This window comes from Rhinatrema bivittatum, chromosome 14, assembly GCF_901001135.1.
Source record: "Rhinatrema bivittatum chromosome 14, aRhiBiv1.1, whole genome shotgun sequence".
NCBI lineage: Eukaryota > Metazoa > Chordata > Amphibia > Gymnophiona > Rhinatrematidae > Rhinatrema > Rhinatrema bivittatum.
In genome coordinates, this window is record NC_042628.1 from 11,273,657 (window position 1) to 11,417,835 (window position 144,179).

At 42.9% G+C, this 144,179-nt stretch overlaps 3 protein-coding genes across 12 annotated transcripts in view; all 3 read right to left on the reverse strand.

The window, feature by feature from the left end:
• Positions 1-21,956: 21,956 nt before the first annotated feature.
• CHST12 (carbohydrate sulfotransferase 12) lies at positions 21,957-44,955 on the reverse strand. Of its 5 annotated transcripts, XM_029577079.1 has the most exons (5): positions 44,764-44,955; positions 40,450-40,491; positions 39,977-40,196; positions 32,547-32,718; positions 21,957-23,660 (listed from the first exon to the last, which is right to left on the reverse strand). In XM_029577079.1, the coding sequence occupies exon 5, from the start codon at positions 23,568-23,570 to the stop codon at positions 22,311-22,313; it is 1,260 nt and encodes a 419-aa protein (XP_029432939.1). In that variant the 5' UTR covers positions 23,571-23,660; positions 32,547-32,718; positions 39,977-40,196; positions 40,450-40,491; positions 44,764-44,955; the 3' UTR covers positions 21,957-22,310. The 5 variants fall into 5 exon arrangements, with proteins under 5 accessions (XP_029432939.1, XP_029432938.1, XP_029432936.1 ...); XM_029577078.1 differs by lacking the exon at positions 40,450-40,491 and having other exon boundaries at positions 39,977-40,190; XM_029577076.1 differs by lacking the exon at positions 40,450-40,491.
• An 8,680-nt stretch (positions 44,956-53,635) lies between these two features.
• Positions 53,636-115,502, reverse strand: LOC115075902 (kinesin-like protein KIF19). Of its 6 annotated transcripts, none has more exons than XM_029576828.1 (21): positions 115,346-115,501; positions 114,125-114,298; positions 113,441-113,521; positions 107,391-107,501; positions 106,397-106,484; positions 104,818-104,954; positions 104,333-104,458; positions 99,907-100,101; positions 96,233-96,385; positions 94,357-94,479; positions 88,837-88,990; positions 87,443-87,617; positions 81,021-81,216; positions 79,998-80,268; positions 76,563-76,684; positions 75,482-75,633; positions 68,060-68,168; positions 65,020-65,511; positions 58,737-58,914; positions 57,895-58,002; positions 53,636-55,320 (listed from the first exon to the last, which is right to left on the reverse strand). In XM_029576828.1, exons 2-21 carry the CDS (start codon positions 114,164-114,166, stop codon positions 55,208-55,210), a joined length of 3,126 nt encoding a protein of 1,041 aa, XP_029432688.1. In that variant the 5' UTR covers positions 114,167-114,298; positions 115,346-115,501; the 3' UTR covers positions 53,636-55,207. The 6 variants fall into 6 exon arrangements, 5 of the variants coding, with proteins under 5 accessions (XP_029432688.1, XP_029432687.1, XP_029432686.1 ...); XM_029576827.1 differs by having other exon boundaries at positions 96,233-96,388; XM_029576826.1 differs by having other exon boundaries at positions 113,432-113,521.
• A 10,051-nt stretch (positions 115,503-125,553) lies between these two features.
• EIF3B (eukaryotic translation initiation factor 3 subunit B) overlaps positions 125,554-144,179 on the reverse strand; it is a 36,456-nt gene continuing 17,830 nt past the window's right edge. The window contains exons 10-19 of the mRNA XM_029576587.1: positions 143,672-143,882; positions 143,325-143,397; positions 136,852-136,974; positions 135,213-135,291; positions 133,500-133,638; positions 130,876-131,001; positions 130,674-130,751; positions 129,725-129,833; positions 129,475-129,593; positions 125,554-126,120 (exon numbers count right to left, since the gene is read on the reverse strand). Of these exons, the coding sequence (XP_029432447.1) occupies positions 129,490-129,593; positions 129,725-129,833; positions 130,674-130,751; positions 130,876-131,001; positions 133,500-133,638; positions 135,213-135,291; positions 136,852-136,974; positions 143,325-143,397; positions 143,672-143,882 (1,042 nt within the window). The 3' untranslated portion in view covers positions 125,554-126,120; positions 129,475-129,489. The remainder of the gene's footprint in view (positions 126,121-129,474; positions 129,594-129,724; positions 129,834-130,673; positions 130,752-130,875; positions 131,002-133,499; positions 133,639-135,212; positions 135,292-136,851; positions 136,975-143,324; positions 143,398-143,671; positions 143,883-144,179) is intronic.

Below are 144,179 nucleotides of genomic sequence, written 5' to 3' on the forward strand. Positions count from 1 at the left end.
TCCGCAGGCAGGAGAAGAACAGCAAAGAGGGCACTGCAATCCCTTGATCGGCAGCTCAGCTCAGGTCCCCTTCTCCTGCTGCTTCTCTGATAACCTGCAGCTGAAGTTACGGGGATTACGTCTGAATATGAGGGAGAGCCGCTCAGTCACTGGCAGCAGCTCAGCTCAGGTCCCCTCTCCTGCTGCTTCTCTGAGAACCTGCAGCTGAAGTTACGGGGATTACGTCTGGATATGAGGGAGAGCCGCTCAGTCACTGGCAGCAGCTCAGCTCAGGTCCCTTCTCCTGCTGCTTCTCTGATAACCTGCAGCTGAAGTTACGGGGATTACGTCTGGATATGAGGGAGAGCCGCTCAGTCCCTGGCAGCAGCTCAGCTCAGGTCCCCTCTCCTGCTGCTTCTCTGAGAACCTGCAGCTGAAGTTACGGGGATTACGTCTGGATATGAGGGAGAGCCGCTCAGTCACTGGCAGCAGCTCAGCTCAGGTCCCCTCTCCTGCTGCTTCTCTGAGAACCTGCAGCTGAAGTTACGGGGATTACGTCTGGATATGAGGGAGAGCCGCTCAGTCACTGGCAGCAGCTCAGCTCAGGTCCCTTCTCCTGCTGCTTCTCTGATAACCTGCAGCTGAAGTTACGGGGATTACGTCTGGATATGAGGGAGAGCCGCTCAGTCCCTGGCAGCAGCTCAGCTCAGGTCCCCTCTCCTGCTGCTTCTCTGAGAACCTGCAGCTGAAGTTACGGGGATTACGTCTGGATATGAGGGAGAGCCGCTCAGTCACTGGCAGCAGCTCAGCTCAGGTCCCCTCTCCTGCTGCTTCTCTGAGAACCTGCAGCTGAAGTTACGGGGATTACGTCTGGATATGAGGGAGAGCCGCTCAGTCCCTGGCAGCAGCTCAGCTCAGGTCCCCTCTCCTGCTGCTTCTCTGATAACCTGCAGCTGAAGTTACGGGGATTACGTCTGGATATGAGGGAGAGCCGCTCAGTCCCTGGGGTGCAGGCTGTGCTTGGGAAGACCCTGCTGTTATGCCTCAGTGTGGAGAAGGCGACCACCTCCCAGTCCTCTCTCTCTCTCTCTTTTCTGCACTTCATGCCTCATTGCCTTTTTTTGTTTTCCTGCAGATTTGCAGCTGTCTCCAGAGAGTTATCTGAACTTGTTATTGTATTCACCCCAACTACACAGAACTTTCTCCGCCTCTCTCCCCTATTTTTACCTTTCCACTGCTTGCAAGCTAACAGGTAGATTTTATAATGTGCGCGGACACATGGATTTGCCGATTTTATAACATGCGCGCCGGATTTTATAATCCATGTGCGGGCGGCGCACACAAGGGGGGAGGGGGACTTTCTCAATTTCCGTGCGGCGTTACATTCCGGCCTTCCCCAGTTCCCTACCCCCCGTACCTATACTCCCTCCCTCTTCCCCTCCCCCTGAACCCTAGCCGGCTGCCGGCACGCGAGTCTCTGGGACGGCGATCAACGGCGCTTTCCCGTCCCGTCCCTCCCTGCCCCCTTCGGAGAGGCCCGGCACTTATGCGCGCACCGGGATGTATGCGCGAGGGCCTTTTAAAACCTAACCTTAAGAGAGGAATTTACCAACTTGCACTAACATCTTCTAAGATCTAATATGTGTACAGAATCGGTTAACTTGCCAAATTACTTTAAGGCATTTTGTGTACCATTTATTTATTTATTTATTTACTTACTTACTTACTTACTTACTTACTGATTATGGAAATTTTTACTCCTGAACCCTGTCAACCCTGTTTTCTGACAGCAAACATCCTGCTGGAAAGGACAGAAGTGACTTACCGCAGACCTTTGCTACTGTGCCCTGAGCCAATGCCACTCACTGATTTCTGGGGCCCTGCCAGAGAGAGTAGGCCTGAGCCTCCACAAAGCCCTTGCTGCTGAAGGTCAGAGTTGAAGTAGCAATGAAAAAAAAAAAAGGATAATCATTTCATAAAGGGCATAGCTCCCAAAAGCCATTGAATTTATGTGCTCTTTGGAGTCACCTGCACATTGAACTCCTGCTTTAGAGAATCTGAGAAGATACTGTATTTGCCGGCTCAGAAGAAGGGCAATAAATTCTCTCTGGTACCCATCAGTTGCAGCACTGCTAACGGTGCCTCCTTCCCTTCCTAAACACATTGCCTCCCTGACAGACGGGTAGCCTCCTTTGTTCTGGAGTAGATCACCTCCGCCCACTGCCTCACACTGGTGAATCATTTCCCGGTCCCTCTCCCTTCACAAGCACGAAAACATCACTTGGATCAACTAAAATTCATTTTCAGACAACACACCATGTGGCAAAGCCAAAGGCAGCCGACATGGGGGGGTCAAGTGCTTTAAGGTGAGTAATACAAAAGGAAAAATTGATTGCATTTCATATTCTGTCTACACTCTACACCCCAAAGAGCCCAGCTGTTCTGTGACACAAGAATAATATGAATAGAGTCTCCCAAACCTCTTACACACCTGATGCACCAAAAGCAATCAATATCACAAGCTGGGGATCCTCTTTTCTATTGAACATGAGAGACCTCATCAATCAGTGGCTCCAAAAGCACTACGGCTGTTGTGCCACTTCCAACGTGTGCAAAACAAGGCACAGAGGCATTTTACACATTCACATCTGTATGGCCAGGCTGCATTTCAAATATATGCACACAGATACAGTCTGGAGACCCTTCACGTGCATGAGCATTACTTACCCAGTCCCATGTGGAACTCCCCGACAAATATCCTCACAACCAGATATTCATTCCCATACCTTGCAGTTCTTAGTTACAGTTTTTACACTCGTACATTTGGGCGTACGTATGTGTCCCTTCACAACGTAGGCCAAATGAGCTCCTTCTGAGCCAGATGGAACTAGAACCAGTAAATCTTCTGCATCAAGGCAGCAGTCACAGAAGGGGCTCTCCTATTAGTCAAGTAGTAGGTTTGGCTTATTACTTGAGGGGGCATATTTATTCAAGCAGGACTTACTTCCTAAAATAAAGAACACTGATATTTGATGGTACTGTCACGGTGCTTCCTGCATCCAGTCAGCCAGTTTGTCTATTAATACAGTCTGTATCAACAGAGCGTCTCCTCATAATTAGCAAGATCATTCATTGTGCTATACCTACAGCTTTAAGATTTGGAGCTATGAAAACAGTACAGGAAAAGTATTTTTCAGTGGAACCATTTCTAGCTGTTTAAAGCGTCCACAGTTCTACAGCTGGCCCTGTAAACTGAGGCAGGTAACACGCATTTCAAAGGAATCGGACATCTCTGAGAGGAAGAGGATAAAAGGCACAGTGAATCCAACACCACCAGGAAATAGGATTACGCAGCTGTGCCAATTTCTGTCTCAAATACTGCAGCTTCCATGGTTTATCTTCAAACATCTCAATCCATTATATGGAAGGAATTCATTTTACAGCCAAGACTATGAGGAGGGAAACAAAAATACATTTCTTGGACAAACAGAGACAAATGTAAGATTAAAGACAAAATAGCAATATTGTGGGGAACACTTCCAGCCTTGGATCAGCTGCACAAAGAGCAAGGCAATTACAGACAAGTGATACTGAGCTCTCAGCACTGTCTGCGGCTCCACACGGGAAGCTAATTACTATTCCCTGCACTCCTGGGTTATTTCAGGCTCACACAATGCCAAGGCAAATTATCTTGGGGAAAAATTAGACAATTTCGGTCCTGTTTTGTCCTTATTTCCAATTCTAAGTGGCATCTGGGAGTGACTCGTATCTGAAAAGGAGACACAGGGAACAGCTATGGAAGCACAGCCCTTTCTCTTCAGACCTGCACTAAGCGCTGATCTCAGCTGGGGAAAAAAAAAAAATTGACCAGGGTGCCCAGCAAAGGAATTAGTCAGACATCCAGGTAGCAAAATCAGAATGCCTTAATCATTCAAGAAGATCATTTCTGGTTTTGTGTGCATACTCTGGAGACTGTTATTATGCTAGACGGGGATTAGGATAATTGGCAATGTTCCAGCAATGGGAGGCTCCAAGGGAGGAGTGGTCATTCAGCAGTGCCAGCGGGGTCCATCAGTAAGCAAGAGTTTATAAACTGTAAATTTAGGTGTTTATTTTCCAGATAATTAGGAATTCTTTGAGAGAACGACAACAAAAAAATCATTGTTCATCGGTGTTTTTGCAGTACAAGTACTATTGTTGAGTACTTTTTCCCAGCTGAATTAATTCATTATTTGTGCAGCTGATGAGTCATCAGTGTGGAAAAGTCCTAAAAACAGAGTGGAGGATTCAGGGCAGGCAAAGGGAGAGGTAAGAGAGTACTAGGGGTATTTATTCAATATACCCCTATTTTATTTAATTTTGGCATGGGGTAGTTAATAGATGATTATTGGTTAAAACTTAAACCCTGACTGTTGCGGTCTACCCTGGTCCATATCCGGGTGTTTGTCTGCCTGCCTGATCATCCGGACCTGGCTGCCGCCCTAGCAGCACCTGTGCCATGCGGGTTCCCCTGCTCTGCCCACCAGTGACATCATCATTGGGTGTCGGCATAAAACCGTCGCTGTGACACTGGAGGCCTCCACTGGCTCATACCCTGACTGTTGCTGTCTACCCCAGTCCATATCTGGGTGTTTGTCTGCCTGTCTGGTCATCTGGACCAGGATGCCGCCCTCGCAGAGCCTGTGCCATGCGGGTTTCCCCGCTCTGCCAACCAGTGACATCATCATCGGGCAGCGGCATAAAACCATTGCTGTGACGCTATAGATGCCGAGTGCCAAAGGAGCACGAAGCCCAAGCTCGCCCCTTTATGCGCCCCATCATGTCTCCCTTCATGCCTTCTATCTAACTACCTTCCTTTCTTTAACCTACTTGTTTTTCTTCTTTTTTCCCTTCTTTTATTTATTTATTTTTTTAAACAGTGGACACCATCCACATTGCACTAAACCTGTATTAAGAAATATCTTGGTACCTATTATGCATTCGGTTAATCCACTCTCTGTTCTTTTAACTACCATCTCTTTACTAACTTTCAACGTTCAATCTATCAGGAAAAAAAAACTCCAATTATATACGACTTAATATCTACCCACAAACCAGACGCCGTTCTGATTTCTGAAACTTGGCTGTTCGAAAATGATACCATTACCTTAAACAATGTATGTCCTTCAGATTATACTGTTTTTTCAGAACCAAGACCCTCAACCCTCGTAAAAAAAACATTTCACCTACTGTCCTATGAAACTTTACTTATCTCTTCTCCTGTGGCCAACTTTTGTGTGGTTTATTGTCCACCGAGGTGTTATGTTCTAATTTATCTCCTCTTATAGAAATCTTAACCTCTCTACCTGTAGACCTATCTCAAACTCTGTTAGTTGGTGATTTTAACATCCACGTTGACACTCACCCCCTTAGTCACTCCACTTCTCACTTTCTTGAAGCCTTATCTGGCTTAGGCTGGGAACAACTAATCAATCAACCTACACACAATTGCGGCCATACTCTGGATCTACTGTTCTATAACTTTTCTTTGTAGTTCCTCCATTAAACTATCTTGTCTTCTAGTCCCCTGGTCAGACCACTTTATCTTGTCCTTTCCTGGACCTATATTAAGTCCATCTTTCCGACAACCTCTAAGCCCACAAGTCACCTACAAAAGAAAACGTGCATGTAGAACAGTTTTCAAGTACAGTTCTCTCAAATCTACCGGCATCCATTTCTAACGATATCAAATCTGCTGTCTATGACTGGAACACTGCTACCTCTCTGGCTCTTGACTCTATTGCCCCCTTTAAATGTTACAACATCGTTCACAAACATTCTGCTCCCTGGTTTACACCAGGATGGTACATGGTCATCAGCAACCTGTCAACATCAACCCAGTTGGTTTTTGGGATATTATAATCAGTTGGCTCCAATCTGGCTACCATATGGCCTATGATGTTTCCAGGTTATGCGACTTTTATCTACCTGTTTTCTCTTTATCACTTTGCTGGACAGTAATTGGCCATCACCAATCTGCCAGCATCAACCTGATTGGTTTCTGGGGAGATGTAGCCTGTTGATACTAGATACCTCATAGCCTGTGGTGTTTCAAGGAAGCTAAAATTAGTGATTTGTAATGAGTTAACAAAAGATAATAAATGGTACAGTTTCAGTTGGGTATGATGTGACTACTAAAGTGCTTTGTCTCAGGGTTATGAACAGATTTATAAATTTTAGGCTCCCTACCTTATTCTTTGCACTGTTGAGACGCCATTACCGGGATGTAGACCCTGATACGCTGTATTTGTGATAATCTGGAAAGTGAGGAAAAAATGTAGAAATTGTGGATTTATCAAAGGTTGTTACTTGGGGACTCATGCAAAAATAACAAATGTGTTCCCCATAAAATCAATTCAAATTTACTCAGGCTTCAAAGGAGTATGAGACCCAAACAAACATTCAGACAATTCAAGAAAAAAAACATTTTGTAATTAGGCAGACTATACTTGGAAGATACAACTCAGCAAAGAAGTGTAAGGACACATTGCAAAAAAAAAAAAAATCTGGAACCCCAACGATTGAATAGGAACTCAGAATTTAATTATGACACGAAAAGCTTTTACAGTGTCATGGTTGTGACATTTTATAGTTCCTTCTCTCTTTTCATTTATATTTGATAATCTGAGTAAGAGCAGCATTTTTGTACAATACAGGCAGAACATGTCAACAGATTAATGTCATCCCCGTCTTTCTATGAGACCACAGAAATACAGGAGCTTATTGTGAGCTTACTTCCAATTCTGTAATAATCATCAAGGTAATTAGGAAACTAGAATGTCACCTTCCTTCAATCCCAGCATGACTGAGCCTCTTATCACGGAAAGTCATCTACGTGAGGCGGCCACAGCGGCACTGTACAGCATTATACAAGGAAACGAAAGCCGTACCAGCGCAATAAGGCCCGGCAGTTTGTTTCAGGAGGATGAATACATGCATCAGGTTATATTGCAGCAAGCGGGGCTGGAAGCCAAAGAACGTCAAGCGACACAAAGAGCACAGAAATCTCGTTGGGATTCTGCTGCCCAAAGTGGTGGATCTGTCATGTAGACGGAAACATAAACGAGCGAAAAGGTTTTGTTCGTGCATTGGCAAAAGTGAAATATGACAAACAGAAATGTTCTCTCTCTTTAATCTGTTACAATTAAAATAATATAAAGTAATTAAAGTACTTAGGTAAGTAAGAATAAAAGTCAACAAAAAGGTTGTAGGTAATATCTTTCAGGGAATGTAAGCAATGATGAAAACTAATATTATTCAGTTAAGTATGTGTCTACCAATCGTTGTCTTAATGACCTAATGCATCTCTTACCGGAGGCAAAAAATATACACATGCACAATAATATATATAGCAGATGATGGCAGGAAAAGACCAATTAACTCATCCAGTCTGCCCAGTTATCGCGTCCATGCTGTTAAGGATGTATCCCAGTTGTCAGCCATTGAGTGTGACCACTTATAAGATATCACTCCCCAGGAAAGCTTCTTTTTTTTTTTTTTTTTTTTAAATCTCAAGGCCTGTGTAAGGGTATTAGGCCAGGGCGAAACTTCAGCCATATGCCCCCCAAGCTTTTGATAATTAAACTGATAACCCCCACCACCTCTCCAAGGACAATCCCGTAAAAACACATAACTGGGCATAATTGAGTCGAACCACTTAAAAAAAAAAAAGCCAAAAAACTAAAACACAAAACATAAAGCCATAGCGAAATGCAGTGCTTGGTGTGGCTGTTTGCTTGTGCACATGAAAGATTTGAAGAGAAAGTGATTGAAAGCACTGATGGCTCTGTAAGTTTGTGTGGCTGGAAGGACCCATTGTTTTTCTGTGATTGATGCTGTTTTTTGCAGCCCCCCTAGAAGCTGGCACCCTAAGCGATCATCTAGTCTGCCCAATGGTTAAGCCAGCCCTGCCTTGTCATCTTTCTCCTTAGTAACCCACCTGCCATCTCGGGTAAATGAACACATATGACCCCCTATTTAGTTCACACCCAATACTGCTCCCTTCCTTCACTTCACCCTCCATTGCTTCAGGTACAAACTTAGATTGTGAGCGCACTGGGACACGGAAATACCTACAGAACCTGAATGCAATCTGCCTTGAAGTGTCTGAAAAAGCGGAACAGAAAGTAAAAAAAGAAATAATAACAAAGCTGTTGCCTGAATAGCACAATTACTGGAGGTAGGGAGGAGAACAACTTTTCTAAAAGTCTTGCTTATTTTTAAAATAAATCCTGATTCCCAATTAGGGACCTATCCAATAAAGATTTTTTTTTCCCATAGACACAGAATGCGAAAATGTCCTTTTTGAATAAGGCTTTAATTGGGAAATGAGATTAAAGGTCAGTGGATTCTTTTGTCTCCTTATTCGTTCTCATTCCATCAAGCCCTAGGCCTCTCATTAGAAGTCACTTTTAAAGCACTAATTGGGCCTGATTCGGCTTAGAAGTGGTCTTTTCAGTACAGGGTTGTGATGTGTTGGCAGAGCCCTGTAGGAGAAGCTTGCAATCCAGCTGCCCATACTGTGCACCTTCAGTGGATGAACTCTTCAGCACTTAATATACAGCATACAAATTGTCGGACATCTTAAACGCGGTACCTTGTGCACTCACGGAGACGTGCTTCATGTCAGTCTCACGTCCCACGAGTCAGGCAGTGGTCATCACTGCCAGTCCGATTGTAAAAGTGAGGAGAGACAAATAGAAAGCATTCCCCTGCCCGCTCTTTTCCTCAACTCGTATTAAGCCATTACTTTATCCACAGTCTGAACTGCAGGGTTTTATACATTTTCCAAAGTGTACCATGACTAGGGATGTGAATCGTTTTTTGACGATTTAAAATATCGTCCGATATATTTTAAATCTTCAAAAATCGTTAGGGCCACGATACAATACCAATTCCCCCGATTTATCGTTAAAAAATCGTAAATCGGGGGAAGGGGGAGGGCAGGAAAACCGGCACACTAAAACCCACCCCCGACCCTTTAAATTAAATCCCCCACCCTCCCGAACCCCCCCCCCCAATGCTTTAAATTACCTGGGGATCCAGCGGTGGTCCAGAACGGCGGCGGTCCGGAACGGCCCCCTCAATTGAATCCTGTTGTCTTCAGCCGGCGCCATTTTGCAAAATGGCCGCCGCAAAATGGCGGCGGCCATTTTGCAAAATGGCGCCGGCTGAAGACAACAGGATTCAATTGAGGGGGCCGTTCCGGACCGCCGCCGTTCTGGACCACCGCTGGATCCCCAGGTAATTTAAAGCATTGGGGGGGGGGGTTCGGGAGGGTGGGGGATTTAATTTAAAGGGTCGGGGGTGGGTTTTAGGGGGTTTTAGTGTGTCGGCTCACGATTTTAACGATTATCACGATAGTTTACACACCCAAACGGCAACAATACGATTCCCTCCCCCTCCCAGCCGAAATCGATCGTTAAGACGATCGAGGACACGATTCACATCTCTAACCATGACTACAGCCAAGTCCGAGATGTAAACGGGAAAGGTCAGAACAGCAGAGACCCAAGGAGGGCAGAGGCCAGTCGCTTTAGGAACATTTTGCTCCTCTCACTAACCACTGGGCGAGGAATGCTGCCTCATCCTTCTGAGGCTGCAGACCTGGCTCACAAGATCAGTAACCTTTGCAGGGACTGGTACAATAGCAGGTCCACGGGTGGAAATCTCCGCTGCAGTGAGTTGAACACAAACAGCTCCTGACTGAATCAGTGCCAGACGTTTGTATATCATTTATTATGTAGTGTGCCAGCATATGGCACAGGACGTAAGAAAGCTCGGGGCAGGCACGATCACTCATAAAGCAGCCCAAGCCTCACGGTCTTTGCTTTGAATGTGCGATTGTCACAGGTTTTACAGTCTTTGTGGACCAGCGGTGACATTCTGCCAGGTCATGCCAGGTCCTTGACCTAGAACCTTTTACAACTTGCATCCTTTTCCTATTGGGAAATATGGAGGCTGCTTTTGGTGCCTACCTGGTATCTCTTTTTTTTTTTTTTTTTTTTTTATCACCACTGCTGTAAAAACCATTTTTAGATTTATATCTTAAATACTTTCTGTCATTGAGGTTCTCATGGCACTCAGAGTTGAGCCTGCTTCACTATTAGAACCCAATACAGAGTTTGGTCTGGTGTCTCTCTTTTTTCTCTTTGAAATACTGTATGTCTTTTGGCATAGCCATATTGTGATGGCGTGCCCCTATTTTCCCCCTTACTCCTATGCAGGACTAGGTTAGAAGCCTGATCCACCTTGATTCCCCTAAAGAGAGAGAGCTCTGTGGGCAGACCCTAGCAGGGGAGGAATAAGAGTTGCGACTCAGGTGGGTTTCTCAGACAAGGCCCAGGGTCTCCAGAAGGAAGGCAGCTCCTGTAGAATAATGATATCCAAACACTAAGCTGTAACGAAGCTGTGAGTACTGAAGGAAGCAGTACTATGAGTAATGAGAGTACACTGTTCTGAAGATAAGACAGTTTCATTGATAACCTCTTTAGAGATGGGTGTGTGTGAGAGAGTCTATAGGAAACTCCCTCAGCCCACCTTATGGTACCGGGCACAGCTGTCTCGTCTGGTCTTTCTTAAGATCCAGACCCACAGGGAATCCTGGGGGAAGGGAGGACCTAGAACTCAGGGCCTAGAAGGGTTAGACAGGCACTGGGGAGTAGGCAGGAAGCCAGCCTATTCTAAAACTTCCTATGTTTGATATGTATATTACCTGAACTTAAGGTGAGCTGCAGTTTTGTTTAAATTGCTTTGCACTGTAAATAAATTGCACATAAAGGAAACCGTCAGAGTCTGCCTCCTTATTCCTCCTGACTGTTTCCCAAACTGCTATCTCCTAAGTTACCACAGGGTGCTTAACTATCTAGTGTGGCTGATGTTTCTGAAAGTAAATAAGGAACTGCTTTTCACTCTATTCCAGGGGATAAAGTCAGTTGTGAGGGTGATCTAGGTCAACTGAGGCATAACCTGACCCCTTATTTTCGGCAATTCCCTATTTACAGAGGCAACAGTTTGAAAAAAAGAAGACATGGTTTGCCCTTTCTATCACAAACAGATGCAGTAAAGGAATTTCTATTTTGCAGGATTAAAGGAAAGCTGCTTCAGTACTGCTGAAAACACAAAACTGCTCTGTGAAAACCCAGCATTACATAATTTCAATAATCTGTGTTGGACTTCATGAAAGACATAGCTCTTACTGGCTCAAAGTTCTGCAAGCTTAGTTGGGTAAGATGCTCCAGTATAATAGCTAGTTTCAGCCCATAAAACCCTGCCAGCTGTCCAAGAAATGACGAGTGTTAGTCATATAACCCAGAGCTGTGTTAAATCTGCTGGAGAGAGTTGAACTGGAAGCCTACTATTCTCTTCAACACAAAGTTCAGTTTAGGGACCACAGGATATATATAGTTTTATTGTTGCATGACAAGCTAATTGTTAAGCAGTTGCACAATGTCCTAGCATGCTGTCTAGCACACCAAATATAAATTACTGGTATTATGAGTGTTGCTCCGTTCCTAAGAACTATACAAATGGCAAATACTGCAGCCTCTGTGCAAGTCATTTGGTGAGACTCCATCTAGAATATCATGTCCAGTTTTGGATGCTGTACCTCCAAAATAATAGGAAGTCCAGAGAACGGCTACAAAAATGGCAAAGAGTCTGCATCAACAATTGTACAAAATGAGGGCTTAAATTTGTATACCAGAGAGGGGAAGGATTGATAGAGGCATTCAAATATCTTAAAGGTATAAACAATGCCCAAGAAACAAAACATTTTTATTTGATAAGCTAGGTTCTTAGGTTTGAGTTGATTCTAGTTTTCTCTAATGTTTGTTTTGTACTTCAAGATATTATTTAATGATTTGAGAAATGTAATCTGCCCTGACCTACTTGCTTGGGTAGGGCGGAATATCAATGTTTTAAAATAAATAATGAATACATTTTTCAGTGGAAAGGACGTTCTGGTTTAAGAGGTCATGACATGAGGCTCAAAGAAGGAACATTAGATAATATTTCTTCACAGAAAGAGTAGCTTTCCACTGGAGGTGGTGGAGAAAGACAGAAACTGAATTCAAGAATGCATGAGACCTTTAGTTATGAAGAAGGGAAGGGGAAGCCAGAGCTGCAGACTTCCCAAACGGCCTGTCACCTGCCAGCGACCACTCACTGGGCTAGCTGCAACTCATGACTTCACAGGTGGACTCTCCCTCCCCACAGTTGGTTGCAAATTCAGAGGGGGCACCATGCTGCCTTGGGTCGAGCAACCCACTGGATCTCGATTAATTTTCCCACCACCGAGCTGAGGCTAACCGACCTGTAGTTTCCAGCCTCCTCTCTGCTCCCATTCTTGTGAAGTGGGACCACCACCGCTCTCTTCCAATCTCGTGGCACTAACCCGTTTCCAGGGATCTATTGAACAGGTCTTTCAGTGGACCACCAGCACATCTCTGAGCTCCCTCAGGATCCTAATATGTACCTCATCTGGCCCCATTTTCTATTTTCACTTCAAATGAACGTACATCGTTACTATAAAATATACTGACTGGTAATCTGGCTTCTTCAGATTACCCCTCTGACGCAATAACTCCTTAACTTTAGTGGCAAGTTAACTTCTTCACACTGAGAATTGCAATCTGCACCATGGGCCAGATTCAAACATTTCACCTGGATGCCTACTGGCTACAGGCTGGGAATTTATTTGCTAAAAAAAAAAGTCTTAAATCCACCAATCAGTTTCAATCTTTTTATATTTTACAGATTTGTATGGAAAGCAGCAGTTATTTTGTATAAATGGGAGTTTCATGTGTATGTTCATACTTCCTAACATCTGAAAACTCTTAAGATGACAACTTAACATGGCAGCTGATTAGGTGATGAGAGATAAAGACCAAGTGGCTCATACAAGCTGCTCACGGATAAAATTCCACATCCCCCAACGATACATCCCAGCTGCCAGCTATTGAAGCTTGGCCGCTTATAGGAAAAGTGTAGATATCTAATTGCCATGAATTATTTTTGAGTCAGGATAATTTTAAGAGGAAAAAAAAATAAATTTTGAACAAGCAAGGAGTAGTAAGAATTCTCCATAACTCTGTGCCATGGTCCTCCTTCCAGTTTTTAGCTTGTACTGCCCTCTAGTGGTTGCTTGATACAACAAGATGGCTACATGTTCTTGGACTTTTTTTTTTAATTTTTTTTTTGTTGTTTTTTTTTTAACATTTGTTCCAGCGGTTTAGAAGCCTGGGTTTTGCTTATCAAGAAAATTATTTTATAATAAAAAAAAAAAAAAAAAGGAAGTTAATACTAGTGAAAGGAATACAAATTAGGTTTGATGGCTGAATACTGCAACCAATTAGGTGTGGTGGACTCCCACAGTAGCATGGTATCATCATTTTGGTCATTCTGTTTTTGCACTTTTAGAAAAGAAACTGCTCTACTTTTAACGGAACTGGCAAAAGCACAATGCCAATCTGACTGGACCCCAAAATAGGTCTCACTGACACCTATTAAACATGCTGGATAAAGTAATGTGATTGCATTTGAATTCTGATCTTAAGAAAGTTTGAGCGCTCAAGAGCTAGTCAAAAATGTATTGTCAGTTCAATAAGAAGGTGGGTATATTTACATATATCTTTTTATTGAACTTAATATATATATATTTGTTTTTATGTTTTAAACATGCTGACTAGACAGCAGACCTCCAAAAGTAGTTGGCAGTGGGTACTCCCAAAAAATTGATTTTAAAAAATGAACCCATTTGACACTGATCATATACACATCTGATTTTAATGCAATTTCCTGCTCAAAAAAAGTTATAGTATTAAAGACATCATGACCAGTGTGACTAGCATGAGAAATTTTGCATGGATCCCTAGCCATAAATTTTGGTACTTTCCTATTCATAGCCATGGTCAGTCTCTAGTACAAACAGGCTGGGAGTTAAGAAATGTGTTTGTTAGCAAGAAGGGTTATCATTAGAGCAAAAATGAACTTTTACAACTAATTACTGTACAATATTTATCATAAGGACAAGACTTGGGTGTGTTACAAAGGTGAAATTGCTTACCTGGTAACTTTGTTTTCCTTAGTGTAGACAGGTGGACTCAGGACCAGTGGGTTTATGATCCCCTGCCAGCAGATGGAGCGAGCTGACGACACGGTATATATAACCCTGCAGTGACCCCAGCCTGCCAGTATTCTCTGTCTCCAGCAGATGGAGCGAGCTGACAACACAGTATACATAACCCTGCAGTGACCCCAGCTTGCCAGTATTCTCTGTCTCCAGCAGATGGTGGATGTGCATCTCCCTATGGGGATAAAGAGAGACTGCTGTTTTCAGACACGACTTAAGTATTTTCTTTTTCTTTTCTCTTCTCGGACTCATTCTGTCCTCCTCTTGCTCCCCCCTCCAGCACTTGACAACATGTTCTTCTGTTCTCAAACCCAAACCAAGAAAAGTGCAAACTGTAAGAGTTAATTGACTACCCATCCGTCCGTCCCTCCCCAAGTTCATTATAAAATCCATCCTGCAGAATTCTAAGGTCATCTATAAAAAGACATCGCAGTGCATACTGTAATTAGAAAACTGCCTGTGAGGACCCTGGACCCCAGGGAAGCCTCATAGAACAGGACTACTGAAAGTCATACTAACAAGTCATAGTACTCTTATTTTTCTGGTGCTAATGAAACATGAAATTCTGACCAGTAAGAAGTTGGTAGTACTAATGACCCAAGATTATTAGTAATTAAAAAAAAAAACACACACACATGAGATTCCTTCCAGCACTGTTGCTATTTCACAGGAAATTCTTTTCATAGTCTTCTAGTCTAAGTAAAACCGAACCACTCTAATCCTTTTCTGGGCTTATCCTCTGCTTCTTCCTCAGCCACTGAGGCACTGCCTGATTGTATCTTTCTGATCAAGGCAGGAGTAGTAGAAGTCCCACCAGAACTAGATGGTGCATACAGTTTCTAAGAGTGACATTTGCCATTTTTTTTCCACAGATTTTTCTCCTGTTTTTGTTTGTTATAATAAACACTGATACATTCCTAGCAACTATAAAATAAAAGCTGAAGATGAAGGTCCCTACAGATAATATATGTTGACCGCTTTGACATACCAGCAATATCCTCAGCCATCACTTTAAATGCATTAATGGAGAAGGCCTCTAGCACCCTAAGAGTAGGGGTTACAGCAAGGCGTCTTGCATTCTGTAACCAAAATTGTAATATTCTGTGCCTTGAGATGGTAACTTGCAAACGGGCATGCGGGCGCACATTTGCGCGCATCAGCCCGCGCCCAGGGATGCGGCTATTTTATAACTTGCGTGCATATAGGCATGCGTGTTCTAAAAATAGCCTGGCCGCACGCACGTGTGCCAAGTTTCAAGAGGGCGCAGAAATCCCGCTTATACCGCTTAAGTCGGGGGGGGGGGGGGGAGGGATTTTAAAAGCGGTGCACGGTGACGCCATTACCAGTTCACCCAGTTAACAGCTAGGTTCTCCAGCCTGTGCTCCCCCCAGTTACCCCACACCCTTTAAACCCCTCCAAAATGGCTCATTATTTATTTATTTTTTAACTTGCATGCCATCCGCAGCAGAAGTAAAATTGCGTGGAGGGGACCTCGGAGCCCGCCAGGGCCCGTGAGTACTGATGCGCTCATCTGTTGGCCAGGCCCGTCTATCCCTCACCCACATCCCGCCACTTTCTGAAAAACTGAGAGATATGCGCGTCGCGTATCTGGGCGCTTTTTAAAACATGGCCGGCACGCGCGAGCCCAACTTATTCACGCATCAGCTACTTAATGCGCGCGTCGGACTTTTAAAATTCAAGTTTAAGCATTTTCCCATAGACACACAATGGGGAATACCTTTTGGTAGGAGTGGCCCCTTTTGGTAGGAGTGGCCAATTCTGGTCCTCAAGAGCCACAAACAGCTCTGGGTTTTCAGGATATCCACACTCCTAACACCTAACTGAGGCTGCGTCTCTGCAGAAGGAATTGTTTAAGTTTTCAACCATTTTCAGTCATCATTTGTCTCTTCATGCAATTATTAATGCAAAAGAGTATTTTTAATGGGGAAATGAAAACGGGCAAGAAGGGAGGGAGCACATTTCGCTGCACATTCTGTGCTGTGCCCTTGAGATCACAGAACATGAGGAATTTTGACCAGGGTGAGGATTATAATTTACCTAATTTGCATGTGTATCTAACTTTGTATTGTGACTTTCACTGTAACACATGTAACAAATGGAGGATTTTTAAAATAATTTCCTGTTCCAGACTTGTCTTTAAGTCTAGGTTTGGCTATCTTGGTTGATGAACCTTCACAATAAAGGTAAAGCGTTCTGTGCCGCAATCTTCCCATTAGAGCACGATGTTTTTCACTTATGACACCAGTTTCTGAAAGAAGGATCAGCGTACTGGAAACCACATGCTTTATATTTAGCTCCTTAATACAGCAAAAAGTGTATTTTTTGGAGATTTTTCGTTATTGCAGAATAAAATTTGCCATGAAACAGCTACGTGCCCGAAAGCTGGAACAGAAATATAAGGAAATTAATAAAATCAGACACACCTATCCCATCAAGATTTCAATCATCCCAACATGGGTCTGTGTTTCGACCCGATTCTGCGCCGGGGGCAATCCACACTAGACTTCACCCTTCAGATGTCCAAGGGTCTCTCCTTCTATGCCTAACTTTCCCACTTGCTATGCTGTTCCCAGTATGATGATCCTTCTTTCAGAGATGGGGCTTATAAGTGAAAAACACTGTTGATCTAGTAAGAAACTTGTGGGATAGAACTCTTTCCGTTTATTATTTATGGATGCTCTTCCCTTGCAATTTCAGTTAAATTTAATGCCGTGCTTAGAAATTTTTCTCTAAAGGAGATCTAAAAAAAAAAAACCCAACCACCCCACCCACAGTCAAAACTTCAAAATAGTGATAATTAACATACCACAGCACTCTATAATGTTGCATGCACGTTAATGAATGCACAAAGTGGGCTACTGAGTATCTGCCTTAATATAGCATCATAAAAGCAAAAACTTGCAGAATAGCAGCTACAGAGGGTCATTCGTAGGGATGGGAGATTAAAGAGGGTAAAACCAGAGAGCAAAAGGAAGATAATGGGCAAGCTAGATGGGTCCTGCTGTCATCTCCTATCAGTTCTCATCTTCTATTTCTTGGCACTGCACTTCCTTATTTCTTCCAGGTAAATAGGAATCAGTGCTAAGATTGTGGGCCTGGAGCCTTTATTCATAACTTATTTTCCCCTTATTTTAATAGAACCTCTCTCCCCGACTCCATCCCTAGTTTAGTCATTATTATAGGAAGAGGCCAGACCCTTATATCATGATCTCTAAATCCAGCCAGCAGATGTCACATTTATTGATGACCAGGACTCCCTATCCCATTCACAGGGGATGTGAACGCTGCCTCCACACCAACTCCAAGCTCAGCAAGTAAACTGGGAATCGAACTAAGGACCCTCTGCATAGTAGCACGGCTACAGATGCACCAGGCCAGCCCCAGTTTCTGTATTTCTAAAAGTTGATTCCATAACGGCTCTTAAGTTTCAGAGCTAAGGCTGCGGGTCTGTGCTGAACTTCACACGCTTGACTGCAAAACCACATGATTACTGACTTGTTCCAAATCCCTGCCAAGGCAAAAGGGCGGTTTTCCATTTTAGATGTAGAAGGGTTCACAGGGAGCAAGCAGAAAGGGGATTTTGTGCAAAGTGTGAGATTTCAGAAATTTCAACAGCTGAGTAGGACACACACACACACACACACACACACAAAAAGCCTTATTAGTTACTAACTTAAACATAGAAACTACATCATATGACCCTGAACAATCTACAGTAAAACCAAAAGTTATTAATAGAGCAGAGCTCTGTCTATGTTTTGATGTGATTTCATGCTAACATACTGAAGGACAGCAGATAAAGACCAAAATGATCTATCTAGACTGCTCAGCAAGATTTTGAGAGTTTCTGACTTAAAACTGCTATTGCAGCCAGAATGAGTGCTGAGAAAGGAAAAAAGAAATTGTGAGGCAGGCTAAAATCTTCTTTGGATCAATCCAGGAATCCAAACAATAATTATAATTATTCTGTTGCTACATTTTCACTTGCTCTTCTCTAGGATAGAACATAGGAATTCAGAAGAGATGAACGGGACTTGAATTTGAACAATCTATAAATGTAGACACCACAAAATCTACAGCTAATCCCGATGTTAAACTTCTGCACTTGCAGCAAAAAATAAGATATTTTGGAAGCAAGTTTTAATTATAAAATGTTAAGTGTAACAGAACAAAAAACTGACAGGGACCATGTGCATATCTTAAGCAACAAAAACAGAGCTGTTTAGAAATTGTCTCTGCCTTCAACGCTACACAAAAACTACAAAAAGTGACCTGCTGCGCCAGCAGGACTCCAAGCAAGCCATGGAGTTAAGACATCATCACGTGGAGGTCCAGCTGAACTTGGCCGCTGCAACTGCATTTCTTAAACATCTGGCTCATTTTGGAATTCATCCCAGATGCTGAATGTTAAAAATCAAGCTCAACCACGCCTCTAGAAAAGATTCCTGTGTGTGGATCGTTCTCGCGTCTGAAATAAATCTGCAACCCGGAAACCCAGGGAACATGGCAAGATTGCAGCTGGGGCCTGGGAAACACAAGCAGCCCCCATCTCCTGCCATACTGAAGGGCTCCCCCCATTCACAAGGCTTTGGCTAGCTTCCTATCAACCATGCCACTCGTGCACATAAAAATGTGTATCTCTGAAAACAAGGGCCGTTTTCAGAGAGGTGAAGAAAAACACGTATGAAGAGACATTTTGTACTGCCCGAGATTTCAAGGATTATTCGAAAGCAGTAGTTAGGAATAATCTGCGAGGATGAAACGATAATGTAACTATTGACTGGAAAACAGTGCAATCTCTCTTTGTTATTTCACAGCTGTTGCTGGTCCTGCTCCCTCTTTTGAAATAAAAATTGCCAAGGTTATAACAGAGCAGGCGGCACTGAGTCTAGGTCATTTTCCTCGATTGTTAAACATCTTCCTTGAACATGAAAGAATATCCTAGGCCTGTAACCTCTGCTGTTAGGACAGTAGATAATCTACTGGTCAGAGGAATGGAATGGGAAACAGGAGCCCAGGGTTCAAATTCTGATTCTCCCACTTTCATCCTCTGGCACCTCAGATGGACTATTTGGAGCAGGAACGTTCATCCATTTGAAATCTATCACACAGCGGTCTTAAAGCATTTTATAAATGCCGAAATAAAATACAATAGCGTCACAATCCCAGTAACGTCTTATTGTTTTTCCAAAGATAAATTAGAGAAGAAAAAAAAAATGTGCCGTGTCGAGTGGGACCAAAGGTCAATGGAAGACAGCACCTGTCTCTGACAGTAGCCAATCCAGTTCACAAGTGTCCGGCAGATGCCAAACAGTAAAGCCATTCCCAGAGTTAAGCGATAGCTTTCCCAAGGCTTATGGACTGTTCCTTCAGGAACTTTCTCCAAACCCCTTTTAATCCTTAACTAGGCAAGATGAGTTGATCACATCCTACAGCAACAAATGTGTGCACTGAGTGAAAAAACTCGTTCTTGGATTTGTTTAAAATCTGCTCCGTATTACGGTAGTTGCATAGAGTGCTCTAAGGTCATGGTACTACTGAAAGGATAAATAACCATCCAACCCCAATCATTTCCTAAACTTCCATCATATGCCCTTCTCAGTGACCTCGTCTTCAAGCTGAAGAGCTGTAAATTGTCTCAGCCTTTCTTCATAAGGAAGCCATTCCATCCCCTTTATCAATTTTGTTGCCCTTCTCTGTACTTTTCTATTTCTGTAATTTTTTTTATTTTTTATTTTTTTAGATGGAACAACTAGAAGTGCACACAGTACTCAAGGTACAGTCACATGATAAGCGAGAGGCATATATTTTGCATTGCTTTCCGAATAATTCCCAACATTCTATTTGACTGCTGAACGCTGAGCATTTCGATGGCATTGTCGACAATGACTCCAAGATCCTTTTACTGGGTGGCAACTCCTAATATGGAACTTATAGTTAGGATTATTTTTATGTGTATCATATTGCACTTGTCCAAATTAAATTTCATCTGACATTTAGGTGCCCCTCGTACCCTAATTTTGCAAGGTCCTACTGTAGTATTAACTTCCGGGAACAAGTGTTCCTGGGTAACATTGGATCTAGCTAATGTCAAAACATAATGGCACAGTCCACAATGATAGAAATCATACCGATACAGGTTTATATTAAAATACTGCACCATATACATGCTGAGAACAAGAAAATTGCTTTTCATTTTAAAGTGATTTTCTCAGAAATTCAAAACATGGTCCAACCATGAAAACATCTGCACTCTCCTTGGCGGATCTCCAACCTCATTGCCAAGCTCACTGGTGATCCATGTGGCATTTTCTAGATAAGCCTAACACAGAGGCCTGAAGAAAACCTCCAAAGGACAATTTAAAACGTAAGGTACTTTCTCCTCCTGAGGATGTGTAGCACTATAAAATGTTAGTGCCATATACCACTAGTACTATTTCAACCTGACGTAAAATTGTCTCTACCCAACATCTCTTTTTCCCTCTAAAAGGAAAGGGCAAAGAGCCTGTGGGATGACACTAGCTCCAGGGCTTTATATGGTGATTTCCCCCAAAATACAAGTGAGGCCATCTCTGTATATCATGAGTTATGCACCCGTTTGTCTGCGTTGTAAACAAAATGGCTCATGGATGGAGAAACAGCAGAAATCCTTAAAATTCTTCCGAGCTCGGCTGGGGAGGGACTCCCACACAATAGCGACACCTAGTCTATGGCGGAGACTGTCACCATAACAGTGGAGCTGTGTGAAAATGGGGGAAACCCTGCCACTGTATGCCTTGGGATTATCGAGCCATACAGGAGAGGTCTTTGTGTTCTAGTACCCTTCCTGCCCACCCCTACATTTGATCTATAAATATAAACCTCTGCGTTTCTTCATAAGAACATAAGAATTGCCATACTGGGTCAGACCAAGGGTCCATCAAGCCCAGCATCCTGTTTCCAACAGTGGCCAATCCTAGTCACAAGTACCTGGCAAGTACCCAAACATTAAATAAACTCAAGCGACTACTGCTTAATAATTAATAGCAGTTTATGGATTTTTCCTCTAGGAACTTATCCAAAACTTTTTTAAACCCAGCTACACTAACTGCACTAACCACATCCTCTTCTGGCACATTTCAGAATGAAATGAATGTGCCCAATACCTTCATCCTGTCCGCCTGTACAGATGGCATGAGCTGTGTGAACAAAGCTAATTTCTGGGATGCAGCCAGCATTCCACTCTCCAACTTATTGTTACGAGATTTACTGTCCCGCTTCTGCTTGTTTCAGTAAAAAAACGAAAAGTCTGAAAGACAAATGAGGTGGCGGAAACATCACAAAAGTATTTAACGAAGGTTCATGATGCTGTAGCCCCAATACAGATTACTTCCACTTCAGCAGGAAGCCCAAAAGAGCAGGAAGAAAGCGTCAGGCAAAAAAATTTTTAAAAAGCTATAAAAATACATTTGTGAGTCAAGAAAAACAGAACGACCCTGGCAATTGTTCCCCAGGTTCCTCTTTCTCTTTGGGTATTTTGTTTGACTATTAACAATGATGTGGTATAAGAATGCTGTATGGTTTCTCAATGCAATCAATACTTCTATAACGTTCTCACAAAACTACATGAAAAAGACATTTGGTCGCTGGCTGTGCTCTTAAGGCCTCCAACATGCTGCACTGCACGGTGAGGCAGGTATCTCTGGCACCCTCCAGCACAGCGGATACCACCTCTGTAATTAATCAGCCCGGTGAACTAAATCTCCACAATCGGGAAATGGAGAGAAGCAAAACATGAACAGGACACTGAGCTGCAAGAGCTATTCTTTAATTCAACCACCCCTCCTCCTCTACAACATACGCTGCATTAAATATTTTTTTTAAATATATTAATTTTGTAAAAAATAGTAATAAAAGCAATTGAATGAGACAAGAACATCTCCTGTTAGCAAACGACGAGTTACAGAAAACCTTTTCAAGTCCCAGAATTAGTAGCAGTATCTTTAAGTCCTGTGGTACAGAAATATGGGGGAAAGCAGTAGAAAAAAAATTTATATACCTCTTTTTAATAATCCCTGACAAAAAAAAAGTCATGGAAGTTGTTAAGGTGGCTGACTAATTTTTGGCATTTTAGAGGGTTTTTTTTCCCCCCTGTCCTGTTTCAGTCTTGTAACAGATTCTCTGGCTTTGGATATCCAAAGAGAACAAAATCAGCTTCATAAAGCTTGTACAACTGCTGTCGCCAATACAAAGGGATTCTTGCAAACCAATCCTCCTCCCAACTGCTGGCGGTCTTGTTCCTATAGCTGGGAGGGAAACGGACGAGCGTATCCACACCAAGAAGCGTCAGCAGCTGTACCGCGTCCTCATCCAACGTCTCCAGCTTGCCGACGAAGTCATACTCAATCTGGCATGGGTGGCAGAGGCGGTACGCCTGCCGCCAGTGCTCATTGAATGGCCTTTCCTTCTCCGTTAGAGGGTCCAGTAGATACTGGATGAAGTCGCCAAATGAGGGCTTCATGCCGACAGAGAATGCTTCACCGACCGAGGATGGCACATTTGTGTGGTTGGAATAGAGTTTCAACATAGGCACGGCAAAGCTGCGGTAGAACTCCTCATTCTCCAGTTCAAACTTGCTGCGGAAGGCAGAAATAAGGCGCACGAAGGGGTCCCTGACGAAGAGGAATTTGGTGTACTTCTTAAGTTTGATCTTCATTAGATGGCGTGAAAACTTCCCGTAGCGCTGCCAAAACTTGTTGAACGTCAAGTGAGTGCTTTTATTGTGGACTTGCTTCCGGGGGATGTTCAAAGGGTCGTGATAAGGGATTCCCTGGTCAGAGAGGCTCTCACTCAAGACAATCATTACCCGCTTCCAGTTAGTGCATGCCACCTTTGGTACGTAGCAATAAATAATGCCATGGCGGTCATCTACAATCAAGTGGTCCAGTTCTCGGTTGGGAATATCATCAAAGGAACGCTCCTTCCATGGGAAAGTAAAGCTGGAGTTTGCGCAGAACTGGCGCAGTGTACGTTTCCTCTCAGCCTGCACCTTTTCTTGGTCAGGTTTACCTTTGGTGTCACGGGAAGACCAATCGTAACCTCTCATGCTCTCCTCTAAGCTGCCTGAAATAGGCTTGCTTGATGTCTGCAGGAGTGGCTGATCAGTCTTTGTGTTCACCTGTCCATTTTGTGTTAAAGTCAAGTTAAAAAACATGTCTAGAAACTCATCTATGTCAGACAAGGCAGGTTTTTCTTCATTCTGGGCAGAAATGGGAAGCACTGGAGGAGAGAAAGGCTTGGTTAGGGAAGTGTGTAGGTAAAGGTGAGCTGTCCCCACACTATCCCAGTACACAATGATCAAAAGAATCATGAAGACAGACCCCAGTGCCACTGACAGGCGGAAGAGTTGAGATTTGGTCATTCTGTCTTCTCCAAATAGCTGGATCCTCCCTCATTCACTTAAAGTCTTGCAGGAGGTCCCTGGATCCATCATTGTGCTGCTTCAAGAAGCCTACAAATATATAAACAGTTTGGGGAAAAAAAAAAAAAAGATTTAGTAAGTGTCTTTTAAACAGGCAAAAAAAAATGTGATATGCACTGAGCAGCATACAAGAAATGTTTTGCTTATCTAGCACGTGCATAACCGCTTGCAATTCCACGTGGATGGCTAGAGAACACAATTCGTAATCAAGAATGCAATTAAAGTATAATTTCGTAGCAATGGTAGCATGTTGCTGTGTCAGTCTGATGAGAAACATTGAAATAAAAGGTCAACAGTACACTGTAGGTGGTACCTTTGCATTGGACAAACTTGTGACCATCTTTTAAGGGCTATGCCCCTTCATCAGGAATCATGGAGCAGAGTCCTCATAGACACAAATACATTATCCAATACAAAGGTCTCACCTATAACCTATGTATTGACCCTTGTTTCATGGAAACTGTAACAAGAGTGAAAGAAATGCACTTCTGTCAGCCCATCGGGCTGCTCACTGGGAGGGGATCCCAAAGCTGGGCTCCATTTCAGGCAGAAAGGTTGCAGGACCACATCCAGACAAAAAGAAAGATCTGCAACTTATGAAAAGGCACTGGGTGCAAGAAGGATGGGATGTTGCATACACAATAAAACAGCAGACTGCCAGTAAAGACATCTGCACTGCAGAAATTCCTACAAGCAGGAAGCACAATGTGGCCTATTATCTAAACCAGCCAGATTTTCACTGCTGCAGGCTGGAAAAACCTGATTCTCACAACTGTGCAAGGTCCAGATTCGCTACTAATTTTTAAAAGCATGAAAGCAGAGTGGGTGCCATGCAAACCAAACCAGCAGCCCAGTGACTGCCACGGCTCTCTGTGCTTCTTAAGACCATAAAATGTCGAATATATTTTGGTGTCAGTTGTCCTACTAAAGGGAATTAATAAAATCTATTTGTGCTCTTACAGGACTTGTAAAGTTCTTTTCAGTTATGACTTAGAGAAGTCATAAAATCTCAGGAGCGCACAAATTTGCAACTTGGGAGACCGCAGTGAATTCTGGAGTTCTGTAGCAGAGCTGTTTTATTTACATTTTAATCTCAGCAATTCTCACAAATGTGCACTGGGGAATATTAAATCCATGTAAGTCCCTGAAAGGAGTCTAAAATCTGTAATGGAAGCAAGGATGGACAGGCAAGGGCATGAGCGCCTTGCTGCTGTTCCTGGCTCTCTTCGGGGTTCGAAAACCCTGAACTTAATCCTGTAAAGCTTGCATAACCAATTCTGCTGCCCAGGACCTACAAACAGGTCTGTTTCTGAAGTAAAGTAACATAAGCAAATTAGCCATATCTGCATATAAATAACACCAACTGTATCCCAAAATGGATCGTGAACATTCATTGTTGACACTAAAGACTCTGAAAAGTTCACAGTCTCTAGTAGAAAGAACTGGCCTGCCTTGCTTTTAAGAGACATTTTTAAATTAGTAAAATGGAGAAATTAATTACCTGATAATTTCGTTTTCCTTAGTGTAGACGGATGGACTCAGGACCAGTGGGTATAGTGTACTCCTGCTAGCAGTTGGAGACGGATCAGATTTCAGTCTGACGTCAGCCCCTAGTACATATACCCCTGCAGGAAGTGTGGCTCTTCAGTATTCTCCCCGAAAAGCATCGTGGATATATGTGTGGCTGACTAATTTTGGATAACTTGAATAACTTCATAACTTGAATAACTAGATTAACTTTATAACTTGACAAACTTGAATTACTTGAATTGGTTCAATTGGCTATAGCTGGAAACGGCCAGAGCCCTCAACCGGGAAATGTCGACACCCGGTAGGGTGGGTGTCCTAGACTGAAGGAGAGCATTGCTTACCCTTGATTCCCTCGCTCTCGGAGCTGTCCCCCGAGAATTCCCAGAGTAACGGCAGCCGTGGGCGGGATGCTGAGTCCATCTGTCTACACTAAGGAAAACGAAATTATCAGGCAAGTAATTTCTCCACCTTTCACGATGGCACTATCGGGTGCGAAAGCCGGCAGCGATAACACCGCGGTGATGCGATCGCTGCCGGCTTTCACAGGCCCCCCCCCCCCACTTCGCCCCTCCCCCCGTTACCGCTGAATTCAGAGAGGCTTGCGCCGTTGGAAAATCCAGCCCTAAGTTTGTATCTGAGGCAACGGAGGGTAAAGTGACTTTCCCAAGGTCACAGAGAGAGACGGTGGGCTTTGAACCCCACATTCCCAGTTTCATACCCCACTGCTCTAACCACTAGGCTGCTACTCCACTCCACTATGACAACAGAGCTAGTGCTCCAAATCTGTAGGTCTCAAAGGCACTGAACATATTTTAGGGCCTTAGGAACCATGGCTTGTTTATTTTAAGCAATTGTTTTGAAATCCTATGGAGATTTCTTCTCTGCACTTAACAGTAGATCATCTCGTCGGGTTCTTAGTGGCGATGGAATCCGAATTACCTGCATGGAGCAGTCTTGGTTACAGCCCTAACATCCACAAGCATAGGGGTGGCTAGATATTTGGGATATTAGCCTCAATAGTTTTGGTTGCTGTTTTTATATTATTCCAGCGGCTTGATGGTGAGACATGATAGGGGATCCTGGATGTTGGATTAAGGATGGCAGTAGCCTACTGGTGAACGTGGTGGAGACTTAACATTGTAACTGAATGTAAATATATTTAAACCTTGGGGCTTTTTTTTATCTGCCATCATATTGTGTGTTTATAGTTTTATTATAACTCACCTAAATTCTTGTTCGATTGTGTATTTAAATCCAAATAAATGAAATTAAATGTTGTTTCTCTGACAGATATAAGGGCAGTGGCAGGAACAGGGTTGAGAGGTTGAGAGAGAGGGGGCAGTTGATGGTGTTTTAGGTAGGGGCGGTTCTGTGCTCATCTACCCAGAATGATGGAAACCAGAGAGGAAGACAACTGGGCACATCGATCTCCTATGCTATTTTGTTAACCATGTTAAGACCCCGTCCATTTGCCGTTCAGCAATGTACAAGTTAGTTCCCCTCCTCTCCTATATAGGAACTAACAAAATGTTTAATTGTAGCAATGGAAGAAAAGGACAATGTAAGAGCTTTAATGCATTGTGTCCAGTTTAATATCCTCTTTCCACACAGTGCGGAGTTACCCTCTCTGGAAATTTAATTTATTTATTTATTTAAGTTCTTTTAATGTACCGATGCTCAAGACAAGGTCTTATCTTACCGGTTTGCAATAAACTAGGGGGGTGAACCAGTTAAACCAGTTAACACTGAAAGCGAAAGTTACACATTACAACAGGGAATGTATAACAAGGCTTTTTAGAGGAAAATAAGGGATAGATTAACAATTTCTAACTGGTGAGCAGTGCATGTAAGCAGAGAGCAGTTGCGTACATGGTAAAATTATATACAATATACACAGAGTAGTCGATTAGGCCAGTTATATGAGAGCGTAGTTAGCCGGAAAACAGTTCCTTTGTGAGGCGGAAAAGAGGACGCAACTGAGGGGTGTTGGTCCGTGTGGATTACCATAAGGCTTCTTCAAGGAAATGCTTGGGCGAACAGCCATGTTTTTAATTTTTTCCTAAATGTGATATGACAATATTCCTGGCGGAGATCTGGTGGGAGAGCGTTCCAGTGAAGCGGACCAGCAGTTGATAGCGCTCGTTTTTCAATTGCGTTGTGTATAGCTGATTTGTTAGGAGGAACCTGTAGGGAGCCTCTGTATGCAGATCTGGTTGGTCTTGCTGAGGAGTGTAGTTTGAGGGGTATGGTGAGTTGGAGAGAGGATTGCTGAAATATGGTTTTGTGAATGATAGTCAGTGTCTTGAAGAGGATTCTGTAGCGGATGGGTAGCCAGTGAAGTATTTTTAGAATCGGTGTGATGTGGTCCATACGGCGAGAGTTTGTGAGGATCCTGGCTGCAGCGTTCTGCAGCATCTGAAGAGGTTTGGTAGACGAGGCCGGGAGACCAAGCAGCAGCGCATTACAATAATCAATCTTTGAGAATAGTATGGCCTGAAGGACTGAGCGGTAGTCATGGAAATGTAAGAGAGGTCTTAACTGTTTTAGGACCTGTAGTTTATAAAAGCCTTCTTTGGTGGTGTTGTTGATGAATTTTTTAAGGTTCATTCTGGAGTCTAGGATGGCTCCAAGGTCTCTCACTTGATTTACTAGAGGTGTAATTGGGGTGTTGGCTAGTGGGTTATTATCATTGGGGGAGATGACCAGCAGTTCAGTCTTGGACGTATTGAGGACAAGGCTGAGGCTTGTGAGAAGGAGGTTGATAGCATGCAGGCAGCTTTTCCAATAGTTTAGAGATGTTGAATAAGGTCGGTGAGAGCGAGGAACCCTGGGGGACACCTTGTTTGGACGCTACAGGGGGAGATTCTTTGTTGATTATTTTTACTTTGTAGTATCTGTCGCTTAGAAAGGATTTTAACCAGAGGAGTGCAGAGCCTGAGATGCCTATTTCTATCAGACGGTTGATGAGGATTGAGTGGTTAACTAAGGTAACAACTTTGTTGTTGCTGTTCTGATCCATTGGCTTCCTCCCAGTTTCTTAGGTTGAGATTACAGGATAGCCCCACTGGCTGCACGCTTTCAGTGACTCATCTGATCGTCTCCACCCACCCCCCTAGGAGAAGCACCGTGAGGTACTCTCTCAGCTCCTGCTGGCCCAGGATACCAGAACGCTAGGCTGTGGAGAGAGGGCATCTCCTGTTGCAGGAGAATAAATCTGTTTTGAGAAATGAGGTAAGGGATTTTAGTCCTTCCTCTTGGGGTTTCTAATAGTCCTGCTTCTTATTGATAAATTCTGACTACTGGGACTGTACACTTGAGATGCATTCGTTCTGCATGAGGCCACTGCAGTCCTTAGCCTGCTCTGGCTTTCGTTCTTGTTACAGTCGCTGTTATGGTGTCGTCTTGGAAGTTTCTGCTGATTAGTATAATACCATACCTTCCCTGAGAAGGCAAGCAATTTATTTCCTGTTGCTAAGAACATGAGAAGAGTGAATTGATGGCATTCACCTTTGTCACTCAAGTCACTTCAGCAGTGGAATGAGTCTGAAACAACCCCATTGAAATGTCCTCTCTCCAGTGCCTTTAAAAAATAAATTATTAAGTGTCTTGAGAATGGAGGGATGGAGATTTGATTTATTTTTACTATCTTTGTTTTCACTATCAAAGAGGCACATGTGACTCCCTGTCCGCTGGGTTCTGTATTGCTCTTCTGGTGGGGATTTCTCTGAAGTAGGGAGCATTGCAACTCCAGCATGGGTCCTGGAGGAAAATCTAATGAACCAAGCAGTCTTGGCTCTCGGTAGTTCTGTTTAGGGATTGGCTGGCAAAATGTGAAAAAGGAGAAAAAAAACAAACCAATTTCTAGTGCTGTCTGCTGCGGCTGCCAAGGCAGTCTGTCTGCTGCATTCCATCTCTGTGCAGGGTTGCAGAGAGCCAGAGAATCTGTGGGCTCCCCTTGCCGTGTCAGTCAGAAAGCAGCGTTTACTGCAGGCTTGGAGCAGGACATCTGTAGCGAAGGGCAGCATACTGGTGCCGAACAGACCTTGCACGAATTTCCAGGCTCCATTAAGCATTTTTTCTGGCATGGTAAAGACTTTTTTATTGTTCTGCTTTCAGCCGTGTTGTTGTGGGAAGTTCCTTTAGCCACGAGCTCCAGCAGTGTCTGATGTCCCAGAACGTTGCATTAGAACTCGATTTCTTTTTGACCAGAGCCAAGCAATGTTACTGCTGTATGTTGAAAATAGAATCTCTCCCCTTTTTTCTTCGCTTATAGTTGCTATAATTTTCCGGCTAATTGTGCAGTAGAGGTTATTATACTCTTAAGACAGTTTCTCTTTGCTTGTGACTGAGATTTCAGAGAGCCATCCAAAGGCGAAGGGAGGGGGGTGGTGGAGATGGAGCATGATCTACCTGCTTTTGCGGTTGGGAGCATTAAGCAGTTTTCCTTTATTTTATTTATTTATTTAAAAATATTTCTATACCGTCTTTTCAAACGAATTTGACCAAAACGGTTTACAAAAATCCAAATTATAAAAAAAACAAAATAACCAAAAAAAATTACTTTAAATAAAACTATAAAATAAAATAAATTAAAACCAAGTTTAACAAAAAATAAAAGAAGAAAATAGAAAGAAATAAAATACAGTATATCATTATAATCCCTACTCCTTTAAGTATGACTATACTATTTTTTAACAAAACAAGTAAAAAGCCAGAGAAAACAAAATAATAAGCCTTAGAAGCCTGTAACTAATAGACCGGAGCACTGGTAGATGTGTAATCAGGCAATCAATAGAAGCATATGATATGTATCTTATTGAGATTAGGTGTTCAAATTGTCAAGATCACCGAATGCAATCTTAAATAAATGAGTTTTTACTGCCTTCTTGAATTCACTATGACTGGTAATTTGCCTCAAAGTGTTAGGCAGTGAATTCCACAGCAAGGGTCCTGCCACTGAGAAGGCTCTTTCTCTGGTCATAAGGCGAGAAGCCTCTTGGTGCGTTAGGTATTCATTTTTTCCGTCTGCTGGAAAGGTGTAAAAATTCAGTCTGCTACTTTTTGGTTCTTGCCCTATGTCCTCTGAATGGATTCACGGCCCCTGGGAAGTTTTAGTGTGGCAGAACAGTTTTTTGTGTATCAGAAGAAAATAACACCAGCTCGTGTCAGACGTTCGCATAGTCAGATGCTGTTTATACTTCTCTTAGAAAGTATCTCTCTGCCCCTGAGTCTCGGTGTTGTTATATTCCAGTGCCAGGTTTCTCCTAAGCAGAGAACTGACATCTGTCACCCAGGCACTTGCAATAGATATTTTCTTGCTGTACCTACAAGATATGTGAAGCAACCAGCCGGTACCAGCGATCATTCACCTCATTATTATACCTAGTATTTTGAGTATACGGGCTCTCTGAAATATTGCAGTTGATGGGAAACAATCTGTGGTTGTACTGGTTCCTGCCCACCTTGCTCACAGAAAATGATCCAAAATCCCTAACAAGCCACAATATTGAAAGGAATTCTCCTTCTCGGGTGCACCTCTGTGCCCCTCTCTGTCTTTCTGGTACTGGGGGAAATTGTATACTTCTCTTAGTTGCCTTGGTATTCGACTTCAGAAGTCACCCTGACCCAACTCAGACCTGGGCTGCTCCCACCCTGTGCTCCATGAGCAGCCAACCATGTAGGAGGGAGAGGGTTGGAAGGAGATGAAACTTGCTGTGTTGTTTGATTTTGTCAATGTTGTTTTTGGGGTAAATAAACAGTGTATCCTGAAGATGAGTTTGCATTTGTTATACTCTGCTAATAAAATGTTGAAACATAAAATGTTTTGATGTGAAGAGATCACAGTCAAGACACTCTGAAGTGCCAACAATTAAAACAAGTTGGAAAGAGAGTTATGCATTGCATCGCACAGAGGAGAATTTGGAATTCAGGTGGTCACAAAACAGGACCAATCCAAACCAAACCTGGGAGTTCCCCAACTTTTGTTGAACAACCAGCATACCGATTTTCAAGCAAATGGGTATGATGGTTACACTGCTGTGACATGTATGCCTACAGACAGACAAAGACATGGACCAATCATTGACAAAGGCATTTAAAAAAAATACAGTAACAGAGATGAAAAACCTGGCACCCACTAAAACTAAATGAAATGACATGGTAGTTCAGCTTGGAGAAGAGACGGCTGAGGGGGGATATGATAGAGGTCTTTAAGATCATGAGAGGTCTTGAACGGGTAGATGTGACTCGGTTATTTACACTTTCGAATAATAGAAGGACAAGGGGGCATTCCATGAAGTTAGCAAGTAGCACATTTAAGACTAATCAGAGCAAATTATTTCACTCAACGCACAATAAAGCTCTGGAATTTGTTGCCAGTTGATGTTGTTAGTGCAGTTAGTGTAGCTGAGTTCAAAAAAGGTTTGGATAAGTTCTTGGAGGAGAAGTCCATTAACGGCTATTAATCAAGTTTAGAATAGCCACTGCTATTAATTGCATCAGTAGCTTGGGATCTTCTTAGTGTCTGGGTAATTGCCAGGTTCTTGTGGCCTGGATTGGCCTCTGTTGGAAACAAGATGCTGGGCTTGATGGACCCTTGGGTCTGACCCAGCATGGCAATTTCTTAACTTCTTATGTTCTTAAAGGGGAAAATAATTACTATATAAGCAGCAATCGCTGTATCAGATTTCCAAAGCAGTCTGGAAGCTCACAGTGATGGGAAATTTAGCTGGCATTAACAGACCACTGCTGTGTAAAGTCTTATACTGTGGGTCTTTGCTGGCAAAGGCAGATCATTATTTTGTTCAATAGAAGATTACAGCTTATTTGTATAACGTAGATCAATCTGGTCATCCAGCCTCTTCAGAAAGCAGCACATGTGATCTTACATAAAAAATGGCTAATTTACCTGTTTGATCACCATTTCAACCATTGTACTGCTCCCAAGGCTCTGACACAGAAAACTATTGGAGATGGGACAACAGCATGCAATATCAATGAAAGAGAAGAGCTCAATACTCAAAGCCAACAGTCATTGCTTGGCAAGACTGGTGGAAACTTTAATAATTATAATCAAATGCAGCATTTGTTTTCTAGCCAAAAATGAAAAGGTGATGCAGGTGGCAGGGCCGGAAGAGACCAATTTCCATCCAAGCAGGCGAGGAGCACCAACTTCATTTATTTCAAGCATTGTACCTGCAGAGGCAGCATAATGCACACTCAACATGACCCTGCCAAAACGCTTCTCTGGATGGAGTCCAGCACTTGTTTCTGATGCTCTCTGAAAACGTTCCAGTGCTCTCTCACACACCATCTGGTCCGTAACCTCGACAAGGCCGAAGAAAGAAAATAAAAACGTTCTGCTTTTCAATAATTTCTTATTTTTACCTTTGCACTGCATCTTATTAATGCTCCAATCCCAATCTGGCTCTCGAATGGATAACTTGTGCCTTTCAGGTGCTCTCCCGTCTCTGATGCTCCACCACTGCATACCTGAAGGGGACTCCCAAAGACTGCATCAAGCTGTCCGTTAACTTCAGCTCCACCAGCTACTTTTTTCCTTAAAAAAAACCCAAAAACAAACAAACCCAAAAAACATGGGGTCAGACTGCAAAACCTTCTTAAGCAGAACTCTCTCTTTGTAACATAATGAAAACCACTTATATGCAAAGAATATGAACTGATCTGTTGGAGTATAGCTTTCAAAGGCTAGTCTCCGATGTATCGAGTTAGCCCACCAAAAAGGGTTCCCCTTCAGCTTGTTTGATGACTATGTTTCACATCACTGGATTTTATTTTGATTTGTGATGTAAACCGATATGAAGCTCCCACAAATATCGGTATATAAAAGTGAATACATAAATAAAATAAATGACTTTCATTTCTACGCATGCAAAGAACCAAAACCAAGTGAGATTCACTTAAGGAAATAAATCAGATGTGTGAATGTTAACAGATTATTCAAATAATGCAAAGCCTATTCAAACTGCATCTTATTTCAAGACATCCAGCGCCTATGCTTCTTCACAATACTCCATTAGCATTGCAATTAAATTCAGTGTTTAAGGTCATAGAAACAGAAATGACACAGAAAAGGACCAAATGGTCCATCCAGTCTGCCCTGCAAGCTTATGGCAGTAACTGCTGGCCATACGAGCCACCTTTATAATTATCAGTTTCCCAGACTTCAAAGTCAGGGCCCCTTGCTGGTTGCTGTCTGAGTTCAATTCCCCGTTACCTCTGGTCGTTGAAGCAGAGAGCAATGCTGGAGTTGCATCAACAGCATTAAGGATTATCGGTTAAGGGTAGTAACCGCCGTATCAGCAAGTTACTCCCATGCTTATTTGTTTTCCCAGACTTTTTGCTTCAGGGACTAGCCTTCTTGATATCTTTTGTTCTTTCATAGACAAAAAAAAAAAAAATAATTTGACACCTGTTTCAGGTAAAATGATCAAAGCTCAACATGTTAAAGTCAGAGTTAACACCCTTGTTAAAGCTGTCCCATATCACGGCTATGAATGCTCAGTTTGTCTCCATGTTTTAAACTGTGCAGATCAATTTCTCTTCCTCATGAAAACTATTTTTTTTTTAGACACAAACTTTAATCCGAGTCCTCGCAACAATGTACGGTTCAAGTCTTCTTTTTGAGAGCGCCAGGAAAGTTTGGTAGTATTACAGATATGAAGCAACGTGCAAGGGCCCCTAATAATGAATAATTATTCACCTCTATAGCGCTACGTGATGTACACAGCGCGCTGCTTGCAGCAGGGAATAAGACTGGGGAAGATTAACATCAGAAAGAGTAGAGGTAGAGGAGCCACAGGAAATAAAAAATCTACTGACCTGAGGTAATGCTACGGTGTGAACCTCTTGACCAGTTGGGGTTGGGAGTGTCCTCTGATGCAACTGGGAAATATACCCAGATGGACTGCAATCTCCCCAGTACATGGTTGGCTGCTCATGGAGCACAGGGTGGGAGCAGCCCAGGTCTGAGTTGGGTCAGGGTGACTTCTGAAGTCAAATACCAAGGCAACTAAGAGAAGTATACAATTTCCCCCAGTACCAGAAAGACAGAGAGGGGCACAGAGGTGCACCCGAGAAGGAGAATTCCTTTCGATATTGTGGCTAGTTAGGGATTTTGGATCATTTTCTGTGAGCAAGGTGGGCAGGAACCAGTACAACCACGGATTGTTTCCCATCAACTGCAATATTTCAGAGAGCCCGTATACTCAAAATACTAGGTATAATAATGAGGTGAATGATCGCTGGTACCGGCTGGTTGCTTCACATATCTTGTAGGTACAGCAAGAAAATATCTATTGCAAGTGCCTGGGTGACAGATGTCAGTTCTCTGCTTAGGAGAAACCTGGCACTGGAATATGACAACACCGAGACTCAGGGGCTGAGCAATTCTTTCTAAGAGAAGTATAAACAGCATCTGACTATGCGAACGTCTGACACGGGCTGGTGTTATTTTCTTCTGATACACAAAAAACTGTTCTGCCACACTAAAACTTCCCAGGGGCCGTGAATCCATTCAGAGGACATAGGGCAGGAACCAAAAAGTAGCAGACTGAATTTTTACACCTTTCCAGCAGACGGAAAAAATGAAATCCTAACGCACCAAGAGGCTTCTCGCCTTATGTACTCAAAGGAAAACTGCTTAATGCTCCCAACCGCAAAAGCAGGTAGATCATGCTCCATCTCCACCACCCCCCTCCCTTCGCCTTTGGATGGCTCTCTGAAATCTCAGTCACAAGCAAAGAGAAACTGTCTTAAGAGTATAATAACCTCTACTGCACAATTAGCCGGAAAATTATAGCAACTATAAGCGAAGAAAAAAGGGGAGAGATTCTATTTTCAACATACAGCAGTAACATTGCTTGGCTCTGGTCAAAAAGAAATCGAGTTCTAATGCAACGTTCTGGGACATCAGACACTGCTGGAGCTCGTGGCTAAAGGAACTTCCCACAACAACACGGCTGAAAGCAGAACAATAAAAAAGTCTTTACCATGCCAGAAAAAATGCTTAATGGAGCCTGGAAATTCGTGCAAGGTCTGTTCGGCACCAGTATGCTGCCCTTCGCTACAGATGTCCTGCTCCAAGCCTGCAGTAAACGCTGCTTTCGGACTGACACGGCAAGGGGAGCCCACAGATTCTCTGGCTCTCTGCAACCCTGCACAGAGATGGAATGCAGCAGACAGACTGCCTTGGCAGCCGCAGCAGACAGCACTAGAAATTGGTTTTTTTTTTTTGCTCCTTTTTCACATTTTGCCAGCCAATCCCTAAACAGAACTACCGAGAGCCAAGACTGCTTGGTTCATTAGATTTTCCTCCAGGACCCATGCTGGAGTTGCAATGCTCCCTACTTCAGAGAAATCCCCACCAGAAGAGCAATACAGAACCCAGCGGACAGGGAGTCACATGTGCCTCTTTGATAGTGAAAACAAAGATAGTAAAAATAAATCAAATCTCCATCCCTCCATTCTCAAGACACTTAATAATTTATTTTTTAAAGGCACTGGAGAGAGGACATTTCAATGGGGTTGTTTCAGACTCGTTCCACTGCTGAAGTGACTTGAGTGACAAAGGTGAATGCCATCGATTCACTCTTCTCATGTTCTTAGCAACAGGAAATAAATTGCTTGCCTTCTCAGGGAAGGTATGGTATTATACTAATCAGCAGAAACTTCCAAGACGACACCATAACAGCGACTGTAACAAGAACGAAAGCCAGAGCAGGCTAAGGACTGCAGTGGCCTCATGCAGAACGAATGCATCTCAAGTGTACAGTCCCAGTAGTCAGAATTTATCAATAAGAAGCAGGACTATTAGAAACCCCCAAGAGTAAGGACTAAAATCCTTTACCACATTTCTCAAAACAGATTTATTCTCCTGCAACAGGAGATGCCCTCTCTCCACAGCCTAGCGTTCTGGAGCTGAGAGAGTACCTCACGGTGCTTCTCCTAGGGGGGGGTGGGTGGAGACGATCAGATGAGTCACTGAAAGCGTGCAGCCAGTGGGGCTATCCTGTAATCTCAACCTAAGAAACTGGGAGGAAGCCAATGGATCAGAACAGCAACAACAAAGCTGTTACATTAAATTTCCAGAGAGGGTAACTCCGCACTGTGTGGAAAGAGGATATTAAAATGGACACAATGCATTAAAGCTCTTACATTGTCCTTTTCTTCCATTGCTACAATTAAAAATTTTGTTAGTTCCTATATAGGAGAGGAGGGGAACTAACTTGTACACTGCTGAACGGCAAATGGACGGGGTCTTAACATGGTTAACAAAATAGCATAGGAGATAATGGCACACGAGGATCGATGTGCCCAGATGTTTTCCTCTCTGGTTTCCATCATTCTGGGTAGATGAGCATAGAACCGCCCCTACCTAAAACACCATCAACTGCCCCCTCTCTCTCAACCCTGTTCCTGCCACTGCCCTTATATCTGTCAGAGAAACATTTCATTTCATTTATTTGGATTTAAATACACAATCGAACAAGAATTTAGGTGAGTTATAATAAAACTATAAACACACAATAGGATGGCAGATAAAAAAAAAAGCCCCAAGGTTTAAATGTGTTTACATTCAGTTGCAATGTTAAGTCTCCACCACGTTCACCAATAGGCTACTGCCATCCTTAATCCAACATCCAGGATCCCCTATCATGTCTCACCATCAAGCCGCTGGAATAATATCAAAACAGCAACCAAAACTATTGAGGCTAATATCCCAAATATCTGGCCACCCCTACCTATGCTTGTGGATGTTAGGGCTGTAACCAAGACTGCTCCATGCGGGTAATTCGGATTCCATCGCCACTAAGAACGCGACGAGATGATCTACTGTTAAGTGCAGAGAAGAAATCTCCATAGGATTTCAAAACAATTGCTTAAAATAAACAAGCATACAGAGAAGTGAAGTCTGAAACTTTTTTCCATTAAAAAAAAAATTTAAAAAAAAGATATTGGGCAAAACACTTATAGAGAGGTAAGGGGCAAGGAGACTGTAAGTGCCAGTAAGGGATGGGTCACATCTCCATGGGTGCTAAGGAGACAGGGTTTGGGCTAAGATCACTTATAAACCAAGATAGGAGCACTAAATTTTAAAGAGGTTACAAAACCCCTGAATTCTCTTTCAAATAATGTGCGCATTATGCACTCCAAAAGAGTTAAGAAATTAAAAGTAATTATGGAAAAATACAGAAACTCGTGCTAAAAAACAAATATGGAAAATACAGGTGAACCTCCCAGTTAAAGTAAATACCATAAAACTGGAAATCTTGGGTAGTGTCCTGGGCTGGACAGAAAGATAAATATTTCTATAAATACTGCCATTCAAAGTCTGCGCTGCAGAGCAGCAAAAGCTTCCACGTCAAAAGGAAAAATATAAAAAAAGAGCAATAATCCACGCCCTTAACAACAAGATCGAAAGACAGGAAGTGTCCCAAGCCCTGGACGCTATTTCGAATGTGCTGTGTCATTTCTGTAAGAACAAGCAGCAGCACGAAGACTGTTACAAGTACAGGGGAAAAATCAAAGCTAAGCAGTCATCCTTACTGGCAATTCTGAGGCCCATTTACAAAGCCTCCAAGGTTCTGCCTCCTCCCGCCCCTAGAAATCAGTCCTGAGTACCCCGAGCTTGGATGCCGTCTTCTCAGCCGGAGCGGATCTGAATGCAGAACGATGTGAACATTCCTGACTTAAAGGCAAGGTTGCGGAGAGATGCTAATCAAAGCTACAGATAGCAGGAAATCCTTCCTGCATCGCCCATTCTGCAGTCCAGTTGCTTCAGTGTACGTTTACAAGTCACACAGGACTTATAATTAACAAAACAAACTAAAATTGGACACCAATAACCCCTTGACAATTTCTTTCCAAAAAAAAAAAAAATGCAGTTACGGTCTGAGATCATCTGCTGTGTCAGCACAGGTGTCCAGTCATACAATCTCTCTCCTCAATCAGACAGGCTCAGGACCTGCCTCAACTCTATACTCTCTCAAATCTGCCCCATGTCTTGCATCCCCAAATATACGTTATATGCACTGTGTACCTCCATGCTCTCATTACCCTCTGCTTATTAATTGCTAGCTGGAATTTGTCTATTATATCTTGAGTCTCTGTGGTAAATATCTCCTTTTTCACATTTATTGTTCTCAGGAAACTTACACCCGGTTGGGAGTTTATGTCCAGGCAGAAAACAGAATGGCCTTGATAATATTTGAGAAATGAGATCACCAATAAATAGGATAAAACACAGACCAGTTGCACCGAACCAGTTCATGTGACTATTCTAACCTATACAAATTCAGGAGACTCTCGCCTCTGCTCATACTGAAAAAATATCCCTGTTGGAAAGAGACTTGGTGAAGGTTTCGTCTGTTCACAACACTGTGATCCAAGATAACTCCGTAATGTGCTGAAGATTAGAGTCACTAGAGAACTTTGCAAGATATTACATTTTACAGTGGTCTCAACGGCGTCCCCTTCAGAACTTTTTAAGACCTACATGAAAGATGATCTGGGGCTTTCTCTTCCATTGATTCGTAAGGCCTATTATTTCTTTCCATCTAAAAGGTCCAATGAAGCAGGTGTCGCTCAAGCCGCATTGAACTCTGGAGGGGAATCTCTGGGTAGCTCTATTATTCTTGAGACTACAACAGAAGATATGTCACATAGATCTACCTTAATTGTGACTCTCTCTTCTAATTTTGATCGGGTGGCTGGCTTCGGATTTTTCCTGGGTCACTCAGGCGCACAGGAAAGCCTCTCTCGGTATGCAACAAGAGGTTATTGATCTGGGGGCTCGGTTCTTTTTGCGGTCTTCATATAAATGTATCGTTAATTTTTCCTCAGAGAAATTTGTTTTCCTAGATCCTATTCAGCTTAGATCTTTTATAAATTCTCAAGCTCCTGCTCAAGTCTAATATGGGGTTTTCTATTCTATAGAGGGGTATTTAGGTTTGGGTTGGCTCTTTCCTGTCTTGTAATATGTTGGAAGGATGCTCTCACTGGAAGATAGTTATTTCCTTAATAATGAAGATTTTTTTTTCTTTTTCTTGTATTTTACTCCCTTTCTGGATCCTTCTCTCCTTATGGTGGTCTGTTACCAACTGACTAAAAATTTTTGGTCTAGATCTTCCCTTTTTCCTGTGAATGTTACCATGTTATTGCTTTTACTGTTGCAAGTTAAGGCTTGTATATTATATTTAAAATAAATGAAAAAAGTTAAAAAAAAAAAAGATGCACACTCTGCCTTCTACAATGCTTACCACTTCTCTTGATGTCACAACCTCTACCTACTGTAACAATGTCGGGCAGCTTGAAATCCTTGTACACCAATTAATCCTTTATATATTTATTTTAGGCATTCCAAATATCTACCTTCCTACTGTTTTTCAAATTAATGTGCTGGTTTATAATCAAAAAAGTTCTTCTTTGAACTGCCACTATTTGTTATAGAAGGAGCTAATGCCCATTGCATTCACTGTCAAGTGTGAAACAGTGATTTGATAAATAAATGTAATGGTTTTCCTTTAAAAAACAAACAAACAAGTGTTTATCAGAATTCACACAACCTCTCGAACCACCACAGAGACAAATATAATTTCTTTTCTCTGCTTGCTAGGAGTTCAGCATTAGAGTTACTTTCTGTGTTTTTCGCATTTCCTTAACTCAGGTCAAGTGTGAGGTTTGCTTCTTTGCCTTTTACTTGAAGAGCTGGTAAGTGGGCAGGGGAGTAAAAAAATCAATTCACACCACACACACAGGAGACTCGTACTGCAGGCACATAAATGTGAAATGTTTACCTGTACTGTCCTTTAGCTCACACGGCAGGAGTGGTAAACCTGCAAATCAGTGGGGTTTTGGTAAATTCACAGAGTCACTGGATTTCCTTTTTGGAGGCTCCAGATTTCTAAGGTGTGTCTGGCACTTGCTCTTTTCATGTTACTTTCTGATTCCACTGTAAATTCCAGTCATGCATATGCACTTTGGTTCCACAAAGCACTTCACAATAGAGATCTAAAACTAAAAAGGGCACAATCAGAATACACTAATAATAAAAAAAATTATATATATAGCCAAATGGTTAATGCTCTGAACTGTAAATAAGAAACTCAAAATAGATTCCTGCACCTTGGGTGCACTCAGCCTCTGTGCAAAGGGAAATCTAACTATTGCTTGTTCGTCATACAAGGAGTTAGCTGCATCATATTAGTGCATCATGTTCCCTTTCTGTCTGCATTTAAATCCAGTTTAAAATAAAAATATTGGTTCTTACCTGCAGTACAAAGATCAGTCCAGACTCCTGGGTTTTGCCTTCCTGCCAGCAGATGGAGACAGAAAGTTTCACTGACACTGCAGTTGTGTAAAGATTATTTTAGGAAGTTATTTTTAGATTCCCCAGATGATATTGTACATGGAAGTAGTATTAGTTATAGATCAAAAAATTCCCAATAATTGATAAATGTGGATCAATATATGTACACTGCAAATAGCTTAGCATAAGAAGACCTGAAACTTGCATGCTGTCATTTGTTTTTCTTACTAGACTGTATAGTACTAATGAGCTAAAACCAGGATAGTCATTTGTTGTTCGAAGAGATAAACATGATGAAGGCCTACGTTCGAACCTTTTGGGAGTCAGGCACTGCCTGACAGGCAGAACCAGGATCTTTAATTGCCATAGTTTAACAGCTCCAGATGGCTAATGTCAGCATTATGGATGCAAATCAAAACATTTAACTTGCAGATGCTGGAATAAAGCCAGGAAAATTATAATAACAGGAACTATAGTGACAGTGTTTTCTTGGAATGAGCTGTAGACAAAGAGTGAATTGCTGGTTTTGTAGAGTTCCCAGTGTCATAAGCCTTCATTTCGAGGACCACCGTGTTGTAGAGGAAAGGCCTATGATGGGAGTGCCTTAAACTCTCTCTGTTTTATCTGTGTTATTGCAATAACTAATTGTCTAGATTAATCTATGTAATGCTTATGGTGATGTCATGTGCTTACCGCTGACATTTAATTTTGATATTGTTTTTGCTACAATTTATTACTAATTAATCATTATATTTAGTAAACAGTTTTTCTTTTACCAGATTACAGTAGTATGTTCTATGACATAATATATAACCACCCAGCCTAACATTTCACAGAAGTCCCTCAGTACTGACCTGTACCCAAGCCAAGATGACAGTAACAACCATAAATTTCTAAGCAAATTCTCTCCCCTCTAACGAGCCACAAGAAGGTGAACTTGCCCAAAAAGACAATGGAACACTTGTTTCCCAAATTTAACATAAGCGATCATCACTGAAAATCTCCAACTCCGTACTATATACAAAGCAACTGTACAAGCGGTGGATTCCTCCCCCACCCCCCAGTAAATCCTGAAGAGCTACTCAACAGCTCAGGCCTCTTGACCAGAGACTCCTCCTCGGTGCAAGACCCTCTCTGCACCTCTGTGGGACAGAGAATCACAGTCAATAGCTGAGGAGGGAATTCTCTTGCCTCTCCTGCTGACGCTGCTAGGAAATTGAAAATGGCCACCTTTTCCGAGCTGACAAGGAAAGCCTCAACGCTGGTTCCCGTCACCCGTGAGGCTCGTTCTACTGGTGCGGCCATGCTCGATACAGACCTCCCCCAAATGTCACGCCGCTTTTGCCACACATGCACACTGTTCCTTCCCGCACCCACGGCATCACCAGCATCTGAACAGCAAGCAGGGGAACAGTCCCTGAGCACCACGGAGCCAATACACGGGTCTCCTCTGCAAGCAAAGAAGCTGCTGAAAAACCCCATCACTGAATTCCCCGGGCTGCTAAGGTAGCTCCCCACCTCCCTCAGAATCCCGATACTGCACAGATTCCTCTAACTAGTTCCTTGTTCTCTCGGGTTTTTTTTGGGGGAGGGGGGGGTTCACTCTCTTAGTACAAACAGGATGCTGGGCTTGATGGATCCTTGGTCTGACCCAGCATGGCAAATTCTTATGTTCTAATAATTTTCTTTGGTGCAGAGGTTCCAGTTCCAGGGAGCACAGGCCGCGTGGCAGATCAGAAAAGAGCCAGACCACTGGCTTTATCGGACTCCTTTCACCAAATTTTAGCGACACAGCCCAGGGCAAACTGTATAAAAGGGACACTTCCCTGCTCCACTGGGCTTGCAGTACAGAACTGCCAGCAGCTTCTACCGCTGTCTCGTGGAGGATGAGGATCTGGACCACCAGACGTCCACCCCAAAGGCCTCCGGACCAAGCTATCAAAAGGGTCACCGACCCCCATGCTCGTCCACTTCAAACCTGGGGGGATGGCCCCCCCTCCCCCGAGAGGATCCAGAAATTTTGCCTTTTAATCTTTTTTTCTCTTTCCAGATTGCAGGTTTTACACATTTACCATCTGCTGGAGACAGAGAAATACTGAGGGACTACAGTGGCACTCTGGGTTATGTACAGGGTCAGTGATACTTCCTCTGTCTCCATCTGCTGGCAGGGAAGCAAAACCCAGGAGTCTGGGTTAATCTGGGTACGTACAGGAAACTCATCTTTTTGAAAATGCTTTTAAATCCTAAGTACTTCGCTGTAATACAGTTCTTATGGATTTCTTGTTTATGCTAGCACCTGGAGCATGCCTCCCTCCACCCAAAAAAAAAAAAAAAAAGAAAATTAACCTATGGCTATACTTTGGTGCATCTGGATTCACATAGCTACAATGGCATGCTTGGGTTTTACATTTCCATAGCAACTGCAGACCATCAGCTCCTCAGCTGCAAAAAAGTTCTCATTCCATCATTATGAGCGCAAGAACCGAGCGCTATTTGACCCCAGGCATTGGAACAAGGTGGGCCACCCAGACCCTGGCCCCCGCCAACTTTTCATCCTGGCCATCTCTGTAAGTGCTGACTGCCGACCGACACTGAACGGCTCTCTGCATGCTCGTGCTGCTCTCGCAAAACATGCAGATCAGTGCAAGAAATTTTGCGAGACCAGCACGACCATAAAGAGAACCGTGCAGCGTCAATCAGGTCAGCAAGAAAGAATGAGCATTAGGGAATGCAAGCTAGCTGGGGAGTGAGGTCCGTGGCTGCAGGGTGGTGTGGGGTCCGAAGTTGGATGGCTGGGGAGGGAAGAAGGGAGGAGATGATGTGACTAGGTGCTGGACACTGGCTGAGGGGCGGTGCAAGGCTGGATGCTGAAGACTGGCTGGGGAGAAAAGGGTATCAAGCAGGCATGCAGGCTGGGGAAGAGCGCTCCGAGGCTGCAGATAGCAAGCAGCCTTGGAGGAGAGGTCTGAGACTGGCTGGTAGGAGTGGGACTCTGAGGCTGCAGGCTGGCCAGCTGGTTGTGAGAGGTGTGGCAAAGCTAGTTAGGGGGAGGGTCTGTAGAAGGGGATCAAGGGGTGGTTGAGGCTGACTGGCTGGTTGGCTTTGAGAAAGAAGTGGAGGATTAGCCTAGCGGTTAGAGCAACAGGAAACCAAGATTCACATCTCACTTGTGACCGTGGACAAGTCATTTCACTGAAATTGAAAGCCCTCTGAGGACAGGGAAAATACCTACAGTAGCTGAATATAATTCGCTCTGAAGTGGTTGACCAGTCACAAAGGGTGGAGGGGTCAGGGCTGGGAGAACTATAGGTATGACTGACTAGGGAATGAGCCTGCAGGTGGCTGGCTGATGGAGAGAGAAAATGGTTGGGGATAGCCTGCCTGGAGGGAAAAGGAGGAGGGGGAAGCATTGGTTCTCCCTTTTCTCCCACCTACCTTCCCTCTATTTTTCTCTGCCTCCCCACCCCTGGACATGACCCTTTCATCTCTTTCCCCATCCCCAGTCCTTCAGAAGTGGAGTTACAGAATGTATATTGTTTGTCTTGCAGTGACAAGAATGAACCTCACTCATAAGCCAGGGTATGATCGCAGTCGGTCAGATTTATTGCTAGAGTGCTTCATGATGCTTGCATTGTACCAACAGCTTCTTCCTGAGAGCTCAGGTATGGTGTAAGCTTGGAAATTCTTTTTAATCAGATGAGTGGTGCCCAATTAGGGCAGCTCCTGTATCTTTAGGCCACATTTTATTCGTCTCTGATTACATCTATTGGTACTTGGTGATCTTCTCTTGTGCCATACATAGTACAGAATAGTTCCTTACTACTGACACTTCTATTTGTTTTTTGTTTTGTTTTTTGTCATTTTCTCCTTTACCACTAAGCTGGTTTTCTAGCATCAAGATTATCAATGGTTGGCCTTGGAAAAAAATAATTACATTCCGACTTAGGCGAAGAGGACGTGCAAGAAAGAATGACATTAAGTGTCGACCTAAAATAAGGAACTGACCGTGCAAGCTGGGAGGCGGGGCTTGGCTACTCCCCCTCCCCCCCCGGCCAAAAAGGCGTTCTGCTGCCTCGGCCAGGACCCAGCCCCTCAGAGCACTCACGACTCCTCTCGCTCTATCTTTTAAGCCACGCCTCCAGCCCTTCTGTCAGCGGTCCCCTTCCCTCGCCTCACCGACAGCTTTCCGGCAGCGCCCTGCGCACGAGAATTAAGCAAGCAAAGCAATAAGCACGGGACTGCTCTCTGCGGTAAAGTTGGTTAAACATTTCTTACCGCCCTCGGGTTATTCCGTCCGAGCCCAGCGTTGTTTCAGTGCCCAAATCTCGCTTTGCTCTTTACAGCCAGGACAGCCCCACCCCCTCCCATCTCCGGATAGCGGCAGCCCGTGAGGAGCATGCGCACCGCGGTCACTGCGGGAGCGGAAACGGCGCCTGGGCTCCAGGAAGCCCTGGGCGACTTGGGATGACTGCGCCGGCGCGCTCGCGCTGCCTTCGCTCCTCCCCATGTCTTTCTCTCTTCCACATTGTAGGGCAGGGCTGAATGCGGAAGTAAGGAGGAAAGAGAATCGGGGCGCGTTGTGGGCAACCGCTCGGTGCTAAAGGTGAAAAGAAGCCCTCCTTGGCTTTCCTCCGTTGCATGCATACATTTGGAGAGGATGCTTCCAAGACATAAAAGGGCTCCAAATTGCTGTCTGCAGTGGGGCATAATCAGGACTGGTTGAGCTGTCCGAGTGATACTGGAATCTAATCAAATAGATGGGACCACGAAATCAAATATTACTAAGGAGTATTTATGGGAAGCCAGCAATTCATTTTTGCAAAAGGGCTTTCAACAGTGAAATCATAGGTAGTTTAGAAAACCGATATTGCCCGTCATTTACAACTTTTAGATAATTTGGGGCCAAAAATGCACGTCCAAACCGGGCGCCTGTTTTTTTGTAGCACAGCCACGTCTCATAAATTAAGCATCATTTTCCCTAACCTGGCCTCCGTCAAGACTTTTTCCTGATGCTGCCTGCTTTGGTTCCTCCTCACGATAACATTTTTTTTGCTTTTTTTAATGGAGATTTGGAGCACGTGAAGACTTAACACCAGCTCCAGGGCTGGCATTAAGTTTTGTGTGTTAAATCGTGCACACAACAATTTTTTGCATCATGGGTAATAGCTAATAGCCTCATCTACATGGCATTTATATGTGATGAGCGCTATTAGCTATACACATTTTGGACATGCTAATTCCATTATTGCACCGGGAGTTATTTTAGCATGTCCAACCATGCGTGAAGTTTTGTGCACACCATATTGCAATGGCCCCTTTATGGGTTGATTTGATGATTCTCTGTTAGTTGGGTGGTGGTAGTATTAGGTACTACTTTGGAGCCTGTTGGTTGAAAGTGCTTTCATAAAGATTTTAAATATACTTTTTTTTGCTCCAACCATCCAATTCAAACCATTTCAAAAGGGGCTTTAACGTATCCTCCTCAGTCCTAGTGGTGAAGTCTCTTTCTCAACCCAATTTCATTTCCCTAGTGAGACAGTCCCTTATGTTTTGTTTCTTCTGTTCTCTTTTTTTTTTTACCCACATCATTGCCCTCTCTCAAATCACAAAACATTTTTCCCCAGTGGCAAAGAATGGTAAAAAGTCTTTTTTTGACTAAGGTTCAGAATCTTTGTGCTCCTTCTATATGTAACACCTCAAAATGAAGAATTATTTCTGAGCTGGCACTGCTTATTTCATCAGGAGCCATCCTTAAGGTGGCATTTTTGTGAGAATACGGGTTATATCTAAATCCCCCCAATAGGCCACACTGGACTTTTTTCCCATGTCAGGCAGGAGAGAGATGTTCTCTGTTTAAAATGGTAGTATAACCCTCCAACCGAGGGTCAGTTTGGAGCCCTTTTTGGTCTTCACTGGTCAGGTTTTCAGGAAAAGGGAAATGAAAGCAGAGCAAGGGACAGGTATTAGGCACCCTAGTCAAACCTTCAGCCTTGCTTCCCTCAGGCCTGTCCAAGCATAGCATCCTCCACTGTCTGCTGGGTCTCCCCACCTTCTGCCCAGTGTTCGCTCCTGCAATATTGGGCAGACACATTTGAGTCCCAGCAGCAAGGTTTGCAAACTCTGGGGCAGGGCAGAGGCTCGCAAGAAGGTCCTCCTCTCGGGCTGGTGCATTGGCTAACTGGTGGAAGCACTAGGCTAACTAGGCAGTCACCTAGAGCACTACAATATAGGGGGAAGACATAGTGGTGTAGTATGTGTGCCTCTACTGCCCCATAAGTTGTGGTGTGTCTGGTGGTTGCCTAGTTTGTTTAGTGCTTCCAGAGGCCTTGGAATCACCCAGCCTCAGAAGAGGGCATTCCTAGAGGCCCTCACCCTGCCATGCCCCACTGGCACTTGAGCATGCCTGCACATGTTTGCAGTAGGCAATGCTAAGCAGAAGAGGAGAGATAGTGGAGGATGCTGTGCTGGAGCTTTCCTGGGGAAAGGGGGCAGGGCAAGACTGAAGGTTCACTTAGGGTATCTAATATCCTTACACCAGGCCTCCCTTCAGTGAAGAAAAAAGGGTCTCTCAGCTAATCCTCATTTGGAGGGTCATACTATCATTTTAAACACTGAGCAACCATCTTCTGCCGTGGCAAAAAAAGTGAAGAGTCCATTGTGGCCTACTAGGGAATTTAAGTATAACCTCCTTCCTCACAAAAATGCCAATTATCAAATCAGGTGATATTGGCAAAAGATGGGACAAATTCTGAGCTTGTGGATTCTCAATTCCAAGGTCACTCTTCAGATTCTATAGTCAATCTTTATCCATTACTTTTATTTAGTAGTCTCTTGGCACATCATTAACATTGTGTGTCATCAATGAAATAGTGTATCAGAATTCATTTATTATGGAAGAGTAGCCTAGTTGTTTAGAGCAGCAGGCTGGAAACTAGGGAAGCCAGGCTTCAAATGCTGTTGACACACTTTGAGGCCACAGGTTTTTGCACGTTTGCGCACATTTTTCCTGTGCTAGTCTTATGCATGTATGTAATGTGTTCAGTGTGGGGAAAAACCGCGTGCATAAACCCGTGGCTGGTTTTGCATGAGTGCATGCAAAAGAGGTAATTAACTTTTCACAGGCTATGCAGGGAACCATGCAGCAGTCACTGTGGGTTTTTTAGTGCCTGGGTCAGGCCAGGAGTTAAGTTAAAGCACATGTCTGGAGGCTGGTTTACTCCATTGCTGGCATTAGTGTGGTGGAGTGTCTGTGCAGCTCTGCGGTAATCATGGATTGCCTTCACTTTTTCTGGATGCTATAGTGCATTTTGCGGGTTGGCTGAAGAAATCTCTACTGCGTTTCCCGGGTTTACCGACATCTGACCCTGGCAGGGGGTCGGAGTCTGAACGTAAAAAAATTAGACCTTGCTCTACCCACCATCATTCCCACTAACAGACTATTAACTGCTTTCCTGTTTTAGGAAAAGGGAAGGCTTTTGCCCCGTGAAACACTCATGGGTCCCCACATTAATGTGAGGTTCTGCGTAGTTTATTACATAGGGCCTCGAGCATGCGTCTTTTACTTTAGCGTGGATTTTCTGCGCGCATCGAGTTTGGATACCAGTCCTTTATTGCATCCCGTGGAGGCACCTGCTTTTGCTGTGCACACTAAAAAAAATACCCTCAGCCCAGCACCGATTTCACCGCAGTTCTTACTAAAGCAGCACGTTTGTGACCTTGCGCAAACCACTTCACCCTCTATTGCCTCAGGTACAGACGTAGGAGCATATTTACTAAAAGTTTTCTCCTATCTTGTGTCTTTGGGGAAATTGCTTAGGGCCCTTAGATTGTAAGTCCTTGGGGGCAGGGAAATACCTATAGTATCTGAATGTAATCTGCTTATAAAGTGGCTGCCAAGTCATCGTCGTCCAGTCCGGCCAGTTCACACAAGTGGATTATGCATGCCAACCAGCCGATGAAGACAGAGAGAAATTGTATATAGTAACGATCCTGCATCAGCCTGCAAGTATTCCTGAAAAAGCCAACTGTGGACAACTATATAACATATAACTGTAACAATAAGAACTCCAGAAGTACAAAAAGCATTGGACTCATAGCAACAAGAAACAAGCGAAGAGGACTTACTCACTAGACTCCTGTATGACCTGGGTATCTTCACTTGTCTCTGCTTATCTTCTTCCATTATGCCCCTGCTAGGAGCAAACAGTATGACCATATATGCAGCCCCGGGCAGGAGGATGGACTGGCATGCCTGTTCTAGAGGAAAGGAAATTAGCAGGCAAGAAATAATTTCACCTTCCTCGTGCAGGCAAGCCAGTCCACACAAGTGGGGTGTACCAAAGCTAATCCCTAAAAAGGTGGGTGCTGCCTTCGCTCTCTTCAACACTGCCCTGGCAAAAGACACATCTTGCTGGATGAACATCCAGCTGATAATGCCTGGAGATTGTATATAGAATAGATAACATCACTGCCTTGCCTACCTCTGAAGGGGATAGCAACTATAACTCCGCCCAGGATACCACTTGCACCCTGGTCAAATGCGCTCTAATTTCTTTAGCCAAAGGCTTCTCAGCACCCACATAGGCCACCATTATGATCTCTTTAATCCACCACTTCCCTTTTCTTAACTCTGCCATGGGAGCACAAACAGCTGATCCATCTTTCGAAAGGTGTTGGTGACCAACAAGATACAACAACAAATGCCACCGCCCATCCAGGTGATGTAAGTCCTGAAACTCTTGCTCATCCAGAGATCTGTCCAAGGACGGCAGTGAAATATGAAAATCAGAGACTACCTTAGGCAGAAAGGAAGGCACCGAACTGTTCTGCACTCTAGCCGGAGTAATCACCAAGAAAGGCTCCCGACCGCCTACAGTTCCAAAATCCTACTTGCTGAGCAAATCGCAACCAAGAACACTGTCTTTATAGTCAACAAAGGAAAGGAAATTATCCGATAAGAACTAAAGACTCCATCTACCTCAGAAATTAAATTATATTTTCATCTGTTAGCCTACCTCTTGGCCCAATTTTTTACTCGGCTTCACTCTGACATAAGTAATTTATGCAGTACATTATTGAGAAAGGAGAATCCCCAGTGTGGATTTAGGCTCGGGCTTCTGAAGCTTTATGCAGGCGTGATAGAAATCCATTTTTCTACCCTTCACTGATATTCCCTTCCCCCTTCGATTTCACTGCCATTTTGATTGCATTCATTATAAGTGTTTTCCCACCCATCTTCCTTCTTCCTATTGCTCTTCTTATCCTCTTTGAATCATCTCTCCTTCAATAGCTGCATTACTAAAAGGTAAGTTCTTCTGGACATAACCTCCATCAAATCTGCAGGATTTTCTTGGAGCCTGCAGCCTGCTAAGTTGTGGAGAGAAGTGTATTAGGCGGAAGGAGAGCTCTCAACTTCCTGACAGGATTGAGCATGCACCTACTGCCCTGCCTAGAAGCCAAGGGAGAGTTTTACTGTCCATAGGTCGGAGGGTTGTTCCTCAGACTTGGGGTGGCTCCTTTACCACCTACCTCTCAAAGTATATCCCTGCTAAAGAAAAAAACAAGCAAGTTAGTTTATGTTATTAGCAAGCTCACTAATACTGCCCTCGCCATGTTTATTTATTTATTTTTGTAGTGTGATCCTGATAAGGGACACAAAGGTACCAGAACACTGCTACTATCATTGTTTTCGCAGTGGTATCAACTTCTGCTCCACATTGGAAGAGTCCCTTCCCACCTTGTGCTCATTGTATTTCACCAGTGTATTCAAACCCAGTTCATACAGTGACCATTACTACTCAGCCTCCTCAGCTTTTCATATCCCATTTTATAACCTCTCTCTAGATTGCAAGCCTGAGAGAGGACAAGGGTTGGAAAGAAGTCTCCTTGGAGACTGACCCCCATCAGCATCACTCTTGCATCAGCAAGGATAAGTCTTCCCAACCCTCCCTCTCCAAAGCACAAGGGTCTCACCTCCACTCTGCCTCACACTAACCTTGTCGCACAGGAAGCTCAAACCTATGGAACCCACCAGCCTTTTATCATCTTGGTTGTACATAGTAAAAGCCTATTTGACATTCTCATTATATCTTCTTGATCTACTGCTCAGTTTAATTGAATAAGCACATCATTTTCTGTCATATCACAGAGCCTATTTAGCAACAAATTCTTTAATACTCGGCAATGTCAATGAAAAATCCAGTCTTTACAATTTCCCATTACACCAACGCTATCAAATGTTTTATGCTCATCACTACTAATGATATGATTTACCAGATTAAAATGAATCCCTTGGTACAATTCTGTTTAATATGCCAGCTGGGTAGAAATTGTAACAGCTGCTAAAACTCTTTCAAATGTTTTCTTTTCTAATTAAGAGTCTGTGTTCCACCTTTCTCTAAGAAGCATGCTGATAGGCCCTGGTTCTTGTACTGTGTCATGAAGCAGCCCAGTCCACTGCTGAGGCCTGCTTCCTCCAGCAGCTTCAGTTGTAGGCAGATAGCTGTATACCTACTGCATTTTCCTATAATGTTCCATTTCCAAAATGGACTCTGCCACGTTATTATGTGGATAGCATCCTGCTTCATACCAAATACACTGCCAGTTATGAAAGACAACTTTACGTTCTGTCTCCACTGGGAGGAAGAGAGTTCGCAATAGGATTTCTTCCACCAATTTACACATTGACAGTTCTTTGCGACTATAAAAATGTTTCCCTTCTCCATACTGCCTTTTTTTTTTTTTAGTTCTCTGGTTTTCTGTCAATCATACCTCAGTGATATACCAGGCCATCTGAAGGAAACTTTGAAAATGCAGAAGAATGAGGGAGCTATTTAAATGGAGAAAACCAGTAAATGTTTACCAAATAAGACTCAAATGGAAAGGACTGATCCCAAATTTCAGGATTCAATAGGTAAGTGAGGGAGCCTAAGCCAGATACTTTGGAACATTCAGTGGTCATTTTTTAATACTCAGTACTTAGATCAGTGTCTAAATTTAGGAAGCTTATCAGAAGAAACTACACCTAAAACTTGAGACCTAAATTTAAACTTACAATATATTTTCCTAGATTTAGGAGGCATAGTTAGGTGCTAAGTGTTTACCTCCTCCCCCCTCACTGTTTCAACGGCTGGGGAGAATGAAGAAGAGAGGATTTATATTCAGACAACAACCAAGGACTGAAATGCACAGTCTGATTAAGCAAATAAACGTGGGAGTAGCTTGCTTGTTGAGGCGGTTACTACCCTAAACCAATCAAGCCTGATACTTCACTTTGAATGCATATCCAGCATGGCTCTCTGCTTCAGCGGCAGGAGGGGAATGAGTAAAAGAGGATTTATATCCAGGCAACATCTAACAAGGCATTGATCTGAGCAGTATGAGTATACAAACATCAGAGTAACTTCTTGTTACAAAGGTTACTACCCTCAAACATTAAGCCTTATACTTCACTTTGATGCAGCTTCAACACTGCTCTCTGCATCAATGGCGGGAGTGGAAGGAAATTGGAATAAAAAAAGTTACCAATAAGGGCCCTGAACTCAGCGGTTTGGGTAACAGAAAGGTATGGGAAAATAAATGTGAGAGCTTGCTAGGCAGACTGTATGGGCCTGTTGGTCTTCTTCTGCCGTCATTTCTATGTAAATAGTGATCAGCATAATTTCAAGATAAGTTACATTTTTACAAAAATTAAAATAAATGTTTTTTTTGATTGTTGGAAGTTTTTCAGACCAATGTTTACTGAAGTATGAATGCTTTAACTGCTTGACAGCAGATAGCATATTTAAGCGTCTGAGATCTTTTCCTCCATTAACATGAATTGGAGTTTGTTTCACTGAGAAACGAGCACTGGTTATAATTACACTGTGTGGAGATTTTTTATGGTGTGTATGGCTAATTCAGCCCTGCTTATGGATGAAAATGAGGCAGGTATTATGTCCCTCTGTGTAGACCCCACAACAGAGTTGTAGTGCCAGGATTCCTGCTCTCCACCTTTCAGATACATAAAAGAATGCTATATTCCCAAATACTAAGCTTTTACCCCAGACACAAAATGGCAAAAACCTTTTAACGCTATTGGTTAGGTTATTTGACCAGAGGGGTAAGGCTTACTCAGATTTAGCTAAATGTAAGTAACTGTGTGGCACTGCTACTTTAAAAATGCATAGAAAATACCATCATAATTTAGAAAAAGAAATATGTTTGAAACCATATAGTTTGAAAACTGAACTTTGTAGTAGTATAGAAAATGAATGATTACCTTCTTGATTTAAAAATGTCACAAAAACCTGACAGTGCTGACATTTTCTCATATTGGGGCCCTATATAAAAGCTTTCCTGTGTGAGGGAAACCTGCATTAATTAGTACTTCTAGTAGTTCTGTATATTGTTCTTTGTAAAGGCCATGCCTATTTGATATTTATCGTTATAAGTTATCTGTAAACCGATACAATGTGCAAACGGCTGTCGGTATATAAAATCTTTTAAATAAATAAGTATCTAGCTTCAAATCTTTCATTTCTACAGCTTTTTGAATGAGAGAATAACAATTTGGGGGGATTCAGTTTAGATATAGTACACTATATTCTTCAGAGACTCTCTCTTGGTCCCAGGGCATTTTAAATTATCCAGATAAGAAACTTCCTATGTGGCATATTACTATACCAGTAAGGGTCCAATAAAGCTATACAATTTGGGCTGCATATGGATCTTAAGTTTGTAAACCTCCAGATGGATGAATGATAAGACTATGGTTGCCTGAATTAGGCCTCAGAGTTACACCCTTAAAACCTGATTTTATGTAAGTGGCTCTTTGAGAACAGTATCAGTAGAAATACAATTTCACAGTACTTTTATGAACATACTAAATAGGCATTACAGGGGCAGAATTGGGATTTATGCATATAATTTTAATAAGTCTGCTTGGAAAATTTGTGCTAAAAAGTAATCTAAGGATGTGTTTTATCTGCAGACTTTAGCCCTACACAAATTCTTGAAAGCTACTCTCAAAATTAAGAAGTTTATTTGGAATTCTTAATGTGAGGTTAACATCACTAATGCAGCAAAGTATGGAAAGTCACAAACTTGCTTTTGGGAATATTCCACAATAATCTAAAATTAATAGATAAAAGAAATGCATCTGTGAAGGTCCATTTTTTAACCATCGATTTTATATTTTGTTCAGGTTCATTCTTTCCACAATAAAGTAAAACAAAATCCAGATGTTTGGAATAACAATATTAATAGAATTTTAAGTTAGCTAAAAACAGTCTGAAAATGTTAAGGTTACAAAGGAGAAGCAGTTTTAATGTACAAATGCTTTCCACACAAACCTTTTAATTCTGCTTCAGGTGCTTGGTTCAGTGTACAGGTAGAGGCACCAAAAACATTCTGACCAATAGCAAGCAAACGAACCAAAAGTTAACAAGAAAACAGTAACAGTAGCCTGTCTTTGACAGAAGTAAATGGCAGTTGGGGTGTAGATCACAATTGGCACATAGACATGAATAAGCAATTTATTGAACTTCTGGCAACTTGGCAAGTAAGTTGCTGTCGCAAGGACCACAGTAGATCAAGGTTTATAACAGATAAAAGAGTAAAATGAAGATTCTATGGGTGGTTAGAAGTAAGTGTCAGAGCCCATGAGAGGGAAGAGGGTGGAATGACTCCAGAGCAGCCCCTTCAACTATTAGATTCAAGAGATTTTTGCAGAGAAAGGTAGGACAAGAAAAGGACAGACATAACGATTTTATGGTATAATTAGTACCAGAAGAAACTATTTCCTCTGATTTGAATCTCCAAAGTCAGAGCTTCTACAGCCGTAGGTTGGCCTGTATCATCATCTGAAACAGGAGACACCAGGTTGGAAAAAGATATCAGTCACTGATCTACAAATGATAAATCCTGGGAAAATCTGACTTTCAGGGAATTAAAATGTTTCCTTGCTATTAAGAGTGCTATAGCATGGAAAGCTAAATCTCTCTCCTTTAGGATTGGATACAGTTACAGAATACAACATGGGGCTCTCCCTCCATCCTTGCTTTAAAAATCATTCCAGCCTCAAGCCTGGGTCCAGAAATCATCCCAGTTCAAGACCTAGGGCCAAAAGCACTTGCTATAAATCTGAGTTCACTGTTGCTCTCATGCCATCATGGTTCAGAAGTACTCTCCCCAAATCCTTCGGTCTTCAATAACCAAAAATGTTCCATCCTCGTCTTCACAATTATTTTACCTTAACAATAAAAGAAGACATGAGAATCTTTCTATGCCGGGGCTGCTGGTTACCAAATTACTGAAAGACATTTGGGGAGGCTCAACCATTGACTTGCAGAAAGACTCCTTAACCCCAGGCAAACCCCTCTGAATTTCACGTACCCACCCCTGCCAAAACATAAAACCCAACTCTGTTTTCTCACTCAGAACACAAAAGAAAGCCTAATTATAATTCACAGGTAAGTCCAAGAAGCTAACATGTTCAGTTAGATGCTTGAACATATTCTGGGTTTCTTGCAAGAAGTTTGTTCATCTGTCAGCAGATATGCTTTGTCCTCTCTGGCGAGGGTAAAGGAGGAGGAGGACTTCCCTTTGCTCTGTAGACCTGCTTTCATTCTGAGCCTTAAGGTAAGCAGTGCTCTGACAGTTGGCAGTGCCCCTTTTCTCTTCTGTCTCTTTCACATTGACAGAATGCAGTAAGCAAGAGAAAGCCTGGGTCCTTCCTCTGTCACTTTCGCTTTCTGTTCTCTGGTTTGGTCTGACTCTGTATGCTTACACTTGGCCGTTTCTTCCGATTCCCAGGATGAATCAGTCTAGAATTAACAACACCTTCCGCTGGATCTGAGAAAAAAAACCAAAACACATTGTTTTAATTACAGTTTGCAAAAAAGAACTTTAAAAGATCTCTACCTCAAAGTGATATCAAGGAGTAGAACTAATATTGTAAAACAAGGGTTTTTTTTTTAACCAAGAAACTGTAGGGCCCAAGAACAAGGATCCTGAAGGCAGATATTGGGGGAAGAGGTGTGGTAGTGCCGGCACAGCAAGCCATGTGAAGTGAAATATTCATGAGCATAAAAATATGTTTTTCTATCAAACTGGACAGGACAGTTCTCTAGATGCTTTTGTGCAAGAGACATGAGAAGGAACTTGAAAATCACAGCATAAAAATGGTGAAAGATTCTTGTTCTCTTATGAGCTATCACTTGATTCTCTCTCAGCACAGCAAAGAAGCGACACATGAGCCAATACCTTCTAAACTTCTTCAGTACTACCAGATGTGTAGTGCATGACTTGGTAACATCAACCACAGATTGTGTGATGCTACATTTTATCAGTGTGATTTTATAAACTGCATCTCTCTGAAGGGCTCTTGCATGGCGGGTGATCAGCTGATCACATTTTAGCATGATAAACTAATCCAGTCCTGGGTCTAACCTGTTTTATACAGGGATTTATAACCCTATTTTTCATAGGGAAATCAGAACTACCATGTGTGCAGTGAGGTAAAACCAGGACTGGATCAACCTGTCCTGTCAATCTTGAGGTTAGGTATGAGTAGCAGTGAATGTGAAAGTTATTGTAAGACGCAGAGGTTGGAGCTCTTAGTAAAACTAAGTCAGCAGTGGGAAAACTACAGCCCATGGGACAGAATCGTCCTTCTCCCCCCTTTTTAAGTGGCCCGCCTACTCTGAGCATTCTATATTGTTTCTGTCCTGCTGCTGTCATCCTCCTGAAACCCACCTAACATCAGCGACTGCCCAACATTACATGCGTCAGTGCATCATTACAGGCCATTGTTGATATTGGACTGCCTGCTGGAGGACTGCAGATAACAGTGCAAACACATAGATGTGAGTTGATAGCTGAAGAGGGAAAGAGGCCACCAGCAGAGCCCATCCACCCAATTTGGCCTGAAATGGGAATTTTTGCAAAGTGGATTTTAATGTGAACTGATTCAGCTTTCCCAAGATCACCAGGGTGTGAGTAAGAAACAGAGGGAGCGCCTAGGGCTTCCCCTCCACTTAAGAAGCTTCAAGGGGGATGCTCCCCAGTCCTTGGTATAGATAAGAACCAGAAATATGAAAATGCTTGCCCACCCCTGGTTTTTTATTTTTTTTGTTAACATTTTTATTAGGCAATTCAAAAGCAGATACAGCAAATGTATAGAAAATTGCATATGTTGCATACAAAACTTTTATAAAATCTTCAGTTTCCCCCCACCTACCCTCTACCATTATAATTCATGAATAAAATTGAAGTATTATGAATTTACATGGCCTAAGCATTTTTTAAGTCATCAAATATAAATAACGGAGGAGATATAAATTGACAGCATCCAAATCAACAAAGACATAAAATCAACCCCTTGACATGGCAGCCAGTACTGGGTTAATAATCATTAACATCCAAACAAAATGCTAAGATAATAAAACGGGTACCGATATTAGTGCTACCGCTCTCAGGGTGTTATTAGTCACAAGTTACATCTTACTCTTGTTCTTTTAGCCAATTATCATAAGGGCCCCACACCAAATGGAAAGATTTCAAGCAGTCTTGACGTACCGCAATCAAGCACTAATTGATAATAGTCAATCTATGAAGTTCTCGGGATATATGAGGAACTTGACTCTGTTTCCAGTGAGTTGCTAACTCTATATGGGCTGCTATGAATACCTGTGGCAGAAAGCGCTGTGATGATTTGTTCAAATTGGCCATAGGGAGGGGTTTAGTAAAGCGTGACAAGGTTTCACATCAAGGGGCTGCTTGAGAATTAACAGCAGCCAATTTGTAATTGCCAGCCAGAAATTCTTTAGTTTCTCACATTGCCACCATACGTGGATGTAAGAGCCAACACCCCCACACTTTCTCCAACAGGCATCTGATACAGAAGGAATTAAGTGGTGGAGTCAAGTGCCACCTGTAGAGCATTTTATAGCAGTTTCCCTGCAAATTGGCAGAGATAGAACATCTGCCTGCAGAGGAAAACACCAGTTCCCACGCCTCAGTACTTACTGGTTTGCCCTAAGTCCTCTATCCATGCAGACTGTTGTCTAAACAAACCAGTTAGTCTTCCATTCAACAGAGCATACATTTTAGAAGTTAGCCCCCCTCATAATATTTGCATTTATACAAGAGTTTTCAATGCCCACCCGTTTTAAATGATACCATCTTTTACTATAGAGTATAGAAAGTTGAGATTGCCCAACACATTGGTACTGTTTATGTCAGCATTTAGCAGAAGTTGCTCATAAATAATATATGAAATGTAGTAAACATCTGTTTTAAAAAAAAGGTTAACTATGAGGTATCTCACAACTACCAAGAAATGATCATTTTCTGTTTGGAATTGTTACAGATAGTATTATCGGCATTTGGGAGGATAACGAGAATGGCAGACTTTTCAGTACTGACCTTTGACCTGTTTATGCAGGATCTGCCCTCTGTTTTGACTTGCATTGCTCTGTTGGACAGTGCTTGGTGGGGTATTGGTAATCTCTAGGACCTGTAATGGAGCTTCACCTATTTGATGACAAACAAGGGAGAAAGAAACCTTCACTTTTGGCTGTAGAAAACTGAACTAGTTATCGAAACCTCTGCATTAACCAATAATAATTCAAATTAGGTCAAGACAAGATATGCAACATTTTATATGAGACATTTGTCTGCTTTTAGGATGTTGGAACTGTGGCTTCAGAAGGTTGACAACTTTGTGTACTCCCAACAGACACTTTCTTGGAGACTGGTTTTATTTTTCTGTGCAAAGTTTTAGAAAAACCCCTTGCATGACACTATATGTGGGAACGAGCGGTGATTCCCACAGGCCAGGAGGCAGAAACGCAGTCTGACTCCAGCCTCTCTTAAAACAATAGCTTTTTTGCAGCATCACACAAACACAACAGCAGACTGCTTTTACCTTCAGACAGTGTACACAAGTACAGTTTCAGTACTGCTTCGGCACAGTTCAGTGTTTGGACAATGTTACTTTACATGAGCAGTCTTCTGGAGGCCTGGGCCTCATCTAGTTATCCTCACCTGGATCCCAGCTCTTATTCCCCAGTCTCTGGTTACACCCTCTGGCCCCACCTGCCCTGCAGATCCCGCCCAGAGAGCATATTCTCCTTAAGGAATTTAAGGTGGACCAGGCATCTAACCTGGTCCTGGCACAGGTAAATAGGGGAACACTAGGGGCATTGCCTCACATGCCCTAAACAAGTAAGAACACTGATAGCATAACAGACATGCATGGCTCCTACCTGCATGATGGCTAATAGGGAATTTGACCTTTGTGGCAGCTGGTGTGCTGTGGGATAGGTCGCTCATGACTTTGGACCGCAGGAAGAGTTTGGAGTTCTGACCAGGAGGGAGCTGCCTGTGATCAGGAATACTGTTCAGTTTGCGTCTCAGTGAATTCTGAGGCTTTGTTTTTGAAAACTGAAAAACAAACATATCACTTACATTTTCAAGCTTGAAACTTCTTCACTGATCATGAGGTTCCATTACTGTGAGAACAGAAATGATTTTATTTTACACTTGGCCAGGATTTTATACCTTACCTGATAATTTCATTTTCTTAAGACCAGCCAGACCAGTCCAGACACATGGCTTTATGCCTCCCAAACAGCAGATGGAGACTAAAAGGCTTGTTGATATTACCCTATATAGGCTCCCATGCTGACTTCAGCTTGCCAGTATTCTATGTCAGTACTTCTGTGTTAGGATTATTTTAGGGAGTTATTTTTAGATTCCCAGGAAGAAACTGATACGAAGATGGGGTTAGCTATGGATCAAAACAGGCCCCAATAACTGATAAATGTAGATCTATCTATCTATAAGGCACAACTCAGCACAGCTTAAGCATAAAAATGAAGGTCTAAGACACTGTAGCACACTGTCTCTGGATGATACTAATGAGCTAAAAGATAAGAGCCTGGATATTCTGTTCTTCCTCATTTGTGGTTCCAAGAGATAAAATCCTGATGAAGGTCTGTGTTTGAACTTTTTGGGAGTCAGGCACTGTCTGACAGGCAGTACCAGGATCTTTAATTGCCAAAGTTAAATAGCTCCAGATGGCTAATGTCGGAGCTATGGGTGCAAAACGAAACAATTTATAGACGCTGGATTAAAGCCAGAGAGAATGAGATATAAAAAGCTGCGTGCAACAGTGATTCTTTCAATGAGCCACAGAGATCAAACTGTTGGTTTGTGGAGTTCCTGAGCTTATAAATTGCTCATTTCTAAGAATACATTGTTCCATAGCAAGGAAGACCTATAATGAGAGTATTCTCTGTATAAATTATTTCCTTATTTCTATCTGTATTATTGTAATCTTATTTATTTGTATTGATTACAGCAATATTGCTGTGCTGTGTGACACTTCTCTTTGTTGATTATATACCATATATTCACCATATTTAGTAAACTAAGTTTTGTATTTACCAGATTGTCGGGCCGATACAGTAAAATGTGCGAGAGAGCCGGCGCTCTGAGGCTAGCGCCGCTCTCCCGATGTGCGCCCAGGCCACTGACAGCCACTGGTTCAGACCCCGCTGACAGCCACAGGTTCAGAAAATGGACGCCGGCAAAATTGAGCATCCGTCTTCCAACCAGCAAGCCGCGGGCTGATTTTTTAATTTTTTTTATTTTTGGGGCCTCCGACTTAATATTGTTATGATATTAAGTCGGAGCGTGTACAGAAAAGCATTTTTTTCTGCTTTTCTGTACACTTTCCCGGTGCCGGCTGAAATTAACTCCTGCCTCTGGATCACGCGGGACTAATAGACTCATCAACATGCATTTGCATGTTGTGGGCGCTATTAGTTTCGGGGAGGGCTGGCCGCGCGTTTTCCACGTGCTATTACCCCTTACTTTATAAGGGGTAAAAATAGCGCATCAAAAATGCACGGCCAAATGGGGGCTAATGGTGCGCTCGGTTGCGCACACCATACTGCATTGGCCTATGTGTGTATGTTCTATGGCATTATATTTAATCACTCAGTCTAACTTTTTACATTTGGCATCAAGAACAGGATATGATATATTACACTGTAACACTTCATTGGGGATGGGATTAGTGGATTGTTTGTTTTCAAGTTTGTTAGATTTACTCAGAGTGACTAAAAGAATAGGTGTCCTTCTTGCTGGTAACACTGGGATCATGTGTAAGTCTAGCAATCCCAGTGAGTGGTTTCTGATAGCTTGTCAGACTGGCCTGGTCACGAACAATTTAATGCAAAGTTGGAAAATCTCAGGAACTATTTGTGACATGTCTCATGCTTTTGTCTGATTGTTAGTATTCACTTAATCAGGGTGTGGCTAACATAGGGCATTAAGTTGTAGAACTGCTGTCTGCCCAAATCTTGGAGCAGGAATCGGTTCTAGATCCCAGAATCAAAGCTCAAAGTCTGGTCACATAGAGACAAGAAAATTTCTTTAGTGAGGCTCTTCATATTCCATTGCTTTAAATTTACCAGAAATTACTAGTGCTGAAGTTTTAGAATTTGAAAGGACACAGGGAGTTGATGAGTTAACAGCAGAAAGAAAGGGGGGGGGGGTGAGTGGGGGAAGGACGGACACCAGAAGGGTCTTTCATATGCAAATACAAACAGAGGAGAAAACATTTAAATTAATTGATTTTTCTGTTTAAAAGTTATAAACAGACTAACAGAATTAAAAATGTGGGAGAATAAGTTAATTTTTACAGTAAATTGAGAGATCGTAACTTGTGGGTCATGTATACCCCCCTCCCCCAAATAGCTAGCACTGAATTCGTGCTGAAAGTATGGTTCTAAAAAAAAAAGGTTTGGTTTCTTTAAACACTGGATAACTACTTAGATGTGAGTCAGATAAGGTATGTGAATGGTTCTGATCTAGAAATACAGAGAGAACAGTTTGTTTTGTAAGTGGGTGGATTGCATTTGGTAAAGAAATGAAATATTTGAAGTTTTTGTTTCACTTCGTGCACAGCTGTGCATGGCTCTACACAGCGAGTTTTTTTTCTTTGCAGAAGTGTATTCCTTTTGTATGTGCTAACACCTAATTTACCCATGAAAGTTTGCAGTATAGTTAATTGTGCAGCTGTAGTATTTGTTTTAGTAAAATGGTTTCATAGACATAGGGGGAGAAGAGAGAAGTAATCTGTCTTGTTGTAAGCTGTTTTACAGATTAACAAGATGATGCCCGCTCTGACAGATACAGAACCTGAAGGCATATTTTCTCAATTATTCCTTTTTTGAACAGATTGTTTTTTACATTTTTTGTTTAATTTTGGATCCAAATACTTTTTTTTAGCTCAGATGTTTGATAACTGCTGTCTGTCATTATGTGTTGTGTTTGTGTGTCATTATAGATGAAGACAGCAAAGTTTAATGAGGAAAATGCAATGTGCCCTCAGTTCAGTGAAATAACTTGTGTGTCAATGTTCTATGTAGTGTCTGAATGAATGAATGAATGAATGAACATCTAGGTTGCTTGTGTCTTCAAATATCGCATGTTATCTTATAGTAGAATGGGGGAATAAGGGATTTAACATTTTGCAGATAGTAATAGAGTATGTAGGGATTATTAGATATAAGAAGTTATTGACATTTATTATAGAGAGTCTCCATTACTTAATTTGAATTTTTGTTCATTTTATATCAGATCTTAATCCATATACGCAACCATCTGACCTAATGATGGGAGTTCAGAGGTTTTGCTGAAGGGACAGTTTTGAAAATGCTGTGTTGAGAGAATTGTACATGTCACTTGTCATTGAAATTATGACTTAGTGGAGGGAAATCCAACACATTTTTTGCATCAGAATGACTTCTTGAATTCTTCATTTTATGGACTGAAGTGCTTACAATTTATGCATAAGCTCTGCTTTCATGTTTTCTTGTCCCATGGGAGGTGGTCTGTCTTAGATACTGTTTTTGTTTTATGAAGCAATATATCTTTATTTGAAATGTAATAACTGATTATCATGATGAAATATTTTTATGATACACTTAGTTAATACTTAGTGAGATGCCACTATTTTGATTCTCACATATATGATAAAGTCTGAATTGGTGCAGTCTTATTGGTTCTTAGTTGCTATTTTCTGTGTTCATGCTATCTGCATGTCCATCTAACATACAGATAGGAATTTTTCTTTTCAGAATGAACTATGATATGTTTTTTGAAACAGTGGATTGTTTTTGTTTCACTTCTTGCACCACTAGTGAGTGGGGGGAGATAGCACCTTAGTTTAACTGTTCCAGATACCTAAAAATAATGATTAGCAAGCTGTGCACTGCCAGTGGCAAATGTTAAGAAGCAAGGATCTAAGACTATACTTCATTATAGGGTGGAGAGACACCCAAATAATTGCACGTGGAGCTTTTGTTACACAGGCTCCACTGAGCGCAAAGAGCCTGACATTGAATATACGATGAAAGGTGGCCTATATATTCTGACGAGTGGGTGATCCCCAAAAATCAAATTGACTAACCATGTGTACAACTACCTGAATGGAGGTAGCAACGGAAGACAGAAGATACTGAGACCAAGCCGCGGTTGCTCCTGGCAGACTAGAGTTATCCTTTGCTATTTTAAAACAATTGATCAGATTTCTGGGTCAAGTAAACCCCAGGTGTACTTGAGTTTAGATGGGATTTAGATGATATTGATGAGGGTGATGTGACCAATTACACAAAGAGAGGAAAATTGGTTCTTACCTACTAATTTTCATTCCTGTAGTACCACAGATCAGTCCAGACTCCTGGGTTTTGCCTCCCCTCCAGCAGATGGAGACAGAGAAAGTTTTACTGACACTGTAACATAACCTGGTGTGCCACCTGCAGTCTGTCAGTATTTACCTGTACTCAAGCTAAGATGGGAAATAATACCAAAACTCAACTTAACCTACACTCCATCCCCCGCCAAATGAGGAGGAGGAGAAAAACACTGAATCTGAACAAACCTTATAACCATATAAGAGAGCATGTATAGCCATCATCTGAGCCAGACAGTCAATTGAAAATACTTCAGAATATATGTCAACAGCACAGATCGAGCGGACTTTCCAAACCCGGGCGGGTTTCTGGACTGATCTGAGGGTGGGCTGGAATAGCACCATTGTTGGCTGTCCCAAAGACTCCAGGGTTTGTGTGAATGATGGTGAGTGTGTATTTATGGAAGTGTGATGTTGACTAGATCTGGATTTTAGTTCTTAAAATTTAGAATTGTGATTTATTTACAATTTTCAGTATTGAATGAAGCATTTAGACCTTAACATTGATTTATTACTTCTATAGTCTTTAAAATGTATAAATTTGTTGTTGTACTTAAAATAATATTGATTGAATAAAGGGTAAGTTAGTTGGATTTACTTATTTTATTTAACATATTTCTATACCGGTCTTCATGAAGGGATTCATATCAGACCAGTTTACATGGAACTTAGGGGTTAACTAGTTAACCAAACAAGAAAGCCGAAGCAGAGTTACATATAACAAGGGGATTGAACTTGGGGGCTATAGTAGCCAGGAAGTAGACAGAAAGGAATTAACTATTCTGTATTATTGTAATTTTATTTATTTGTATTGATTACAGCAATATTGATGTGTTGCTGGGTGATACTTCTTTGTTGGTTATGTACCATATATTCACCATATTTAGTAAACAAAGTTTTGCTTTTACCAGATTATGTGTGTGTTCTATGGCATAATATATAACCACTCAGCCTAACCTTTTACATTTTCTCAACCCAATCCTTGGAGCACACCTAACCAGTCAGGTTTTCAGGATACCCACAATGAATATGCAGGAGTTAGATTTGCATACAATGGAAGCCATGCATGCAAATCTCTCATATGTATATTAATTGTGGATATCCTGAAAACCTAACTAGCTATGTGTTCCTCGAGGACTGGGTTGAGAAGCACTGTAACAAGCTAAGAAACATTTTTAATATACTAAACATTTCCCTCATCCCATATGTAAAACCAGAGGGTTTCCAAGGGAGAACAAACAGAAAACTAGAAATGGGACAGACATATCTTGCATTCCTTGATAAGGCTGAATACCTTAATATACATTACACCAACTAGCACACAGAAGCAGTTATTCTGAAAATTAATCAGGAGAATAATACACTTGGCATAACAAGGAGGGTCCTGGACTGGTGTAGACAGACTCAATGCTTCAGAGGGTGTTGCAAATATATGAGCTATCAAGCAATCAAGCCAAACTCAAGTCTTGTTTCTCATAAAATAACCATTCTTGTCCCTATTACAGAACTAATGCATATTTAAGTATTAATAATTTAATTGAATTGTTAGTATTATATTGGAATAGCTAAGATGAAGAAAAACAGCAGTGCTTTAAGGCAGAAATTAGACATAACCAACATTTTGGGCTTAAGCCATCTATATGTATCTAGTTTAAGCTATATTTTAGCAGTTTCCCACCATCATAAGCAATGTCACTAGACAGATGGATTATATAGGCCAGTTATCTACATGCTCTAATGCATATTATTCACAGTAATGATTGAGAGGTATAGGTAGTAGTTACCGCTTCAGAGAGAGCTTCAAAGGAATGGGATCTTTTCTTTCTGGCTTTCCTCTCCACAGACTTCTCTCTCATTCTTTCCTTTAGCTCTTGCCTTGACTTGGGTTGTAGTAACTTTTTCTTGACTCCAGCCTTCTTCTGTGGATCTGCCAGGAGGCTCTCCAAACTCCCAGCACCTTTCATTTTTGGGTCTGGCGTGAAGCTGGATTCCAAATACTTTGGCTCCATTACATCCTCCTCTAAGAAATGCTCTGAGGTCAGGCTGTCCCCTTTTTCCTGCTCTAGACCATGGGAAGACTCGAGCATCTGAGCCCTTGATCGTCTTTGGGCTGCAATGAGGGCAATACTTTTGGTACTGACTGCAATCTCTTCCAAAGCCTCAGGACTCAAGTAGGGAAGAGGGGTGTGACTAGCAGACTGCCTACTGCTTGCATTCACTAAGGTAACAGAATGTAGGCTGTGCATCATCTCCTTTAGGGCAACATCTGGATGTTTCTGGAAGATATCAAAACAATGACATTATTTAGTTATTCAATATCAACTCTATGCCGACGAACACCTTAATAATGTACAACAGGCAACCAATTTATTAACTGTTCCAATATAATAAAAGGAACTGGGAAGGAGGAAGAGAGAAGTAGGATGAATACAATTTAATTAACCATTAAACCATTCAAAGCAGGTGCTAACTATTTATGAATGCAGTGTAATGTGAAGGAATGCATGAAACTTTCATACAGTATTCAGTTTTAATAAGAAAAAAACAATTTTGGAAGTCAAATACTTGTATTGGTTCATTTTTTTAGGTTTTCATGTTTTTTTTGTAAATTACTTCCAAGTGAAGCTCAGCTGAAGCTACAGCCACTAGTATCTCTGATGTAGTAAAATCATTCATATAAATATAGATGATCTAATCCAAGAACTCAGAACCTTAGAGTAGGCTTCGGCTCTTCTTATTCCTCTGGAATAGCATGACTGGCTTTGATTGTGAGCAGAATAGTTTGAATGTAACTCATTGGTACAGGTTTCCAAAAGTTTTAAGGGAAAATAGGGGAATCTATAAGAGAAGTAGCACAGATAATGTTGTGAGCCCTCAGTAAACTGGCTTAAGAACATAAGAACATAAGAAAATGCCATACTGGGTCAGACCAAGGGTCCATCAAGCCCAGCATCCTGTTTCCAACAGTGGCCAATCCAGGCCATAAGAACCTGGCAAGTACCCAAAAACCAAGTCTATTCCATGTAACCATTGCTAATGGCAGTGGCTATTCTCTAAGTGAACTTAATAGCAGGTATTGGACTTCTCCTCCAAGAACTTATCCAATCCTTTTTTAAACACAGCTATACTAACTGCACTAACCACATTCTCTGGCAACAAATTCCAGAGTTTAATTGTCCATTGAGTAAAAAAGAACTTTCTCCGATTAGTTTTAAATGTGCCCCATGCTAACTTCATGGAGTGCCCCCTAGTCTTTCTACTATCCGAAAGAGTAAATAACAGATTCACATCTACCCGTTCTAGACCTCTCATGATTGACATTTCACAATCCTTGCCTTAAACATGAGAGATTTTTGGTTGCTGAGAGAAAGGAAAGGCATAACTTGGACACATGAGGCAGTCACAACAGAGGAAAATATCTAAAAAAAAAAAAGTGATTATGGAGAACTGGACCAAAATGTGTAATTATAGATGAACAAGCACTTAAATACTGCCATGCCCAACCAACCTTTGCTATTTGGAAACACAAGATAACTATCCATCTGCCAAGGATACCTGATCCAATTGCATTTGTATGTGGGCATAATAACCCAGTTCTTTTGAAAAGACTATAAAGCATTATCCAAAGAATAAAGTTTTGTAACAGGTCTAAAGATAAATTGGTTAAAAATATTGTTGCCTCTAAAATGATGGAACTAATGGAATCTCAATTACTAAAGGAAAGGAGGCTCTGGAATTAAGGGTCATGGAATGAGGGCAATAAGAGGTAATCAAGAAATATTTCTTTACAGAGAGGTGGTGGATGAATGGAAATGCCTCCCAGTGAAGGTGAAGATAAGAATAATATCTGAATTCAAGAAAGCATGAGATAAGGAAAGAGGGAAATCATAAAGATTGTAAAGAATATTTGGTGTGGATGGGCAGACTAGACAAAAATGTGATAGCAAAAAAAAAAAGACCATATGGCCTATATTTCTATTTTACTAATTTCATAAAAGTCACATTTGCATGTCCTTAGGATACTTCTCAACTGGACAATACAAACTGGGTCACTGACATGGCCTCATGTGCACAACCTTCACATAAATGTGAACCTCACTAGTGATGTACTGGAAGAGCTCTAGGAATGCTATGTTTAAATTATTTTATGAAAGCAAAGAGTATCTCACCAAGAGATGCTGTGCTACATAAGAACACTTGTAGAAGATCATTCAACTACATATGAACATAATCCACAGCCATTTACCTTTGAAGGTCTCATGTGCACAACCCAAAATGACCTATAAAATGGATTCTGAATAGGAGAAGTTTACACTATAAACATAATTGTAACACTATGAATAGTAACACTATGAATAGTGAATTTTACCAGTGAACAGTACCTTACTGGTACATTTGGTCATGACCTACTCCACTAAACAATTGATTGTCTTTAATGATATATTGTAACCGATTTATGTGCCTACATGTAAACCATTGTGATGGTATAGAAAACATTTTAAATAAATAAATAAATAAATGTTGGAAACATTTCATGTCACCATGCTGGACTGTATTGAGATAACTAGTCGTGAAGTGTGTGTGTGTGTGTGTGTGTGTGCGCGTGCGCGAACGTGTTTGCTGGCTGCTTACAGTTCAATTTTACCTGGTTAATAAAAACAGTGCTGCTTTATTCTTGCAAGAGGAAACCTCTCTGGCTTGTTTAGTTTTCTATAGAAGGCCTTCTGTATTCTGAAGATGTCTAGCACTGTGAAATAAATGCTTTCTGTTGTTTACTGAAAAGGACTACCTGTACATGGTACCATTAAGCCTTGCTGTACTGACCTGATGGGTTGGAGATCTAGGGAGATGAAAGGCTGTAGGACTGAGGCTGGAATCTTGCTTTGCCAGCATCAAAGCAGGTGTGGATTTGGAGGATGCTTTGTTGCTGTCACTACAAAATAATCACACACATACATCACTAGCACATTGCAAGAATCAAGTCCTTTTTTTAACAGGAAAGAGAAGATCAACTGCAATACAGTGGTCAACTGTATATTTGTATCATCAATTACAATCCACATTCTGAGAGACTGTGTGCATACTTCTAGAAGTTCAGCTGATAAAATACTGGCCTAGGAATAAAAGTACAGTTTTCTGCATATTTATTCTAATTCAACATTTTCATTGTTCAGACCCACATGGTACTTTCACATCAAGCGCATTTGAATCTGATAAAGTATATTAATATTAGTCAATAAAAAGTAGTCTGCAGTATAGTGATCTGATTTGATGACTACTCCTGTTAGGCTATTCTAGGCATCAACTACGTATCAATATATAAATATTTGCTCAAGTTTCCTCTACATCTTCCCTACACCTTCTCCCTTTGTATTTTAATTTCCTCTTCTATAGGAAAATTAGTTCTTACCTGCTAATTTTCATTCCTACCTGCTAATTTTCATTTCTGTAGTACCACAGATCAATCCAGACTCCTGAGTTTTGCCTTCCTGCCAGCAGATAGAGACAAAGTTTCACTAACACTGTACATAATCCAGTGTGCCACCTACAGTCCCTCAGTACTGACCTGTACCCAAGCCAAGATGACAGTAACAACCATAAATTTCTAAGCAAACTCCCTCCCCTCCAATGAGCCTGAAAAAGGTGAAGTTGCTCAAAAACACAATGGAAAACTCGTTTGCCAAATTTAACATAAGCAATCAGCACTGAAAACCTCCAACAACTCCACACTATTTACAAAGCAACTGTACAAGCTGCAGACTCTCCCAGTAAATGGGTGGGTCTCTGGACTGATCTGTGGTAGCAGCATCCTGGTTTTTATTTAGACTCTCCCTTATTTTTATTTTTATCTTCTTCGTTTAATGACGTTTTTATTTGTTGTTTTGATACCATTTGTTTTACTGCATGTATTATTTTTTTAACTTATCTTACTTTTTATTATCTGTACTAAATTAATTTTCCTTTATACACTAACAACTGAATCTTATTGATGTATTGTTACCTCTTGTTATTACATTTATGTAAACCATTGTGAAGGTTCCTCCCTCACGATGGTAAATAAAGTAAGTAATTAACTAAATAAATAAATAAATAAATAAATAAATAAATAAATAAATAAATAAATACAGGAAAGAAAATTAGCAGGTAAGAATTTTCCTTTCCCTGTACATACCCAGATCAGTCCAGACTCCTGGGATGTATCTAAGCTCCCCTTAACTTGGGTGAGACCTGGAGAGTTCCGCTTACAGAACACTCTCACCAAACCACATGGAAGCTGGAGCCCCAACATCCAAGAGATAATGCCTAGCAAAAATGTGCAACGACTTCCCAGTAGTCACCCAGAAAATTTCATGCAGATACACCTGTTGTGACTTAGCCCAGGAAGTCACCTGAGAACACATCACATGTATCCCTAAAACCCACTCCCCTCAGCAGCAGGCACTCTTTAGAAATGAAAATCGACTCGATCACTTCCTTCAGCCACCGCACAATTGTAACCTTATACATCTTACTTCCCTTCTTTGGACCACTCCACAGTACAAAGAGGTTATCCGATCTATACAGAGGTGATCCTATGTACAGAAATCTTAAGTAACCTTTAGATACATCAATAATCCATGCCTCCCATCTAAGAGCCTAAGCTCCCCCGTGTGAGGCTTGGAGGAATCCAAATCCGAAAAGCTGGAAGCTCCAATGTCTCACTAAGATGGAAAGCCAAGACTACCTCAGGCAGAAAAGAAGGCACCATGCATAAAGATACCACTGAGTCAGACATCTGTAGGAAGGGATCTCGACCTGACAGTGCCAAGAGCTCTGAAATTCTCCTGGCTGAACAAATAGCCACCAAGAAAACTACATTAAGAGTCAAGCCCTTTACTGTAGCTGTTTTTAGTTGTTCAAACCAAGCTCTCTTTAGTTGTTCAAACTGAGCCTCACACAATCCTCTAAAGACTAGATTCAGATTCCAAGACAGACAAATGTTCCTCACCTGAGGACGCAAGTTCTTAGCTCCTCGAAGGAACTGTAGAAAATCCAGATGTGCGGACAGAGGATACCCTTGCACCTTATCCCAGAGACAACCCAATCTCACTACTTGGACTCTCAGAGAGTTAAAGGCCAGTCCCTTGACCAGAACCTTTCTGTAGAAAAGCAAAATTTGTGACACCATAGCCTAAACAGGCTGAGGCTGCATTCATTCAGCAGCAGACCAGGACTTGAAGATCCTTCAAACTCACACAAATGTCACGGATGTAGAAGATCATCTAGCCTGTAATAAGGTAGAAATAATGACTTCGGAATAACCCCTCCATCTCAGCCATCTCTTCTCAAAAGGGAAGCCATGACACAGAAGTGAGCCGCCTGACCCAAAAATATTGGGCACTGGTAGAAAACAGTTTGAACCTCAGGGACCTGTCTATGGCCATGATGATCAGATCTAGGAAGCATGGTCGATGTGGCCATTGTGGAGCTACCAGGATCATATTGCCCAGATGTTTCTCTATCTGCCGTAATCCCTTGTCCACCAGAGGCGGGAAGTCAAAGAAGACTCCCTCAGTACATGGCAGCACCAGAGCTCAGATTCCTTCCATATCGTTTTCTGTTCAGTGACTATAAAACCATTATGCCTTGGTGTTCTCTTTGGTCAGGATACCCCCATATTTTGTGAATGAGAAACATCGCTGCCTCCGGCAGCTCCCATTCCCAGACTGAGAAAATCCACCTGAACATTGTTCGCTTCGGCAATGTGAGATGTCAGCTGCTCCAAGTGCTGCTCTGCCCAAAGAATCAGCTCCTGGACCTATCGAGCCAATGCCGGATTCTTAGTTCTACCTTGACGGTTGATGTAGGCCACCATTGTCACATTGTCTGATAGGATCTGTACTGGATCCTTGTCAGACAGGCAAGCAACGTGAAATGCACCACTCTCAACTCTAACTGATAAAACATGAGGCATCCTGTTTTGATCACTGGCCTGCACCAACTGATCTAGCCACATCGCCTTCCATCCAGAGAGGCTTGCATCAGTGGTGACTATTTCCCAATTGGAACCTCCAATTCCACTCCATGTTTGAGATTGGTGTGAGCATGCCACCAGAAAGACTGTCCCTGGCTTCCCCCTCTATTTCTGTACAATTTATACCCCCCAAGTTCCTAACTCCCTGTTTAATGTATTTTCGCTGTTTAGTTTCATGTAAACAGATATGATGTTTCGACGAATACCGGTCTATAAAAGCATTTAAATAAATAAATAAATAATGGAAGAGGAAGATGAAACTCTTCCAATTTCAGCTGGAGAAAAGGGACCCCTACAGAGGCCACATGTGTGCGAATGTCCAATGCATTAATTCCAATGTCAATGTAATAGAATCCAGGACCTGTAAATAGTCTCAAACCCTGGGCACTGAAAGCTCTAGCAGAAGCCTAATCTGACTCTGCAGTTTCAGCATTCTCTCTCCGTGAGAAACACTCTCTCCCCCAGCATGTCAAACTTAGCTTCCAGATACTCCAGAGTTTGAAAGAGGACTAAATGGCTCGTTGCTAGGTTCACCACCCATCCTAGAGCCTTCAAGTGCATCGGTACCTTTTATATTGATTGTTGACAGAGGTCCTCTGATTTTGCACAAAAGAGCCAGTCATTCAGATACGGATGCATCACTACACCCTTCTTTTGCAATGCGGCCGCCACCACCAGCATCAGCTGGAACCATCGCCAGCTGTAGGGAAGGGCTCAAAACAGAAAATGTTTCCTTAGGACCTTAAACCTCAGAAATTCTGGTACTCTGCCTGATGGCTATGTGCAGATACACCTCTGTCAAGATGAGAGATGCCAAGAACTCTCCCTTGCATATCGCCACTATGACGGACCTCAGAGTTTTCATGCGGAAATGAAGAACCTTGAGAGTCGCATTTACATTCTTTAAATCCAATAGCTCTTGAACTGGATACAGGGGGGAAGAAACAGGACGCTTAACTTAAAATTGACCGCTGGCCAAACTAAGCATGTTCATGGTCTGAGCATATTCCAAAGTGGCTTTCAATCATAGGCAATTTCTCCCTCTTCTACAGATGAGTCAGCCAATTCCCTATCAAAATCTTCTGACCATCTCATGATCCACATCCCCTTGAACATTACCGGGTACAGCTTTCCCTGCAGCATTTGTCTGCTGTGACTAACAAATGGGAGGCCTGAGCACACGATTCCTACATAGTATGTTGCTTCACCTTTGCTGGGCGCCCTGCAGAAAAGTCTGCAGGTCCTGTAAACATTCCAACCCAGGAGGAGGAGGATGTAGTACCTATTCCGGAGCCCATAGGCCCAAACTTGCTCTCTCCAACCTCTCTCCTTCAAGGAAGCTTCTGCCCTTAGGAACAAGGGGGGAGGAGAACTGACCATTGCCTCGGCTTCCACTCTACTCCCCTTCAGAGACACTGAAGGGATATCCCAACATGGGCAAAAGCTATAATAGTAAAATTGCTTTGAGCATCTAAAGTGCTAACACAAATGGAGAGAGAGTAAGAACTGAATTTCTATCAGATGGCAAGCTTCACAGAAAGCAAGGTTCTTGGACCTGTTCATCCCCGGCACCTAACTCTCCGGAACGTCAGCTCTAGGTAGCCCTCTGCGTGCACACCAATGCCACCCGAGCTTACCCACACACCCCTCCAGGATGCACACAAATACACACTCAAGACTAGATCGTACGCGCACAAGTACCCGCACAAACACGTGCTCCAGTCTAGGTCTCGGCCTTACGCGCACAAGTACCTATCCAAATACGCACTCAAGGACCTGCGCAAATACATGCTCAAGTCTAGGTCATGGCCTTACATGCACATGTGCCTGCACATGCAACTGCCATACAGCAAGAATGTGTGCAATGCCTACACATGCGGGAATAGAACGCTGTTGCGGCCTACCATACGGCTATGCAAAGCGTGCCTGCATCTTCAGCGCATTTAGGCCCGGATCCATTCAACAGCCAGTACTGAAAGTCAAAGGTCTGAAGAGCTTCTCAACAACTCAGGCCTCTTGACAAGCTGAGAATCCATGAACACTGGGGTCAAGAGCCAGCATCCCCCTGCTTGTTCCGCTAAACAAGCTTTGAGCATAAGCAAATTAAAAACGGCAGAAGACCTCTACCACAACCAGAGATTCTTCCTCTGTGCAAATGCCTTCCTGCACCTCCACGGGACAGGGAACCACTGGCGATAGTTGAGGGGTTTCCCCTGGCCTCTCCTGCTGAAGCTGCTAGGGAATCGAAAATGGCTGCTATTTCCGTGATGACAGGGAAAGTCTCAGTGCTAGACCCCGTTACCCGTGAGGCTTGTTCTACCGGTGTGGTTATGCTCGACGCAGATCCCCTGAATACCATTTTGCCGCATGCACACTATTCCTCTCCTCACCCACAGCACCACTCACACTTCAACGGCAAGCAGGGGAACAGTCACTCAGTGCCACGGAGGCAACACCCGATCTCCTCCACAGGTACAGAAGCTGCTGAAAAACTGCTGAGGTAACTCCCCCCCAGAGACTCTGCTGCTGCACAGATTGAAAAGCTGCTGAGGTAACTCCCCCCAGAGACTCTGCTGCTGCACAGATTGCTCTAACTAGTTTTTGTTTGTTTTTTTTAATTCTGAGAGCAAATAAAGATACATAGAAACCAATACTTTCCTTTGGTGCAGAGGTTCTAGTTCCAGGTGCGCAGGCCGCATGGCAGATCAGAAGAGAGCCAAACCACTGGCTATATCTTTCACCAAACTTTAGCGACCCAGCCCAGGACAAACTGTATAAAAGGGATACTTCCCTGCTCCCACTACGCTTGCAGTGCAGAACTACCAGCAGGTTCCACTGCTGTCTCATGGGGGATGAGGGAGCTGGACCACCAGATGTCCAGGCCACGGACCGAGCTATAAAAGTGTCATCAACCCCCTACTCATTCACCTCAAATCAGTGGGAATGGCTCCACTAGGACCTTACAACCCCCTGAGACAATTCGGAAATTTTGTCTTTTAATCTTTTTTTTTCTCTTTCTCCAGACCGCAGGTTTTATACCATCAACCATCTGCTGGAGACAAAGAAATACCGAGGGACTGCAGGTAGTACACCGGGTAATGTACAGTGTCAGGGAGGCAAAACCCAGGAATATGGACTGATCCGGCTACCTACAGTGAAGGAAGATTTCGCTTTCTCATACTTCACTGAAATCTGTCAAACATATGAAAGCTTCAATTATGTCCTCCCATCCTTTCTTACCTCCAGCGAGTGCATTTTGAATATCTTAAGCCTTTCTTTGTAAGAGTTTTGTTACAGGCCTTGTATCATTTTGGTATCCTTTTTCTGAAACTCCTCAATCCTCTCAGTGTCAGAACAAAAGGTACAGCTTCCAGAACTGAACACAGCATTCAAGGTGGGAGTCTTATGAGTGACATACACAGGGACATTACCTCCTTTATATTGCTAATATATTGCTACTTATACAACCAAGTATACTGATTGCTTAATCACATTGACTGAACACTATGAGGTCATTTAAGAAGATTATTCCTCACTCTCTTTCTTGTTTAATAGTTTCCAGTTCTTGTTCATCTAAATGGTATGTGGCTAATGGATTTTTGTGTCCCAAAAGCATGATGCAACGCAAACATAAAAATTGAAAAGATAATATTAGACCGAAAACATTTTTTGCCTTATTTTATGCATCATTTTCTCAAGTGAAAATCAAAGCACTTCTGCCTCTGAGCTTAAACTTACACCCATTTGTGACAATAAAATATCCTTATTTGGAAACAAAATATTCCCAACTGGGGCAATGAAAGCAAACATGTACTAGTGATATTTAAACCTCGCCAGCAACAATAATAAACTCCCGACAGCAAGAATAAAGAAGAGGCTGGCCCAATGGCCTAGCAACAGTACTGCCTCGTAGAAGATCTGGGTTCAGTTCCTGGGCCCGACTCCTGCTCTTTGGACTGGAAGAAGCAACACTCAAATTCCCTGATACTCCCAGTCATCATTGCTGAAAACCAAAGGGAACTGTGATCTGTGTTCTCGGCCAGAGGACTGTTGCTGAAATGGTTGGGCTAGGCAGGAGTAGGGAGAGGGAAAACCCCTAGGTAGCTGTGACTAAAGCCTTATGGTATTATAACTTCAACGGGGTTGGTTCTGATTGAGCCCAAAAGAGCATGCGAAAACTGCTGGGAAAAAGAAGAAATACTCATGGTGGTCTAGGAGTTGCTGCCTGTTACCTGTCAGACTCAAAGATGATGGGAGGAAGTTCGATTTTTGCTTGAGAATATAGATTCCTCTGGTTTGGCGACTTTCTGTTTGCCCCTGTGTCTGACCATAGCGTAGAGTCTGCCAATTTCAGCTGCTGAGCTGCATTCAGAACTGAGCCATCCTGAGCCAAGCATAAAGAGAAGCAAAGTTACAAACAGAACACAGCCTGAAATCTGTCCATAAAACAGCAGCATGAATTTTCTGTACTGTATGTTAGTTAGTACTAAAGTCTTTCTGTCATAAAGATACTGTATATATCACCACCTGCTGGAGACTGAGAAATGCTAAAAGGCTGCAGGTGGCACAATTCCTTATAAGACCTTTTCCAGCAAAGCTTTCTTTCTCTGTCTCCATCGGCTAGTAGGGGAGAAAAAAAAACCATGCGTCTGGACTGGTCTGGTAAGGACGATAAGAAATGGGACTTTTTAGATTGTATCATGCCTGACTTTAGGCACATGTCATCTCTCTCTTAGCAGAAATTTCCAGACCAGAAGGTGTTAATCCCCCTAACATTATATGAATATAAGATTTCATGATTTATTTTCTGAAAGTTTATGGTACTTATTCAAAAATTAGATTTTCCCAACCTGTTTCCATGGAAATAAATATTTATTGAATAAGGTCCAATGTTTCCAGGAACATAAACCTGTTGAGCTGCACAGACTGCCCAACCACTTTTCTGCAGCAGATTCTCTGCCACCTACCCAGAAACAGAAGACAAGAAAAACATACTGCAGGAAGGTAGAACTCAGGTCCTGAGAGAGTCTTTGCTCTCTCCAGGCCTTACTATCTCCTGTATCTATTTCTAAGAGTTTCTGAGGACTGCTGTCACCTATCTTTGCTTCTAAGAGTCACCATATTCCATTTCCTAGGCACTCCTATGGGGCTTTTGAGGATCTCACAGCTCTCACTTACTGAAACAGAAGAATAGTTCCTTGAAGCACATCTAACAGAAGATCCTTTAAAAGGTAATAAAATGTGTATGTTGGTTTAATGGAAAGCATCACACAACCTGATTTGCTTTCTATAAAGAGAGAACTTGGACCTTACCCTGAGTGTGTTGGACATTGCAGCATGAAGATGCAATAGGCGATTTAAAGTCCCTTCCTCTAACTCTCGGAAATACAGCCGGTAAAGCTTGCCTAGCCGCTCTGGAACTGAAATATTATGGTCTGCAAGAAGCGAGAGAAGAAAAATAATTGAAAGCAGTTAAAAAAATAGAAAATCCTAAACAAAACAATGCAGAAAAGATATCACTGAGTTGTCAAACTGAAACCAATGTGAACAGATGTGCACCTTTGTGTATGTGCTGGTGAATAGTACATCCAATAATTTGGATGGAGAGACTGAAGGTCTGTGAGAAGTGAAAGACTGGAGGTGTGACAGGTGAAGCCTTGGCAGTTGTGTTACTGCTCACAGGTTTCAAAACATGCAGTAATTCAACCATCTTTCTGTTTGTAAACATACTTCCAAGAAAATTACAAAAAAGAGGGTCTACTGCAGTACAAACAGGGGAAAACCACAGAAAGAGTACCTTTTGTAGAAACATACAGCTCAGAGTTAGAAAAACAAAGAACAATTCTAAAGAACCTCAATTAGTACTATTGAAGAAAGAATCAGTGAAAAATGTATTCCATGCTTCTCCATTTCTAGCTTTCCAGCAAACACCTAATCTGAAGGAAAAACTGGCGAGAAACAAACTTCAAACAGAAATCCAAAAAGACGAGCATGACACAAAACCCTGCAAGATACCAGGACTGCAAACCTTGCCATTACATATTATAGGATCCTACAGTAATGCACATTATGAAACAGAGAAATCAAAGTCAACAAAAAGTTATAGGTGATACTGTTTGAATGTCTCATCCAGAAAAGGTAACAGGGACGGAGGAAGTGACGTCAGCCTTAAGTCTGTGGCTCCTTCCCCGACCTTGCTATCTTTAGCTATCACAGCACTCCGAATGCTCTACAATTTCTCTCAGATGGTGCTGGTGTTGCACACAGGGTCTGTGGTGGTGACGAAAAGAAAGAACAACCCAATCTGAAGCACTTCTCCTTCACAAACCGGGAGGTAGTGCAAGCGAGCGGCTTCAAGAAGGTGGAGGAAGCCGGCCGTGAGGACGGGGGCTCGAGCTGCGGATTTGGACGTCACTGATCAGACCGAAGACTAATCTGGTGTGCCTTCACGGGTAGAGTTTAAAAAATGATTTGCAGAAACCATGATATGGCTGGTATTAAGGCCGAATTTGGCGCAATGGTCATTGAATTGCGGGGTGACGTTCCAGAAGTGGGACAGAGAGGGGAGGAAATGGAGATGACCAGGCCACAAATATGCTCAGCTGCAGGGAAGTGTTGGTAGAATTAACTAAAACATCAGGTGATCTGGAGGAGAAACTAGAAGACCTGGAAAACAGGTCACATAGGGCAGATCTTCGTTTCCATGGTATTCAGAAAGCAGATGAATTTGGAGACTGTTTCCAAATTGTCCGCAGTATCTGCTCCACTGTCCTACAAGCTGAGGGAACACTGGAAAATGAGCTCACAATTAAGTTGGAAAGGGCCCACCGGTCACTTGGTGCACAGCGTGGAAATTTGCCATGCAATATCACTGCATGCTTCCATAATTTTTCAGTCAAGGACAGGATCGCTCAGCTGGCCAGGAAATAGGGACCCATACAATATAAAGACCAGAAAGCTGAGATTTTTCAAGATTTGTCACCCATAACGAAACATCGGGAATTCAAATATATAATTACAGTCCTGAAAAGAGAAGAGATGAACTATCATTGGCTCTTCCCTTTTGGGTTGTCTTTCACAATTCAGAGCAAGACAGTGAAAGTGAAGAAAGTAGCAGCAGCAGTGGCGATGTTCCTGTGAGTAGTAGGAGTAAAGGTTCCTATAAATGAGGATCAGCCGGCAGATCAGACCCTGTGGAAGAGACTGATCAACCACATTGGCAGAGGGTACTGGGTACTGGCAGAAGATTATATTAATTCAGAGGTCCCGAAAGTTTAAAAAAGTAAAAAAAAATAAAAAATAAATTTAAAATAGGCCTGCGTCTCGTGGGTTGAAAACTGGACGCTCAATTATGCCGGCGTCCGTTTTCCGAACCCGTGGCTGTCAGCAGGCTCGAGAACAGATGCCGGCAAAATTGAGTGTCGGCTGTCAAACCCGCTGACAGCCGCCGCTCCTGTCCGGGCCTAATTTAAATAAATTTATTTACTGTATCACGCGCACAGGAGAGCGGGCGCTCACCCTCTCTCCCGCAATTTTTACTGTATTGGCCCCGTTAATATGGGCTGAACTAGGGAAGGCAGATGTTACATAGTCAGTAGGCTCTGGGGAACCAGTATGCCATTTAATGTACTTATGTTTCCAGTCATACCTGTGCAGGATACTCGGGGGTGGGGGGGGGGGGGGGGGGGGAAGGGGGAGGCAAATGACAGAGTCTAGAGGAGAAGCTGGGTTGGATATTCTTTTTATTTGACAATTTGTGATCTCTTCTGTTTATATATGTTGGCTTGAGATTATGTGAACACCACTTTACAAGCTCGTGGCCTTGCTTTTATAGGTTTTCCTGTGATAACATGCTTACTGCCTTGATTGTGTTTAGATTTTGAGTATTCTGATGCTGGTTGTGTTCTTCCCTGTTTGTTATTTAAAGGCTTCTCAATAAACATTAAACTGAAAATAAAAATTGTAACAGTAACTGATGGCAGATAAAGACTACATAAAGACAAGAACAGGTGACACTCATGTAGCGAAACACTTCTCCAGGTCAAACAACTGCATCAATAATGTTACAAACAGGACAATAAAAGAGAACGTAACATTCTCATTGGACTAACAATATATTTGTGACCAACTTTCTTCCTTCATCAGGTCAGTGCTAAATGGGATAAGCATGATAGTGTTGGATGAATTACAGCATCAGTGTTTGCTTTCAAAGCTGTAAAAAGATATATAAACAACTGAGAACAAGGGGGCTAATGTGGTTATTTTATTTTCTATGTACTGTAACTTGTTTTGAGCATTTGTTGATTTAGCAACTAAAACATTTACATAAATAAATGATGTGTTTTAGAGGGAGAGAAACAAATAAGCAGCATAGTCTGCAGTTATACAAGACTGTCTGGGAATGAGCTTTGAGGTCACACCGTCGGCAGACTACGCTGTCACAGTAAGTGATGCCAATTTTCAAAGAGATTCTACATGTGTACATTCACTTTGAAAATTATCCCATCAAAAGCACTCTCATAAATTACACCTGCCCTCAGAGCACATAAATTTCCTGTGTACACTTGCATGTATACTTTTAAAAATCAATTCTGCCCCAGGAACGCCTCCAGGTAAACGTATGCACGTAGAGGGCATATGCGGGTACGTTTATCCACGCATCTGGTGTACAATTTTATAAAATCCCATTACTCTCCAAAATGCCCCCCACTTTTAACAATAGAGGAAGAACATAAACATGAAGTGTACCATCAATCAATGCCCGCTGCTGTTTGATGATTTCTTCACAAAGTAATCTGTGTTGCTGGTATCTCTGAATCACAAAGTTCTTCTGGCAAAGCATATTTTCCTTGTACAGGGCCCTAGCCTGTAGTTCTGTATTCCCCACTTCCAGCTCATGGACTTTACATAGCAGCCTCAGCACTTCACGCTGGTCCTCATCACTGATCTGCTTGGGTAGCATCTTTTCCATTTGGGAAGCTTTCAGCTTTGTATTTGCTAGCCGCTGCTCCAGCTCAGACTGCAAGGGAATAAAATTGCTTTTTAACAGCAGCCAGGAAGCTGTGGATGACTGCGACCAACAGCCATCTAAGAAGGAAACTAATAAACTGGAGGCACTTCTTTTGTGCAAAAGAATTAAGTCACTTACCTGGAAGAGTCTTGCAGGGCGCATAGTCTCCTTTAGATATCCAGCATTGCCTAGATTTCCATGCAAGTACTCTATTATTCTAATTGTGATGCTTGGAGCATACCCCAAGTGCTAAATCTATCACCCTACTGCGACTTAGTGAACAAAACCCTATAGGTTCTTATGAGTGGGTGTGTAGGAGGCCTATGGATATAGTACTACTGCTGCTAATAATAATAATATAGTAAAGTTCTGATTCTTGCTAATGAAATATAAAAACAGCCACTGGGGGAGCACAAATGGCATGCAAAGGTTCTGCTAAATGCAGAAATCATTTATAAAACAAAGCAAGCCGCTATTTTTGTTTTCTGGAAAGGGACAGGTATAGATAAACTTTGTACTACGGTGAATTTAATCGTACTCAATGATGTGTTACCTGTGACCATGCCCAACTCAAAGAAAGCCTAGAGCTTAAAAAAACACATACAAGCAGCAGCTTTTGAATATATTTATATTTTTGCAGTTTACAGAACCTTATCTTGAAGCATGCAAATACCGTGGGTGTAGAAAAATATTTCATCCTCTAAATGCATTGGTTAAGAAAGAAATGATTGACTTTGCTTTGTCAGAACAATCATCTGTACCTTTTGGGTGGCAGTTTTCCGTTGTTCAGCCAGTAACATGTTAATCTCTTCTCTTGCGACTGCAACCTCATGAGGCTCAGGGGAATCCTCACCCTCCTCTTCCACACCTCTATCTGAGTCCATGTCTTCATCTCCCTTTTCATGTGCTCGATCCTCATGACATTTCTGGGCCCGCTGGGCTTTCTCTCTCTCCCAGCTGTAACCATAAATTCAGCAGTCAAAGCTATTAATCCACAGTAATTAAAAAACAAAGGCTCTACACTAGTACAAATGCTGTAAGCGGTTTCTGTGCTGGCCAGTGTTTCTTCCTAATCTAATTTTTAATAGCATTCTCCCAGTAGTATCATAAGCATACACTATAGTCTCAGCCAGAGAAAAAGAAAGGCACTTTTCACAAAGAAGATTCCCCTTCACCATCCCTTTACTGTGATGAGGATGCCTTCATTACAAAGGAAATCAGATAGGATCGGAGCTCATGCCACACTTATAACTGCAAGAAGCAATCATCAAGTGACATTCCCAAGAAGACAACATTCCCTTGTATTTATTCCCAGCAATGCCCCCTTGTGTTCAACCACAAAAAAGTATGATTATAATAAAATATTAAGAACCTGATTTTATTAATAAGATCAGTGTTAGAACTGATTTGACTAAGGGTACTTTATGGTTGCATTAGTCATTACCCACAGTCTTTACATCAATTCTGAAGGGAAGGCACACAAGGACTTTCACTTTGAAAACTGCTGCAGGTACAAAGTACATGCAGTCACTTGTACTTGCTTTTAATGTGGGTATAATTTTGCTTGAAAAGTACACACAGATTTGATAATGCAGTCTATATATGAACTTTTCCTCCCCCAACCAAAACACGCTGTAAATGTAGCTCAATGTCTGTGCGTTTCTTTTGGCCACATTGAAGGGGACGACGACATGACTTTCAGTATGGCGAGCTGCTGAACGGACACAGAGAGAAGAAGCTCTTGCAGAGTTTCCCAGAGAGCTGTCAGGTTTTAGCCTTTCAATGAACTGACCCCGATAAATTTCACTACTGATAATATAGTCGTTTTGAAGGTGTCAGCGGTTCAAGTGATGTGGATATGAGCAATCATATGACTCGAAGCAACAGAGTCAAGGTACACTGTAGTGAGACAAATACAGTAGGCACCGCTAGCAAAGTTAAAACTGTGCTCAAAATAACAGACAAAATGGTCCAGCTGATTACTACACATGTAGCATTGGTGCTGGACAAACGGTTGGTTAAGCTGCAATCGTCTGTGGAAGCTATCCAAGAAGGCTTGGATTGGCAAACTAAAAGAACTGAAATGACAGAAGGCTGGATAGTGGCACAGGAAGATCGGGTTAGCCAGACTGAAGCCCAGCTTGCAGACTGCCAAGCAAAGAACACATGGCTGCTTGTTCACATCGATGAGCAGGAAAATTAAGGTAGGAAAAATAATCTCCGTATAAAATCGGGCTGTTCGAGTCTGTGCACGATGCCGCTTTGTCTGAATTTGTGGAAAGCTGGCTTCCACCTGAACTGGGCCTAATGCCTGAGCAATAACAGTTCATGCTGCGAGCAGATGCACAGAATTGGAGAGTGGCAAGAGCAGGGCAATCGTCCCTGGCCTGTTTTAGCTTGCATCTTGAACTGGCCCCACAAAACAAAGATTCTTACTGTTTACCGTAAGAAGGCAGTGCTTCAATATGAGGGCCACAAGAATATGCTCTTCCATTATTACCTGGCCACGTGGTGAGCCTGAGGAAAATAATGGCGCAGGTGTGCTTGGAGTTACATCGCAGAAGGCTGAAGTTTGAGTTGGATCCTGCAAAGCTGCAAATCCAGCATGATGGTACTTCACACTTCTTTACATGTAAAGAAGAGGCAAACGCTTTGTGGCTTCCCTGGTCACCGAGCAGGATCGCGGTTGAGCTTCTTGATACTTCCTAGTTGGTTTTCCTAAACATGGGTGGAACCATGCTAATCTCGGCCTAATCGGCATGGTTTAAACTGTTCTGTACATTATTTTCTCAAAGAGAATAGTTGCAGCAGATCACCATCTGTAGATAACTGATGTTCTGTTACGGAAAGATTGGATAATACCATACGACGACACCACTGTGTGTTCAGTTTGTGAGAAATCATTATCAGTGCTCTACATCATGTTCTTTTTATTTTGGGGGGGTTAAATAACACCCTTGAATGTTATCGAGTCTATTCTGAAAAAGTTATTGGTGTTAAAGGTAGTTAAAGCTCTGGGGGATAGTATCCAGTAGCTTTAAGTTGGGTAGAGGACAGCAGTAAGAGTGCCCCCTTTCTCTGCTGCTATTTGTCCTGGTAGCAGAGCCTCTGGCTATAAGATTGAGAACTTCCCCAGAGTTATCGAGGGATATCCATAGGACCCATTATGCTGAAGTTTGCCCTCTTTTTTGATGACATTCTTTTGTTTTTGTAGCTGAGCTACACTGGCTGCCAATTGAATACAGGATAAAATATAAAACCCTTTGCACTATACATAAACTAATCCATGACGAAAAAGCTGAATGGCTAAACACAGCACTCCGCGTCCACGTCCCTAACAGAAACCTGAGATCCGCCAACAAAGCCCTCCTAACCATCCCCTCAGTAAAAACTGCAAAACTAACTCAAGTCAGAGAAAGAGCACTATCATTGGCCGGACCGTTACTATGGAACACCATGCCCATAGAGGTAAGACTACAGAGAGATTTCAAGACTTTCAAAAAAAGCTTAAAGACATGGCTCTTTAGAGAAGCCTTTCCACAAAGAGAGCGAGAGAGAGAAAAACGCTGATAGATGTACACATAAAATCTTCATACAGCACTAGCACACTTTATGTATGTATGTCATGGTTTTGTCTATTGCAACTTTTAAATTAAATGTATAATTTAACAGTCTTTATCTTAAGTCACAGGTCAGATTAATCATCACTAAACTCTTAGCCATTACTATGGAACAATGTTACCGAGATCATCAGGCACCTCCATTACTAATAATTGGAACAGTTTGCATGTACAATTTACTATATGTGCCTATATGTAAACCGTTGTGAAAAGATTGAAAAGATTTTAAATAAATAAATAATGGACTTCTCCAAGAACTTATCCAAACCTATTTTTAAACCCAGCTATACTAACTGGACTAACCACATCCCCTGGCAACAAATTCCAGAGTTTAATTGTGCATTGAGTGAAAAAGAACTTTCTCCGATTAGTTTTAAATGTGCTACATGTTAACTTCATGGAGTGCCCCCCTAGTCCTTCTATTATCCGAAAGAGTAAACAACCAATTCACATTTATCTGTTCTAGATTTCTCATGATTTTAAACATCTCTATCATTTCCCTTCTCAGCCGTCTCTTCTCCAGGCTGAACAGTCCTAACCTCTTTAGTCTTTCCTCACAGGGGAGCTGTTCTATTCTCTTTATCATTTTGGTAGCCCTTCTCTGTACCTTCTCCATCGCAACTATATCTTTTTTGAGATGCGGCGACCAGAAATGTACACAGTATTCAAGGTGTGGTCTCACCATGGAGCAACACAGAGGCATTATGACATTTTCCGTTTTATTCACCATTTCCTTCCTAATAATTCCTAACATTCTGTTTGCTTTTTTGACTGCCGCAGCTCACTGAGCCGATGATTTCAATGTTTTATCCACTATAACGCCTAGATCTCTTTCCTGGGTATGGAACCCAACATTGTGTAACTATAGCATGGGTTATTTTTCCCTATATGCATCACCTTGCACTTATCCACATTAAATTTCATCTGCCATCTGGATGCCCAATTTTCCAGTCTCACAAGGTCCTCCTGCAATTTATCACAATCTGCTTGTGATTTAACTACTCTGAACAATTTTGTATCATCGGCAAATTTGATTACCTCACTCGTTATATTTCTTTCCAGATCATTTATAAATATATTGAAAAGTATGGGTCCCAATACAGATCCCTGAGGCACTCCACTGTCCACTCCCTTCCACTGAGAAAATTGTCCATTTAATCCTCCTCTCTGTTTCCTGTCTTTTAACCAGTCTGTAATCCACAAAAGGACATCGCTACTTACCCCATTACTTTTTACTTTTCCTAGAAGCCTCTCATGAGGAACTTTGTCAGGTTTTATGCATATAAATGGCTTTAAAAAATTATCTACTTAATGCCTAAAATATTCATATCCAATAATTTTTTTAAAACATGGCTCAGAGGACTGACATATCTTGGTAATATTGTGTTAACACTCTTTCCATACCTTTTCAGTCCAACCCCTACTCAAAGGGGGACCTACCAACTATCTGAATTTTTAACTCGCCTTGAATTCAGATTTGGAAAGGTAATTAAATCAAAATTCCAAATCAGCCTCATTACATTATGCATTGTCCTTATTGGAGCTCTGGTCCTCTTTCAGGAAAAGCAACAATGTAATCCTCGCCTTGATGTTCACATTTGTGCTTAGGACATCACCAGTATCTGGAACTGGGTGATAAAAGCACATGAAGTGAGCTCGAAGTAAAGACAAAAAGTCAAAACTGCTCGTCACACTCTGATCACTGCCTTGGTTTGTTAGGTTTGTCTGGTAATTTCATCCTGTTCCTTTGAGCTTCCAACTAAGCAGAAATAGCTTCTGTTGGGCTACAGCACCATAAACCTTCATTTACTACTACCTGGATTTTGTCCCCCATTTTATATCTTTTCTTAACTAAGTCCAGGCATTGCCAGGTAGACCAACCGGAGCACAGCTCATCGCAGGAGAGCCACGAAGCAGGCTCGCCGCAGGCTAAGCAACAAGTGGAACACAGCATGATCAAAGGGAGGAGCCGCCGCGGAGAAAAGAATCAGCTGAGCTGGGCTGCAAAAGCGAACGGGAGCAGGCGAGTGAACACTGCTACGCTGCTTCCCCTATCCTCAGAGCAGGGAGAAAATTATGCTTGTCTTTTGCCTTCTGTTCCTTTTTTTTTTTTTTTTTTTTTTTAACAATTGCCGAGGAATTAAAGCTTCCCTGCTATAGGACCCGAGGTATTGAACATTTCAAGGGTCAGGGCAGCCAAAGAGGGGGAGTGACTGGACCACCAGTATCACCCCAACCAGACAAACAGGTCACCAGGAAGGGAATTCTAGGCTGAACAGTCAAGGGGCACGCCCCCCTAGGACCCTATAAGAGCGAGGAGGCAGGGCTGTCTCCCTTAGAGAACAAGTTTTAAATTCTGGCAAAGAAAAAATCTTTGTGTTTTTTTTTTAAATTTATATAATTATAGAGGTAATACTTGCTTGATCCTGCAAAGATAAGAAGAAAAAACCTCACAGGGAGAGAAAGGGAACCACAGGTTCAGCTGCCTGCATCTGCTGGAGACAGACAAATACTGAAGGGACGCAGGGTGGGCTCTGTCCTGATATAGGATACCCTTTCAGTTTCTCTCTGTCTCCATTTGCTGGACAGGAGGCTCAACCCACTGTCTAGATTGATCCGGGTACGTACAGGGAACTGCAGCTTCCTCTAGGACCTAACTAACATGAACTCTGGCCTCAAGGTTCCATCGCTAAGAAATGGATGAGACTCCTTCCCCCAGGGACTGTGAACATTGCTCCCACACATCTCCAGCATCAGCTGGCCTTGAACCCAAGTCCTCCACATGACAGTGTACAACACTGCCACTTAGTTGCTGGATCAGCATATAGCTCATTTTAATACACTCAAAACCACCTCTGCACTCCTAATAAACAAGAAGAAAAGGGGAGAAAGAATATGCAAAATAAACATAGAATTCTATGATTCCTATTAGAAAAAAAATCAGTTTTATATTTATAAGGAAGAAACAAAGAATGTTATACATGAGTCAGGGAAGTATATGCTGAAATTATAAAAATGAACAAACAAAAGTTTCATGCGCATTGTAGACTTGATTTGCCATCAGTATCTTATAAATTGTATATCTAGGAGAAACAATCCCTTCACAAACACCACAGTGAAGTTTTCACCAAGTCTCAGGCTTCAATTTACACTAGACTCCTCCTAGGGCAGCATGCACTCACAACTATACATTTCATAATGCAAAGCAAACCATTCAAGGTAGAGATTAAGGGAACGTGCTTTCTTTGAGGGTAACTTTCAAAGTATGCACAAAAGTGTAAACTCTGCATGTACTTTTTTCCCCACAAACTTTGTTAAATTTCAAAGGGAAAAATGTTCCCTTAGAAAACTGGATCAGAACTGCACCTGCTATTTGTGCAGATACTTTATCCAGGGAAATTGTGTGTAACCCCTTCCTGACTCTGCCCCCATAAATGCTCCCTCACTGCATGTAAAAGTATATATGGACTAGCATTAAATGTGTACTTTTATGTGCAGAGAGTGAAGGCAATTTTCAAGTAGCCCATTTCCACAAAAAGACAATTTGTTAATACTGTACTTACTCAGCAATGATTAGAAGATGCCTGGACGTGTCAATGTGTAGTTCTAGGTTGGTATTTTCCAGCTCCATCAGACTATGACGCATTTCCATTTGCTCTTTAAATGCACTCATCAGCTGGTCCCGCAACTTGTTCATCTCTTGCCGACTGTATGCCTGAGAATCCTGTTGCACCTCCGCTAGGGGAACACAAAAGAAACTTTTCATCTGTATTCAACACCAGGGCTGCAACAACAGCGAAGAGGCAATTCAGAATAACCTGTGTTTGCAATGTACACGGGACCTCGTGCAGCCAGTTTTCAAAGTGAAACCCTCCACGTTCTTGAAAATCGGCAGCTGCAAACTGCCACGTGTACTTTGCAACTCCTATCAGTAAGGGCAGCTTGGTGGGAGCAAAACCATGTGCTTACATTGCTTTACTCCCCTGGATCATCCTCTGTAAGCCAGCTAAAAGCATGCATGCTGTGGAAGCCCACACGTATTTTTAGCTGGCAGAAGGCATTTGTCAGCAAAGACATTTTACCCGGGTAAATGGAGATTTTTTTCCCCTATTTTAATAGGCCTCCCCCTCCCCCAGCCATTCCTAGTCTGGTCATTGCAGCAATGATCCTGAGGACAGAAAGGATGCACCAGGGCTCTTTCCAGAACCCTGTATCATGAGCTCTACCTGGGGTGCAGAAGATATGATCCAAGAATCGAACCAGGAACAGGGTTGGCCCAGGCATGTCTCCTTTTTAAAGACATTACGCCTGCAAGTGACATCAAAATCAGTATGCGATTGGATCCACTGTTGCATACAAACTACAAAGATAACTGTATCCAGGAGATGGATTCATCAAAGAAAAGGGCACAACACCATCTAGGCATCTTCTAAGAGGGGAGAGTGTGCTTTTTTGGATTGTAGTCCAAGTAGATTCAATTTTAGTTATATAATAAAATGTGAATATGGATTACAATCCATAAACTCTACCTTCCATCCAGAAAAAACTGAGACAGTGATCCATATTCAACCCATGTTACTTACAGAGCCATCCTTGGGGGCAGGGCGGGTAGGGTAAATAGGGGAGACTGCCCTTCCACCCTGCACTGCTATGGTAGCAGTGTATAAAAACGGATGAGGCCAGAGGCCAAGGCAGGTTGGGAGAATGAAGTTAGGCAAAGAAATAGTTGTTCTAAACTTAACCCAGTTTTAGGATCTTAAAGTTGGCAACTATTTTCAGCCCAAATCTTAGGCATCTAAGATCATCTGACAACAATCCTCTAAATTGAAGCACTCAGTGATCTTTGAATATCAGCCTCTAAGCTTCTGAGGGAGATTCCCAATTATAGATGTCTGAAGTTGAAAGAGATGCTGTGGGTAAAGATGAAATCTCAAAGGGAATTGTATACAAGGTCTACCTTGGATGTTTCTAATGTCAGGCCTGTTCATCTTCTTCTCCTTTTCCTGTTGCTCCACCTTGCTCTTAAGACGCTCTATCTCCTTCCGTAGCTCACCAATGATGCTGGTGTACTGAGCAATGTGGTAGGAAACATTTAGCAAGTTCTGTTTTACCTAATGGGTTCAGAACCAAGTCATGGTCATACTTTGACCTGATCTAAGAACAACATCTCAGAATCATTCTTCATCTCTACCTAATTACTGTATCAAAAGAGCAAGTTTGCTTATCGTAAACGGTGTTTTCCGTAGATAGCAGATGAATTAGCCATGCTGTCAGGGTATGTCTTCCTTGCTACTAGGTGGCGGAGCTCTCTAAGTATAGCAAAGTCTTTCAGCCGGATGCTCCCTCTTATATCCTCTCTGATTCACCTCAGGCTCCTCAGTCAGTATTAAAGCAAGTGCAGGTGTTACTGGAACTGTTCGGGGAGGCGGGTAGGTCAGCATGGCTAATTCATCTGCTATCTATGGAAAACACCATTTATGGTAAGCAAACTTGCTCTTTTCATGTAGATAAGCAGCTGAATTAGCCATGCTGTCTGGATACTAGAGTGCGACACGAAATGGGTTCTCCATTAATGTAAGTATGGTAAGCTGCAATAGCACTTAAATGGACTTAGAGTGAGGAAGTCGCCAGGCCCTCAATATAGAGTAAATGCAGGTATGAAAGAAGTTGTTCAGGTGGACAAGTGAACAGGTCTATTTCCGTTGTTGAACACCAAGAAGCATAGAGGAACCACTTTCTTTTGTAATTGAGTTGAGTTGAAGGTTTCCTTGAGGATACCTATATGTCCTGAAGAGCAGGATAAATATCTAGGTGCTGGTATGTGACGTGCTCAATCTCCAGGCAGTGAGATGTAGGGAGGAATGAAGAAGATGTAGGAGAGACCCGTTGTCCTGGGTTAGTAGCTGAGGGCTGTTTCCCAGGGGAATGGGATTGCAGATTGATAGGTGAACTAGGTAGCTATACCATGGTTGTCTTGGCCAAGCTGGTGCTATTAAGATCAAACAGTCTTCATCTTTGATGCATCTCTGTATGGTGTGGGAGATGAGAGGTATTGGTGGAAATGCATATAGTAGGTTGTGAGACCAACTCACAAAAAAGCATCCGACGCAATCCTTTGCGAGCTTGGGTATATTGAACAGAAGTTTTCCAGCTGTGCGTTGTTTTCTGTTGCAAAAAGATCGATTGATGGGTGACCCTAAATCATGAATAGGCGTTCAGCTACTTTGTCCAACTGCCATTCGTGAGGATGAAATATCCGGCTGAGTTTGTCTGCCCTGGAGTTTTGAATCCCGGGCAGATAAGTTGCTTAAAGAGATATTGTTCGTTGATGAGCCCATTCTAGTAATTGTACTGTTTCCCTGCAGACCCTCCTTCCTTGTTTATGTAAAACATAGTGACTTGGTTGTCCGTGTGAATCATGACTATCTTCCCTCGAAGAGATTCTTTGGAAGCTCGAAGGACGTTTCTGACCGCTTTGAGCTCTAGTAGATTGATGTGTTGAGTCCTCTCGAATGTCGACCATAAACTGAGTTGTTAGGTGGTCTAGATGAGCTCCCCAACCTTTGGGGGAGGCATCTGTGGTGGGTATTAGATGATGTCGTAACGGCCTCATTGGCGCCCCTGTCTGCAATGTTGATGGAGAAATCTACCACTGAAGGTCTGTTTTCATACTGTTTGTCATGGTAATGTGAGTGGATAATGGATGGAGAAATTGATTCCATTGGTTTTTCAGTCCCCATTGTAGGTGACGCATGTGGAGTCGTGTATGAGGGACTACATATAATCGCAGCTGCCATGTGGCCGAGAAGAGTTAGAATATGGCGAGCAGATGTTATCTAAGTCTGAAGGAGATCAGTAGCCAGAGTAGAGAGAGCCACTGCTCTCGGATGGGGAAGGAAAGCCTTATCCTGTATCGTATCAATGACGGCTCCTATGAATTGAAAAGTTTGGGTGCACTGTAGATGTAATTTTTCATAATTTATGAGAAGGCCTAGATTGTCTAGGCAAGAAATAGTTCGTAGGAGATTGGCCCATAACAGGGTCTGATTGGAGGCTACTAGGAGCCAACCATCCAGATAAGGAAATATTTGCACCCCTTGACAACGAAGGTGCGCCACCACCACTGCTAAACACTTGGTGAATACTCTGGGTGCAGAGGAGAGGCAGAATGGGAGAACCTTGTATTGGTAATGTTGATTGTCCACCTGGAAACATAGGTAGCATCAGGAACTGGGGTGTATTGGAACGTGTGCATAGGCATCCTTTAAGTCCAGGGAGCACATCCAATCCTTTGGTTGAAGAAAGGGAAGGATGGATTTGAGAGAAGTCATTTTGAATTTCTCCCTGTAGAGATGTTTGTTCAGGGAACGGAGATCCAATATCGGACGCAGTCCTCCTGATTTCTTGGGAATTAGAAAATATTGGGAGTAGAATCCCAGACGGAATTGCTGGGAAGATAACCTCTGAATGCAGTTTTGTAGAAGATTCTGAATTTCTTTCAGCTGAGGTTCTTTGTGAGATGTCAATTGTTTTTATGGAACCCAATGTGGAAGGGTTGGGAAGGATGAGAAATGAAGATTGTAACCGTGAGCTATGATCGATAACACCCATTGATCTGATGTGATATGATTCCAGGCGGGAAGAAAATTTGACAATCTGCCCCCTACTGGGGGATAAGACGGTGGCGGCGGAATTCTTAAAAACCGGTCTGAGGTTTGACAGATTGAAGATCCGCATGTTGTCTAGGCTGGCGAGGGGTCCTTGTCCTGTGGCGAGGCACTTGAGGTTGGTACGGTTGTTGCCTCGAAGTTTGGTAGGGCTAAGGCTTGTTGTATGAAAACTGTTTAAATGGCCTATAGGGGGGTCTCCTGTAGGAACCCGAGGTAGGATTATTGTCGTCGCGAAGTGGATGGCTGATGTGATGAAGTCAAGGAGAGGACAGCAGTCTTCTGTTCCTTAAGCTTCGATACAGTTTTAGTGAATTTATCTCCGAAAAGGTTGTCTGGATGACACGGCAAATTTGCTAATTTGTCATGGACATCATCTCGTATGGCACTGGAACGAAGCCATGCAAGACGATGTGCAGCCAGAGCATTTGCTGAACCCCTTGATGAGATATCAAATCCTTCGTAAACGGACCTGAGCAAGTGCCTTAATCCTTCTTCCATGCTGTGGTATTAAGGAGGTAAAGGCATAATCGGGAAATTTTTGCTGTAGATCCGACTTAAGTGCCTGTAAATTGTCAAACAGGTACTGAGTAATATAGAATTGATGATTCTGAATATGCGTGTTTAACATTGATGAATTAAAGGATTTCCTTGCAAACTCATCCAACAGCTTATGGTCTTTATGAGGTGGAGTATTTGCATGAATGCGAGATGTTCGTGCCTTCTGCATTGCCGACTCAACGACAATGGAGTTATGTGGAAGCTGACTGGAAGCATGAAAAGGAGAATCCTTAATTTTATATTTCATATCTATCTTCCTGGATGTTGGTGTTGTGGACAGTGGAGTCTCCCAGGATTTTTCTATCAGCTGTGTGAGAACGGAATGCTGAGGTAGGGCTATCGGTTCTGTGGGGGCATCAAAAATTTTTAATATGCCCATCATTTCCTGCTGTGGGTCAGGTAGTTTCCTGGTTTCAATTTTTAAGAATTGGCCAACTTTCTCGATGAATTGAGAGTAAGATAAATCTTCTGGGGGTGAAGATGGTTCTGGAGGTATCTCTGCAGGGTCGGATGGGTAACCCGTGGAATCCTCTACAGAGGAATCAGTATCGTATTCAATTGGGGATGAATGTGGTACTGGATCCGGTACGGTAGGGACCACTGGAATCGTTGGCAAGGCAGCCGGTTGAGGTGGGATATTTGATTTTTCTACTGATTGTAGGAAATGAGTTAGAATATTGGTATTTTGGGTCATAGCTTGAGTAGCTAGACCTGAAGTCAATGGAAATGGTATTGGTTCCGTACTTGGTGGAAGAGTAGATGGGATTACCTCTTCTGAATCATGACCTGGATCCGGTTGAGGTTGACCAGGGCTCAATGCATCAATAGAAACTATGAACTCAGATGAGAAAGTTCTATGTGAAGTAGGAGATGTAGGCGAAATATGAGGCGAAAATTCTGGTTCAGGGTTCAAAATTGGCAGAGGAGATATTTCCCTTGGTTTCTTATGACCCAAATTGTGATTCTTGTGTTGTTTCTGTGGTAACTGCGTCAGCAGTGCGCCGTATGTGTCGACGATGCATCTTTTAAAAGAGGTACAGATGCATCAGTGTCTGTGCGTCGGCGTTTTTGATGCAGAGGCGTCTTTGCGCTGGACATCCTCTGGTGCGTCGATGAGCCGTACCTCTCCTGGTACCTTGACGCTTTTTAATTTCTGAGTCGCATCGGCGCGTCTGACCACTGATCGTCGATGCGCCGCGTGCGTCTGTGATCCCACCGACGCATCCCCAGTTCACCATGCCCTGTTTTTTCATGGGCAAGCAACAGTGGATGTTCTAACCCTGCAGGGTCCACTGAGGAGGCTCTCTTCGATGAGGGAGACCTCTTCCTTCGGGCCTGGTGAAGACCTTACTAAGGCCTCAGATGGGGTATAGGAACCCGAAGTCCTGGCTTGAAGATCCTGTATCCTGGCTGCCCACTGATGCTGGGCTCATGGGGACATACGTCCGCAGTCCTCACAATTTACTTGGTCATGGGAAGGACCCAGACATAAGTAACAGGATGTGTGGCCATCGGTGGCCGATATAATTTTGCCACAAGAGCAAAATTTGAAACCAGGACGTGGCATTCTTCTCACTGTTACTGAATTGAAGAAGTGCTGCTGTTTTTTTTTCACTGGTTTTTTTTTGTTTTGTTTTTTTTACTTCAGAAAGTTTCTCTCACAGAAGATCAGAGCTCCGCGTACCAACTGCTGTGCGGAAAAAAAAACTGACTGAGGAGCCTGAGGTGAATCAGAGAGGATATAAGAGGGAGCACCCGGCTGAAAGGCTTTGCTATAGAGACCTCCGCCACCTAGTGGCATGGAAGACGTACCTTGACAGCATGGCTAATTCAGCTGCTTATCTACGTGAAAATATAGTCAACCTCTTGCTATTCTTAGAGCATCATAATATGACTACACTATCCTTTATTTCTATGCCTTTTCCAACCACCACCTTTAGACAAGAAAATGTATTTTAACAGCAATAGTTCACAGATAACAACTGTATTTAAGACACTGCATACTAAACATTGAAACTTGAGGAATGGATCTTTATTTGCAATAGTTGAAATCAAATTCCATGATTCCCAAGTATCATAAAATGTAAAGTTTCATGCTTCAGAGCTGTTAATTTTTCCATATATATTCTGAATTAACGTATTGGGTATGTTCAGCTGTAACCCACTCTGAACTCTGGAGAGTGTGGGATACAAATATTTTATTTAAATAAATAAACTGCAGAGTTTTAAATCGTGGACAGACCACTTACCCTAGTCTTGATGTTCTTTGCTCTATAAGCATAAATCAATGTTGTTCTGGATTCTTCAAAGTAGGTACTGGCAGGACTGATGTGGGCAATCATAACCGTCCTACTGTTTCCCCCTAAAGAATCCTAAGAAACAAAAGACAACTGAGACAGCCTACCCATAATCACTAAAGAAGTTCATATTCAAAATGTTTGTCAGACTAGTTAATGTTTAGCTAGATAAAGAGAGGCAGAGTGAGGGGGGAGGCTAAAATGTATCCAACTAGCGCTGATATTCAGCATTAACCAGATAAAGTTATATGGTTAACTCTAGATGAAAAACTTACTGGTCCTAAATGGCTCAAAAGGTGAACTAAAAGAGCCTTAAGCATCAAATAGAGGGTTCAAGAGGGGTACACCTAACTAAAAGTATTTTCACCTCTACCATCTGCTGGAGTCAAAGAAATGCGGAGGGACTCCAGGTAGCGTGCTAGTTTATGTAGCAGTTTCAGAAACGTTTTTGTCTGGACTGATCTAGGGTATGATAGGAAACTGCTATTAGTGAGAGTGACTTAGGGAATAGCCACTGCGTGAGGCCTGAATTAGTAGCATTGAATCTATTTAATATTTGAGTACTTGCCAGGTACTTGTATCCTGGTTTGGCCACTGTTGGAAACAGGATGCTGGCTTGATGGACCCTCGGTCTGACTCAGTATGGTAACTACTTATTTTCATTTCTTTTCTGGGGTTTCTATTAGTGTGACTTTCTTGCCCTTAAGCATTTTTACAAGGAGGATTTGGGGAGGCAACACAAATTAATTGGTCCCTCCTTTCCATAGCACCAGAGTCCCTCATTACAGCTCTGAACTGAATAAATAATTCTCACACATACATGCTCCATCTCTCTCTCTCTCGCATACACACATTCCCTCTTTCACTCTTTTCTGAGGCCACGAGCAAGATGGACTCTGCCAGAGACCCCACTAGGCCTCTCTCGCTTCTGCCACTACTGCCGCCACCCCTGCTCTTCCACTGGTTGTGCTGTCCCATGCAATTGCATGGTTTGCACCCCCAGTAGCACCAGGCTGTAGAAAAAAAAACACTTTAGCCAGTTTTAAATGAGGACTGGTCCCTTTACGGACAGCTATCAGTGAAGGGCCCAACCATTGTTCATTCTACCTAGAATAAATTAATACCAATATGCTGGGAGCTCTCAGCTCAATTGTACTTCAAAAGTGGCTCACTGGGCTGAATATGGTGTTCAGGGGTGTGGAGCAAGGGGGATTTGGTTAACAACTCTTTTAAGATAGGGGATTAGATACCTGCTTAGCATTCTAGTTTTTCTTTTTTTCCCCCAGAGGTCCATATTCAGCCATGGGCTGTCCAGGTAAGTTAATCGGATAAAATCTTACCTGGTTAACAAACTGGATATTCAGAGGCAAAGAAATGCCGCTGAATATACAAGGTTAATTCCAAAATGAGCCAAGAAATGTATCTGGCTAACTTTAGGACAGCCCTTTGGCACGACTAAAATCATCCAGATAACTTAGCTGATATACAGCATTATCCAGCTGTTATCCAGATAACTTAAGCCTCACCCCAGATTGCTCCCAGAACACCTCCAATTTTATTCAGGTCCGTTTTAGCCATTTAAACACTTACCCAGATAAATCAGAGGTGGTTGGCACAGAAGGATTTTTAAATCCTGCAGTTTGTACATTTATGTCCTGAATTTAGCCATTCAAACCTTTTGAATATGGAGTTCTCAATGAGTGGCAAAGTTGCCTTATGGTGCAAACCCTATGGGTATAAAGTACCCAGAAAGATTGCGCCAAGGAGCCCAGTTTTGATTATTTCTCCTGAAATGAATATTCTGATTTCTTCAAAGACTGCACCATACCTTTAACAGACGTGTGAGTTTGCTGTCTCTGAAGTTGACATAGTGTGCACGACTTCCACCTTTCTCACTCAGAGCAGTAATGCAGTTCCCTAAGGCCAGCAACGAGCGGTTAATATGAGCACCCTCTTTCATTCTCTTACCACGGTTTTGAGTCTGCTTAAGAAAAAGAGAAAAGGGGGAATCAATAGTAATAGTAATTACAGCGTTTTAGTAACCATATCAGTCCTGGAGTAAGCTGGTGTCTGTAGGCTGTGATACCTTTTACAGAACCAACAAAAAAAGATATTAGGCTATCAAAACCACATAGGTCCCTTCTTCAGATGGCTTCTAATCAAGGTAACTATAGCCTATGAATAGACATCAAGGATTTTCATGTCAGTGCAAAGCAGTGAAAAGAATTCATGCCCCTAGTTACTTGGTTTAAAAAAGGTTAGTTAATGGTGAGATGCTGCCCGGAGCAGCTGTTATTGGATTTCTGCTTCATTTTTTTTAAGAGGTTAATAAACATGTGGATAAAAGTGAACCGGTAGATGTAGTGTATTTCCCTGTATGTATCCGGATCAGTCCAGACCATGGGTTATGCCTCCCTTCCAGCAGGTGGAGACAGAGAAAAACTTAACCTGGGGTGCCTCCTGCATCCATTCAGTATTTCTCTATCTCCAGCAGATGGAGGTGGTGCAAACCCTGCAGTCTTGCCCTGTTTCTGGGGTTAGGCTATCCCTTGAAATTATTAAAAGTGAACTAGCTATAAAGTTTTGAATCAAGTTTAAAAAAAAAAAAAAAAAGGAAGTAGTTCTTCTGTAGCAGGGAGTGTTTCCCTCTCTTCCCAGGGGGTTATTAGATCCTGCGGAGTCATCCCCTCTGGTGGCAGGTTACTGGAGCTGGAGTTGTAACCCCACGTGGCTCCAGCCAGGTAAGGAGCTGGGGAAGAGATTACCGGTGGTCCGGTCCCTTAGCGTACCAGAGGGGATGGCCCCACCAGGACCTAACATCTCTCTGGGAGGCGAACACTGAAGAACAAATGCAAATCTTTATCTTTTTTTTTTTTTCAGTCAGACTGCAGGCTTTGCACCTCCACCATCTGCTGGAGACAGAGAAATCGAGAAATACTGAGAGTCTGCAGGTGGCACCTCTTCTTAAGTGTCAGTGTTAGTAAAACTTTCTCTGTCTCCATCTGCTGGATATGGGTACCTTCAGAGAATGTTAACCATTGTCAGTCAGGCAAGACGGATCCATGCTTGTCTAAATTGGTAATGGCTTGGGTAACCTGTCCCCGTTACAAAGCTTTAGACACTTCAGACTTAGCTTCCTGCAGTGTGCCGCATCCTAGTTTCTGGTGAAACTTCTGCACACAAAGCTACATCTGCTTCTGGCACAGCATAATTTGTGCATGCGAATTTATATGCATAAGTTTTAAAATCAAAAAGTATGCATGTATATCTGAATTCTACCCTCCCATCAACCAGAACCCCTCTTTATTGTGTGCAGAAAATTACATGCAAAATTGATTTATGTGCATAGTTTTTGTATGCAATGACAGGCAAATTTTCTAATGAATGGCAAGGACAAATGTGTGGCAAAGCATAAACTGTTCAATTTTGTTGCACGAGAATGGAGGCAGTCCATAGTTGAAAAACATGTGAATTCCTCGATATGGCTGCGTTTCTCACGGTAACTGAGTCAGGAGGAACAACCACCAATCATACCATTAGAACAAAACAAATCATTTCAACAATGGAGGAAGGCAATCTGAATTAGTTGCGATACACATCTCCATGATACTGTAGAGTGATCAGGGAACAGCGATGCTACAGCCTGGTTGTTGCTAATCTGAAGGGGAGATAGGTACCATGGCATTTCTTCAACAGAATTGAACTCTGTAAAATGGCCTCGGAGGTGCATTAAAGCCATATGCAGTTTGTGACAGCATTTCTGGGAGCTTCTAAGAAGAGAAATTATTATGTAGCCAGTAAGAATTCAGCATAGCTTCCCGGTGCCGCAGGAAGCTCTATTACAGCCTCAGTAGACACTTGCCACAGCTTTGTTGAATTCTAATACTGGCTATATATTCATTTCTCATTTTATGCTGTCACAAACTGCATAAAGGCTTGGCCTTGCCATTCTTTGTGTGTGTTCTTTACTCCACATCTTCTTTTGTGCATTGCCCTTTTTTTTGCAGATTTTCTAATGAGCCATTTATGTTAATGGCTTTGAAAGTTTAGCTCTTAGCAACTTTGGTCTTCATTCTTGCTTACAGTGAAGCAGCATTCACCTGCAGATGAATAACAAATGATTTAATTTGTTATATGTGAGCGATAAGCTGCAGTGGTATATTCCAAAGAGGTAGCTGCGTTGTGCAAATGAGATTCTGCTTCAGCTATCTGCCAGGGACCAGTAAAAGGATCTTCTCCTCTTTGTGGAACTCTCTACTGAGCTCCTTGCATAGCCTGCATGATCCGAAAATGGTAAAGGCTTTTCTTTTTACAGTAGCTTTTGATTGACTGCCCACGTTTAATATTTTATTTTTAAAGTGTTAAGCAGTGAGACTTTATGCTTTTCTTTGTTATAAAAAAGCTAGATGGAATAGTTATAAGAAGGCTGGCTTAACCCTTAGTACACACTGTTTTAGAATTTTATTTTTATGAATTATAAGGTTCACTATAGGTATGCTATACCTGATGGTATCTTTTTAACCTGATTGCATTTTTCATTTGTTCATAAGCACAAAGTTTGGGCTTATTTATATGTTTTTTGGTGCCTTGGACTGTTTCTTTTCTAGTAAGGCATCACATAAATATGAGCAAATAAATAATCAATCAACTAATCATTCATTTATTGTATTAGATAGCAGAAGAGGGATACTATGGTAATCTTTCAAAAATAAATATTTTAAAAGAAAACCAAACAAAGCAGGTGGGTAGATGTCATATCTTTATTAGGCTAACATATTAAAGAGATGTAAGATTTCCAGACTACTAAGAATCAGTCCTTATACAGTATTAGCTATCTCTACACAACTGGTTATTTGGTTTTCTTTTAACAAATTTAATTTCATGTGTTCTCTTTTCAGTAAATGTAAACCTGTCTGGACTTCCATCCTTCCAACTATCTGATTCTCTCTTGGCTTAGCATTCCATGATAAGTATTAATTATGATACGTATTACTTATTTAATGTATTTATGCATATATGCTACCATGTAATGTATTTATGCATATATGCTACCATGTAATCATTCTTCTGTTAACCAAATATGTTACCAATTGTTCAATGTAAATGTTTATGCAATGATATTTAACCTCTGTTTCTTGTAACCGATACGATGTGCAAACTGTTATCGGTATATAAAAGCTCTTAAATAAATAAATCAATCTAGCCATTTGTTTCCATTCGAATCATTCCTATTTTCATTAGATCACCTTTGTAACTAGTTTACCATGTCCGACAGCAATTTCACATCCAGCTGGACAGATTCTAACTTTACTAGCTGCTACACCTATTGCTGGCAAGAAGTAGTTATTTGCATATATATAAACAAACTTTTTTAAACAGTCTTTACAAGATGGCACACATTTCTCTCATATGCGTACAAATTATTTTATATCTTGTTTTAATAAAAAAAAAGGTTAGTAGAAGGAAGATGCTGTTCCTGGTCTTCCCAGAAATAAAATTTACCTGCGATGCCCTCTCAGAACCTGCCAAGTCAATCATGAAAAGCCTTCCCACCCGAACTTCCTCGGTAATATCCTTCACCCTGCTCTTCTGTTTCACTGTGACCTGAAGCACTGCATGTGACCGAGAAGATGCCTTGTTAGCAGCAGTAGGCTCTTGGGTACGCTGTTTGTTTCCTTTGGTTAACAGCTGCATAATCTGAGTAATGCAACACATAGAAGAGATGTAAAGAACTGCAGAATATAAAACTTCTGAACTGTGAGCTACCAATTACTGCCTTGTACAATGAACTTAAAATAGATTATTTCATTTAAAAAAAAATATATATATATATATATATATTTAATTATTGGGCAATTTTCAAACTTCCTAGGTGAAAGTACCTGTTTATTAGATTTATTATCCATATATTCTCCCACTAGGGGTCTCTGATCTGGAAATGATTTTGCGTTTTGCCATTTGGAGATTAGCGTCTTTGCAGTGTTTTGATGTGATCACGATGAACCCCTGAGGATGGTATCAGATGCCGAAACATGGCTGTGTTGGATTAATGAATCGCTACTACTGAAAATTGTAACTTTAGTTGATTGATGCAGCTGATGTAGTTCACATTGTCATAGAGCTAAATATAGCATTGCGTTTGTTACTTAATTTGAATGAAAGTAGTTTTTTCCACTTTAAGTGCCATATATATAGCACTTAGTTTTATTAGGATATTTTTTGATAATAAAATTTTTTCAGGTGATATTTTAAAGGATCTTTGGTACATGACATGAATATAAGGTGTTACATACTGATATTGTTTGAAGCCCATTATGGGCAAGAGACGGTAGATTAAAATAATACACCTAGTTTGATACCATGTTCCTTTATTAGTAGAGATTTACAATAAAACTTTTTATAGATATATAAAAACGTTTTGATTCTGAGTCCCTGAGCCTCTGATTTGCTTTTTGTATTAAATGATTTTCTTTTGACATCCCTTCCATAAAAGGACATTGGCTAAAGGAAAATTGGTTCTTACCTGCTAATTTTCGTTCCTGTAGTACCACAGATCAGTCCAGACTCCTGGGTTTTGCCTGCCAGCCAGCAGAGAGACAGAGAAAGTTTCACTGACACTGTGCATAACCCAGGGTGCCACCTGCAGTCCCTAGTATTGACCTGTACCCAAGCCAAGATGACAGCAAGAACCATAAATTTCTAAGCAAGCTTCTAAGCAAACTCGCGCCCCTCTAACGAGCCTGAAGAAGGTGAAGTTTCCCAAAAAGGCAATGGGAAAACTCGTTTCCCAAATTTCACGTAAGAGATCAGCATTGAAACCTCCAAAAACTTTGCACTATATACAAAGCAACAGTATGAGCAGTGGACTCTTCCCCCCCAGTAAATGGGTGGGTCTCTGGACTGATCCGTGGTACTACAAGAATTAAAAATTAGCAAGAACCAATTTTCCTTTCCATGTACATACCCAGATTAATCCAGACTCCTGGGATGTACCTAAGCTTCCCTTAATTCAGGTGGGACATGGAGAGTTCCGCTTGTAGAACACTCATTAAAGCACATGGAAGCCAGAGCCCCGACATCCAAGCAATAATGCCTAGCAAAAGTGGACAATGACTTCCCAGTAGCCACCCAGCAAATTTAATGCGGACACACCTGATGTGACTCAGCACAGGAAGTTACTTGAGAATGCGTCAAGTGCAACCTTAAACCCCCCGGCAGCGTGCACCCTTTAAAAATGCAGGTCAACTTGATCACTTCCTTCAGCCGCTGCACAACTGTAGCCTGAGACGACTTATTTCCCTTCTCTGGACCACTCCACAGTACAAAGAGGTGATTCGATCTACAAAGAGGAGATGCGATCTATGGAAATCATAAGTGACCTTTAGATACCTCAATAATGCATGCCTCCAATCTAAGAGCCTAAGCTCCCCTGCATGAGGCATAGAGGAATCCAAATCCATAAAAGCTGGAAGCTCTACTGTCTAACTAAGATGGACCGCCGAAACTACCTCAGGCAGAAAAGAAGGCACCATGGATAAAGATACCCCTGAATCAGATATCTGTAGGAAGGAATCTCAACACGACAGCGCCTAGAGCTCTGAAATTCTCCTGGCTGAACAAATAGCAACGAAAAAAACCACTAAGAGTCAAGTCTTGAACCATAGCTCTCTTTAGTGGTTCAAACAGAGCCTCACCCAATCCTCTAAGGAATAGATTCATATTCCAAGATGGACAAATGTTCCACACCTGAGGACACAATTCTTAGCTCCCTGGAAAAAACTATAGAACATCTGGATTTGTGGACAGAGGATACACTTGCAGCTTATCCCGGAAATAACCCAATGTTGCTACCTGGACACTAGAGAGATAAAGGCCAGTCCCTTCCTGTAGAAAAGCCAAATTATGCGACACTGTAGCCTGAACAGATTGAGGCTGCACTCAAACAACAGTAGACCAGGACTCGAAGATTCTCCAAATTCGCACATACGTCAAGGATGTAGAAGGTGGAAATAACCACTTTGGAATATCCTCTCCATCTCAGTTGTCTCCTCTCAGAAGTGAAGCTGCGAGACAGAAGTGAGCCGCCTGTCCCAAAAATATTGGGCCCTGGTGAAAACAGTTGACTGATATCTGAAACTCAGGGGCCCATCTATAGCACGTTGATCAGATCTGGGAAGCATGGTCGTTGTGGCCACATTTCCTGGATGTTTCTTTATCCACTGTAATCCCTTATCCACTGTAATCCCTTGTCCACCAGAGGCCATAGGAGGGAAGACAAAGAAGAATCCCTCAAGTCCATGGCAGCACCAGAGCTTCAATTCCTTTGTACCGTGTTCTGTTCAGCGTCTTTAAAACCGCCATACCTTGGGTGTTCTTTGGTCGGGATATCCCCATCTTTTGTGAATGAGACACATTGCTGCCTCAGACAGCTTCCATTCCCCAGGGTCTAACCTTCTCTGACTGATAAAATCTGCCTGAATGTAGTTCATTCCAGCGATGTGAGACACTGCCAGCCACACCATGTGCTGTTCTGCCCAGAGAATCAACTCCTGGGCCTCTCAAGCTGCTGCCTGATTCTTGGTTCCACCTTGAAGGTTGATGTAGTCCACCATTGTCGCATTGTTTGATAGGATCCATACTGGAAGGCAACTTAACCTTGGCCTCGGGAACAAGGAAGGAGAACGGACCATTGCCTCGCCTTCCATTCCACTCCACCTCCAGAGACACCATAGGCAGAGGGGATGTTCCAACATGGGCAAAAGCTGTAGTAGTCAAATTGGTTTGAACATCTAAACAGCGCTGACTCAAATGGAGAGACAGTAAGGACTGAATTGCTATCAGACGGCAAGCCTCACAGATAGGAAGGCGCTTGGACCTGTTCGTCCCTGGCATCTAGCTCTCCAGGATGCGTGCAAATACGCGCTCAAGACTAGGTTGCAGTAGGGAAATTCATTTCCACCATCTGCTGGAGACAGAGAATACTGGCAGGCTGATGTCATTGCAGGAGTATATATACTGTGACTTCAGTTTGCTCTGTTTCCATCTGCTGGTAGAGGTGCATAATCCACTGGTCCTGAATCCATCTATCCACATGCTAGGAAATTAAAACTTGCTCTTGTGCCTTTTCCATCATCGACTTTATTCTCTGGAATTCTCTTCCTAAGGATTTCCACCTCATTTCTAATATCACATTCTACCGCAAGCAGGTTAAAGCTTTTTTTTTTTTTTTTACACTGATGCATTTGGTTTGTGTTTGACTGACGCAGTATATAAAACTTTGATATAAATAAATAAATAAACAACAAGGCAAGAACTGAAAACTGACAAACAGGAAAGAGATTTCAGCAATGTCATATCAAATAACCTCAAGGTGAACTGGGAAAGCTAATGCTATATTGTGTTGCATAAACAGAGGTGGTATCAGCAGAACAAAAGGTAGTGCTAATATTCCTCTTTATAGGTCACTAGTGAGACTCCCAGAGTTAACCAGATAACTTTAATATCAGCGCTAAATGGATATGATTTAGCAATGCCCCGGAACACCCACTAGCTAAATTTGGTGTTGGTAATGAATTACCTAGTGAAGAGGCGGGAGTGATTCAAACATTGGCTTTTGTCTAACTCTAAAGTTAGCTGGAAAAAGCCTTTGAATCAAACTCCACATTGCTATGTTTTACAATGTGCTTGCTTGTTCTTATTTACAATTTCAGTAATCTGCACTACGGCTGCGTCTCTGAGACACCTTTGCTATGAAGCACAGGAAGTAATTAGAAACTGTAGTGCTCTTCTGTCAGCCAGACAGTCCCTATTAAATAATCTACAGTTTTGGATGTGTGTCCCATCAGGGCTTAGTGATGATGTTTCAGGTCAAATTTAAGAAGGTAATTAGAGGACAGCAATGATTGTAAATTAATCCTTAGACCCTTACCTCCCTTGCATTATTGGTAGAAAATTCAGTAATGCCTGGAATTTGGATGTTACCCCTGGAATCTTCTCTTAGGTCCAGAAATCCTGAGGAAGGGTTCAGGAGATCACGGATAACCTCATTATAGATCTGAGTATAAGAAAGACAAACAGAGAGAGAAAGTAAGAGTGATGAGTGATACCAATTTACTGATTGCATAACAATTTAGAATTTGCCTATTCAGTCCCTCTCTCTACTACAGTATTGGTTCCAAACCTTTTTCTATGTGGGACCCACTTAAAATTGTGAAACCTAATAGTTATAAACTTATGCCAACTATAATTATCCTCACTGACTGCCTTGTGTCATTCTTTTGACTTTCCTAATGAAGTTTTCTCTTGTCATACATGAGATCTTCTGTGGACCACTTCTGGGTCCAAAAAGACAGGTTGAGACTCTCAGTTCTGGAGTATTATCGAAGTAAAATATATAATCCTACACAATCTCACCTCCAAGTATGACATAGACACAGTGTAGTCCATGTTGTCACTGGTTGCCTCAATAGCTTTGAAGAGATCATTAAGAGTCTGAATATAGATGCCTGGTTCACAGTCCATACCCAGCATAGTGTAGGTTTTTCCAGCACCTATTTAGAATTAAAGGACATGCAACACTGATGAATTTGCATGGGAAACAATCTTCTGACTGAATATACTTTCACCAGGCTCTTCACATCGGAGTTGACCTGTTTCTGTACCACATGGTTCAGTCAGTTCTATTGGTGTTAACATAATGGATAAATATCACTGAGCTTTTCCTTTAGGGGCAATTTCAAAATGTCCTGCACTGGGAGACATACATAGTTACATTTTACCTGTGTGGAAAGTACACACCTACAAAGTACCATCGGACAGTTGCATCTGCTTTTTGTGAGAGTATTATTTTTTTCAGAGAAAATAACACACATGGATTTAAAACTAGTCTATGCGCCTTATTTTCTGAACCATCCAAAACACAGCCATGGGAACGCCTTTCTTAAATACGCTGTGGAAGAATGTGCATGCTTTTAGCTGTACTTGGGAAAGGAAAATTGGTTCTCACCTGCTAATTTTCATTCCTGTAGTACCACAGATCAGACCAGTCTCCTGAGTTTTGCCTCCCTTCCAGCAGATGGAGACAGAGAAAGTTTTACTGATACTTAACCACGTGTGCCACCTGCAGTTCCTCAGTATTAGTCTGTACCCAAGCCAAAATAAAAACCCAAGCAACCAAAAATATAAAATATATCCTAAAACTACAAAAACTCTTCAACCAATTAACTTTAAACAATCCTGTATTTCATATTATACAAACAGATTGGGCGGACGACTCTCCCTCTCTACCAAATGGGCAGGTTCTGGACTGAACTGTGATACTACAAGAACGAAAATTAGCAGGTAAGAGCGAGTGTACTGAAGGGTCACCAACCCCCAACCTAAACCAGACAGGATAAAAAAAAAACCAAACAAACCCTGGGAGGAAGACTCAAAAAAAAAAAAAAAAATTGTCCAGACTGCAGAACTGCAGGTTTTGCATCGTCTACCATCTGCTGGAGACAGAGAAATACTGCAGGTGGCACACGTGGTTAAGTATCAGTAAAACTTTCTCTGTCTCCATCTGCTGGAAGGGAGTCAAAACCCAGGAGTCTGTACGGACCTGGGTATGTACAGGGAATGGCAATTTTCAGACAGCCCATTTATACACATAAAAGATTGAAGACAGGTGTAAAAAATGTGTGTTGCTGCAGTAAAGGGCGAAGTTAATCCAATATGATTTGGCGGTATATAAATAACTGTAAATAAATAAAATAATGTTTGAGTTTGTAAATTTTATGATTTTTTTTCTATTGTAAATCACTCCGATCTCATTTGCCTTGAAGGGCGGTATATAAAACAACTGTAAATAAAATAAATATTTATTTAAAAAACATATATTCGGCTGAGGCACAATTCTAAGCAGAATATAACTGAACTTGTTAGTGATTTTGTTTCATTATTCCCAGTTAAAATAGCCTTAAAGGTCATACATTTATGATGCATTGTACAATACCTGTTGGGCCATATGCAAATACTGTAGCATTATAACCAGAAATGACGCCTTCTAGTAGTTTTTTGGTGGTGGACACATATACCTCCTCCTAAACAATAAAGACAGTTTGTCAGTTCTGGAAATAAAACATTCCAGCAAATGAAAGATAAAATGTAATGTGAAACAAAAACAAAGTTCCTTAGTGTGCTGTATTTTCAACAGATACTTGATCTACATAGTTTTTGGAAAATATGCAGGTGGAAGAGATCAAATTGAAACCCTCAGTTTCTATTACTAATTCAGCTCCTCTTTCAAACTGGTAATGTAGATCAATAACACATGTACATGATTACAAAAAGCAATTCAAACTTTCTAGCAGGTAACTGTTATACTGGCCCATCCTTTACAAAACATAAGTGACTCCATGCATTATTAAAATTTCTTTTTCTCTCTCCCCCAAACTAAAATTTAGACAGACAAAGTTCTAGCAGTCTTGCCCCTTCTGTGCTATGGCACTTTTGATTGTAAAGCAGGAAAAGCAAAAGGAATCAAGAAGATGTGGTGGACATCTTATGGATCAGTGGCTTATATATTAATGCACATATCAATGCAGAAAAACAAAAAAGAATATAATCCCTGATAACTGGTATTCTAGTGGTTTGAGCAGAAGACTAAACCAGGGAAGCCAGGATTCAAATCGTGCCCACACTTCTTGCAATCTTAAGCAAGTCACTTCACCTTCCATTGCCTCAGATACAAACCTAGGACCTAATTTACAAAGCCTTTTTTCCCCTTACGCACAGAATGGGAGAACAGCCTCAACAAATCTGGCCCTTACAATATAAACCCTCTGGGGACAAGGAAAAGCTTAACAGGACCTAGATGTAATTTGCTTTGAAGTGATTGACCAGTCACAAAAGGAAGAATATAAATCAAAATTTAAAAGAAAAAGAAAACAAACTTTAAACATTTGAACTGAGAAGAAACCATTAAGGGTAGGAGGAAGAAATGTTACCTGAGTAGCTCGCTGATCAAATACCATATCAAATATGAAAGTCTTCTCCCTGGAACGATTTGCTCGCAGTATATCATCTGGATCTTCTGTTGGGTCTTTCAGAATTACAATCTTTTTAAAAAAAAATAACGATAAGGCATAGAGAAGAAAGGAGACAAATTTGAGCCGGATGTACTACAGGGTTTTCACTATGATTCTATTCTGGGTTGGCACCTATAGGTGCAGTGCCCTGATGGTTCCTGTCCTAAAGTAGATGGAAGCAGGCTCCTTTCCTGCCTGGATATTTGGTGCCCTAGGCACTTTCCTAGGTTGCCTATTCCTAAATCTGGCCTAATTCTATTTCCATTCCTTGTCTATGGGGAAAAAGCTTAGTAAATTAGGACCTTTGGATCTATGGGAAAAATGTTTAATACATCTGGGTCTAAAGTGGAATAAGGACTAAAACAAAATGAGGTGGATCAAACAATCTCTGGGAACTCTGGGGCAGATGCAATAAGTTTTGCGGAAAGCAGGCGCTGACTTTTCAGCGCCCACTTTCTTGGGGGGCGCCATGCAATATGCAAATTAGGGGTACTTTTTGGTACTTCAATTAAAAAAAAAAAAAAAAAACCTCGGCAGACCGCCGAGTTATGAAGACCGCCAGTAAACTCGGTGTCTGTTTTCATAACTGGCCATCTGCCAGTAATGAAAACCAATGCAGACTTTACCGGCGGTCTGCCAAGGGTTTTTTTTTTGTTTTTTTTTTTAATTGAAGAAGTACCGAAAAGCAGTTTTTTCTGCTTTTCTGTACTTTTTATGTGCGCTCAGCTATTAACTCCAGGCAAGCGTTAATATCTGAGCGATAAATGTGCATCTGAGACGCACATTTAGTTTTTTGAATGTGGAGTGAATGAGCAATAGCCTCATTTACATGCATTTGCACATGATGAGCGCTAACTCATTCACTCTGCGTCAGACGAGTGTTAAATAGTCGCTAATCCCCCTATTGTATGAGGGGGTGGATTAGCGCCTATTTAACTCGTAGCAGGTTAAACAGTGCACTCGTGTGAGCGCCCTGTATTGCATCGGCCCCTCTAATAGCTTTTAAATTCAACAGAAAGCAATAATCTATTTTGCTTACATTCCTGCTGCTAATCAGTGGTTTTGAACCAGGGAAGACAATTAAAAAAAAATCTTATAAAATGTTTTTTTGCATAGAAGCTCACGGTGTTCCAGCTTACTGGAGGGATAAGTTATTCAAGGCAGCAATTTAAACATGGTCTAATCTGCAAATGCATCAACACCTATTCTGGCTGTTTTTAACACATTGGAATATACTATATCTTCATGTGATGACGTAACAGTTATAATCTAGTTATTGGTGGTCCATTTCTGCAGCCAAACAAATTAATTAGGAGGATGTACTTGTCAAAAGACCTTTTACAATCAGACATATAAAGACTATGTATTTCTCGTCCAAAAGAAAAAAAATGACTCCTTCAAGTAAGGAAAATGTAGGCATTTATAAAATGTAAGTGTTGGCAAGAATGTGCATAGCATGGAGTGTCTCACTACTCTTATAAAAGATTTCCGGATGTTAAAATTCTTTTCCTACATCTTTTCTTTTTTTTAAATCTATACTTAGAGACATTTAGGCTTTCCCCCCCAAAACAATTAGAATTAAATTCTGAAACAAATCTTAAAATTATGGTGGCAATCTTACAAACTTTTTGCGTGTGTAAACATGTACTTACCCTTTGAAAATTGTCCCCCCACTCAGAGTGGGTAAAAGGGCAGGCACTGTTTCATAGCGTGTTTACTTTTACCCATATGATAAAAGGGGCAGAGTTAGACTGAGGGGATTGAAAGTGAGCATGGAGATTTCATTTTCAAATTTTCACATGTAATTTCATCTGCGTATTTTGTACCAGCTTTAAAGTAGTGCGAAAAATGCAGATACCAAAGTACTTGTATTCCTGCATGTTGCAAACCCAGTGGGGAGTTTTCCCTTGAAAACTGAGCTTGCAAAACTGTGCAGATAGGTGCAAGGTCTACAGGTGCTTTTATTCATGGATTATGCACCATTTTTAAAAGGGAAAATACATATGCACTGTCTCTTTGAAAACTGCCCAATGAATAAATACCCAATGAGATTTGCACCTTTTTTTTCCTGTGTCAAAAACAAGCCACATAGGTTTGAAAATGAAAAATTATATGCCTTGTCACTGTCCTCTGGCCTAACTCCACACCAGAAACACTTCCATGAATTACAGGTAAAATTATGCATATTGTAGAATGTTGTGCATACTTTTACCTGCATACAGTGGGCAATTTTCAAACAGCCCTTTTATCCAAGTAAAAGGTCAGTTACATGAGCAAATGGCATTTGAAAACTGCACTCACTGTTATTAACTAGCACTTGCCTAATCAGCTTGCTTGATTTCAAAATTTACTGTTATAATCACCCAGAAAAAGAAAACTACTTCCTTTTCTTCTCCTCCCCTCTTTTTATTCTGAAGAGGTTACGTCAGGGCTGAGACAATATACCATTTCATAGACAAAGGTTATTCATTTTGAACTTTTAAGTTTTAGAATATCTGGAATTGATCATTGTTTATCTAAAAATTTACAATATGGATTACTGCCACTAAATAAATTGGGGAAAGGGTGGCAAATATCAATCTGGCAATAATGACCAATTATGAAAATCTATTCTTACACCACATGCAAAGCCTGTATAAAACAGTACAAGCAAATTCAAGTATTGTGATATTACCTATTTGATAATGCTATTCAGTAGCTAATTATATAACTTTTCAAAATCTGTATTAATATATTTAGGTTGCAGGTAAAATATAAGTAAAAATCCAGTGCCATGTTTGCAAAACTTGGAATTATTTTCAAGGCTAACAATTAGGGAAAGCATGCAGAGACATGGCTTTGGGAATGCTTTCAACCGTGTTATAGAAGGGGGTGACGAGGTTCTTACATTACTTATTTTGAGTACATGCTATACTTTTCTATGTTTTTTTCCCTTACTGAAGGGGAAAGAGCAGCTTGGAAGACATATGCATCAGCATCTGTATGTGTGTGCATGAGGCCTTGGTAGGTTTGTAGTAGTAATGGGAGGCAGTTAGAGGCTGTGAAATGATGACATGCGCTCTATTCTAAAAGCACCCTCTCTTCCACTCCCAGCAGCTTGGCCCAGTACAAAATTGAATCAGTATCTTAGTTTGCTCAGTTACCACAAAACATTCTGGTGTAAATTCAAATTTTAGAAACCAAGCAAAGAAGAAAAACACATGAACAATAATAAAACTTAGCTGTATCTGTGTTTCTCTCTCTGTAAATCTATGTGGTGTATTTACATGTGGAGTGTGTGCAAGTAGCATGTATGTGGAGGTGTGTGATGTGTGTGCATCTATGTGTAGGGATGTTTGTGGGGGTGCTGTATGTGGGTTACATGCATGTGGACTGAGTATTTTGAGAGAGGTGCAGATTGTGCTGTGAGTGTTGTGAGAGTTGTGAGAGGGAAGCATCATCCTTTGCCAGCTGTTTCAGTTTTTTTTCTCTCTTTGTCTTCCTCTCTTGCTACAGGCCAAGTTGCTGGGAGAAGGTAAGAGAGCTTTTGGAATGGAACAGACAGCAATGTTCCACAGCATCTGTTTCCCACAGAAAGCAAATGGGTATTTTATTTGGAGGGTTTGTTCTCTGACAACACTAATCTAAACCGATATGATGTAACCACGAATGTCGGTATAAAAAAAGCTATTAAATAAATAAATAACGTTTGTTTTTTTTTGTTTTTACTCATCTGAGATATTCCCATTTTCTTTCAGTGAGCCAAATTTGATGTTTTTCCATCCCTTTTTAGATAGATTTTTAACCCCAGATGGACAGACACAGACTCATTTTACATGTTAGAAAGGATAAAAATGAATGGCTTTATCCCTGCAGCTGAGCAAAGTAAAATCATTTACCCATTCTCTCTCTCTTCCTCATTCTCTTTAGCTGCTGATTAGGATACCAGTGCCCACTTATATTAAGATGACATTATAAGTAGTCTAAAATGAATTCTTTCCATGTTTATGAAAGGTTGTTGTTTTCTCTGAGTCCCAAAGGACATGCACAGAATCTGCAGTGCAAGGCATCGAGTGACTCCATTCCTCAGGAGAACGGAGTTTCTCATCCTGAAGAGCAGCTTCCAAGAGGTCACATGATGTCTTTAGCATTTACTTTACAGACTAGGTCTATTATGAATGATAGAAAGAATCTTGCTGAGAGTGCTTAAAAGGTATTAAAGGTGACAGATAAGAAATACCCTTCCATTTTAAATATTCTTCTAGTTTTGCCCTCTTTCCACCCGTGGATAAACTATCTTCTAATGTATCACAGAATATGACAGCAGATAAGACTTGTAAAGCCCATTTGGTCTGCCCAATTTATTTCCTGTTGCAATGCCACAGACAACAGTTGATCTCTTGTGTACACTTCACCTCTCTGCAACTAATGATCATTGCATTTCTCTATTAAATCAGTCATAGTACTACTTTTTTGTACTAATGTGGCTTTGAAAATAAACAAATAGAAAAAGAATTGCAGAGCAAATTATAAGTACCGTACTTTTTTTCCTGATTTTTAAATTTTGTTTTCAATGTTGGGCTAGATCAGTGTTTTCCAACCTTTTCAAGATCAAAGGTATACTACATTAAGAAAAATTCTGTGAGGCACACCACAGAGCAGGTAATGCGGACATGAAAGGACTTGTGTTCAAAAGAAGAGCTAGGGAAGCAGTGAAAGCACTAATCTTTCTTCCAAATATTAAAAACAGAGAGAGGGAGCATGGGATAGAAAGTTTTTGGGTACTTGCCAGGTACTTATAGCCTGGATTGGCCACTGTTGGAAACAGGATGCTGGGCTTGAAGGACCCTTGGTCTGACCCAGTATGGCAATTTATGTTCTTATCTCACCATAATGGCTCAGTTCTATCTATATACAAGTACAGGCGAAGGGAGAAGTCAGTATGATGTGGGCAGCTGGCTCAGTTAGTTACCTTGGCTGCCACAATTGGCATCCAGTGCTCCTCCATTCCTCCTACTCTCAGCACCCAGAATGAGTCACATCCAGTGCTCAGTGTAGATACACTCTGTCTCACTCAGCCTAGGGATGACAGAGGCTGGAAGATGAAGAGGTGCTGTGGGCACTGTGTATGGCGAACAAAGCAGGGTCCAGCTATCCATGCCCTGCATGCTGCCCATTAATAATTATCACATGCCAGAGTTCATGCTATAGCTAGGAGGAAGAGGAGGCATGCAGAAAGGAGCTATGTGTTTAAGAGTCATCATTGGTGACTCGTATTGTAAAGTGCTGAAAGCAGAGCCCAGGTGCTAGTCTGCATCCGAGCATCAGGCAGTGGTGACTTTTCTGTGATACACCTGAAGACATTGGTTGGGAAACACTGGGATCGATCCATAATTTTTATGGAAATGTGTTATTTCAATTTCCAGATTTTACATAGATATAACTATCCCAAATATTTGATTGCTATAGGTTGAATGGTCTGTGAAATAAAGTGTGCACAGACAGACAAAGAATACATAAGCAATTTTTAAATTAGGTAAAAGTGCTAAAAAATACTACTTTATTTAAACTAACAAGAGATCCCTGCAAATATCTGGTAAGGTATCTGCCTCCTTTACTCTCTCCTCTCTCATTCTTATTATATGCAAGCTTTTAACTCTGCCTGATCATCTCCCTATGGGTACAGTTTTGTCTTTTCACATTGCTTCAATATTTGTGCATGATTTCAATTATCTTAAACATCATTGCTACTGGAGTTCTTTTCTGTTTGATTGTGGAGGAAAATTCAGATGAATTAAACAGAACTAAATCCCAGTAGAAGCTGTATTCAAAAAAACTGACAGCTAAGACTGCAAACAGAACACCAAAAAATAGTCTCAAAGACTTCTGCCATTTTATTTTGCACTTTTGCTAAGCACTACTAACATTCATTTTACCATCCAGTAGATACCTTCCTGAACTCTTCTCATACTGCTCAGTACCTTACTCACTTGGTCACCCAGTTTGTGGGCAATGATGCTGGCTCCTTCATCCAGTTCAGCTTCATTAATTGGGCGAATACGCACAGCTACCTTCAATCAGAAAATATCAGTCCAGTTTATAACACTTATTTTTTTCACTTCTCTGAAATATTAATTCTTTCTTAGGGTTTCCTCAGATGGTACAACTTGATTTTGTTTCCTGCTCAAAACCTGTGCTAAAATGGTTAAAACATGGAGGCCTCTGAATGAGTTCAATACCATTCCCTCTCTTAATTCCTCAAAACCTTTTGCAAAGATTTGTGTGTTAAAAAAAAAAAAATCAACGAAATAATAAGGTCAAACGGGGATGAGCACTGTTTTCTAAAATCTTTCCCAAAAATAAGAGATATATGTAATATGATTGTCATAGTGCCCAGTTTTTCCAGAATATTTAAATATTATTTTATGATGATTTAATAGGAATTAAAAGAAGCAGATATTTGTCTGTATTTTTACAGCAAGCAACAAAGAATTGTGGACAATAATATACCCAAAACATTCTGACCTAAAAATGGCCTTTCTGGAATACATTTTGAAGTGTCAGGAAACACCCCCCCCCCCCCAAATATAGTTTTCTTGCAGAAACCATGAACTCATCATCTTTGCACCTTCAGTTGGGACGTCCTCGCTTTCTTTCCCTCTTCGGGTACTTACGGTAAGCTGCTGGTGTTTAGAGTCTCCTCTCAGGTCCTTCATGTCCCTGCATCTGAAGATTCCACCCGGCAGTCACTGGTGTTGTTCAGGTTAATCAGGCTCGCTCGGTACAGGCACTGAGGGGGGGCTTGCATATAGCCCGGGGCGTTCAGGTTTCCTATCAACTGCCGCCGGCTGCAAAGGTAAAAGCAAGAGAAGGAAAGTCGCTACGTGATATTGAGCAGACTTCCCATTTCTTCCACTCCTTGCCTCTCAGAAAATAGCAGGGAGGGTGCAAGCCACAGTCCTCCCCCCCTCAGGACGGTGTCCCTGGACATTATTACATCACATTTCATGACAACAGACGGGGAGCCGGGGGATATGGAGAGAGGCTTCATCCGCACCACCGACAACAGACTCCAGGGAGATGGCAGAAAGAGAGGAGACGTGCAATGCTAACAACGCCCCTGATATAACAGCGGAATCGGGGTGAGGGGGGCAGAATCCCCCGAACGAAAGGAAGCGAGTGCTGGACTGGGAGGTGGGCAAGGGACCCGCAGAAATCCCAAAGGATGCAAACAGAGGCAGCAGGGTGCACGTAACGAGCGTCCTCTCTTCCGGTTACAAGTGTGCACGTCCCCGCTTGCGCGCCTTCGGTAACGGGCATCCTATGCACGGTAAGTAACAGGAAAAAACAAACAAACCGACAAGGCCCCGAGGAGTCTTTTGCTCTGAGCCCACTCAGTCCGACCTGAGTAACAAAATCGGTCAAGCCTGGGCGCAGTTTTCAAGCGACTTAGTTATAAAACAAACAAACAAAAAAAAGTCGACAGGCAGGTAAGGGCCGAACTAAAGCCGGCTGGTTCAGTGGGGGGAGTGGCGGGCAGCGAGCTTAAGGGGAGGCCGAAAGGCCCGAAGTGCCCCGGCGCAACCTCCTGCTGCTACTTCTCGGGCTTTTCCTGTCACTCGTCGGTACCGTTTCTCTTTTGCTACCGTGAAACCAAAAACTTATTTCGGGGAGGATTTGACATTTGACACGACTCAAACCCGCGGCCCGGTTTCCAGGACCGATAGAAAAATTCGGCGGCTTTAATTCGCTCGCCGAAGGTAGAGCCAGCAGCACCTGCGGACGCTTTTACAAGGAAACCCCCCCCCCCCCCCCCAAGTACATGGACGGGGTGGACTTTAAAGTCCTTCTGAGAACCGTAAACCTTCGGGAAAAACCACGGGCGAGCCTTTTACCACTTTTCTCGTGTGAATTTTCCGCCCTTCCACTATTATTCCTGCTGGGCCGGAGAGCCGTTTCCATGGTAACAGACACGCTTCGTGACACCGGAAGTGCGTAAGCGGGGTCTGCGCTTCAGAACGCTGAAAGGTGCAGTCCGCAAAAAAATAAATAAATAAATAAATTGCCGCGCTGGAGGATTATACGGCGGCGGCGGCGGCGGAGGTGGCCTTTAACCTGCCTAGCGTTCACTTAACCGGATTTAAGATTGCGGCGCCCATAGGAGAGCACTGGCTATGCCAGCACATGGCCTTGATGCCTTCAGAATTTGGCACCTTATACCTAAATGCAGGTGTGGTTATAAATATATATTAACAGACCAATATTGGGTGGGGGGAGACCAACATAAGGATGGTAGTAGTGCCACAAATCAGCACATAATCCTCCCGTTCACTGCAAGTTATTTTCATATATTAGTTGCTTTCCAGATTGGTTTTGTACTCTTCTAAAAGTTCTCGCTCCGTTATTAACTGCTGTACGTAGAGGTGGGAAAGCCAGCTCTTAGCTCAGAGTAAGCTATAAGAAACAAACTAACTATTGGGAATCTGTCAGGTACTTCCCTAGAGTGGCCAGTGTCAGAGACAGAATGTTAGCCTTGATGGACCTTGGTCTGATCCAGCATGGCAGTTATTAGTGATAGAGAAAGACTAAATGCCTGTACGTAAAGACCAAAAACGACCCATCTAGACTGCCCAGTGAAGGGTTTAGGTGTGGCTTGTTGGTCTATGGGTATGATTCTCAGTTAAGATGCTAGAGGTCCTGGGTTCAACTCCCAGACAAGCTCTTACCTTTCTGTGTCTGGGGCTCATGGGAAAGGGAGAGCCCAACTTGATACGAGCCTAGGTTTAAGGGGGAAGCCGACAGTCACGCAGTAGCACTTGGTTTATAGGGAAGTATCCTTGATGGACACTAATGGGGCCATAGAGTTAGGGCATGTCAGCACCGAGGTTCCAATAAAAAGAAAAGAATGTCATGTGTCTAAGGAAAGAAGCACCTGAGCTAAAAGATTCCAAATTATCTCTGTCAACTGAAAAGCACAATATTAATACAAAAAAAAACATGCTTTGAAATATTTGTATGCCAATGCCAGAAGTCTGAGAAGACGAGAGAGTTAGAATGTATATTAGTGAATGATGAAATTTAATTGGCATCTCAGAAACATGGTGGAAGGAGGATAATCAATGGAATAGTACTAAACCAAGGTACAAATTATATCGCAATGATAGAGAGGAGCAACTTGGGGAGTGGTACTTTATGACCAGAATGCCATAGAGACCAACATGATCCTCCAAGAGACTGAATGCACAATTGAATCTTTATGGGTAGAAATCCCTTGTGTATTGGGGAAAGAGTATAGCGATGGGAGTATACTGCTGTCCACCTGGCAAAAATGAGGAGAGGGACAATGACATGCTAAGAGAAATTAGGGAAGCTAACTAACAGGTCTATCCAGTAACGAGCGGTAGGAAGAGCTGCGTTAGTGCCCAGCGCACCCGCGGTTGCCGCACGCACAGTGCAGCTCACCTACCGCTCGATCCTGTATGTAAATAGCTTGCAAATGCAAGCTGCGTCTAAGAAGCGTCCGTGAAGCATTAGGCCCGCGCAACCCATTTTACTGGATAGAGCGCCTATACAGTATCCTGGGTGCGCGGGCCTAACGCTTCACGGCCACACTGGTATCTGTCATTTCAAATGTCATTTGAAATGACAGATACCAGGAAGTCGGGATTGCCAGGAGAGGTCGCTTTACACTGCCAGTCCCTACTTCCCTCCTCCCGAAGCAGGGCGCGAAAAGCAGCCTTGCTCCGGGAGGAGGGAAGGAGGGACTGGCAGTGTAAAGCGACGAAGCGACTTACTTTTTTCACCCCCCTCCGGATATCGGACGACCTCTCCTGCCCCCAGCTGCTCGCGAAGATGGACGCCTGCACGGCCGCTGAAGACGTGACGTCACATGCCGTGACGCCAAACGTCGTGACGTCACGTCTTCAGCGTCTGTGCAGGCGTCCATCTTCGTGAGCAGCTGGAGGCAGGAGAGGTCATCCGATGTCCGGAGGGGCTGCAAAAAGTAAGTTGCTTCGCCGCTTCACACTGCCAGTCCCTTCTTCCCTCCTCCCGGAGCAATGCTGCTTTTCGCACCCTGCTTCGGGAGGAGGGGAGAGGGGACTGGCACGGGGGAAGCCACGATGTCCAGAGGGGAGCTGCAAAAGTAAATCGCTGAGCGTAGGATTGCCCGTCCTCTCCCCTCTCTCTCTTGCAATTTTTTTTTTTCGCTTTTTTTTTTTGCTTCGGGAGGAGGGGAGAGGACTGGGGCTGCCCCGGAGACCAGCATCCATGGCTGCGGCCAGGGCAGATGAGCGGGGGCTGGGGGAAAGCTTGCCGCCTACCCTTACCCCTGCCTCTAACGCAGGGGTAAGGGTAGGCGGTAAGTTAGCAGGTTAAATGCGCGGCAAAACGGCAGGGTAAAATAGCGATAGTTGGGGAGCGGGTTACTGGATGCTAGGGAATAGCTAATTCGCTCGTTTGCATGCAATATACATGCCGTGTGCGGAAGGGGTTGCCCGGGGATTTTAGGACGTGGTAAGGGTAGGTTAAAGGGGGTTGTGGATCGCAGGAAGGGCTAACGCGGCCGGAAAGTGAGTAGAACGCGGGTTAGGAGCGGGGTAAACGCGGCCGCACTTTACTGGATAGACCTGTAAATTGGTAGTGCAGAAATAATGGGAGTCTTCAATTAACCTAATCTTGACTGGGTAAATGTAACATCAGGACATGCTAGAGAGAGAAAGATCATGGATGGGAAAAAAATGACAATTTTATGGAGCAACTGGTTCAGGAACAGACAAGAGGAAGCTATTTTAGATCTAATTCTTAGTGGAGCACAGAATTCGGTGAGAGAGGTAAAGGTGGTAGGGCCATTTAGCAATAGTGATCATGATCAAATTTGAATGACTGGAAGGGGGACAATAAGTAAATCCACAGCTCTAGCACTAAACTTTCAAAAGGAAATTTTGATAAAATGAGAAAAATAGTTGAACAAAAAAAAAAACCAAAGGAGCAGCTGCAAAGGTTAAGAGTATGCAACAGGCATGGACATTGTTAAAAATACCATCTTAGAAGCACAGTCCAAATGTATTCCCTGCATTAAGAAAGGTGGGAAGAAGGCCAAACGATTGTGGACACAGTTAAAAGAAGCAATTTTATCCAAAAGATCTTCCTTCAAAAAATTGGAAGAAGGATCCATCTGAAGAAAATGTTCCCATAGGACCATGAACCTCAGGAATCTCTGGTGCTCTGGCCTGATGGCTAGGTTCAGATACGCCTTTATCAAGGCAAGAAATGCCAAGAACTCTTCCTTGCGTACTGCTGCTATAACACACCTCAGAATTTCCATGCGGAAATGGGGAACCTTGAGAGCTGCATTTACCCTCTTTAAATCCAATATCTCTTGAATTGGATACAAGGGGGAAAAACAGGATGCTTAACTTAAAACTGACCTCCCGCCACACCAAGTGTGTTCAGGGTCTGAGCCAACAAACAGCAAGCCATCTCTGTGAAAAAAAAAAATCTGAGCAGAATCCAAAGTGGCTCTCCAATCATATGCAATTTCTCTCTCTTCTAGAAGAGAGAAAGCCAATTCCCCATCGGGAATCCTGCGATGTCTCATGATGCACCCTTCGCCCCCCCTTGAACATTACCAGGGACAGCCTCCCTGTGGCATTTGCCCACTGTGATTCACAAATGGGAGGCCTGAGCACGCGATCCCTACATAGTAGGCTGCTTCACCTTCACTGGGCACCCCTGCAGAAAGGTCTGCAGGCCCTGGAACATTCCACGCAGGAGGAGGATGGATTAATACTGGAGTCCATAGGCCCGAACTCTCTCGGGAAAGCTTCTGCCCTGGGGAACAAGGGAAGAGAACTTACCATTGCCTCACCTCCCACTCCACTCTCCCTCCAGAGACACCACAGGCCGAGGGGATGTCCCAACATGGGCAAAAACTGTAACCGCCACATCGCTTTGAGCATCTAACCAGCACTGACACAAACGGAAAAAGAGTGAGGACTGAATTGCTAACAGATGGCAAGCCTCAGAGATAGCAAGGCGCTTGGACCTGGTCATCCCCGGCACGTAGCTCTTGGCAGCCTCCTTTGCACATATCAATGCCCCCTGGGCGATCACGCACACCCTTCCCTTCCCAGATGTGGTCATAAGCACAAGTAAATGTGCAAATACGTGCTGAAGTTTAGGTCGCAGTATTTATTTATTTAGATTTTTTATATTCCGCTTTTAACACTTTTTCCAGCATTTCAAAGCAGATTACATTCAGGTACTGTAGGTATTTCCCTATCCGCAGAGGGCTTATAATCTAAGTTTGTACCTGAGGGTAAAGTGACTTGTCCAAGGTCACCAGGAGTGCACGAGTACCTGCTCAAATAGGCACTCGTCTAGGTTGCGGCCTTACGTGCTCAAGTACCTCGCAAACATGCGCTCATCTAGGTCACAAGACCTACACGCTCAAATCTAGGCTGTGGCCTTACGCGCCCAGGTCCCAGCACATGCAATTGCCACACACTTGAGAAAAGAACCACTGCAGTGGCCTACCCCGCGGCTAAGTAAAGCCTGCTTGCATCTTCAGTGCGTTTAATCCCGGATCCGTTTAACATCAGACACAGATAATCATCGGCCTGAAGAGCTTCTTGACTGGCTGAGAATCCATGGAGACTGGGGCCAAGAGCCAGCATCTCGCTAAACACACTTTGTGCATAAACAAATTAAAACGGCAGAAGAACGCTATCAGAATCAGAGACTCCTCAGTGCAAGTGCCTCTCTGCACCTCTGCAGGACAGGGAACCGTCAGCGATAGTTGAGGAGGGGATTCCCACCTCTCCAGCCGAAGCTGATAGGGAATAAAAAATGGCCACTGTTTGTATGCTGATGGGGAAAGCCTCAGTGCTAGACCCTGTCACCTGAGAGGCTTGACCCCACTTTTGCTGCATGCACAAGCTGTTCCTCCTTGCACCCATGGCACAACCAGTACCTCAATGGCAAGCAGGGGATGTCCCTCAGTGCCAAGGAGCCAACACCTGGTCTCCTCTGCAGGCACAGAAGCTGCTGAAAAACCCAATTGGTGAGACACTGAGGTAGCTGCCCCATGGAACCTTTCTGCTGTACAGATTCCTGCATCTAGTTCTTTTTTTTTTTTTTTAACTCTCTGAGAACAAATAAAGATACATAGAAACCAATACTTTATTTTGGTGCAGAGGTTCAGGTTCCAGGACCACACGCAGCATGGCAGATCAGAAAAGAGCCAGATCACTGGCTATGTCAGTTTCCTTTTGCCAAACATTAATGACCCAGGACAAACCGTAGAAAAGGGACACTTTCCTGCTCCACTGGACTTTCAGTGCAGAACTGCCAGCAGGTTTCACCACTGTCTCATGGGGGATGAAGCATCTGGACCACCAGATACACACCAGAGACCTCCGCACCAAGCTATTAGAAGGATCACCCTCCCTGCTTATCCGCCTCAAATCAGGGGAGATGGCCCCACCACCTCACAAGCACCTGGGAGGATCCAGAAATGTTCTCTCTCAATCTTTTTTCTCTCTCTCGCCAGACTGCAGGTTTTACACATCTACCATCTGCGGAGATAAATAGTGGGGGAGTACAGGTGGCACATTGGGTTATACAGTGTCAGTGAAACTTTGTCTCCATCTGCTGGCAGGGAGGCAAAACCCAGGAGTCCAGACTGATCCGTGTATGTACTGGAAACAGGTGTTCTCCCAAGGACAGAAGGATGTTAGTCCTTGCACATGGGTGACATCATCAGATGGAGAAAACTTATGTCAAAGTTTCTAGAACTTTGAGTAGGCAAACTGAGCATGACCTATACCACATGTCCACACAGGGTCCCTCTTCAGTCCCATAACATAGAATTACAATAAAATAAAAAAAACAGGACAAACAACTCCATGGGGTGGCAGGCGGGTTTCGTGAGGACTGATATTCTGCTGTCCTCAGAGAATACCTGTTACAGGCAAGCAACTCTGCTTTCTCCAAGGACAAGCAGGATGGTAGTCCTCACACATGGGTGAATCCCTAGTGACAGGCTGCTTCCAACACAAAAGGGGACCAATAGACACCCAACCACGTGCCAACAGTCACACCTCCTGTGCTGCTGGTAACAAGATGGGGAGACAGCCTGAACCCAAACAAGCAGCCCTAAGTTTTGAGAGTGGGTTCTATACCGCAAACAGATTCTGAAGACAGACTGGCCAAACCTACTGTCACATTGGCCATCCCTAGCCAGACAGTAATGGGATAAGAATGTGTGGAGATAACTCAATATTGCAGCCTACTCATAAGTGGCCACCAGTGTTGCCATGGCTGTAACAGAATGAGCCTTGACATGGCCCCCAAGATGCAGTCCCTGCTGGGCATAACAGAAGGAGATGCAATCTGCAAGCCAATTGGATAGCATCTGCTTGGCAACAGCAATGCCTTATGAAGAGAAACAAAATTTGGGTGGACTGTCTATGGGCTTCTTTCGGCTCCAGATAGAAGACTATGGACTTCAAGTGAGCCTAACTGAGCAGTACTTGTTCACGTTGGTGCTAATGGGGCCTGGTAAAGAATATTGGCAAGACAATTGCCTGATTAAGATGGAAATCTCCATCTGCTGGCAGGGAGGCAAAACCCACCCACGCAAGACCACCCTGTCATGATAAAACTTAGAATAAGGGGGCCACGTCACTAAGGCCTGGAGCTCACTGACCTTGCGTGCTGAAGTGACCACCACCAAAAATATGACCTTCCAGGTCAGGTTCTTCAGGTCACAGATGCGCAGTGGCTCAAAAGGAGCTTTCATCAGCTGAGCTAACACCACAGTGAGGGCCCAAGACATGGCAAGAAGCCTTAGGGGAGGCTTCAGTTGAAGTAGGCCCTGCATGAAATGTACAACTATAGGCTGTACAGAGATGGTCATACTATCTACACTGGGGTGGTATGTGCCAACTGCACTAAGATGAACTCTGATGGAGTTGGTTTTTTAGCCATGGATCTTGTGTTTCCCGCACTACAAACCCTTATGCACCAGCGACATGAGGGTGTCTTGCTGCTGTTGAAGCAGCTGCTCAGCCACCTCCTGCACCTGCTTCCAGATGTCCCACAAATATTGGCTTATGTAGAGCTGGTAGGCAGCAATGCAGGCAATATGCATGGCGCCTTGGAACACCTGCCTTCCAAGAGCATCTATCGCTCTGTGGTCCATCCCCAGGGGCACCGAGGAATGGGTCAGAGAGCACCTGGCCCTCTTGAGGGCAAATTTGACCACTACCAACTGATGAGGCAGCTGACGCTTATCAAATCCAGCAGCCTTCTGGATAAGGTAAACACCATCCGCCTTCTTATTAATGGGAGGCACTGCGAGGAGATGTTACCAAACCCTCAGCAGCAACTCCTTAAAGATTTCATGTACCAGGACCCCCACAATCTCCTTAGGAGGCTCCACAAACTGAAGGCTCTCAAGCATTTTGTGCCTGGCATCCTCTGCCATCACCCTCACAAACCCTGCAAAGGCTAAGTCTTCAGGTGGAGACTTCCTTTGCTCATCTGATGAGAGACCATCCGAGTCCTTAGAGGAGGACTCAGTTTGATAGTCCCCTTCAGGGGTCATAGAAACCCTCATCCTCACTCTATGCCACAGGGGTTGGGGTCCTAGGTACTTGGCCTAGTCCACAGGTGCAGGCACCGATGGAACTGGACAAGGGATTACAGGCCTCGGCGTCTCTGCCAGTCTTGGCAGAGCTTCCTCCTCAGAGGAACCAGCGACGATCACCTTATCGGTAAGGGGCGGCCTCGGTGCCCTAGGCACTGGTGCCATCCTAGGAACAGACACCAGCTGGGTCAGTAATGCACCGATGAGCACATTGAGCTTCTCCAGAAGTGGTATGAGGGCGGGCTGCACCGGCTCTGGTGCCACAGGACCAAAGCCCTGCAGTATCCCCTCCACTCCAGCTGGACTTGATACTCCAGCTCCTCTTCGAATGTTGCTGATGCTAACACCAACTTGGAGGAAGAAGGAGTGGCCAGATCTTCCTTTGATCTGCTGAGGGGGATCAGCGACTGACACCAGGACAGGTGGAGATCATTGAGGACCACATGGAATAGATGGAGGATGGGCGCTCCTTACCCCAGGGCTGATTGGAGGCATCATGGCAAAAGCCAGTGCATCCCGAGCCTAGCACTGTGCATTGACGGGGGACAGATGCTGATGCTTCTTAGGCTTCTCTTGATTGGTCTGGTCCTTCACTGGTGCAGAGGTCGAAGATGATGAACCCAGTGTCCTCAACTCAGAGATTGACAAGTTGGGTCTCTGGCTATCCATGGGCGACCTCAACGGAACCAACAGTCCCGCCGATGTTGACGGCGTGGTGTCCATCAGTGCGGCGCAGAGGTCCTTTGATGCCAATGCTTCGGACTTCCTCAACACAAAGAGCTGATCCATCTTGTCAAGTTGAAGCAGACACCCCTTCGGGGTTATCTGGGCACAAAAGCAGAAACCCTGGTTGTCATGAGATGTCCCCAGGTAGAGGATATATACCTCATGAGGATTGGTGATGAACATGGTCCTTGGGTACTGGGGATCATCGGCGAAAACCGGACATGGCCATGATGGGCGAAACAAAAGGGCCGAGACACGAACGATGGTGGTGGGCGTTGATGGCCAGCGGACACAGAGGCACCACTACTATAGGGGAATCAACTGCGAAAGAAAAAAACTTACCAAAACGCCAAAAACCCTGACTGGAGACAATACAGGAAGGCACCGAAAGGGACCCGGTGACGGAACGAAGAGAAAAGATTGCAAAAAAAAAAAAACGTGAACACAAAGTTTTCCACAAGGCAAAAGCCAAGATTTTACAGCTCAATAAAACCGCGAGGTTCACAGCTCCACAGAAAAAAAGAGAGACTGAAGAGGGACCCCACATGGACACGTGGTATAGGGCATGCTCAGGGTGCCTAGTCAAAGTTCTAGAAACCTTGACATAAGTTTTTGTATCAGCTCCATCTGATGATGTCACCCATGTGAGGACTACTCTTCTGCTTGTTTTCAGAGAAATCTGACTTCTAAATAAGTTTCTAAATTACAAAAATTTATTTCAAGCTCAGAAACAAGACTGAATTCATAGCTCCTCTCCCTAGATTTCAAGCAATCAGGTGCATCCATGGACAGTGCAAATGAATTATTTGTTCAGCTGCAGAGCTACATATCTTCTACTGGAATATATTATCTAGTTGCTATTATTATTATAGAGTTTAGCTCCAGCACATTATCCATCTGTGGTTGAATAGTTTAGTAAAGGAGGGATAACTCCTTTACATGGATATATTTAGTGTTTCCTTGTATAAATACATTCATAGATAAAAGTTCAGTTTAGAAGTAAGTCCAGCTAGCCTGTGCTATCCCAGATATGTCACAAATTCTCCGAAAGGTTCACAGTCTTGCACTCATCCTCATTAAAGAAACCTCCAAAACAGATTTGCCTGTGACAAAAAATGGAAATAGAAACATACATTTATCACAAGCAAACGTATCAAGCATGCAATGAGTTCCTTAACCAGGAAACCCTCATGACAAACTTGCATGGTTTGTAGAATATCCATGCTACTGCTACTTGTGTGTCAGTGGTGCAAGATGCTGTCTGAAGTATATTGGTGGCTGATTATGTGGATTTAGCTGTGATAGGTCTAATGGTTTTATTTTTTTCTTTATATCAAATTTGCTTTAATACACAGTGGAGGTTTCTTATTCAAAACTACACATCTTTCTCTAGAGAATTAATGTTCTAAGTGATGTTTTAAAAAGATTTAAATATGAAAGCAAAACATTTGAATATCCTTCTCATTAAAAGATCAAAATGCTTTTAAATGACCCCACGCTGGCATAAACAGTATAAAAAGGCCTCCAGGAATATACAAAGGATCTTTTATTTTCCCACAAAAATAAAAACATATGGAATAGTCTTTCAGTTTCCAGTTCAGACAGCCTTAGCCCAGAAAATGATTACATAGATAAAACTGGACCATAAATACAGAATAAGTCCTGGAGATTTCAACTCTGTAGCTGACAGAGATGACCTATGCTTAAGAGTAAGACACAGACTCCTTTTTATATATACGTTTTACTTTATTTGCATCTTGAAATCCAAGAAAGATTCAGTCACAATCTGAATGGAGGAGGATAGAGCCCACTGTAGTGCCGGTTCAGCACACTAAAATGTACACTTTTAAAATTTGTTGCTCTGTTCATTTCCCACACAAACCAGTCACCTGTCCATTCACTTGGAAAGTAGAAAAAGCCCTTCGCAAACAGAATCACTGGGCCAGGATGCACAGCTCCAGAAGGTGAATTCATGGTGCAGCGGCGCTAGGTGCAAGAAAGAACCAGCAATTGAATCAATGTCCCTACAGCACCTCACCAAGAGTCTGAGAAGCACCTACCAGTGTTGTTTGGAGGGGAAAAGCACGAACAAGTGAATAAAAATGTAAAAGCAGTGCTCTTTAACTATTCCCCACAGCAGTGAGGTTAAAAAGGCACTAGGATAACTTCAAAAGAGAGACACTTTGGGGCATTCACTGTCCAAAGAGTGGGCAAGGGGGGAGAGTGGAAGGGAACAGGTGGCGTGTAGGTTCTGGGCAAAGGAACTTCTTTTCAATACAAGGTATGATGGTGCTGCAAGGAAAAAAAAAGAAGACCTTTATTCTCATGCTAGAAAAGCCTAATTAACACAAAACAAAAAGGTAAATAATGCACACAAGGCTCGTCTCCCTTATAATCTTTAAGAACGATGCAAAACTGGGGATGGCTAAGTTTTTTTTTTAATGTAATTCCCAAAATGCACCACATATTTCTAACCTGTAGCAGATGATCATGGTTAGTACCTTTAATAATGTGCCATGCACATCCCACATTTAAGTAGAACATAATGAATGTAGCCCTTACTTTGAGGGAATATGAAGTGATATTAGAGGTAATGAAAGAGGGGGTCCTGTGCAAGCAACATTTACAGCCCCTGGGGGAAGTAAGGGAGTCAGTTATTTGTGCAATGGTGACACCTAGTAGCCAGATTCAGACCCCCAGGATTGTAGCACCCAGTCATTGACTGTCTATACAGAGAATGGACTAAAGTAGGTTATGAACAGATATAAAAAGGGGAAGATCCCTGGTTAGTTCCTGTCACCAAATCCCAGCCCTGAGTCATACTGAGCTGGAACTCCAAACGAGCAGGAGGAACCTGCTGGGTTAAAAAAAAAGTCTTGAAAATAATGAATTAGTAAGGGACAAGATACTGCTAATCATTTATTCATGTAGGGTTCTCACAACACACTCAAACCTGATATTACAATCTGCCGCAATGAGATGATCATCATCATTTCCCTGGAAGAATAAGAATGGAAAAATTGCTTTCCTGATAATTTTGTTTTCCTTAGGGTAGACAGAAGAACTCAGGACCAACGGGGTTATGCTCCCCTGCCCAGCAGATGAAAACAGAGTCAGATTTCAAAGCTGATATCACCTTCAATATTCTCTTCAAAAGCCACTGTGGACATACTATTGAAAAAACTTGACTTAAAATATGATTAAAAACGGATAACCATAACTCTACTCAACCAATCATAAACACTGAACCCCAGTAAGAATATAGATGCCCTCATCTAGGGACTGGATGACGGCTAATCCGTACTCTCTTGGAAGCAATATCCACTCCATAGGCAAATCCTTGGCACTGTTTTTGGGCAGCCGTGAGCGGAATGCTAAGTCCATCTGTCTACACTAAGGAAAAGGAAATTATCAGGTAAGTAATTTCTCCATTTCCTAGCGTGTAGCCAGATGGACTCAGGTCCAATGGGATGTACTCCCGATCAGGGAAGGAGGCTGCCCACGATCCAGTTAACAGCACCCGTGCAAAGGCTGAATCCTCTTGGGTCTGTATATCCAGATGATAGAGCCTGGAGAAGGTGTGCAAGGAGGACCACGTCGCTGCTTGGCAGATACAGGCAAGAGACAGCAGTCTAGCTTCTGCCCATGAGACTGCCTGAGTCCTAGTGGAATGAAGTCCTAGGGGGAATGAAGAAAAGTGGATCTATATACAGACAACCACCAACAAGGACTGAATTATACAGGCTGGGTAAACAAATAAGCAACAAGAAGCAATCTGTAAGGTCATTGCTACTGTATCAAAGGCCTGTTTAAGGATGGACCCCATCCATTTATTTATTGTGCGCATCCTTTAAGGCTGCTCCTCCCTCCACTAGGATAGCTGTTCGCTTACAGACGATACAGACCAGTGCATCCACTAAGATTGGAACACATTTTGCATATTTGTTTGCTATTGTATATTTAAATTTGCTACTGTGTATTTAAGTTTGCTTTTTCCTTCATGCCTGATGCTCTCCTTCTCCGTGCATCTTCCTCCTGCACCTCCCAGTTACTCATTACCCTGTTTTTTGTAACTGCTCTTTTCCTACTTCGTTCTCCCCTGTTACATGTAAACCGGCATGATGTCTCTGATGATGGTCAGTCAAGAAAAAACATTAAATAAATAAAATAAAGTGAGGAAGCAGACTGGGCCTTTATGAAGGCTTGAAGGCCCTGGAAAAATGCCACTCAAGAGAAGGCAGCCAAGTCCATGCCTAGCGCAGGAGGTACTGGGGTAGGTGCCGCTGAATTTACCTCTCCCATGGATGACCTAGTCCCGGGGGTACTCGGATCCGGGGTACTTCCAGTTAAAGCTGTGGCTGACCCATCTTCTGAATGGGAGGAGCTGGGCTTAGCAAAGTCCGGGAGGCTAATTCTCCCTGGGCTTCCTCACAGTGCTGACATAAGTTGGAATCCAGGTCAGACTGTGCAGCCCTAATATAACAAGCAGCAAAGTGAAGGCGCTTATGTTTCTTGGCTGCCGGAGCTATTGGCGGCGGTAACTTTGTGTTCTGTTGACTCGCGCTTAATTTTATGTGCACAGATTTCGGGTGCCCAGGCAGGACGCGGCGAGGCACACGCACAGCCCGTGCGCCCAGCTTTACCTGTATTCTGCGCTTAGAATGTTGTGCGATTATGTACACGTGCGACATTATGCGCACTTCTACATTTTATGGAGGGCGATACGACACGCACAAAGACGCATGCAAGATGGCGCTGCCACGGCCTACCACAAGATGTGCCGACCAAGCCTAAAGCGGGGCCTAGCCCACCCCGCTCGAAATCCCACTTCCCCCAATGGGATTGGGAACGATGCTGGTGTAGGGCACAACAAACAAGCAGACCAGAGGAAGTCTTACCAACACCCCTCCAAATGTCTCTGAATCGGGAAGTAAATCCTTTCTTTTTTTTTTTTTTTAAAACTTACCTGGGCTTAGCGCTTACCTGCTGAATACACAGAGACAGTCTCCGGCTGCGGGGGAGAGGGCTTTGGCAGTCACTGCTGCACTTGGCTTCCTGCAGCCGCTGCCTATCAGCTGCTTAAGCAGCAAAGTTCACGCTGGAAACTGGCAACCGGACCAAGGCGCACATCTGAGGGATCTCGGAAATCGCCTCAAGACCGGGGCTCAATTTTTTTCTCCAATTTAAATGTAGAAATTCTCCTTCCAAAAAGTACAGCAATCCCCATAGGGAGAGGTATGTCCATCATTTGCTGGAGACGGAGAAATACTGAAGGGCTGAGGTCACTGCGGGGGTGTATCTAGGGTGAAGTCAGCTTTGAAATCTGACTCAGTCTCCATCTGCTTGCAGGGGAGCATAACCCTGTTGGTCCCAAGTCCATCTGGCTACATGCTAGGAAATTATGTTTTTTTCCTTTGGTCAGTGCATGGGATTGTGCAGGTTTTCAAAAACTGCTACTACAGAAAACATGTACTCTTTCAGTAGCAAGCTAACTTCAGAGCCAGACAATTCACAACTACTTAGACGACAATCGTACAATCTTTACTCTGTAGCTAACAAAAGCACAGGCTGCTATAACAGCCAACACTAATAATGACAGGGACCAGGAAAAGAGCTCTCTACTCTAGTTAGGAAAGCAACTCTCACCACCACGTCAGTGAACTACTCCTGATCTCCAAGGGGAATAATTTCTTCGCCGACAAAAAACTCAATTGTCTCTTCCTCCCAGTCATCCACATTGCTGTCCAGCTCATCTGTATCCACACCTGCAAGAGAAAACAGTCTGAGTGGAGAGGAACAGAAATTGCTTCTTTAAGGTAAGGCCCCAGGCTGCACCTTGCACCTGGTTCTGCCATACGTACTCATATAAAAATATACAAATAAATAAAAGGGTTACCTCCCCTCAGTTCCAGACGCTCAGCTTTCTGCTCCTGATAGAGTTTCTGAGCCATCTCACGGTATTTTCTGAACTCCTCCATCATGTTGCGTCTCCTTTCCACTAGTTCCTAACACAGAGAATCAAAGGGCTCGCGTTAAACAGGAACGATAACTGCCTCTGCAAGGCATCTTTCTGGGACGCACTCCAAAAGCCAACTATCTGGGGAAATGAATGTGGTGTGAAGCGGTGAGCTAATTTGTTTCTGCAACGGGGTGGCCATAAATTCTCTGAAATATATTGGTTACATTTCACCTTCAAACAAAAATGACAGACAAATCAATTTTTGCGGTTACCACTGGGTTGACAAATAGGTTTTTGCTTGCTTGTTCTACATTAGGAATGGATGTATTTATCGCTAGCGAAATGCCCATATTTATAGGCAGAAATAAGCAAAGCACAGACATTTAGCAATGAAAGCCAGAAATGGGGATGTACAGAGATGAAGCAGTGCATCATTATTTGCAGCATTTTTCTTGTTTACTTAGCTTGTGACAATCTCAGAATATAATTTATAAATAAAATTACTGCCCTATATAGTCTGAAATTGTCACAAGCTAGGTAGACAAGGAAACTATGCCCTGTGTTAACTACTGCATGCTGCAACTAGTATTTATATTTTTTTCCTCCTAAGATTTCACTTTTTTTTTTTTTTTTTTAAATTTCAATGATTTTTTTCATTATTAACCAATGGCTTATTTTACAGCTGTAACTTACATGGGGCATGCAGAGCCCTGCATCGGCTTGCTTACATAGACTGTGAAGTAGCTATGGAAGCAATAACTCAAGGCTCTGTGCATGCATGCATGCTTCCCCATTCCCGATAGCACCCTCACCAGCTTTAGAAATTCTACCAGAATTCCTGCTTCTCCTTTTATTAGCCATGTGTGTTCTCACTATCTAATCTTACCTTAGACGCCTTAGATTGACTCAGACGATCCTTCTGCTCAAAGATCTTGGAATACTTCTTTAGATCTTTCTTAATTTGCTGTAAAAAACAAACCACAAAACCCACAAATAATTTGTCTCACTCAGAGTAAGAAATCTCTTCCTCCTTTCCCCAGTGTTAGCATTGTTCAAAAGCATTAGGAGCAGCAGCGGGGATACTTCACCTTTATTTCATCTTGGCTAAGTAATGTCTGGGGCCTTGGCCTCCACAGCAGCTGACAAAAACGGTCTTTATTGTTCTTCTGGAGAAGACGACCCTGGAAGGTCCACAGCCAGTAAGCATTGTCCACCTGGGAAACAAGGGGTTAGGAAAGTCTTTAGTTCACGTCACTCTTGTCCTGGTTTGTCTCCTGAAATTTTTTTCCAGACTCTCAGCTGAGGGAGAGAGCCAATGCTATCACCACAGGAGGTCAAAATGGCTTGTTCAATCCTGGCCTTTAGTTTTCATCTGCTGTTGGCCCATGCTTGTGTTTCTGTCATTTTTCCATCCATGAGATGCTCTGCACCTTGGGCAGCCGCACCTCTAGTTACAGCCATGAGGCCACTGGCCAGTAGTGCAGGACACTGATGAGACTGCAGCTCTCAAACAAAATTGCACTGCCATTTAGTGTTAGCTTGAGCAAATCACTTAACCTGTGCTTAGCCCCTAACAGCTCCTATAGGCCATGCCCACCTCCAAGAGGGCCACTGCACTGCCTCAGTCCCCGACCACTGGTCATGTTCCTTCTGCACCCAGCACAAACAGGCTCTCTGCATCAAACTTCCGCACACCGCGGCATGAAGACTCGAAACCAAAACCTCAAACAATCTTTTGAGCAGGATCTCTAGTTTCCGATCTTGGACATCCTTTAGAGCTGCTGCTCCGGCTAACGGAATGGTTGTCGTCTTAGTGACCGCTGTCACGGCTGCATTCACCTTGGGAATTCTCCAGGACTAGCTCTCATCACCTTAAGGCCTGCCTCGGGAGACTTCCACTCCCGATCTGCCAGCTTCTTTACTGTCTTAGGCAACGGAAAGGCCTTAGGGGGGTCTCCTTAATCCAACTAGGACCAGATTCACCCCTTCATTATCAGAGTCCTCCTGGGTGACTTTAATCCCCATCTCCTCTATCACCTGAGGAATCAACGGACCCAGTTCCTCCTTGCGGAACTGGCGGAGCATTCATGGGTCATCGAGCTCCATGATTGGAACCGCACCCGGATCCTGCATTGGATCCCGTACGACAGCAGGGTCCGGGATCCACCGACCCCCTTGTAACTGATCCGGATCATCTGTTCCTTCTGATGACTCTTCCTCCCCGTGGGACGCCTTTGTCCCAGCTTGCTCAGGATCCCTCCTGACTCCACAGGTCTCCTAGCCTTCTTGACTGGCTGGAGCTTCCTGAGATAGGGTCTTTTGGACCCCAAGTTCTTCCTGGCTAGATAAGCCTTATGAAGGAGCAGCACAAATTCCATAGAGCACACCTCTGGATCAGAGGAGGAAGAATCCTAAGCTGTAACATCTATAGCCTCTGCCTGTCTCCCACTACCAGCAGGGTCCTTTTCCACTGGAAACAGGGAGGAAGAGGAGTCCTGAGGCCCTGAAATGATACACAGTTTCAGCATGCGCTGGCTCCCCCAGCACCCCCCCTGGGGCCTTCAGAGCCGGCCCAGATGCCTTCACATTCTTGCTGCCCCCTGGGGGCCCGGCTGTCTCTCCCCCCCCACCCCCCCGAGGCACAGTCGTGGCAAAATGAGGCCGAATCGACGCAAGCTCACCTCAAACTGCAGCTGCAACAAAGTTTGCCACTCTGCATGGGAGTCAGCTTGCTGGGGCGGTTGGGCCTGCATATGCGGTCAGACCTAAAAATAAACCCTGACGTGCGACTGCTCCTGCCGCTGTCTGGTGCTGAAATCGACCAGCACCCGTCCCCGACAAAGGCAGGCAAATTCGGCCCGCTCCCTCCCGGCAGGAAACCAACACTTATCCACTCCTCAGCCCTGCTTACATTTGCTACCACTGCTTCACTACTCTTTTTTTTTTTAATTAAAGAAACAGGGCCAAAAGAAAAGGGGAAAGAACTACTTCCCTGCTTCTGGAGGCCACACGCTGAGGAGTGAAGGGCCCAGAGGAGGAGAGGGAACCAGGTCCCCTGGCTATCTAACCCCCCCTGGCCAAGGAGGGCTGAGTCCAGAAAAAGGTCACCAACCTCCCCCGCTCACCCTGCTCCACCTGAGGGATGGCCCTCAAAGGAACCTAACACCTAGAGCAGTGATGGCGAACTCCAGTCCTCGAGTGCCACAAACAGGCCAGGTTTTCAGGATATCCACAATGAATATACATGAGATAGAATAGAGGCAGTGCATGCAAATCTCTCTCATGTATATTCATTGTGGATATCCTGAAAATCTGGCCTGTTTGTGGCTCTCGAGGACTGGAGTTTGCCATCACTGACCTAGGGGATCTGAATCCTCTTCTTACTCTAATCCTATACTTATATATATATATTTTTTTTTTTTTCAACTCCAGACTGCAGGTTTGCACCTCTGCCATCTGCTGGAGACAGACTGCAGGTGGCATGCTTGGTTAAGTAGCAGTGCCTCAAAGCCCACTTGTCTGAACTGATCCGGGGTACGAACAGGAAATGTAAATCATCCAGTCAGTGAAAAATATATTGAAAACAGACACCACAAACACTCACAAATTGGCACCTTCATTTATTAGTCTTAAAACTACTCCAGATGTCTCTCCCAGCTGTCTCAAAAAAATCATACTGCTTGCTAGGAAGTAGCATCATGAACTTGAATACCTTGTGGCTCCACCAGGACACAGATGTGACAACATAACGGCCTGTGGGGTCCCACTCTACATCCGAAGCTGTATAATGCTCAGCAATGTTCATTATGGTGCAGTCAGATGTATCAACAAATGCCAAGGCACCGTTCATACTGTAAGGAAAAGGAAAAATGAAAAGCAGCTCTTTTGCAGGGCAGTATGTTATGTTCATACTCCAGAATTTACACATAGCTCATGTTTAATCAAGCACTGAAACCATGGTGTAAAGAGATTGCTATAGTTACACTGGGGGTTTACATATATTATGGATGTCATTTTTTTTACATTTATATTCCACCTTTCTTGACTGGTCAGCCACTTCAAACTGGATTATATTCAGATTCTTGTAAGTATTTCCCTGTCCCCAAAGACTCCCAATATAAGTCTGCACCTGAGGCAACAAAGAGTGAAATGACTTGCCCAAGGTCACAAAGAAACGTCAGTGCCAAGACTCCTATCCGGAGAATAAGTCATCGTGTAAGTGTGAATATAGTATAGTATAGCGGTATGCATAGTGCTAATATCGATCTTACTATTGGTTTAGTACTTGTCAGACCTAGCCTGCTGCCAAGAGAGCAAGGTGATCATTTTGGGGAGGTCAGGAGGGACTTAGTGGGAGATCAGCTGGGTGGCATGTGCCTGTATGAGAGCGGGAGGCAGTGTTTTTGTGTGTGAAAAAGAAGAAAATAAATTCTATGAAACGTGAAAACATTTGCCCGTGTAGTTCAGAATTCTCCCATTTTTGCCACGGAATCTACCTCTGAGCTGTAGCAGAAAACTCCGGGGCTGTGCCTTAGACCTAACTCCCTCCCGCCAAGATACTTAGCAATTTCAAAGTCTGTAATCCAGTAGAAGCATTCAGAGCTGGCCCTAGGATCTTTAACAGAAATCCCCACTAGGAATAGCCTAGTGGTTAGAGCAGCAGACTGTAAACCAGGTTTCAAACCCCCCCCTGCCACTCCTTGTGACCATGGGCAAGTCACTCTAGCCTCCGTAGCTTCAGGTACACATTTAGATTGTAAACCTCTCTGGGGACAGAGAAATTACCACAGTACTTGAAAGTAATTTGCTTTGAAGTGCCAAAATGTGGAATATAAACAAACAAAAAAAAAAAACCCATCAAAAATTATTTCCATCATCTCATCCCAATAATCCCTACAGCCAAGGGACACGGCCACCGGATATGAAAACAACGATCCCATGCTAAGGAAACACTGATCCCAATTTCCCTCCTCCAATATCGCATCAGAGATCCTTTCCCAGGCTAAAATTTGTTTCCGTTTCTCAACCAAATCTCTTAGGGTGTTTTAACTGTGAAGATGTTCCTGTCTGGGGCTGACTCTATACTGGTGGCTGCCTAATAAAAGTGCAACTGTACCAGAGTCTCATGCCCCTTGTCTATATTGCAGGCAATGTTTATCCACAACAATATAAGCTCATCCCACTGTAGCATCGCTCTCAAGGGCAATCTGACTTATTAGCTTATATTCTGCATTTCCAAAAAAAGAATTTTGCACAAAGCAGAATACAACTTATGACAGTGTTTCCAGTTCTCCCAAAATACAGAAGCCAATATTGAAATCCCTGTCATAATCTGTACGTCAGAAACTCTACAAACCACAACATGAATGGCAAGGCTTACCAGCAAACTATAGTAAACTAGTGCTAGGCTCCAACTGATACCCACCTCCTCAGACCGGCTAGCACTAAAAACTGTCCTTGGGGGCTCCAGAAGATTGTGTTGGCCTGTTGCTTATCAAACATTTCTGAAAGAAAGAGAAAAAAACCCCACAATACTAAAAAACAAGACAAGCGTTACTGTGAAAACTCAAAACCGCAAGATAGTATCTGCTAGTAAATTTACCAGTCTCACCGGCAGGAGCAGACACTCCCACACAGAAAAATGAGATATTTCAAAGACATATTCTAGTGAATGAATGGTTGGTTGAGATTTCTCATTGGGCAACTACAGCCTGCCGTCCACTAAAAGCAAAATATACTGAGATTTATGGTAGCAAGAAGCAAACGGTTTTAATCTGACAAACTCCGCTAATTCTCTTTTTTCCATTTGCAAACAATTTCTTACACTGGGGCTTGTCAACTCCAATCCTCAAAAGCCACAAATAGATTTGATCTGGTTTTCAGGATATCTGCAATAAATATGCATGAAACAGATTTGCACACAGTGGAAGCAATGCATGCAAATTCATTGTGGTTATCTTGAAAACCAGGCCCAATTGTGACTCCTGAGGACCAGAGTTGGCCATCCCTGGGGCCTAGTTATTTCTGTCCAAACTGCTACGAATATATCCCAGTTGCCAGTCACGAAATGTGACCACTTTTAAGATATCACTTTGTTTCCAACACAGATGAAAAAAACTGTCCCTTTTGTACTGCTCCATATTGGATAGATGAGCATACAAGATCCTGTACTTAACTTAGACCCAGTAAGCACTCTCTTTTTCATATCTAATCACAAAGCTATTGCCTGAACATCTGGCTTTCTTGGTCCCCTGCGTAGCCTGGCAGGCAGACCTTGCTATATAGGCACCTGCATTTCAGCTAGGCTTTCTAGTTACAACTGTACTTGCAGCCTCCAAAAAGGCCCATCTGCTAGTTTAATTCTATAATCTTATCCTATGTCTTGTGCTATTATCGATCTGAAATGCTTTTGTTCATTTTCTCCTTAAATAAATAATGCCCACAAAATTCCTACAGTCAGCTGATATTGGTATTTTTAATTCCCCCTTTACCAACATATCTTCTCTGTTTCAGATCAAAATCTAAGTGTTCTTCTGAAATAGTGCAATCCAATATATAGAACGTGGTTGAGTCAAACTGACTTATTTAGCATCTAATGGACACATTTTCAGACGCTGCCACAATTTTGAAAGAATCAAAAACTGCATAAGCACTACAAAAATCACGGGTAGTGTTTACCCCATGGGCAGAATTCTGCCTTCTGAATCCGTGCCTCAGCATTCTTAGCTTTCTCTCATAAATGCACTCCTTGATAAAAGCTCACGTTAGAGCTCTGTTCGAGCTTGCCCACTATACCCAGATTGTTACCAGTCACAGACTTTTCAAAGGCTCAAGAGCCTTGCCCTCATCCCTCTTAAAAAAATGTCTCATGCCCCTCATGCATATTTATTCTGGATATCCTGAAAACCAGACCCATTAGTGGCTCTAGAGGAATGGAGCTGGTCACAATTATATCAGCTTAAGTTTTAAATCTGCTTGTCCATCTTAAATTCTCTGCTTTTTCAAAAAATATAACTTAAATATGTTCCGTACTTTTCTGCACTGTACACACAAACTGCACTTACTGATGAGTTCAATCTTGCCGTTATTTTTCACATGGTAGAAAGAGACTGATATTCGAGGCACCTCGCCATGCAGTACTGCAAACTTGCTTCCATTGGGCTCCCATGCAAAGGCTATGATGCCATCTGGAGCAGGCAGAAAGGGGTTAAGTCACATACAAGGCTGCCATCCACACAGAACAATGGCAGCCTGGTGTCCCAAGCTCCAGTAAAAAGTATTAACTCTATGAAGATAGCAAATTTCTATTTTGCATTTTTACCCTTGAAGCTAATTTGCAGAAAATCCAACACATCATTACACAGCAACTGTGGCATTTAAACACTATAAAATAAATACCCTCCTTTTCACGCTACCATGATGAGACCAGTGATTCACTGATAAATCTTTTGTAGGACAATGTACTAAAATGTGTTAATGTATGTTAACAGTGCTTTTAACGTGTGCAAGCTGTTAAAGGAAAATTGGTTCTTACCTGCAATTTTCATTCCTGTAGTACCACAGATCAGCCCAGACTCCTGGGTTTTGCCTTCCTTCCAGAACGTACCACCTCTTAACCCGGTGTGCTACCTGCATCTCTTCAGTATTAATCAGTACCCAAGCATAAAACACTAACAAAACATTCAACTAATTAACTCTACTATATCCCCCGCAATGAGCAAAGGACAAGGAAATCGCTAGTAAATGTATAACCCTTTGGAGAAGGTCTAATAAGAAACCTGTGCTATGCTTCAGAATTAAATCAGAACTTTTAAAGTAGATAGATCAAGTGGACTCTCTAAAAACTCCTCTACACTATCGGTCGGGACTCTGGACTGATCTGTGGTACTACAGGAACGAAAATTAGCAGGTAAGAACCAATTTTCCTTTCCCTGTACATACTCAGATCAGTCCAGCCTCCTGGGATGTACCGAAGCTTCCCTAACTGGGGCGAGACTGCGAGAGTCCCGCTCAAAGAACACTTTCACCAAAATTGCTGACATCCGGGGCCTGGACGTCCAATTGGTAGTGTCTGGCAAAAGTATGTAACAACTAAGTAGCCGCCCTGCAAATCTCTTGTGGCGAAACCAGCTGGCACCCTGCCCTGGAAGCTGCTTGCGAATGGGTATAGAATGAGCCCTTAACCCCTCCGGGATGGGTTGACCCTGACAGATATATATGGAACCAATAACCTCCTTCAACCAATGTGCTATCGTGGCCTTTGATGCCTTTTGACCCTTTTTTCTACTACTCCATAGCACAAAAAGGTGTTCTGATAATCTGAAACAGTTAGTGACCTCCAGATAATGCAACAATGCTCTTCTGATATCCAATCGACAATTCTTTTGCAAGAGGCGTACCCATCTCTAGATTTGTAAAAGCCGGAAGCTCAAGTGACTGACAAGTGGAACACAAACTACCTTTGGCAGAAAAGATGGAACCATTCTCAGACCCGCAGAATCCGAAATATGCATAAAGGGTTCTCTACATGACAGGGCTTGAAGTTCAGACCCCTTCTGGCTGAACAAATCGCCACCAAGAAAACCACCTTCAGAGTCAGGTCGTTTATGGTGACTCTCTTCAGAGGCTCAAATGGTGTTTCACACAGGCCCTTGAGGACCAAGTTAAGGCTCGAGGAAGGACACACCTTACAAAGGGGGTGGGGCACAAATTCTTTGATCCGCGGAGAAAACGCACCACATCCGGATGCACAGCCAAGTTGTTCTATGAACCTTGCCCCACAAGCAGCCAAAGGCAGATAACCTGCACTCTCCGGGAACCAAAGGACAAATCTTTCTCTAGGCCTTTATGTAAAAAGGTCAAAATCTGCACCACTGTAGTTCGCAGAGGATCAACTCCCTGATCTATACACCAAGACTCGAAGACTCTACAAACCCGGACATATGCCAAGGAAGTCGAGGTCTTGTGTGCTCGCAGCAGAATAGAAATAACATCCTCCAGATATCTTTTCTTCCTCAATTGCCTCCTCTCAAAAGCCAAGCCGCTAGACAAAAGCAATCTGCTTGATTTGAAAATATATGGCCCTGCTATAGAAGATTTGGTAGATTGCCCAGCCTCCACTGCTAGATTGACCAGATCCGCAAACCAAGTCCTTCATGGCCACTCTGTAGCCATGAGAATCACTTTTCCTGGGTGGACTTCTAGCTTCCTTAGAACCTTGCCCACCAGAGGCCATTAAGGAAACACATAGATCAGAATGTCGGGTGGCCAAGGCAGCACCAGGGCATCGACCCCTTCTGCTCCGTACTCTCTTCTGCGACTGAAGAAATGCGGTGCCTTGGCATTCCTATGCCCCACCTGCGAGAAATGAGTGTCATCGCTTCCTCCAACAGCTCCCATTCCCCTGGATCTAATTGCTGTCGGCTGAGAAAATCCGCCTGCACACTGTCGGACCCAGCTATGTGCTACGCCACTATCAAGGCCAAATGCTGCTCCACCCAGGACATTAGCATCTCCGTTTCCAGAGCAACCGCCTGACTCTTGGTACCTCCCTGGTAGTTGATGTAGGCCACCGTCATCACACTGACAGAACTCTGCCTGCTCGGTTCTGCAACAAGGGATGAACTCCTCCAGAGCCAGTAGCACCGCCCTCATCTCTAGGCGACTGACGAACCAGGTCGCATCCTCCACCGACCATTGGTCCTGCACTGACTGGGACTGACACACAGCCCCCTCAACCAATAAGATAGGTGTCAGTAGTTACTACCATCCATTGAGGCACCTCGAGGTCCACCCCGCGGCAAAAATGGTCTTGACCAAGCCACCACAAAAGACTGGGCCTGGCAAACTCTGTAAAGCAGTAGCGGAAGGTAAAACTGCTCTGAAATCAGATCCCACCGGGATAGCAAGGCTTTCTGTAGTGGTCTCATGAGCAAACATCCATGGGACCAGCTCCAAGGTCGAGGCCATGGAACAGAAGACCTGCAAGTAATCCCAGTCCTTGGGTACCCAGGTCTCCAACAGGTTCCGAACTTGTGCTTGTAGCTTGAGTATCCGCTCCTCTGTGAGGAGACCTTGCCCACACGGGTATCAAAATGCACACCCAAGAACTCCAGAGCCTGTGAAGGAGAAAGGTGGCTCTTTGCCAGGTTCACAATCCAACCCAAGGATCTCAAGCAGTGCAAGACCACCTGTCTACAAAGGTCCTCGAACTTCACTTGGATGAGCCAATCGTCTCGATACGGATGTACCAACACCCTCTCCTTTCTGAGGGCTGCTGTTGCCACCATTACCTTGGTGAAAGTTCTCAAAGCCATAGCTAGACCGAATGGGAGAGCGCAAAATTGAAAATGCTTCCCGAGAATCATGAATCTGAGGTATCTCTGATGATCCCAGCGGATTCCAATGTGCAAATTCACCTCCATTAGATCCAGGGAAGCTAAAAACTCCGTTTCGCACCGCCACTATGACAGACCTGAGAGTCTCCATCCTGAAATGGGGATCTTTGAGAGCCACGTTCACCTTCTTCAAGTCTAGAATTGGAAGAAATATCTCTTCCTTCTTCAAGCACTACAAAGTAAATGGAATACCGTCCCGTCCTCCTTTCCTCCTGGGGGACAGGAACAATGGCCCCCAGTTGTTTGCTTTGATATGGCACAGATCAGGGCACCCACTTTGGGGAAATGCAGGCGTTCTCTGGCCTTCGGATCCAGTGGGTACAGAGCTTCCAATGCCAAACCTCCTTTAAAACTGGCTTCTGGGATTTCCCACTCCAGGTCAATCAACTCCTGGATGGCTTCCAGCATCAGGAAATAGAAAGAGACTTTCCATAGAGACACCAAGATGGAATTCCTCTTTGGTTCCAACATAGGGTCTGGGCCAAGAACTTCCAGAGTCTTCAGGGTCTGGGAGACCAGGGCCAGCAATTCATCTCTGTGGAAAAACCATTGCAAAGTCTGGTATGGTTCCAGGCCTGGAGGGATTTCCCTGTCCTCCAATGAGTCTGCATCCCTATTATCATCCGTGGTGTCTGAGTCCCTGACAGAGAGATCTTGGTGAGGCGAGGCATGCTGATAGGGCTGGGAGGACGAGGCCTTCCCAGCTGAGGCTCAGACCAGGCAGGGGCAGCAGCTGACAGTGCTTGAATGCCCTGAAAGAATTCCACCCAAGCAAAAGGTCGCCGGGTCTGTACCTAGCCCAGGAGGAGCTGGGGTAGGGGCCTCTGAACTGCCCTCTCCCGGGGAGGATGCAGCCCTGATATTGCTCAGATCTGGGGTGTTACCAGATAAGGTCGTGGCTGACCCATCCTCCGACTGGGAGGGGCCGGGCTTGGAGAAGTTCTGAGAGTCCAGCCCTCCCTGGGCTTCCTCAGTGCTGACACAGGGAGGATTCTAGGTCAGACTGTGCAGCCCTAATATGGCAGAGAGTGTCACTTGTGCTTCTTTGTTGCAGGAGCCATAGTTAACTCTAACTTGTGCATTCAGCCTGAACTCGAGCTCGCACAAATCTGCCCCGATGCGCTTAAGTATAAGCATCTGGTTGTGTGCGAATGTATGCATGTACTTATGCACGCGGTTGTGCGTGCATTAAGTGTACAACAGGGCTAGGCCGGCCTGCACCACGCGTACCGATGGTCAATGGGGGAAATGGCGCCGCACCAAAGCGCACGCAAGATGGCGCCGCCTGGCCTGCCATGTGGAGAAGCGGGGCCTAGCCCATTGGGGGGCTGCTCAACCTGCTCAAAAAAACTCCCTTCCCTTGCCCCAACGGGATCGGGAATGTCGTCGGTACGGTGCACTGAGCAAGGAGACCGGAGGAAAGACTTACCGAAGCCCTTGCACGTCTCTGAATCGGAGGAGTTCTTTACTTACCTGGGCTCAGTGCTTACCAGCTGAGTACAGAGACTGTCTCCGGCTGCAGGGGGGAGAGGGCATAGGCTGTCACCGCTGCACACGGCTTCCTGCACCCGCTGCCTTTCAGCTGCTTCTGCAGCAAAGTCCATGTCAGGAACCGGCTACCGGACCAAGGCACACCACAGAGGGATCTCAGAAATCGCCTCAGGAATTCTCAACTGGGCGAGGGACCATTAGGTATCACCGCGGGAGAGTGGGGCTCAATCCTTCTCCAATTTAAAGGTAAAATTTTAAGGCAAAAATTCTCTCTAAAGAGTACTGTGTTCCCAATAGGGAAGGCACAATCCACATCTGCTAGGAGACGGAGAGAGATACTGAAGGGCTGAGGTCACTGCAGGGGTACTTCTAGGGTGACATCAGCTTTGAAACCCGACTCCGTCTCCATCTGCTAGCAGGGGAACATAAACCCATTGGTCCTGAGTCCATCTGGCTACACGCTAGGAAATTGGAATATAGGTTCACACCAGGTGGCTACTAGACTGAGGCACTCTACTGAGGGAGGGTCCACATGGTATCACCTCAGGAGGCAAGCGGTGCTACACTGACATCTCCTTTCCAACCTTTTTTTTTTTAAACTCATAGGCAATCCCCGAAGGGAAATGCAAGTCCACCATCTGCTGGAGACAGAAAATACTGGCAGGCTGATGTCGGGGCAGGACAATGGCTGTGATGCCCGCCTTTACGCTGTCTCTGTCTGCTGGCAGAAGTGCATAACCCACTCATTGGGATTGACCTACCCTAACGCTAAGGAAAAAAAAATTAACTACACCTTAGTGAGGTATAGCTATATTTTTGCGATACTATCCCATGTATGTGCATACTTTAGCTTCATTTGTTTGTTATTAAAACTGGCCATTAGTGTGATAACCACCATGTTTGTGTGTGTTAGCAACAGATATTAACACACTTTAGTACATTCACTCCATACTTTGTTTTAATGCATTGTCCCTATAGTAAACCAATAAAGCTATTAATGCTGCAGTTTGGTTCCTCCTGGGGGAGGGAGGAACATTAAGATGGAGTGGTACCCCATTTCAAACATCTTTCCCAGTGACATAAAATGGGAGAAATCCTTTAGTACATCAATTCCTTAATATTTAAATTCAAGCTTATGGAGGGCAATTAGACAAATATATGTTAAGGAAAAGCCCTTAAATAAGAAAGGAGACTGTCACTTGGTCCTCTATCCGCTGGGTGATCTCAATGCTTCCTCTTTGTGACAATATTCTCTTCCATCTAGGACATGCACACAACTAACTTCACATCTACTCCAACAAGTATCAATTATTGACAGTCAGTGTCAGCTTAGTCAATCAAATGTTCCCCAAAAGGCACATAGTCCTTGAAATACTATACAGCAGGAATGGCCAATCCTGGGTCCTTGAGAGCCACAAACAAGCCTGGTTTTCAGGACATCCACAGTGAATATGCATGAGAGAGATTTACATATAATGGAGGCAGTTCATGTCAATCTCTCTCACTGTAGATATCCTGAACACCAGGCCTGTTTGTAGCTCACAAGGAACAGAGCTGGTCACCACTGCTCGAGAGGTATAATCTAACAGAAGCGACGGCTTCAGAATGGAATCTGTCCCAGCCAATCCAATCATACATATGCGATGTACCTTTCATTTCTACCACATCAACCGGAACTTGTTTCTCTCTCATCCGGAAGATCTCAAAATTGGTCACCACACCCTATCAAACAAAAAAAAAAAGACGAGTGTTTTACTTCCAGCCTGAAGTATCTGCATTATTTTCAGAACAGCAGCTATTATGCAAGCTGCTTCCAAACAGAAAAGCGAAGACAATTTACCTAGCGCAGTGACAGAGAAGGCGCTGCACTGTTAGCCGAGAGCATTGGGGAAAGGGCTGGCATGTTTCAAAGTGGAACCAACACAGACAACTACTGATGTCGGCAATGTACAACTTTACCAGGATTAATCAGCTTTGATACCCTACGGCAACATACCTGTGTACCTTTAGGCGTCCTGTCTACCTTTACACACAGGTAATCTCCATTCTTTTGCCAGTGGAGCTTGCAGTCTACTACGTTGAACAAGTTACGCACTCTGATTTCCTGTCTGGATGGAAGCTGCATCAGAGTCACTCTAGCTGGGATGTCTTTGTCCTCTGGTACCCAGAATGCAATGATATTCCCCCCCGGAGACCATGAGAAATCCCTAGATGGGAGAGGAAAGGAAAGATGATGAGATGTTCAAACCTCTCGTATTGTGCTGCTACTAATCATCACTTTTATGGTGCTACTTAACATGTGGAGCACTTTACAAATATACATGCAGGACAGTTTATGTTCCATAGAGCATACAAACATACAGGACAGAAGAAGAGACTCTGGGGATTTCATTAAGAAAATAAGGCTGCGAGCGGGAGCATCAGGGGTTAAGATTTAAAAGCAGCTTCAAAAAAGGTAGTTTTTAAATTGGATTTGAAGAAGAACAGAGAAGTGTGATGCTTCA

What these genes read in the sequence shown, in the direction of transcription:
- CHST12 (XM_029577078.1), bottom strand. Translation starts at nt 23,570, where the DNA reads ATGACCAAATCTCAACTCTTCCGCCTGTCAGTGGCACTGGGGTCTGTC.
- LOC115075902 (XM_029576824.1), bottom strand. Translation starts at nt 114,166, where the DNA reads ATGAAGGACCTGAGAGGAGACTCTAAACACCAGCAGCTTACC. An exon ending in TGACATTAGAAACATCCAAG is followed by an intron (nt 87,618 to 88,836) that starts GTAGACCTTGTA and finishes GTGTTCCCCTAG; the next exon opens with CGGAGGTGCAACAGGATTCT. An exon ending in CTAGATCTCCAACCCATCAG is followed by an intron (nt 65,512 to 68,059) that starts GTCAGTACAGCA and finishes GATATCTTCCAG; the next exon opens with AAACATCCAGATGTTGCCCT.